The sequence below is a fragment of the Trichosurus vulpecula genome, chromosome 3 (genome assembly GCF_011100635.1).
Source record: "Trichosurus vulpecula isolate mTriVul1 chromosome 3, mTriVul1.pri, whole genome shotgun sequence".
NCBI classification, from domain to species: domain Eukaryota; kingdom Metazoa; phylum Chordata; class Mammalia; order Diprotodontia; family Phalangeridae; genus Trichosurus; species Trichosurus vulpecula.
In genome coordinates this window covers 343,505,441-343,649,619 of record NC_050575.1, presented here as the reverse complement: position 1 = coordinate 343,649,619, position 144,179 = coordinate 343,505,441, and the positions used below count along the sequence as shown (strand labels likewise).

Here is a 144,179-nt window from a genome sequence, read left to right as displayed (position 1 = left end):
TGCAAGCTTTGGAGAGGATTTTCTTCATTCCAGTTTTAGAAGGACACATATAGTTCCAGACGCTCTTGAGGAAAAACTCCAGAAACATGGAGGGAAAGAGACAGACTTTGGAAGGCAGACGTAGAAGGGAAATGCAGCCCCTTAAGGCACTGCTGATTTCCAACTTGCCTTCCTAGAGACTGTGGTCACTCTCCTCTTGGGTAAGATTCAGCCTCTGTCTTCATTGGATAGGATGTCAGTCAGCTGCAGTCTAAAGAACTCCTTCACTTCTGTGTAGTTCCTGGTATATTCTCATCTATTGATCTTTGATTTTCCTTTGCTATCTGGTTCAATAAATAGGTTTACTTGCTATTCATCATTTGTGATAGTCTTTTACGTAACTAGCATTTGAAAGGAGCCAAGCAGATAGTTGTAAACTTGCGATACACTTCCCTTTTAAAGGACACAGGGAAGCCAGTAGCTGTGTTGTTTTTGAACCTAAAAAAAAAATCATACCCTTAAACCATCAACTACTCCTGTTCCCCTCCAGGGAGGAATCAAAGTTTCTCTTGGAGAAGGGTGGGCCAGATTCTGGAAATAGATATCAATATGCCTCCCCAAGAGCCACGTTTAGACAACACATGCGGACATATAGATCTTACCTGGTACACAGCCCCATGTAAAGAATATAAAAGTGTCTAGGAGGGGGTTGGTCAACAGCAAAACTCCAAAAACCACATGAGTATCTCAAGAATATCAATAACCTTGTTTCTCCACAGTCTACTTGTCCCAGGAAAGGCAGCATGGCGCCACGGCAGTAAGATCAGATTAGAAGTCAGGAAATTTGGGTTAGAGTTTTGACTGTTGCTAAGTTGCCATGTAAGCTTGAGTAACTTCTCTTTTCTTCAGTTTTCTCACCTATAAAGCAGGAAGAATACTCTTAATCACAGAGAGCCATTGTGAGGATCAGATGAGACGTCTGGGAAAGCTATTTGAAGAGCATAAGGAGAAGTACCCCAAAAAAGTATTGAGTGCGTACTATGTATGCAGTGTAAGGTGTGATTAGACAGTCAGTTATTTTCAGACCCTGAGAAGCCTTGCATAATTTTTAACCTTTACCTTCTGTCCAAGGTTTCCTTCATGGAAGCAGAAAAATCAGATTTGGAATCATCAGATGCCCTGACAGCCCAGCCCACCCACCACCCAGCATCTTTCAGAGATGCATTGGAAGAGCTGTTCAGATATGGCTGTTGCTATGATTGTAAGAAAAAAAGAAAAGAAAACACAAACTGAGGGTGTTACCATTTCTGAGGATGTGGTTTGTGTGTTGTTCTCCCTGATGACAGTCTAATGACTGTCAATAGCTCTTTTCCAAATATTTTGTTTTATAGTAAATCCATTTCTTAGAAACCCTTTTGATGTAAAAATGTGTTCAGGACTGGAAGTGATGTAGTTGTATCTCATCGACACCTGAACATGAGGGTGAAATGAGGAATAGGGGGATCAGCAGAGCTTTCAGAAATAATCTTGCCCTTTGGTGTCTACCACTGAGCTGGCTTCTGGCTGCCTCTTCTTGGAGGTTCTCACATGAAGCCAGGAGGAATTTTGGTCCTCAGACAGAATGTGTTCACAGTGGATAGTCTTTGCTTTCTTTGAATTCCTCTGTACACAGGTTATATGAAAAAGCAACCAACTTGTCATGGATTCTAGTCCCTGCTACCAACTAGCTGGGACAAATCTGGGACAAATACCTTTACCTATTAGTGCCTCATTTTCTTCATCTGTAAAATGAAGATAATAATATCCTCCACCTATTTACCTCACAGAGTTGCTGTAAGGATCAAATGAGCTAATTGATGTAAAAGCACTTTGGAGAGTATAAAGTACAATACAAACACCTTGAATTCTTAAGTGAAATGTATTCTTTTCAATTTAAAGTTGTCCGGGCATATTTTTCTCTTTACTTTAAAGTATTTATTATAAGGTTAGTCACTGGATGGGAGTAAGGGTGGAAAGAGATATATTTAGAAATAAATGTCATGCAAAAACAAAAGGCATCATTTTAAAAAATTGTACAGTTGTTTTTCAATGAATTGATCAGTAGTGTTGACTTTCTCCTCTCCAAAAAATACTATTCATCATAGCAGATGAGATTCTGGGAGGGGGAAAAGAAAACATATACGGGATACTGTAGGGATGTAAGAAGCAGGAGAATAGCAATAATTTTTTTAATTGCCTAGTTGACTGAGCTGATTCTGCTATTAGCTTACTAATCTATTCAAGGGTGACTCCAAACCAATTAACCTCTCTAGGCCTTGGCTTTCTTGTCTATAAAATGAGGGTATTGCACAGGATGACCTCAGAGATGCCTTTTTGCTAAACATTTATGATCCTTCTTATGTAATTCCCTCCAGACTCTGGCCACCCTTTATTTGGTTAGTGTCTATTCCTCAAAAGTCCTTTCTAGCTCTAAAGATCTAGAGCTTGAAGTGACTTTAGAGTCCAAATCTTAATTTCTTAGTTGAGGAAACTGAGGCCCAAAGAGGTTAAGTCATTTGCCAAGGGTTATAAAGGTAATGTCAGAAGCTGTTAGCAACATTTGGAATTCAAGCTTTTAGAAGTTGTGTTATTTTGTCTCTATTTTTTCTGGTCCTCATAAATTCATTGGCTCAAAATACTAGAGCTAGAAAGGATCTTAGTGATTATCTTGCCTAATTGTCTCATCTTACAGCTGAGGAAACTGAGGCCCAATAGGTGAAGTACTTAGCTCAATGTCACACAAAGCTAGGTGAAGGGAGTGCCTTGCTGACTTCCAGTATGGTGCTTTCTATAATAAACTCTAGTACTAATAACAAAAAAAATGGACTAACACTTAAATGAATGAATGAAAAAAACATTTCTTGAGCCTTACTATATGTCAAGTGCTATGCTATGCTGATCACTAGGGATATAAAAACAAAAGGAAATATAGTCTCTTCTCAAGGAACTTACATTCTAATGTGAAAGACACCCCGCCCCCACCCCCACCACAGGGGGAGTGGTGGCTGGGGAAGGTCACTTGGGTGCTGAAAGCTATAAAGACAGTGATTGGGGCTTTGGTAAGGAGGTAGATTTACAGGACCTTTCTAGGAATAATAGCAGAGTTGATGTGATCAAAGTTAATGATTCCAGAATTGGAGGGAAGAAGGAAGGGAAAGAAAGAAGCTTACACACTGTGGCAAGGCAGTTGTTGAGGCTATTAGGGAAGATGGCCAGAAAGCTTGGCTGAGGCTTCCTTAATCTTGTGGTCTGGGAGAGGCAGTAACCAATCAGCAAAGCTGGAGACCCAGGGCAGAAGCTTCTCCAGGATTTTCAGGCAGTTGGGGAGATTGTAGAGGATAGAGCTGGGAACGAATACTTGATTCAGACCTTTAAAATTGTCACTCTCTTTCTGTGCTCAGATTCCAGCACATGGAGTATCCTTCTTTCTTCTCCTTGAATCCAACCATCTTTGCATACACAGCCCAAGTCCAGTTTCTTCCATTCAGGTTTTCCCAACCTTTCTAATATATACTGTTTTTTTTGTTTTTTTTTTTTTTTTGCAGGGGGGAAGGTAGGGCAATTGGTGTTAAGTGACTTGCCCAAGGTCACACAGCTAGTAAATATGTCAAGTGTCTGAGGCCGGATTTGAACTCAGGTACTCCTGACTCCAGGGCTGGTGTTCTACTCACTATGCCACCTAGCTGCCCCAATATACACTGTTTTCTTCCTCTCTTCCTCCTCTGAATATCTACAGCATTTATTAAGTATAGTTATCACTCATAGATCATAGAATGTTATATCCATAGGTGTGCTGGTAAAATGTTTAACAACCAGTTCTCCCCGCCAGCCGCCCGCCAAAAGAAGAATTATAAAGGACATTTTCAACATTTTCTCCGTCACTTTATTAAGTGTAGAAAATTAACAAAACAATAAATTAAGCCCTAGTTTGTAGCATTAGCTGATTTCTGAGGTATAAATCCTCACACTGAGTGGTTAATAATCAGCCCTCTTGAGTTGGTTTGAGCTGGCTCCAACACACCCCTGGATGCAACTGAAGGGAACTTATGCAGGCTGACCAGACAGGGCCACTTCTCCCAGCTAGAGAGGTAGAGGTGGGAACAGATAGACAGAAACTGCTAGAATAACTGATGAATCCACGAGTGTGGTTTCTGACATCAAACAAATTCCATTAATCCTATGTATATACTCTAAAATAGCTCATTCAGAAGGTGGCTGGCATCTGTTTAACCTAGATTGGTACATTTGAAAGAGGTTCCAGCTTACTTCATACTTATCTTAATATAAAACAATATTACCCCTAACAGTGGTAGCTGTGGCCACTTAGACCTAGCCTCTGGCTCTGGACAGGACCGTTTCCCCATTACTGTTGTTTTGTGTTGCTTTACAGTAACTGGTGAAGCTAATTAGTAATGTATCCTTGTATAGATTTCTGGAGATTTGTATATCATCAATAAACCCTATGGTCAGATTTCTCTGTTTTTAATTCAACTGTTTATTAAGTTCTTGTCATGAACAAGGTACTGTACTAGGCACTTAGGGTTACAAAGATGAAAAATGTTACTCCCTGTATTCAGGGAACTTACAATGTAATTTAGAGGCTATGACATATGCATAAATAAATATAAGGTAGAATGTGATCAAGGCACAAGTGAGATTCAAAATGCTCTAGAAAACTTCGAGAGTGAGATAATTTTTAATAACAGAGCCAACTGACACTCATATAGGTCTTTAAGGTTTGTAGTTTACACACATTTCATTCCCACAAAAACCTTAGGAAGCAGCTTCCTCATTTTACAAATAAGGAAACAGGCTTAGTGATCTCACGGCCACAAAGTAGCAGAGGGAATATTCAAAGCCAGCTCTTTCTCGTTTCGAGTCCGGTGTTCTCTCCACCAAGCCACATTACTGCCTTATCAAGGACAGGCTTTATGGAGGAAAAGGTTCCTGGAAGTTGGCTGAGACTTAATGAGAATAATTTCAACAGGCAGAAAAATGAGCGAATGGGTTTTAGGCATGAGGTAATGTCTACACAAAGGCATTGCAGTGTAGACAAGAACCCGGAAACAGCCGCTCGCCCAGTTTGGCTAGAATGTAGACTACAAGTGCACCAAGGAAAATAATGGGAAAGGCAGGTCATAGCCAGGTGCGGAGGGTCTTAAATGCAAGGACAAGGAATTTTCATTTTATCATAGAGATAAGAGCTGCCCCGTTGGTGTAAAACAGCATGAGCAGACCCGTACATTAGGAAGATTATTTGGCAGCCCTGCAAAGGATGGTTAAGAGATTGAAATAAATAGCCACGATATAAACCTTTATTTTATAAACCTGCTCCCCCTTCTCTCATTAAAAAAGATACTATCCCATTTCTTAGTCTCCAGGGTGTAAACAGTCTGTTGAACGGGCTTTCTTCACTGGGATAGGCGGCATAGACACATGGCAGCTGACAAATGAGCGGAGTAGAAGACAGACCCTCCTCCCTTTACCAGGATTTATCTTGAGCGTTGAAAAGGGCATCAGAGGCTTGTATATCTCCAGAGACACTCTTAGGGAGTAAGCAGCTAGTTACTACACTAGCTGCTGAGAGATATATTTGCCTGGGTCTTATTTCACCAACTGCCTTTGCTTTATTCCAAAGTATGGTGCCACTGGGTCACATAGCTAGTGTCTAAGGCTGGATTTGAACTCAGGTCCATCCTGATTCCAGGGCCCATACTCTATCTACTGTGCCACCTAGCTGCCCCACATTACATCTTAATAGTCTTTGTATCAGTCTTTGGTTTCTCTAGAAAGAAGACAAACATCTGGTTGATGTAGACATTACTGCAGGCCACAAACATGGTGGGATCGGTGCAGCTTACCTGCACTAGATTTGGTCCCAAACTGGTATTTGAACTGTTCTAAGGTCTGATCTAATTCATTCTGGGTCACCAAGTAGCCCCGATTATGACACAACTACATGATCCTCTGGCACGTGGCCTTAGATGGTAGGTGGCCCCCTCATCATTAGCATCAGTTAAACTCTCTTTCTTTGCCTGATCTTGCCTCACTCATCTAGAACTCTGAATGAAGTATGAAGCCTTATAGTGATATTTAAGGGGTGTTATACAGTGTCTCTGTTCCTAGAGTTCTAAAGCTGAGCAGAGACAGAACCTTAGATACCATCTAGTCCGATGTCCTCATTTTGTCAATGAGGAAACAATAAAGTTTTTCCTCCATCCAGAAACACTTTAATGGGGCAATGACATGTATTGGAATAAAAATGCTGAATTGATCATTTATTTATGAAATTATGAAATAAGAGCAAGCCTGCCCTGTTCTCTGGGTACTCACCAGAAAAGGCCATGATTGGCAGTGGAAACAGGGCACTAATCACACTTTAGTAACCACAACAGGTGTAAGGGCAAACAGCAAAGGAAATACAAAGACAAGCAGTAAAGGCTGTTGTCTTCTGCACAAGTCACTGCTAGATGCCTTAGTTAGGTGGGGGGAAGAAAAGGAAGAAAAGGGGCAAGGGGAGGGAAAAAAGGGGCAGAGAAATCCCTTCTTCCCCCTCAGTTTTCTCTATAAAAGCCCCTGACTTTTCACTCTCTCTAACACCCTAGAGTTTAGCTATTTAAAGCTCCCAAGGGCATAGCTAACTTGTTTGCTCACCTAATCACACCATTCCCTTCTGATTCATTTATGAGACTTATTCCTACCTCATAAAGGTGTGGTCTCAATTTTGCTGTGAGCTTAACACTACACTACCAGATTAAAATCTCATTATCTGTGACTAAATCCTGTGACTATATCAACTGATCTGGGGATAAGAAGTGGTAAATTGTAAGCCAATTAGGGGTTGGATTCTATTACCTTTAAGGTCTTTTTTCCAGCTCTAAAATTTTGTGACTGTGTAATGTAGAGCTCAGGGCAGAAGAAGTGAAATTTAGAGGAGTCAGGGAAATATTGACACCAACCCAACAGGAATGGTTCCTGGAGGAAAAACTGGACCTTGAAGCATTTAGATAGGTAGAGGACAGATGGAGAGGGTTTCCTAGTATGAGAAAAAATATAAATGAAAGTAAAAAGGAAGATTTCTACAAAAGGTAGCCACATGAAAGGTTCCAACTAAACCTAGACTCTAGAATCACTTCGGGAACAATGATAAAGCAAAAATCATCAATCAAAAAGGAAGGGATCAACCATTAGGAGATATGAGTAAAGAGAAACACCAGTGAGGTAATTCCCCTCTGCATAAAAAGGCATGACAGAGGATCATACTGTCTGAGCTAATGATGATGCCCCAATTCTCTACTCCACACAAGTGCAAGGGGAGGGGCAAGTCCTAGGTTCAGCCATCCCAGTCCAGCATTGCTTAAAAGGGCAGGGCCTTGGTCTATTTGGCATCATTACTCTGACAAAGACTCTCTATCTGAAAATAACTGTTAGGAAAACAGGAAAGCAGTTTCTCAGACATTAGGTTTAGACCAGCGCCTTAACACCATCTACCACACACCATAGGCTCTAAATGGCTAGGTGACCTAAAAGAAAAGATCACATTGTGAAAAAACACTTAGACAATGGAAGCAGGTGTTGCCTTGAACATCAATGGTTAGAGGCAGAATTTTTAAGCAAGCAAGATGATCATAAAAGATAAAAAAGACAATTTTAATTACATAAAGGTTTTTGCCTTTATCATAAAAGATAAAAAAGACAATTTTAATTACATAAAGGTTTTTGCCTTTATCATAAAAGATAAAAAAGACAATTTTAATTACATAAAGGTTTTTGCCCAATTTTTTAAAAAAAATATCAATGCTGCTAGAATAAAAACAGAAACTGTTGTTTGAGGGGAAAATTCAGCAAATATCTCTGACAGTGGTCTAATCTCCAGTATGTATGGGGAATTGATACAATCATAGACAAGCAAATGCCATTCCCCAATTGTAATACAAGGAAAATTAGGAACCCCTGAGTAACCCCTAGCTACTGACAAGCCCCCCCAGAAAGAATGGATTCAGATATCTTTGGTATTTAGCAAACCCCCTGGGACTCCATGGCTCCTTCCTCAAATGGCAATAGATAGGACCATCCCACTGAGAGATAACTTGACAGACCCTTCCTGGGAGATATCCCTGGGACTCTGTGACTCCACCAAGGAATGTAAATGAGATTATCCCACTAGTACGATAACCTGACTGAATCTTTTGATCAGCCAGGACCTTTGTTCCTCTTCCCCCCTACTCTGTACCCCCATATCCTATATAAGCCAAGCCATCACCCCAACACATTTGCCATTGATTTGTGGTGCCGTACCCCGATGGCCGCCGGCTAATAAATTCTCCACTTAAAACTTATACTCTGTGGTGTGTCTCGCTCGCTTCTGGTACAACACAATAAGTGTTCAAAAGATATGAAAAGTTTTCAAAAGATGAAATGGAAGCTATCAGCAATCTAAAGAAAGAATGGTCCAAATCATTAATACTAAGAGAAATGTAAATTACCAAGAAAGCAATGTTTTTTTAATCCCTATCATCAGCTGTATACAGATACATCTCTCTTACGTCTAGCCTCTGCAGCAAGAAGCCATTACTGATATGGTAGAGGAAGGAGAAATTCCTCCAAACAGATACATTTTGTCAGCAGTACAAGTGAGTCCTCAAGAGCTGAATTCTTCCTCCATAGTTGGCTCTCTTCTGAAGTGTCTCTCCTATTGAGAGGCACTAGAGATAGAATAGTGGATATAATGCTAGATTTGGAGTCATAATGACCTGGGTTCAAATACTACCTCAGCCACTTACTAGCTGTCACTCAGCTTCTTGTACTTTAATTTCCTGTAAAATGAGGGAGTTGTACTCCATGGTCTAAAAGGTCCTTTCCACCTCTAAATCTATGATGCTATGGCAAAAGTATATTCATCCATTTCTAAACTCTCAGTCTTTCCAGTTCATCCTTGGAATCAAGGCAATACAAGAGCCAAGGCAAATCTATTGTCTGACAATCCTCAGCTCCTTTCTGACCCTTTCATATGCAAATTGACCACTCTTGTCTAAAAGGGTGGTTTGCCCACACCCTTACAAATGCAAATGAACTACTTGAAGTCTGACACCCTGCAATCTAATTAAATGGATTGAGGTTCTCAGTTGATCATGGATCCATTAATCAACCCACACCCCTTTGCACATGTGTAAATAGGTTCATAGGGTTAAAACAAATGAATGGATTCTAGATCAAGAATGAATTATTAATGGCAGCTGGAAATGATTAAGGATATTGTCATGAAGGGTGATTGTGGGCTCCCTCTGGTGTCCCTTCAACCAGGACTCCTGGATTGGAGGTAATATGGAGATGGCCATGGAGGCATTTCTTCTGTTCTTATGCCTTAGTAGAAAAGTGGTGTTCCTGTATGACTTCTGAAATAAACAAAGTGGAGATTTATCCCTGACCTATATTCTGTTTGATAAAAACTACGAAGTATTAATGACTATGAGAGAAATGACTATGGGAAGAACCTTGGAATTAGGGCCCCCAAGATGAGATCTAAGTATTGTCTCTGACACTCATTGAATGACCACCAGCCGGTAACTTAACTTCTCTGGACCAGTTTCTTCATCTTCGAAATGCAGATAATCACATACATATAGAACCCACCTTCCAAGTACAAGGATCAAATGAGATAAGGTTTATAAAACACTTTGTAAGCTGTAAAGTGCTGTATAAATACCAGTTTCCAAGAGAAATTTGAGGTCATTAAAGGAGTTCTAAAACTTTCCTAATTTTACCACCCTCCTATAGTCATCTCCTGTTTCTGTTTTATTCTGGCCCAAACTTGTTGCCCATTTGTACTAACCCAGACACGCATACTGATGGGCAAGTTCTATAGGTTGCCTCTTTGACTTTGAGCAACAGACATTTCTTTATCCTCATGTACTTTTTGTTCTGGGAAATTCAGACCAAATTACTTTGAGTCTCTGTAGATCACTTATTGAAGCATCTGCAATATTTTGGGGCTTGATGCAACCAGCATGATGTAATCCACAAACAGGGGCATCCAGAGAACTTTTGGCATGCATAGGTGAATTCTTCTTCAACTTGGACTCTGTGCTGGATCACAGTGGCAAATACCTTTGGCAAACATGCATCTCCCTTATACTTCCTCTGATATTTATGATTAAAAGATCGTTGAATAAGGTTATTGTTATATCTTTCAAGGAATTTTGAATGATTTTGATGTATGAATGGAAGCTACTCTGTTAGAAAAGAGCCTTGCTATATCAACTGCTTTTTCGTAATCAACAAATAATCTTTTGAATATCAACATTTTGCTGGTGGTATTATAGGGCTGTGAGACATGAAACCAAGCTTTCTCTGAAAAAGTGGAAATGAATGATCACACAAAAGGAAATGGAAGGTTACATGGTGATGGAAGGTGAGCAGGTTGCAACATAGAACAAATGAGAAACTTCAAAGAACAGGAGTAAAAGATGTCATTAGGAAGGTATAGGATAGGAAAAGATGGGTGATCACCTGGAAAGGGTGAGGAATGACAGGTGGACAGCCTGAGTGTTCCACTGATATCCTTGAAATATGAGGAGAAATTGAGGAATTTCTCCTGGACATTGGGTGCATGCCTTCTACAATACGGCATAGTACAAACGTTTGTTAAGCGTCTACTATGTGCCAGCAGAAACTGAGCAAACTTATGAGTCAACAGGGACTGCAGTTACACAGGATAGGTGGACATTGATCAGTTATGACTCAACATCATTAGAGGGAACAATTAAATGAATTGAGATACCAGATCCATTGGAGTTTCTGAGGAGAAATATTCATTCTTATTACTTTTTATAACTGCTGGAGAAGTTGTTATTAAATTGAAGAATTTAGTGATTCCTTCACTTAAGTCATATTCCAGTTCCTCATTGTAACTTAGAGGTGACTTTGAGTTCTTAAAGGTGGTGCCAGCAAAATGAAAACTTGAAATGGAGCCCAGTAAAGGAGTACACACATCTGTCATTTGAGGACCAGTCTAGTTAAATACAAAGAGGTTTATTATTCTAAGGCTGAGATGATGAGATGTTTTTTTTTCAGCCAGAGCAGCTTATGAAGGGATCTACTAAGGTAGAGAGGGGTTATGATCTACATTGGAGGGAAGGGGACAGGGAAGTTACCTGTACTGATACAATCACATCCTTGAACTGTTGAAGCAACATGTGCCTGTTACTTGGAAAGTCTGTCTTTAGCTAGATTTTTAAAAGAGAGAGCAGGAGATCAAATCAATAAAATAGCAAATGAGCAAGGCGAAATCACAGCAAAATCAGAAGGAATAAAAAGAATAATCAGAACATGTTATACAGTTATATGCTAACCAAACTGAGGATACAAAAGAAATAAAGGAATACTTTTGAAAATATAAAATACTCATACTGTCAGAAGACCAGATAGAGATCTTAAATAAGTCAATATTAGAAAAGAAAGTAGATCTACAGGGTGTCCCTAAAGTCTGGACACATAGGAAAAAATGCATATTTTGAAATATTTGGAATGTTAACAGACCTCAGCCCCCTTGACTTCTTTTTCTGGGGTATGCTAAAAGAGAAGGTGTACTCAATGAAAATCACAGATGCAACACACTTGATTCAATGCATAAAGAGTGAATGTGCTAAAATTGACAGCAATGTGGAGTTTTTGCATTGAGTTCACATGAATCTTGCAAAGCGCATCAACCTTTGCATCACAAATGATGGAAATCATATTGAAGATGTGATTTGTTGATATTCCAATTAAATAAAATGTTGTTGAAAATTCCATTCATTTCATTTCTTGAAAATTATGCATTCTTGCCTATGTGTCCAGACTTTTCAAATTCTTCTACCACAATCTGCTTTGCCTTTTTAACCTTATCTGCTACTGATCCATAATTTCTCATTTGAGAAGTGTCTAGTTTGTCCTCAAATTCTAATGCTGCCATCAGCCGCTGCTGTTCCAAGGATACTGCTAGGATATGATGCGAAGTCCGAGTTTTTCAAAGTTCACGAGGTCATCTTCTGATTGAGGGGAGAGAGGAGGTAGAGAATACCTTCTCTGCCCAGCCCCTCTCCCTTCCCCACTATCCTCCCAAAAGTGATTCACTTGGTACTCTTCCCAAACTAGTTTTGCCTGCTTTGGAATCTTGGTTTCTGAACAGGCTTGCTGTTTTTATCCAAGGCCCAACTGGGCATGACCACCGTTCCTCAGTCACAAGACATTTCCTGTGTGTTCTCATTTGCTTTCATCCAATGCTCACTCCTGTCTTTGATTGACTCATAGAGATGTCTAGGCCTTGTTCACATCTAGTTTTTTCTTCTTATTGATTGATTGATTTAGTAGAGATGTCTAGGCCTTGTTCACATCCAGTTTATCCTTCTTGATTCAATCCAAAAGTCTGGCCCCTCTGCACTTCTTGAACACCCTTCTTATACTTATAAAAGAGGCAGTACAAACATTATTATCCCCTTTAATAGATGAGGACCCAGAGGCTCAAGGACATGAAGTAACTTGGTCAAGGTCATTCATCCACAGTTTCCATCACTGGCGGTGCTTGTCACAGGACAAAACCCTGGCTTTATGGTGGATATGGATGTCAGGGGAAGCTTCTGTTCTACGAGGGTTTCAGCGCCCAGGTCTCATTGTCATCTAGAGTTCTTAATGGAGTCACGGGGAATAGAAGTGGTATAACATTAGTCAAACTGACCTACGTGAAATGGAGAGTGTAAAGGTGAGTGTAGGTGGAGGCAGAGTGGGCAGCAGATCTTGGACCTATCCATGGCCTTGCATGTGCTCTCCTAGTTGTCCTGCCTTAGCACTGGCTGGTTCCAGGAAGCTGTGGCATTTGCAGCTTTGAGATGCTCTGTGTATGTGTCTGGCCATGTTGCCTACCATCTAGCAGCTAGGAAGTTTGCTTTGGAGCAGACAGTGATAATAAAATGTGGCCAAGGGTCAGTGTATGCTGTGTCCTGAGAACACTCTGTGTGATTTTCTCCCCAGCTGTATGGATACATTTGTTCCAAGGTCTCTGGCCCCTGTCCAATCATAGGCCAGGCACCTTGAGAGCAACATTTGCAAACATAACACATAGGGATTTTTTATGTGGGAGGCAGAATGGTATGCCAAAAAAAAGAGGGCTATACTGGAAATTTACTAGGCTTGTGACCTTGGATAGTTACCTAACATCTCCAAACCTCCTCAGTTTCTTTATCTGTTAAATGGAGACAATAATACGTATGATATCTATCTCATGGGGTTGTTGAAATTTCAAGTTTTATAAATTTTAAAGCACTATGTAAATGTAAATGGTAACTTTCTGGCTGGCACAATAGACTCTATTGGCCAAGTTGCAAGCAGTATGTTTCCCAAGAAAGGAAGGGGAGATGGAGAGGGAGGAAGAGGTTTTTAAAGACATCTGAGCTATTTTCAAGCTTTTAATGAGAGACTTATTAGGAGCCTACTATGTGCCGGACACCATAAATATTATCTCATTTGGTCCTCACAGCAACCCTGGGAGGAACTACTATTATCTCTCTTTCACAGTTGAGGAAATAGAGGCAGTCAGAACTTAAGTAACTTGCCTAAGGTCATAGAGCTAATAAGTGTCTAAGGCCAGATTTTCTTGACTCCAGGTCTAGCAGTCGATGCACTATACCACCCTGCTACTCTGATATTAGTTGGAAACATTTTCCTTTTCAGGCTTATTCTTTCTGCATTCACTTCTAGGTGAATCCAGGGCCATCTCCAGTCATCCTGATCTATATCTTGCCACTGGACCCAGTTGGCTCTGGAGGAGAGAATGAGGCTGGTGACTTTGCCCCTTACTTAAATCCAATTCCCTTGCAAGTCAAGACATCAGCTTCCTCATATCATCAGTCCTATTCTAGAACAAAGGCCAAACAACAATAACAACATAGGTGAATGCAAATCTTCCCAACATGGGCTGGGGCTGGAAGGGATCAAGGGAGGATTGAGATGGACTTTCTCCTGTGGTTGCTAGGTGATGAGACTTGGGAAAGGAAGCCCATTGTGAGTTGGAGTATTATTTGCAGATGACAGGGGGCCAGGGATGAGATAAGGATCTCAGTATCTTTCTCTTAGGGGTTATCATTACGGAAGGGACAGAATTTATTTTTCTGTTCTTGTTTAGAAGGTTTAAAACTTCCTCAGGCTTCAGAAGCTCCTGGCTAGAAGCAGGAAAAGGAGATTTCATTAGCTTTTCAGCAGTGAATCCAGAGTTGGCTCTTGATGATAAAACTGTGACTCAGAAAATTATTCATTTTTCTGTGCCCTCCCTCAGTACTTATATGGGGCCACTCCCCAGTACTTGCCCACTCTCTGTGAAGGAAACCTACACTCTGGAACTGCTTTAATATCAGAGTTTTGCGTAGAAAAAAACTCTAGGCTCAGCATTCAAAATCTATGATGTGGTAGGTTAGTCTGTGAAGTCTGAAGGGTAACAGTGAAGATGGAGGTTGGGTTCATAGGAACAGAAAAAAAATTCAAATTGGGGTGGGGAGGGGCTGAGTCAGAAGACAAATTTTCCCTGCTTCATGATTTCACTATAGGCCAGCCCCTTGAAAGGTGAGGCTTTCCTGTTCATAAAGAATCAGGTTTCTGTGAACTTGATTCCACAGGGCAGCTTGACTTTGTGAAGGGAAGGGATTGTAAGAGCAGTCCAAAAATGCTTTTCCAGCAGCAAAAATCAGAAACGACCTGAAACCCATTGAAACATGAGCTTGTAGAAGATATATGACTGGCAGCTAGGTGTTACAGCATATGATAGTACTAGGCTTGGAGTTAGGCAGACAATATCATGGCAAAGCAACAAGCATTTATTAAGTGCTTAAGTTAGAAATACGCTTGGCACAGAGATTTAGGTATCAAGGGCAGTTTATTATTATTGAGGACTCCAAAAGAGTTGGAAAGCGTTCCTGGGCAGGAGCGGACTCCACCCTTCTTTAGGAAGAGGGAGTGGGGAATACAGGAGCAAGACCAGCTTTATTGGGTTAGACTGACGCAGATTGATGCAGCATCAGTTCAGTACCTCCCTTCAGAGAACGGATTGGTCGGCTCCCTTCCGGGTTACAATCTTCCCTATATACCCCTCACATGCAACTCCATGGTATGTTCCCCCCACCCCAACATACATTCCATGTTCAAAAATGGCAGAAAACTCCTCCCTGCAGGTGTGGGAGGTAATATTCAATTGGCCAATTAAGCATGCATAATACCAATTTGACCCAGTTCTCTGTTCAACACTGTTATCTGGTTTTGCCTATATCCATAGTTTGTGGTTTTCAGAAAACCACCAACTGTTCTCTGATTGGCTGGATCCACTTGGCTGGGTTAATTTTTATTCCCTTCTTTGTTCAAACTGACACTTCATTAATTATTCTGTGGAAACTTAATTTTCACTTATCTCTCACACTTAACTATGTTCCTGGCAAGGTGCTAGGCATTAGGGATACTAAAAGCAAATGCTCCACTGACATCCATCCTGGTGGCATCAAGAGAAATTGAACAAGGTCCCAGTATATTGGATAGATCTTCATAATGGAGACTTCTGTGATGGTATAGAAAGAAGTACACAGGATTCAAAGGTCCATGACTGGAGGAAAAATCCACATGGATAAGATCACAAATCTGCTCCTGGAATAGTCATCCTTGTCCTGCTTTCCTCTACCGCCAGTGCAGTTCAATCCAATCAATTCAATTAAATTAGCATTTATTATTCATCTGACACTGGGAATATAAAAACAAAAAAAATGGAAAACAGTCCCTGACCTCAAAGAGTTTGTGAGAGACAATGAAAGATGGAATGGGAAAAGCATTTTATAAACTTCAAGGCACTGTATAAACCTGAGGGTTGTAAAGAAAGGTGAACTATCATCATCATTATTATTATCATTAATTACAGCTGCCATTTATATAGCACTTCAAAGGTTTGCAAAGTGCTTTTCAAATGTTACCTCATTTTATCCTCACAAGAACCTTGGGAGGTAGGTGCTATCATCACCTGCATTTTATAGATGAGAAGCCTGAGGCAGAGAAGTTAAGTAGGACTTTTAGTGTAGCTAGAGTGACAAGACACATGCAATTGAAAATGGAAGTAATGATTCCTCATGGACTGTCTCTCGTCCTAAAATTTTTAAGACAAAGGTTGAGCTCTATCATCTACATGCATGACGTCTTTCCTTACCCTAGCTCCCCTACTGTCTGTGCCCTCTCTCCCAAGCTACTTTGTATTTTACCATCTTGTGTTCATTTTGTATTTATTCTCTTTATGTTTTATATATGCACTTGTTACTTCCCATCGAAATGTAATCTCCTTTTGAGTAAGACTTGTTTCATTCTTTGTACTTATAAGCCTGGCACTTAGTACAGTACCTGGAAATTAATAGGCACTTAATAAATGCTAGTTGATTGACCAAAAACAAAACAAAACAAAACCCCCAAGCAAAGAGAGAGTCCCTGCCCCCAAAGAGCTCCGCATTCTAAGGAAGGAAGACAATAGATAAAAGGGAGCTGCAAAGAGGTGGGTGGGGAAAAGGAGAAAGTATCTGCTTTAGGGTTGAGTGAAATTCAGAGAATCCGAAGCACTGCCTAGAGGGGAACTAAATTTGGCCTGGCCAATCCCCAAAATGGAGGCCCCTTCTCACCTCTAGGAGAAGGCTGGCCTGAAGGAAGAATGTTCTAGGGTAAGAAGGTCCTAGGTACTGAGGAAAGTTCCCAGAAGACTGGAATTTGAATCCTTACTATCTGTGTGACCTTGGGCAAGTCATTTAACCCCTTCGAATGTCATTTTCCTCATTTGTAAAATGAGGGGACCAGACTTGATATTTATTAAGGTCCCAATCAGCTCCAAATCTATGAACCTATGGCACAGAAAATAGAGCTTTTCCTACAGGTGGCTCGGTGAACATGATTTCTGAAAGCATAGCCTTCACTCTTCCTTCGGATAGAGCTGCCTTACAAAGACAGGGAAATGACATCTTCTTTTTTCAAATGCCCAGTAGGTGAGGCGGCCACACCCACGCCCTAAATTCAAGGTTCACAGAATACGAGATGTTTCGACATGTCCTACTGAACAACTTAGTAATTTTCCACTTGTTAATTTGCCTTGCCTGTTCTGTTCAAACAGGCTAATTGTTTCCCCTAAAAGACTCAGGTGTAGTAAGAGGAGGTCACCTGAGAACTACATAAACAACTGTAGCCACCACTGGCAAGTGCTCATCTCTCCAGTGCCAGTAGACTTTGATTTAATCACTGAAAGGCCTCCAGCAAAGGGGAAAATCCAATGAGGAGGCTCCCCCTAGTGGGCTGTGGAAAGATACCATGCAGAAAGAGAAGCCTCATTTCTGTCAGTGTCTACTGAACTCAATTGTTACTGACTTTGCTGGATTTAGTTATGCTGGAACATTCTTAGAGGTTCATAATAGGCACCCAATGCATATCTGTTGAAGAAATGAGGGAATAAAAAGAACGGTCCAACACTGCTGTCCATTTGTGACTTTGATCTTGGAATGTGAGATTTTTTGATGAAAAAAATTGAAAACTCAGCTTGGAAAGAATACAGCAGTTGGAGGTGGTTTCTTGACTGGCAAGAAAAGAGGTTAGTTTTGAAAACCCTAAATTCTTTCTGTTTTGTGGAGTGTATTAAATTATCTCCTCAGTCTTTTTCAGGGCAAGATTCTCTTTTGTTTTGTTGATGATAAGAAAATCTAAAAAGTAGTTAAGATCAAGAAATATTGTCACCACAAAATGTTGTTTGAGCTTTTTTTTAAAATATTCAGCCTATTTGTTCCTTTGCAAAAAGAAAATACAGAATTATTACATATCTTATTTTTGCAGGGATTCAAATATATTTCATGTGTAATTAAAAAATAATAATAATCAGAGTTGAAAAAAACCTGAGAGGTCACGTAGTCCAACTTATACATTTTACACATGAGGAGCTTACTATGAGAGATTCAGAGTAAATGTTAAATGGTGTAATGGTAATTAAGGTGGGACTTTTTTTTTCCACTGTTTTCTCTTTTAGAAAACTAAAGTAATTAAGCGCCTTTTATTAAGTCTTGCTAGGTATGGAAGTCCCAGGCCCCACACCTTTTTGCTTAGTAGGCTCTGAGCCCTCAGGGCCCTGAACAGGATATATAAACTCAGAGGTTAGTGGTTTTGCCTTTGGGGTTCTCACTTGCTGGAAGAGTGTCCTGTGATTTGACCAGACAAGATTCTGGGGAGCAGCTGGAGCCCCCTAGCTTTGAAAACCCAAATGTTGGTGCCTTTCTCTCTGATAACTATGTAATTCTTTGGTCAGACAGCTAGAGGCCTGTCTGTTGATAACTGTGTGTATTTGCTATGTTTATATTGTTTCTGTTTATATTTGTTCTGAAATTCAGGATGCTTGCTTTTCCCCCTGAACTAAGTGAATGATATATGTATGTTTGATTAAAGTGAGATTGTTAACCCCTTAAAGTTGCTTTCCTTAGAAAAGCAGATCAAAGAACCTGTGCTGGTAGCCCTTCTGTGTGCTGGTGATGTTGGCCTTACACAGCCACAGTAGTGGCAAGCAGCATTGTTGTTACAAATGGAAATTTTCAAGTAAATGGTAAAAATAGTAAGTGGCCAAATTGTCCTTTAAATCCTATCTTCTCATTCCAGATAGAAATCTTTGGATACTTGAAGGACTAGCATTTGGAAGAAAAATTAGATTTCTTCTACGTAGCTTCTGAGGGAAGAATTGGAACCAATCAATAGAAGGTATAAGTAGTTCTTAATAAAAAGGAAAACTTTAGGGATGTTTAAAAATAGAACAGGCTCCCCTTCGAAGTAAAGAGTTCCATATTACAGGGATTGTAAGCATAGCAGTTGACTACTTATTGGAGTTGAAGGAAAGATACATGGATTGGGCAGAGGGTTGGAATTTACACGCTCAAAGGGATCCTTCCACTCTGAAGTTCCGTGATAATCATACTTCTCAAAACATCTCTTCATCATACTAATAATACAAGAAAATAGGAAATCAATTCAGCGAATATTTAGCATTTACTAGGTGTCGAGTATTATGCTAGTCCTTGGAGGTACAATGATAAAAATGAAGCAGTCCCTTTCCTCTGTTGAACATCTCCAATTTATCATCTATATCTATCTTTCTAGCTATCTAGCTATATCCATGTCCATCTAGCTTGTTTGTATATTTGTCCTTATGTTATTTCCATTATTAGACTATGTGCTTCATGGGAGACTGTCTTTTGTCTTTTTCTATATCCTCAATGCTTAGCATAGTGACTGACATATAATAGATGCTTAATATTGTCTTTATTGACTGACTGATTGAACTGACAAGACCTTGAGATAAGCTAATACACAAGAGAAAAATAAGTAGTCTGATTTTAAAAAGATAGTAGAAAACCAAATTGTTGGCATACAAATGAAAAAAAGAGAATTCACATTAACTGAAGAGGAAATGAAGGAAACTGTCTGAAATTTTTTGCTAATTATATGCCAACAAAACTGATAACTTAGATTAGATATATATTTACAAATAAATATAAAATATTCAGAATAGGAAATAGATTATTTAAATGATGTACTATCAGAAAAAGAAATTGAGCAAGTCATAAATGTACTCCCAAAGAAAATTGAACAAGCCATAAGTGAACTCCCAAAGGCCAGATGGATTTATAAGTAAATTATATCAAACATTCAAAGAATAATTAATTCTAATATTACATAAACAGTTTGCAAAAATAGGAAAATAAGTCATCCTACCAAACTCCATATAACTATGTCCTTGATGTGGCCTAAACCAGAAGATACAAAGCTGAAAAAGAAAGCAATAGTCCGCTATTCCTAATAAACATTGATAAAAACTTTTGAATGAAATATTAGCAGCAGCATATTTAAAAGGTTCTATACTATGACCAGATTGCATTTAAATTCAAAATACATGGTGGGTTCAATATAAGGCTTACTTTAAGCCCAACTAGCAATGTTAATAACAAAAAGTAATTATACCAATATGCCAGGAAAAGGTTTTTGACAAAATTTTGTACTCATTTCTGTTAAAAAATACTAACAAGCATAGGAATAGATGAACTTTTCCTTACTATAGCAAGTAGTATCTATCTAAAAATAAGAGCCAGTATGATATATAATGGAGAAGGGCTAAAGAGCTTTCCAATAAGATCAAGGTTAAAACAAGGGTGTCCACTATCACCACTATTGTTTGATATAATTCGAGAAATGCTAGCTGTAGCAATCAGACATGAAAAAGAAATTGAAGGAATAAGCACAGACAAAGAGGAAACAAAACTCTCACATTTTGCAGATGATATATAATCTAGAAAACTCTAAAGAGTAAACTAAAAATTAATTAAAACAACTTCAGTAAAATTGCAAAATTATAAAATAAACTCACAGAAATCATCAGTATTTTTGTATACAAATAATAGGTAGCATATATGTATGTATGCTTATGTATATATAGTTTATAAAGTGCTCCATATATAATGTCATTTGATCCTCACAGCAACCCTGTGAGGTAGATGCTTTTATTGTCTTCATCTTATAGATGAAGAAACTGAGGCAGGCAGAAGTTAAATGACTTGCTTAGGATTATATAGCTAGTAAGGGTCTGAGATATGGTTTGAACTCAGGTCTTCCTGACTCCAAATACAACATTCTATATACTGCTTCACCTAGCTGCCAGCTGCCACCAAAACCTAACAAGAAGAGATAGAAAAAGAATTCTACCCAAAATAACTATATTTATGTATAAAATACTTGGGAGGCTACCTACCAAGATAAACACTGAAACTATATTCAACTATGTTATATATAATTCAACCATAAAGCTCTCTTTACAGAAATAAAGACAATTGCTCCTACTTAGGCCATGCCAATACAAAGTGCAGTGGAGCATTCGGAGACTAGTTTTTGTGGGTAGAAGAAATATTTTTGTCACCTGTCTGTCTAGGGACTAAAAACAATGAGACTCTAATTGCTTCTGAAAAGTAATAATAATAATAATAATAACAATGAGAGCTAGCATTTATGTATCACTTTATGGTTGTAATATGCTATCTCATTCAATTTTTATAATAGCCCTGTAAGGTAGATGCTATCATTGTCTTCATTTTACAGATGAGGGTGAGTGATTTGCTCAGGGTTGCAGAGCTGGGAAGTATCCAAGGCAGTTTGAACTCAGCACTTACTGATTCAGAGTCCAGTACTTTTACTGACTGTTCCACCATTTTTGTCCATCTCTGGAAAAGACAGTTTATTTTTCCCTGGTCTTGGAGGAAAGGGAGAGGGGAAAATCATATGAGGAGGAGAAGTGAGAAAGCTTATTGTCAGTGAATAGTCTAGCCTTTTAAATTTTGAGTATTTTAGAGGCACCTCTGGACAAAGGGACAGCCTCGGAATCAGGAAGACTTGGGTTCGAGTCTTGTCTCTTACGCATAATGGCTTTGTGACTTTGGGTGTTACTTGGAGTGCCTCCATGACAGGCTATGCATTTTGGGCTTTGCTTTCAGTTTGGCTGGTTGAGCAAGGAAGATAGATGCTGGGAAATTCAAGTGATGGCAGATTGGGAGACTATAATAGATGGGAGCAAGGCAGAGAAACCTTGACTAGTATTAAATCATGTGCAGTGCTCCAGGGAACCACCTTCAACCCCTATGGTTACATAAGACATACCTAGGGCTAAGGCAAGGGACAGGTCTAATTGTCTGCATTTTTCCCTTTGAGAGAACTCATTGTAAATGGTAAACTGTCTGACTCCCCATTGTACCCTTCCACAAATATTCAGAGTTCCTCCTCTAGGGTAAAGCCGTGGGCAATGAAGAGAGAGTAGGGCATAGCCAATGAGAGGAGTGATAACGTGGCTGGAAAAGACCAGGGACACCTATATTCCAAGAAGGCTGGAGGTACCCAAGAGTGAGTGGCTAACTTTCGTTTTTACCTTATATAACCAACCTTTACAGACACCCCAATACAAATGCATGAGATTACTAATAGTCTATAGCCATTCTTTTCTCTAGTTAGGGCTCTCAAAATTGAAAATCCCCTGATAATGTTAAAGTTATGCACTATTAAGCATTGTGCTGATGATATCATTTGTGTATCCAGCCTTTCAAATTATCTAGGGGAAGGTTATGTTGGAAAACTTTTTCATTTCATGGTTGAGTGCTACAAATTCTGCAGCACGATTGAAATCATTATACAAAAAGCATGTTATAATCAAACCCAACATTTTCCTCCCTTGCTTACCCCTTGTTACCTATTCCCAATTGAACATGGTTGATGTTCATAAAAGGAAAAATTTCATACTAGAAGAGATCTTAGAGAGCATCTAGTCCAACCACCCCATTTTATAGATGAGGAAAATGGGGTCAAGAGGTAAAAATGACTTATCTCAAGATAGTTATTTCCCCTGTAGGGAATAAGTAGTAGAACCAACACTCACATCCATGTCTTCTGACCCCATCTGTTGTTTTTGTCCTTCAGCATGAAATCATTCCATAGCAGAACCTTGCTAACTTATCTTTATGACTGGGATGAAGAAGTGGGAAGTCAGCGACGATAGTTGCTACATATTTCATGTTACATAGCTTTTTCACTCAATCTTGAAGTCAGGAGGAAATGCTATATTGTGTAAATGGGAATCAAGGAAAGCTTATTGCTCTAAAACATAGGGATAAGAACTATATCTGATATTTCTTTTATGTAAGGAACTCCCAGGTGAAGAAAGTCCATATACTAATAAGGATCAACAATTTTTCAATAACTTATGGTCTAGCAGAGTTGCCTGGAACAGAGATGTTAAATGCATAAGAATCGATTAAAATGTAATTGGGAAACATTTAACAAAATAAATAGAAATAGAGCAGAACATAAATGATGATAACATAGACAATGTTATTATATGATTTTCTAAGTCAATATGTATGCCACAGGGATGCTTGTCGTATGGTGTTGTAGCCCCATTTTGATACCACTGGCCTAGAACATGGAGACTTAATGGAGACTAATTGACTTGCTCAAGATTACAAACAACCAATATGTGTGAGAGGTGGGACTTGAACCCAAATCTTCCTGATTCTGAGGTTGGGTTCTTTATCCACTGTGCCAAGCTGCCATACACACACACACGCGCACACACACACACACACACACATATATATATATGTGTGTGTGTGTGTGTGTGTGCGCGTGTGTGTGTGTATGTATGTATGTATATATGTATATATGTATATGTATATATGCATGTATATACATGTGTGAACATGTGTATGTATATGTATATATGTGTGTATGTATATACATATAGAATTAAAAGACTAGACTATTTAATGACAATAAACATTTATTAAATGTCTGCTGTGTTGGGCAGAATGGTGAAAAATATGCAGATAAATAATGCACAGTCTTCTTCTAACTTCTCATGGAGTTTAAAATTTACTACAGAAGATAACAAACATGCGCAAATTACATTAATAGTTGCATAAGAGTGCTCCATACATGATTCTTTGGGATTTAGGAAGAGGAAGAAATACTACTTAGGCAAGCACTAGAAACTAAGCCTAGTGCTTAGCCTCAATATTAAAAAGGCATTCAGTTTATAAATAAAGTACTTGATTTAACTAAGATAGACACAATTTAAGATATCTGAGAGAGGTTCCTAGATTTTGACTTTTCAAGCAAAACTAATGAACTAAGTACCGGCAATAGAACACCAGAAAACTATGCTATACTTTACCATAAAGTAATATGGTTTACTGGGTTGCACAGTGGATACAGCACTGAGATTGGATACAGGAAGACTCATCTTTCTGAGTTCAAATCTAGCCTCAGCACTTACTAGTTGTGTGACCGTAGGCAAGTCACTTAACCCTGTTTGCCTCAGTTTCCTCATCTGTAAAATGAGCTGTGGAAGGAAATGGCAAACCACTCCTGTGACTTTACCAAGAAAACCCCAAATGAAGTCATGAAGAGTCAGACACAACTGAAACAAGCGAACAACTGAATATACAGTGCCGTTTGACAACATAATAAGTGCTTCCTATTTGCTAGTGGGAAATCCCGTGTTATACATAATATACATAAATTACTTCAAACTAGTAATCATCTATAACTTGATAAAATGTCATTTTTGTTTACAGAATTTGAGTTTCTACGGATGTGAAACTAAGTATTCGGTACATTTAATATAAATCTCTTGTTCTTTCTCCTCTTCCTCTTTCACCTTCTCTTCTTCCTCTTCCTCCATCTAAAAAATGATTTTAAACCAACTAGAATTCATCACCTCTAATTAGGTTATAACTGTCACAACAACATTCCTTCCTTGTTTCCTTTTGCATAACACTGCAAAAATGTATATGACTAGAGGAAGGTATGCCAATTTAATGGGCTAATAAAGTCAGAAAATGACAGAGTAGTATATTGGACAATTGGAATTTCATTACAATGAATTTGACAAATATCTCAGATTAGTTAGTTGAAGTTAAAATTATACAGATAGTTTAGATCTTTGATAGATACTTTGACCTATGTGTGCATTTTTTCCTGAAATAGATTTTTTTATAATATTAGAATTAATTGTAATAAGAGTCAAATAATATTACAAATATAGAACAACAATATAGCTATAATATGTAATTTTGTCATTTGGTGGTGCAATTTAAAAGAAACAGAACAGAAACTATAACAGAAAACTTAAAAATGTTTTCTTCAAAGAGCTTGAATACTTTTATATTATGATTCTAAAATTTTCTGAAAATAACAAACATCAAAAAAAATGAGCATTTCCATATATGAAACAAAACACCAAAAGAGGATTGTGTATAAAACTGAATCTATCGCATATCATTTTGACTTTTTAAAAAATGGGGATGAACTAGGTGGCATAGTGGAGAGAGTGCCAGGCCTAGAGTCAGGAAGATTCATTTTCCTGAGTTCAAATCTAGCCTCCAATACTTAGTAGCTATGTGACCCTCAGCAAGTCACTTAACCCTGTTTGCCTCTATTTCCTTATCTGTAAGATGAGCTGGACAAGGAAATGGTAAACCACTCCAGTGTCTTTTTTTTTTTTGCAGGGGGGAAGTCAGGGCATTTGGGGTTAAGTGACTTGCCCAAGGTCACACAGCCAGTACGTGTGTCAAGTGTCTGAGGCAGGATTTGAATTCAGGTCCTCCTGATGCCAGGGCCGGTGTTCTACTCACTGTGCCACCTACCTGCCCCTCTACTCCAGTGTCTTTGCCAAGAAAACCCCAAAATGAGGTGATTAAGAGTTGTAAATGACTGAAAAACAACTGAAATGCAAGAATGATCAATTCAAAACGTTAGTTTCAAAGCTTTTCTGCCTGTCTGTGTTTCCTTTTGTTTTCTTCTGTGCAATTAAAAAATGTTTCAGTGGTCCTCTTTTTTGGGGGGAACTCTCTTATCCTCTCTCTAAACTCTTCCTTCTTCCCCTGCCCCCATCCTTCCTATTTCCCTGTTGAGTTTGATGTATTTCTACCCAAAATTTTCTATGTATTCAGCCCTCCTTTCCTTGTTCTGTTCTGTTTTGGTTTTTGCTAGTATTAGTATAGTGCTTTAAAGTTTGCAAAGGACTTTACAAATACCTCATTTTATTATCTCAGTAATCCTAGTAAGTTGGTTCTATTATTAAACCCATTTTACAGATAAGGAAACTGATGGAAACAAGTGAGGTTTGTTAAATGCTTGTTCCCTCTACCCTTCATATATATATATATATATATATATATATATATATATATATATAATCTCACTGGGTGTGAGTATATATATATGTATGTGTGTGTGTGTGTGTGTGTGTGTGTGTATACTCACACCCAGTGATAAGAAATATTAAGTTCTACTTCCTTCGTCCTCCTTTCCATATTACTGTGTAGCTTTTAACTTCCCTTTTACTTTCCCTCTTAAAATCCTCAGAACTGAATCAGTTCACCTCCATCTGTGCATTAATATTTCAATCAATAGTTGATAATCATTTGTTAGGCAACTATAATGTGCCAGACACTATGCTAGGTGATGGGGATAGGAAGACAAAAAATTAAATAATTCCTACTCTCAAGAAGCTTTCAATTATATACATATATATGTATATATATATGTATATATATGCACAAAATATTTGCTGACCTCCATCTAAAACTGCCTTTCAGAATCTCAAAGTGGATATAGAGTAGACATCTTATACTCAATATGCCCTAAATGGTACTCGTTATTATTGCCCCTAAATATCCTCTCCCTTACCTTCCCTATTGATGTAGAAGGCAACACCATCCTCCTGGTCCCTCAGGGTCCCAATCTAGGTATCATCCTAGATTCCTCCCTATATTTTACTACCCTCTTTCGTATCCAATCTATTATCAAGTCCTTTGCACTATCTCTCAAATATTCCCCCTTCTCTCCTGACAATGGCACTACTCTAGTGTAAGTTCTCCTCACTTCAGGCCTGGATAATTGCAATAACCTGCTGGTGGGTTTGCCTGCCTCGTGTCTCTCCTCACTCTAATACACCCTCTTTTCAGCCATAAATGATTTTCCTAGAGTGAAGGTCCAATCATGTCACCTCCTACTCAAGAAATTCCAGGGGCTTCCTATTGCCTCCAGGATCAAATACAATATGCTCTGGCATTCAAAATCCTTCATAATCTAGTCCTACCCTGCCTTTCCAGTCTTCTTGAACCTTACTACCGAAAACATACTCTTTGATTTAATGATGCTGTCCTCCTTGGCTGTTCCATGAGCAAGACACTCCATCTCTTGGCTCTCCCTCATGCCTGGAGTGCTCTCCTTCCTCCTCTGCTCTGACTACTGCCCTCTCTGACTTCCTTTAAGTCCTAAATAAAATCCTACCTTCTACAGGAAACCTTCCCCAATCCCTCTTAATTCCATTATCTTCCCTTTTTAAATTATATCCCATTTCCTGTATGTAACTTGCTTTATATATATTTGTTTGCATGTTGTCTCCCCCATTAGATTGTAAGCTCCTTGGGACAGGGACTGACTTGTGCCTTTTTTTTGTATCCCTAGCACTTAGTACAGAGCCTAATATGTTGTAGGTGTTTAATACATGTTTGTTGATTGATAAGTAATACATAATTAATAATACCAATCAAATACAAAATAAATAAAACAGTATAGGAAGGCACTTATAGTTGGAAGGATCAGGAAAGGCTTCACATAGAAGGTGATTGAAGTGAGAGATTCCATGAGGTAGAGGTGAGAAGAAAGTGCATTTTAGGGATGGGGGGAGCTAATGTTGAGGCACAGAAGTGGGAGATGGTGTGCTGCATATGGAATAGAGATGTCAGTTGAGCTGGACTATATAGTACAGGAAGATGAGTGATATATATTAATCTGGAAAGCTACTTTCAGGCCAGGTTGTGAAGGGCTTTAAAAGTGCTTCAAAGCCAAAGCAGAAGAGTTCATATTTTATCAGAGTCAGTAGGGAGCCATTGGAGTTTATTAAGTTGGTGACACGGTCAGATTTGAAGTTTAGGAAAATCACTTTGGAAGCTTTGTGAGAGGGATTGGAAGAGAGGGATACTTAAGACAAGGCGACCAATGAAAAGGCCATTATGATTGTCTAGGTGAGAAATGATGGGGGCTGAAGCTAAGGTGATGTAATGGCTGGGCTTCACTCAGACCTGTCCTATTAGTTTGGGTTTGTTACTCATACCTCATTCAACAATTAACAAAAAGATGTTTACTTAGCCATAGTATAGAAGGATATTTAAGAAGGATATTGAAGGACTTAGTTACTCCCCCCTTGGCTCTATACAAAATACTTCTGGTCAGCAGGGCCGAGCTAGAACTGAGATCTTATGCGAAAGGATCAATATGCCCCTCCCTCAGTCTTTTTTTTCCTGTTCTCTTTTTCCAGTGGCTTTCTAGTGAGGAATAGCTGTAAGCCTCTGGGTAGGAAAGGGGGCAGTGGTTGTATGTGCCATATCTATTCATGTGGCTGCCATGTGTTCCTGAGCACATGGCGCCTATTTCTTTTCTGTTTATTCTTTCCTAATGTTAGGTAAATGACTCTCTGGAGATGGTTGGACCAGACTGCCACATTGTGAGTTTCTAAAAATTGGAAGAGCCATCAGAGGTCCCCTTAGAGTAGCAGAGCCCACTAGAGCTGGTAGCAGGATTAGAGCTGTGAAGAGCTGCTTGATCTAGTCTATCAGTGAATGGACAATGAATTGAAAGAACTAGCTGAGCAAAGAAGCTAGCTGAGCAAAGTAGCAATTAATCTGTCAGATTTACCACACCTAGAAGTGAACTTGGTGGAGACTCTATGAAGAAAGAAAAAGACTCCTTGGGCGAGGAGTTACTACTTGGCCACACATTTCCCTGACACAGGTGTCTCACTACTTTTTTGCTCTCCCCAGGGACTGAGTGAATGAAGAGGTGAGAGTGTGTCCTTGGTTTGGGAATATTTTTGTAACTTTTGTTGTTGCTATACCTTCTCAATAAATATTTCTTATAAACTAACAATAATTAATTGGTATTATGAAGCACCTTGGATAAGAGCTCCAGGGAAATGGTACTGGACACCCTCACCACTCAAGGTTATCCCTAGAACATTGAGGAGAGGAACAGGCAGCCTTTCTCTGGGGACTCTGCTATCATATTTGGGAGAGTGAGCCAGAAGGGGTGCTTCAGAAAAATCATTGGTAACTTTGTAGAGAATAGTTTCAGTTGAGGAATGAGGTTAGAAGCTAGACCACAAAGAATGACCAATGAGAGGAAAAGATGTAGGAATACAAACAGCTTTTTCCAGGAGTTTGACTGAGAAAGGGAAGAGACATATGGGATCAAAACTTAAAGAGATTAGAGCTGAGGATCTAATGAAATTTTTTAAAAGATGGGAATCATTTGCATATGTTCAAAGACATTAAGGAGCAAATCTGAAGACAGGGAGAGATTGAAAGTTAGAGAAAGGAGATTAAAGAAGGATGGAAACAAGCATTTATTAGGTGCTTACTATATACTAGGACCCCCAGCTTAAGTGCTTTGGAAATATTATCTCATTTAATCCTCACCTATTATTATTATCCCCATTTTATTGTTGAAGAATCTGAGGCAGTCAGAGCTCAAATCACTTGCCCAATGACTTGTCACACAGCTAGTAAGTGTTTGAAGTCAGATTTGATCTCAAATCTTCTTGATTCTAGGCCCACTATAGCAGTGATAGGGTAATTTGTTGGAGATCATGGTAGGGGATGGCATTAAGAATACATAAGAAGGGGCTGGCCTTGAAAAAGAGAAGGATCATCTTGTTATCTGGAGGGAAGGAGACAGGGAGATGGTGGCCAGAGGTTTTGGGATTAAGAGAAATGAAAAGGGAGGTTTTGGAGAATGGCCTTCATTTTCTCTGTAAAATATGAAGTAAGATCCTCAGCAGAAAGGAATGGGAGGTGATGGGTTTAAGGAAGTTAAAAATGGTTTGGACTACCTCTAAAGTGGGACAGGAAATCATTTAGGAAAGAGACAAAAAGATATCTTTACTGTATTGAGGATCCAGTTGAGGTGAGTAAACAAATTTGTAGTGGACCCAGTCAACTTGTCTATATTCACCATTCAGCAGCTCTCAGTGGAGGAAGTAATCAAGGAAAGGATTGGGATCCAGCAGCATAGAACAAGGGAACAAGGTATTCAAGATTAGAAAACTGTGTGGAGTTGAACCTAGATATTTACATGTTGCCTCTCTCATTAGAATGTGAGTTCCTTGACAGCAGGAACTGTTTTTGACTTTTTTTTGTATCCCAGATATTGGTATAGTGTCTGACATACAGTAAGCACTTAAAAAAAAATGTTTGATGATCAGCTGGCCAGTTAACGTAAAGTCAGAGCTCCAGAAATAGTTTGAGAAAGTCCTGAGAGGTGGAGAGACTGAAGGTCAGGATGAGGTCGAAAAACCAGTTTAGGAGGGGTAAAACTTGGGAGGATAAGTAATGATAGCATATTATCAATTAGATTAAGGAATGTCAGAGTTTTGGATAATGGAAATGGAACATTTGTGGGTGATTACAAGATTCTGTGTGTGGCTAAGGTGAAGGAGGTCTGGGGAGTTCAGGAAGTTAAGGAATTGAGAAATTATAGTGTTTAAGGGAGAATCAATATAGATATTGAAATTCCCTAGTACAAGGGCAAGAGTTGAAGAGAAGAGGAAGACAGCCAGCCAAGTATTGAACTCCTTGAGAAACAGCCACCATGACTTAAATACATTTTGACTGAATAAATTTCATAGGACAAGAGATGGCTGAGTTGTGCCAGAAAAAGGAGAATACTACCTCTGTGCCTCATTTTCCACATCTGTAAAATAAGTAGGATAACTGGCTTTCAGCTCATGGGCCAGACAGCAGAGTTATTGCAAAAGATCATTGAATTCCCAGACAAGGAAATATGCCATTCTCATAAGAATTTTTGGTTCTTGATTTCCTTTCATTAATTTTTATTATTTAGTGTTGGGGGATCAGGGCTGTTTCTCCTAGTTAGGAGGTTATTGAACTGGCTGAACAGGTTTGTCCCAGGACATGTGAAAATTTACTTGAGGGCTCAAACATTCCTCAGATAAGAAGCCAAAGAGCCAAGGCTTCCTGAAGTAATTTGACTTATCTTATTTGAGGAAGGATTATCTGTAGGCCTGTAAATCTCCCCTCTCAATCAGCCCATTGTGAAGTCTCTAAACAGTTTAATCTGCAACCTGACTTAATTTGCCTATAGAATCTGAAAACGCAGGTGCTCCATCAGCCACCACCACACCATCCACACATGGAAACATCCATTACAGCAAATGGAGAAGTCTGGAATGCTGTGGATAAGTTCACTTACCGTGGTGGTATACTTTACAGGTACATATTGGTAATGAGGTTGACGCATGTATTGCCAGAGCTTGCTCAGTGTTTGGGAGGCTCTGGAAAGGAAAGTATGGGAGAGAAGAGTTATTAGACTGATTACCAGACTGAAAGTCTACAGAGCCGTTGTGCTGACCTCATTGTTGTATGCCTGTGAAACCTGGTCAGTATACCAGCACCATGCCAGGAAACTGAATCACTTCCACGTGAATTGTCTTAGGAAGATTCTGAAGATCACCTGGCAGGATAAGGTACCAGACACTGAGGTCCTTACTTGAGCTAAACTGCCAAGCATTCAAACTCTGCTTCAGAGGGTACAATTCTGATGGGCTGGCCATGTTCAAATGCAAAATATATGCTTGCTATTTTATGGAGAACTCACACAGGGCAAGCGTTCACATAGCGGTCAGAAGAAGCAATACAAGGACACTTTCAAGGTCTCGCTTAAGAACTTTAGAATGGATTGTGTTGATGAGGTCAGGGAACCATATGTCTTTAGGGGTGCTTGAGACCCCAAAATACCAACACACCAGGTCCTGCTCAAATGAATTCAACTCAAGCCTGCTCACAGCCAAAGAAAAACAAAGTTTATTAAAGGTTCACCATATTGGGTTGAATCTTAAGAAGTCTCACCATTTGTGAGGCTCATTTTCACAAGTGACCAAATTCAATCTGATTGAATCTGAGCACCTTCATAGAGGCAAGATGAAACTTATATATAGAAAGATTGTGGGAGGGATCTAGGGTGGTCCTGGGGTGATGGGAGGAGGGCTTTAGGGAGGGTCTTGAGGAAGAGCCTAAGGAGGAGCTTGATGGAACTGGGTGAGGTCAGACTCCAGGAAACAACAGTGTGGGATTAAGGGTGGGAAGTAGCTGAAGGCTACCTGGAGATAACAGACCATGTAGGCCTAGGCTAGTTTAAGGGTAACAGATTTGGGCATAGACATTTTGATAGGATCAAGGGTGGAAACTAGCCAGACAACGGAGGGCTAGGCAATAATGAAAGGCTTATGGCCTCATCAAGTGGGAAGATTCAAGGGTTCAAGGGGTCTCCCAGATCCTGTACCCCATCAGTGTGACATGGGAGATATTAGCACAGGACCACTCAGCATGGGGTACCCACATCAGAGAAGGTGCTGTGCTCTATGAGCAAAGCAGAATTGAAACAGCTCAAAGGAAATTCAGGATGCACAAATTTAGAGTATCCACCCCAAATGTTTACTTGGACTATTTGTGCCTGACCTGTGGTAGAGCATTCAGAGTATTGGTCTGACCAGCCACAGCAGGACGAATTGAAACTTAACTCTAGCATAGTGATGTCATTTTGGTCCTCTTTGAGAACTAAGGACAACAATTAACCAACTAACTAAGTTTGCTTCTTTAGGGATATACGAGATTATAATTCTGTTTAACTAGGTTTATTCAACTTTTATGACATTGAGGGAAGAATAGGATTGTCAATCTGTCTTTTTTTAAACTTTTGTAACCTAAAAGAATGTATAAGATTGTAATATGTAAAAGAATTATTTCTCTGTCACCCTGACAAAATTTTGTCCATAAAAAGCCTCTTTAGAATCCTAATGTTTGCTCAGGATTATTATTAGTTTTTTAAAATCCTAAACCTGTGCTTAAGCAAAATAAAACCGAGATTTTTACCTCTATAATTTTTGCATTGTGATAGATTTATTTCAGCAGTAGTAACCTGCTACACGAACGAACTTAAAGATGAGTTATAACACCCTGTATAGATTAAATGCTTCACATATAAATGAATGACTATTTTCAAATGTTTATAGTTGCTATTTTCTAGGAGAAAACAGCATGTACATATTTTAAATGTATGTAAAATAATGATATACTATATATATATTATATATATGTATATACCAAATATATAAGAAGTATATATGCATTAACAGCTTGGAAGAGTGAGGGTGTGTGGGAAATCAGGAAAGACCCAATGTAGAAGATTTGAAAAAAATTAACGATACTAAGAAGTACATGTGAAGAGGGGCAATTATTGTATTAGTAAAACCTAAGTATGTAAAAGAAATGTATTAACATTATGTTAATGTTAGCTAACAAACAATAGATATAGTGTAGCTGATGAGTTATGGAAATTGCACGCTGAGACAATGAGGACACAAAAGGAACTCTCTGTTTGTTAGGTGTATAGCACATATGTTTTATTCCATCATCAAGAAGAATTTGTTAACATCAGATAGGGTATATTTCTGGGCTGGCCAATGTACAAAACAAGTTTTATTTGAATCCTATGCTGTAAGGCCACTTTTTCTAATATAAGTGGAATTTTCTTCAATTTGCTCCTGCGTTCAAAAAATCTAAGAGCTGGAAGAGCTCTCGGAGATCATATCATCCAATTTAACCCATACCTGAACAGGAATTTTCTCTGAACCACCCATGAGAAGTGGTCATCTAGTATTTACTTAAAGACCTCCAATGAAGGGAAACCCATTGTTTTTCACTTTTTGATACCTCTAATTGTTAGAATGTTTTTCACTAAAGTTGTTTTTTTAACAACTTCTACTTGTTGTTTCCAATTGTACCCTTTGGCTCTAAGCAGAACAATAAATTCTAATGCCTCTTCCCCACAATAGTCCTTCAGATACTTGAACACACCAATCATACTTCCCTTAAACCTTATTGTCTTTATAGGAGGAACAGAAAGAGTTCCTTCATCCATTATCATATTTCATAATCTCAAAGCTTTTTACTATGTCTCTCTTAATTAAGACTAACATTGCATTAGGTTTTTGTTTGGCTGCCGTTTCATACTGGCATTGGGGTGGGGTGGATAAAAAGTTGTCTCCTGAATTAGGAAGGCCTAGGTTCAAGTCCCATCTCCGACACACACCATGTCTTGGGCAAGTGATTTGACCTTTTAATGTTCCTGGCAACTCTCTAATGATATAAATTATAGAGCAGTTGTCAGTGTGTATTAGAACTCCCCACTCCCAATGAAATCATGAGTCTGGACCAAAAAACCCAGTTAATTATTGACTTCTATTGAGCTTTCAATCTACTAAAACTCTCAGATCTTTTTTCACTTGAACCTTGAGACTAAATGAGTAGGTTTTTATATGTTTACAGACAACTTTAGAAATCAGAGAGGATGCTGATTCTACAGAGGTGCCAGCATCAGGGATTCCGAATCACATAGATGACTTTGTCACTGACTACCCGTTTATTTATAAGATCAGGTACAAGAAAATAAGCAACTCAATTTTCTTTGGAAAATCCCATCTCCTTTAAAGTGGTACATAATAAAAATGATCTGATTGTTCTGATAGGTGTAAGTGATGGAATCCTAATAAAGCTGCTCCCAGCCCCAATATTCTAACTTCCTTATAGGCCCCACTGAACAGCAGGCTCACTGTCCCTACCTCACCACTCACCACCCCGCCCCAACCCCAGTCAATATCCTAACTGCTTCATATATGCTTCACTGCTCACTAGAACAGGTGTGTCCATAAACTCATATTTTTCACAGAAACGGCAGGTGTGTTCGTGTGATGGGATCCCAGCCACTACTTCTAGCTAGCCACTTTTCCCAGACCCATTCCTCATATTTCCTACAGAAACAGCAGATGTGTCCATGCACTCAACCACATCCATCTAGTCTCAGATTGTACCATAATACTCAGCCAATCAGGAAGTAGTGCCACTGGGATGCCTAAGCAGGATGTGGACCCCAAAACAAAGAAGGGACTTTTCCTTAAGTAGTCACCTGCACAGTAATAGCAAAAGCTGTCCTTCAGGTGAATTTGTGACATAGAGAGGCTTATCATAATATCATTATCATACATACATATACCCCAAATGGGTTTTTCTGTATGCTTTGTGGGTAATCACATGCACAGTTCCGCTATGGCTGGGACCCTTCCCATATTACCTAATCCTTTAATAACCTCCTCCTGCCTTTTTAATATTCATAATTTCTGCTATGTAATTGCATCTTTACCCTATAAAAATCTGTCTTGCTTTCTCTGAAGTTGCTGGTTCCTCTTGGAACTTAGCCTGTTTCATGAGAGGTGTCAATCTCGATAAATGATTATACTTGCATTAGAGGTGGTCTGACTGAATTCTTTGAGACGGTTCCACCACAACGCATTATGAAACAGCAACACAAGTTTTTGTAAACTTTGTGTCCAGAGAATCACTTTCTAAATACGACACATTATTTATGCAGTGATGTTTTCTAACCCCCGCAAAGAATTTTATGTGTATCCCTATTAAAATTCATCTTATTTGATTTGGTCCATCATTGTAATCTGTAGAGACATTTTTTTGTACCCTTACTATGGTTTTTGGTTATATCTCTTAGTTTCAAGCCACCTACAAAATTAATAAACAATCAAACTTAATTGCCATTTATCCTTTTATCCAAGGCAATGAAAAAAATATCTTGAGCAGTACAGGACCAAAGAAGGGTCCCTGAAGCACTCCGCTAGAGACCACACTCCAGGCTTACTCTTTTCAATTCCTCTGTCATTCAACAACCAATAAATTATCTTGCTGTTAATCCTAAACCAACTACCAGCATTGGTCTCAAGTTCAAACACCCCTGTCCCAAAGGCCATCGATATGAGATTCTCTCTTTATTGGTGAAGATGAAGGCCTTGCTTTGCATAAAAGGTGGGTAGAGTTTGTGAGAGGCAAGAACTTCAGTTCTCAGCCATTCCTCCTTTGTGTGTGTGTGTGTGTGTGTGTGTGTGTGTGTGTGTGTGTGTGTGTGTGTGTGTGTTTCTTCAAGCTGGATTTCTCCTTTGAAGAGTTCCCCTTTAGGACTCTTTAAGCGAGCCTGAAGCCTTGAGTTGGCTTCCAGCTTTAGAACGAACATGGAAGAGGCCAGCTCCACTTCAGGTTGCTGAAGAAAAAGACTCTAGGAAGATATGAAAGGAACTGGCAGTCTCCAATATGTACCTGTTCCCACCTTACTACCCTAGAGACTTCAGGGACTTTCACCTTGGGTGAGATCCAGGACCTTCTCTACATATAGGGCTTACCTCATCACTATCTCAACTCTACTTTTTTTGCTACAGAAAATTTTTGAATGCTGAGAATCTTGGCACTATGTGTTTGTTTTTGGCAAGAGAGGGAAGGAGATATATACCAGTCATTTCCCACCCAGATGCACTTCTTGGGATTCTCAATCATGCCCGGAGAAGCTCTTCACTTTGCAGTGCCATTTCAGCCCAGGAGCTCAAAACTTCATGAGTATCCATTGCTCTGGAGGCTTCCAACCTCCCTTTGATTGGAAAGTGGAAGGCTCCTCCTCCCTTCTTTAAGAAGGGAGCCCAGGAAACCCATCAATTCCCTTCCCACCCAACTGCACTCTTCTGGACTTCTTTGTTCTCCTGCATTGGGTACCTTCACTCCCTGGCTGCCTCCTGCTGCTGCTGTGCCCCTTCTCCTTTTATGCTTTTGTGTCTTCCCCCATTAGATTATAAGCTCCTTGAAAACAGGGGACGTATTTTTTAAAATGTGCATTTCCGGTGCTTAGCACAGTGCCTGGCACATAGTAGGCACTAACTAAATCTTTATTGACCAACTATCCATCTCTGCCATGAAGTGGAGGATCACATGGGACACCGGTGGTGATGATGATGTAATTAGTTAAAGCAAAAAGACCTTGAAAGATTCCAGACGGACGTAACTGTTTTTACTTTAATTCTTTAACGCCTCAAATTTCCACATTATTGAGCGGCAGACACAAAGTGTAAATGAAGTGAGAGGGCTTCATATCTTATTTCTCTTCCCAAACTCTATTACACTCCCCGCCCCCTTCTGAGAAAGGACCTGAGGGAGGTGGGAAGCAGTTGATAAATATTTATTATGTGCCCGTTCTGTGCCAGTCGCGGTTGTAAGATGGGGATGTAAGAAAGGCAAAGCCAGACTTCGTTCCCAAGGAGCTCACAGTTAATGGGGGAGGCAACACGTAAGCAACTGTGTGCAAGCAAGCTATCTGTATAGAGATGACCACGGGGAAGGTGGTCCGTCTTTCTAGTTGTGGAGGTTCCAAGGACATGCCATGGGGGCCATGCCCTGGGACGGGATGTAGCACGGGTTCTATCTTTCTGTCTCTGGAGAGGAGAGGCTTCCCTCGAGTGGTCAGGCCGTTGCCATGGAAACCACAGAGCGGACGGATGAGTTCACCAGCGGTCTCAGCCACTCCTTCCGCTCCTCCCTTCTCCCTCCCGCCCTCCCCCTAAGCTTCTTCCGGTTCTAGCGGCTCCCCGCCCTCCCCTCGCCTTTGACACCATCTTAGGCCGTGCGTCAAAATGGCGCCCCCTGGGGCTCCCAAGGCGGAGCCTCGTGGCGCCGGTGGCGGCGAGGCTGCGCGCCGGCGTCCCCCAGCGTGGAGGGGCGGGGCTCAGCGGCGGCCCCGAGACGTCCGCCCGCCCTCTCTCCACCTCCCTCTCCTCTCGGGCTCTCTCCCCGCCTTTCTCCCCTCGGGCGAACCCGGAAGTGGAGTCTCCGCGGCGGCGGCGGCTGAGGCGGCGGCGAGAACCTGCCGAGAGCCCGGTGCCCAGTGAGGGCGCTGGCGGAGCCGAGCTGGCGAGAGCCTCAGGGGCTTGGGGGTGGAGGGGACGGGACCGGGGCCGGGCAGCCCGGCCTGGACGGTGCGGGGGTCGCCATGGCCGCGGCGGACCTGCAGGGGAAGTACCAGAAGCTGGCTCAGGAGTACTCGAAGGTAGCCAGCCCCTCCGTTTCCCCACGGGACCGCGCCGGGGGTACCCCGGCCCCGCCGCCTCCCGTTGCCGTACCATCGGCGAGGGCGGCTTCCCGGGGAGAGGGGCGGCGGGCGGATGCTCCGGGAGCGGCCCCCATCCCCGCGACGCTCCGTGCACCTGCAGCCCAGGGCCAGGGGTGGGGGAGCTGGGCGGGGTCTGGGGCTCCTGGAGACGGAGGCATGGAGGCAGAGCTTGGTACCTCCCCGCCCGCGAGTCCCGGGTTCGGTCCCTGAGGCTTGGGCACGAGGGCAGGAGGATCGCTTTCCCCTGCTCTTTGCCTCAGTTTCCCCAGGCAGACGATGGGGAGGAACACCACCTCATCCTTCCCAAAAGGATGAATGGGCGCTTGCACCGACATCCGGATGTTGGTGGTCATCCCTTCCCCCGGGAAACCTTTCCGATTTCCTGGGCGTGGAAGTACTGGGTGTATGCAGAGCCTTGGTGGGACTAGTCCGAGAAGATGTTGTGAGCCCTGGGAAGATCCGGGCCTTGTCTTCTCCGGGGTCCAGCTCTGAGCCCAGCAACCCGACCGAGCCTACCGTTATCTGTCAGTCCACGGAGATGCCCGTACACTTGTTGAATGAGATTAAAGGGGGACCCTGACCAGTTGGTCCTGCTCACTACCCTACCCTGCTATTTGTTTTAGCGGGCGAGATGGAGGGGTGTTCCTATTTTGGTCTAGACTCTTTATCAGCCCTATTTCAGAGCAGGGTGTGTAATGAACCCTTAGGAGTATGTAATGAGGGTTAAAACTGACTTCCCCGCGGTGGGACTTCTGAGCCTTTGCGTTTGTGCAGGGATTGAGGCGCCGAGGCACTTACTTCCTTTTTAGGGTCCTGAGAATCAAGAGACAAAGAATTCTTTATCTTGGGGTTGCTTCATTCACCAAATAGCTATAAAAGCAGTAAAACCAAATAAATAGCCCACTTTTAAACAAGCATACATACTGGTTGGATAGGGCGTTCTCTAAGGTCCTTTCTAACTTCTGACATTCTATAATCCTGTCACTCCAAAACTCTCCCTCTAAGTGAGTTTTGTCCCTGCCTCCAGAATGTGGATCCCATTCTTTGGAATATGGGGTAGTTGTAATATAGTGGAAGTGCGCCGATACATACATAGTAGTCAAAATACCCAGATTCCAATCCTTGTTTTTCAACTACCCATGTGACCCTGGGCAAGTTACACACTTTTCTGAGATTTCTATTCTTTCTTAGTAAGGCGAAGGAGTTTGAATGGATGATTTTTCTCTAAGGCCCCATTCAACTCTGAATACCTTAAATGGTGGCAAATCTATGTGCTTTGTATTTTTGAAAAATCCAAAAACTTTTTGTGGCCAAAGTGAAAAAGCCATGTTATAAGGGAATGGGAACAAGCCTTCTGTGTAGGGTAAGGTGCTTTACAAATACCTCATTTAATTTTCAGAACAACTCTGGGAGTTAGGTGCTGTTATAATCCCCATTTTATAGCTGAAGAAGCTGATGGAGATTAAGTGACTTGCCCGGGGTAATGAAACTTGTAAATGTTATGAAACTTGTTAATGACTGAATTTGAACTCGGGTCTTTCTGACTCCAGGTCCAGCATTCCTATCTCATTGTGCTACCTGGTACAGTACAAAACTAGACAATTCCATTTTTGTTACTTACAAACAGTGACGATGAAACAACATACTTCCCAAAGTGTGAATAGAGTAACGAGACTGACCAACTTTTCTGGTTGATAAACTTGCTTTGAAGGAGTTTCAAAAATCCCTTTATCAGTCCTGGAACGAGTGTGTAGGAAAAGATACAGAACAAGGTTTAAAGGCTGGAATCTTAAAAATAAAATGCCCACATTCAACCAACCATACTAAATTCTCATTACTCCATAGATATACTACTTAGATATGTTGAATTTCTGCTTGATACAGTACTCAGTACTGACTATACGAAAACACTTTCTGACTCTTGTATAATACTAGATGCAGAGGGCGATACAGAGAAATACATGGCATATCCTTTGAGGAGCTTTAGCCTCATCAAGGAGACAAGGCATGCACATTAAAAAGTTAAGATACAAGGCAGGATATGATTAATGCCAACATAGAAGGTAACTGCTTTAGGATTACAGAGGAGGAAGAGTTCAGGTTATTAGTTTGGGGAAGGCATCATGGGGCCTTGTAGCTGAATTTAAAAGTTGTCTAGGATTTGTTATTGGAGGAGAGGAGATGACACTTCATGTTGGTTGGGTGAAGAACTGGAACATTATGAGTGAAGAGATCAGAATGAGGTGATTGGATAAACCCACTAGATGAGGGAGGGTTCACAATCTGGCCCCTTCATAACTTTCTGGTGTTTTTAAACTTTACTCCTCTCCATGAACTTTGTGATCGAGATACATTGACCTTGCTGCTCCTCGTACACGACATGACACTTCATCACCCAACTCAGTGTCTTTTCACTTGCTGTCCTTCATGCCTGGAATCCTTTCTCTCCTCACTTCTGTAACTCTTGACTTCTCTGACTTGCTTCAGGACTCAGCTTAAATCTCACCTTCCGCAGAACTTTTCCAGTCCTTTCCCCTCACTGCTAGTGCCTTCTCTCTGAGACTACCTTTCATTTACACTGCATATATCTTGTATTTACATAGTTATTTGTATGTCTCCTTCATTAGAATGTGAGCTCCTTGATAGCTGGGACTGTGTTTATGCCTTTCTTTTTATCCCCAGTGTCTGGAATGTACTTAATATTAGTGCTTAATAAATGATTGTTAACTGACGGGTGAGGAATATTGGAAAACACGGTCGAACAGGCTCCTGGCCTGGTCTATCATGTAACAAATTTTAATTTATTTCTCTTCTTTGCATGATGCTTTCCCTTTGGGGGTTATAGAAATGAAGAATTTTCCCCTCTCTTCCTCACTCTAATTAAAACCTGATGGAGATAGGATGAAAACATAAATAACTATACCATGTAGGATGTAAAGAGACATAAAGGAGTTGTTTACAAAATTCTGTGGAAATTTAGAGGAGGAAGAATTTATTTCCAGCTGTGGGTTTGGGAAAGATAATGGAGGTAGTGGAATTTAGGTAGGGTTGTGAAAAATGCATAGAATTGAGAGAGAAAGGAAAATGGCATTTTAGGTGGAGGGAATAGTGTGAACAAAGGAACAGCTATAGGAAGGCACAGGGCATATTTTGGGACTAGCATGTCCAGACTAGAGAGTATATGATGAGGTTTTGTGGGAAATTATGTACTTTTCTTTTTCAAGAATAGAAAAGTAAGATGGAAGACCATGCTGAATTGTTTGGGTTTTATTTGGTAAGCCAGTGAAAATTTGATTGGGGAAGCAATATGATCAAAACTTTACGAAGTTTACTGTTATCAGTATGTAGGATTATTAAAAGGTTAGTCAAGTCTCAGGAGTTTGGATTTTATCCTATAGACTGTGGGGAGTAATAGAAGGTTTTGGAGCAGAAAAGTGACATAATGACAGTGGTATTTTGGAAAGGTTAGTCTGGTAGTTATATGTAGTATAGGTGTGTTAGAGAGCTGTGAAAGCAGGAAGAACAGTGAGAAGGCTGTTGTAGTAATAATCTTGCAGTGAGGTATGAAGGTATTCCCATTTCCAACATCCTAGACTAGAGTATTTTAAGTGAGAATTAGAAAAAAGGGGTATTGCAGGAGGAAGGAGGACAAGCCTGTGTATTTAATGGGATTTTTGGATGTGAGGGAGAATTCAGAAATGACCTTGACGTTTCGTAGTGCTACTGAAAAAAGTAAGGACGTTGATCAGCAAGCATTAAGTACCTCCTGCGTGCCAGGCGCTACTGGGCACTCAGGATACAAAGATGAATATTAAACAATCTCTCCCCTCAAGGAACCTCCATTCTATTGAGGGAGGCAACATATTTACACATAAATATGTACAAAGTTTATTTTTGATGATGGGTGGGAAGGGTAGGGTATAACCATTTAGAGTATTTCCTCTGTCCCAGGGACTATGCTGAGGAAGCCACTAGCGGCTGGAGAGATCAGGAGAGGAGGAGGGAAACTGCTTTTTGGAAGGGAAAAATGTTGAAGTTGACATGTTGAGTGTCCCCAGCACATAAAATGAATGCATGAATGAAAGGAAAAAGCATTTATTAAGCACTAAAGCAGTATGTAAAGTGCTGGGGATACAAATAAGAAGGTAAGACTGTCTCTGCTCTTGAGGATTCTAATGGGGGAGGCAACATAGATCTGAGATTGCAGCTGTACCTTATGTGGAAGGGCCCATGATCCTTGGTTGCATGGACAAAGCAAATGGCAGTTCATCTTATTTAATGCCACTTCCATTCATAAAACCATATTGCTTTCTGATATTGAACCATCTGACAGTGGCAAAAACTTTCTTTTCCAGATCTTTAGTAGCCATGGCTTCTGAGGAGGTTGGTGCTGTAGCACCTGCAGAAATAATTGCTTTCTCTGTCCCTGATTTTGGGACTTAACCTGTTTATCAGTGTTAGTTGATTGAGTAGTTGTCTATAGGTTGGCTTTGGCAGAGATGGCAGGCCCCTTATCCATTAGCATTCCTTTCCTGGACTATGACAGCAGGGGTTAAGCTGCAAGCAGGGCTAATGATCTTAGGGGCACTGCTGTTTCTCTGCCTCTTCGAATTACCCGTTCATTGGTGGCAGTTTGTTAGTGGTTGGTGTTTGTGGTAATTGAAATGGAAGTCCACTTTTGTACAGGAGTTATTCCTCTTGATGGTATTGAGGGCTAGGCTAGAAGTGGGGCTGGGGTTCTGAGAGGCATTGCTGTTTCTGAGATCATCTAAGCCATTTGAATATGCAGTTGGATATATGTCTGGGGATAAAAAGTCATGGCTGGGGATAAAGATTTGGGAGTCATCTTTGTAGAGAAAATAGTTGTAGCTATGAGAATAATTAGTTTCTCAGGGAAGAGAGTATGAAGAGACAACTGGGGCCAAAGACTAAACCTTGAATTATTCCCTTGATGTGGGGATGAGCTAGTCAAGAAAACACACAAATAATTGATCAGGGAACTAAAAGAAAAACCTGCATAGTGATGTGTTTTGTAAGGCAAGGGGAAGAGAGAGTTTATAGAAAAAGGGGTGGTCAAAGTCAGATGCTAGAGATCAGGGAAAATTTAGACTGAGGAAATTGCCATTTGTTTGGCCATTTACGAAAAAGGTTATTGATAAATTTCAGGAGTGCATTTTCAGAAGAGTTTTCTGGTCTGAAGCCAGAATGGGGATTCCTCTGTCAATATTGGATCCAAGAAGAAACTGTAGTTGTTCCAAGAATAAATACTATCTTCACACTTGTTTTTGTGTCCAGTCCGTTGATTTCTTCTACTCCCATTGCAGCAGAAATCCTCTATCCTTTTCTTTTTGTTAAATCTATTGTGGATCCTCAATTTTTTTGCTGGAGCTTTTGCATTCCTGCTGGGACCCATTGGTGTCCTTCCAAAAAGTTTTCAGGATGTATAGTATCTTCAAATGTTTGTGTTGTCCCTAGGCAAGGGCTTCTGGGTATATGTGGAGTTGTATGTTTGCACTTAGAATAAGATGCCTCTTTTCAAAACTCCTTTTGAGCAGGGAAAAACATTAGGGAAATTGAACTTCAATTATTTCTCCAGGAGTTTATCTTTCTACCACTTTGTAGTGTTGTTTTTCAAATTTGCCTTTGGGAGGAACTTGCATTTAGGATTCCGATTTTTAACTTGTGATTTACATGATAGTTGATATTTGGGAAGGTAGGAATAGAGTTATGATATTATATATTTTTCTTTCCAGACACTTAGAGACTTAAAATAATAGAATTTCCATTAAAAGAAAAACCTCAAGAGACCATTTGGTCCATCTCATAATTTTACAGCTGAAGAAATTGGGGCCCACGGGGTTAAATGATACATACAGCTACTTAATGGCAGAGACAAGGCTTTCATAGGATTATATTTTTTAGAAGGGATTTTTTTAAAAGATCGTATAGTCCATTTTACAAATGAGGAAACTGAGATTCAGAAAGGTTAGAAAAATATTAAGAAGCAGAGCCAGGAGATTCAAACCCAGGTCTTCTATTTGCAGATCCAGTGTTCTTTACACTACATCATGCTCTTTTTCATTTTACAGATGAGGAAACTGAGGCCCCACGAGGTTAAATGATTTGCCCAAGGCTTCACAGGTAATATGTAGTAGAGCTGGGGCCCAACCCCAGGTTTCCTGACTCCTATTCCATTACCTTTTCCACTCTACTACTTGGAGTGATCTGTAATATCTAGAGTTCCTGACATGTTAAAAAGATGCTAACCTACAGTCTGTTTGAGGCTCTGTATGAGTTAGTTACTTAGATGTTGTTCTAATCACTACCTTGAGTATTTTTATCATAGCTCTTTAAGAGTCTTGTAATAAGAGTCCTTCAGATCAAAGTACTAGAGACAGAATACCATAGAGCCCTACTCCAGATAAAGATGTGGTTCACGTTATTGAAATTATTTTAATTGATTTTGTCTTAACCAGTTGACAGTTTTATCCCCTGAAGTGATAAGTTAAGGGTAGACTGTCTTCATCATAGTGGCTAAGACTGGAAGGCAAGGTGAGAGTTTCCCCAGACCCTACCCATGGGAGAAAGAGTATCTGAATTTTTTCAAATATTAGCAGTTACCTTACACTGCTTATTCCTGAATTCAGAGTTGGTTGATAAGTTATATTTCATCAGTGATGTCCTCTGATACCTTCAAACTTCAGAAATGAGGATTAACTAAAATAACACCAAGTACATTGATGTCTTTATCATCTTAAATTTCTGTAGGGAGAAGTGCTTCACTTACCAACAGCCTATTAAGTGATTGAGAGTTTTGCCTTAGTTGTTAAAGGAGGAAATATCAGAAAATTCACTGTTTCAGAATGAATTCCCTGACAAGCCATCCTGTCATAAATGTTGATTGAGGACGGGTTTAAGTCCCTTGAATGTTTACCCAGGAGAAGAAATTTGTGGTGCATGATAGTTGCCTTTAGGTATCTGAAGGACTGTCATATGGAAGAGGGAATCTCTTCTGCTCTGCTTGGCCTCAAAGGACAAACCTAGGAGAAATGGGTAGAAGTTATAATGAGGGCAATTGAGGTTCTCTGTAAGGGGAATCTTTTTTCATAATTAGCACTGTGTGGAAATGGAAGAGTCTGCCTCAGTAAGTTGTGTTTACAGTCATAGGAAATATTCAAGGAAAAGCTGAACGCTTATATTTTAATAAAATATATCAGAAAAGGAATTCTCTCTATGGGCATAGTTGGATAAATTGGCCTTGAAGGTCTCTTCTGAGGATGAGATTTTGTGAAATTTTGTTGATCAAAGTGGGACTGAAAGAATGCTTGTGAATAGCTCGTATAGTTCACTGCCGTTCTTGGGAAAACAACTCACACAGAGGTCTGGTCAATGATGAGTGCCCTGAAACAAAAAAACAAAAAATCCATGCCAAAGAGGCAGCCCAGAGCTTGGAAGTAGCCTTGCTTTCTATTTAGGATTATTCATTTTATCTCGTTTGAAGAAGATGATAGGAAAATCGCAGCAACAGAACTAATCAATTTTTCCAAAAGAAGCTGATGAAAAGCCAGAAAGATATTACAGACTTGGTTTTCAGAGTTGGTGGTATTCTTAATGCGCAGCTAATAGAGATGCTAACCTTTTTTTCGGTTAGTCATTCAATCAACAAGAATTTAAGTGTTTCTTTGTGGCAGGCATTCTGCTAAGTGCCAGAGTTACAAAGAGAGGCAAAAACAAAAACAGTTCCTCTTCTCAAGGAGGAAAAGATGTGAATAACCATGTACTTTCAAGATTTATACATTGTGAATGGAAGATATTCTCAGAGGGAAGGCAGTAGCATTGAGCTAAAGGGAGGATGGGGCCCACAATGTCTTGTGGAATATGAGCTGAGTTTTGAAGGGAAGCCAAAGATACAGGAGTTGGAGGTAGAGGATGAGAACATTCTAAGCACGCCAGTGCAAATGCATTGAGTTGGGAGATGGAGTGTTGGGTTAGATGAATGACAAATAGGCAGTGTAGCTAGATTGTAGAATTCCTGAAGGAATAAAATGTAAGTAGCCTTGAAAGGTAGGAAGGGGCCATATTGTGAAGGGTTTAAATGCTAAATATAAGATGAAGAGCTGTAAAGGTTCTTAGAAATCATGTTTTAAGTCCTTTATTTTGCAGATCAGGAAATGGAAGTACTGAAAGGATTAGTGTTATTAGTGATGCTGAAGGATAGATTTATCAAATGTCTTAGGATTAAAAAGTACAATTATAATGACTTGAAACTGCCAGATATCCCTATATCATCATCTGTCTACTAAAAAAGAGAGAGAGTATAGGTACACTAAAAAAATTTGTCAGAGTTGTGCCCTTTAATGACAACAGTGTTTGGGTTTTTTTGTTTATTTGGAAGTAAGGGATTAAGTGACTTGCCCTGGGCCACACAGGTAGTAAGTGAGGGGGAATTTGAACTGAGCTCTCCTGACTCCAGGGCTGGTGCTCCATCCAGTATAGTACCTAGCTTCCCTGACAACAATAATTAGAAGGACTTTGAGTTAAAGGACTCTTGCTCCATGTTGTCAGTAGCAATATAAGCTAGTGCATCAGTAGGTAAACTATAGCTTATGGGCCAGATTTGTTCTGTTCCTTGTTTTGTATAGCCAGTGAACTAAGAATGGTCTTTATGTTAGCTCACAGGCCATAGGAAAACAGGCGGTGGACTGGAGATGGCCCTTGAACTGTAGTTTGTTGCCCCTTAGCTAATGTATCATAAAAGGGCATTCAAACCATTGCATGGCTAAGCTGAATCCATAAATACTGAAAGAAGGCTTTTGTAATATATTCTGTTTTATTCATTTTATTTTAGGTAGCCATGTTTTCATATGTCACAAGTGATTACATTTTATTGATATGATTGTGGTATTAGCATAGTTCACAGAATCTTAGGATCTGTGGAAAGAACCTTGGAAGCCTTCTAGTTCAAACTATATATGAATAAGAATTTTTTCTAATATATTCCTGTCAAATTATTATCTATCCTTAGAACCTCCATTATGGGGGGTCAGCGTTTACCACCTTCTAGTGCAGAGGTTCCCAAACTTATTTGACCTACATTTAAAAAAAATTACTCAGCTCTCCCCTGGAAATCCACTTTCTTTGACCCTTTAACAGTTTTTTTGAAATTTGTGTCATTTCAAAAAATATATAAAATATGTATTTTTAAAAAATGATGCATCTTCAATTGAATAGTTTGTTGTAAATTTGTAGGTTTTTATTTGCATTAAGATTTTGATGATACAGTGTTGCATGATGTAGCCATATAGTATCGTATTATGAACAAGTCATTACATGCATATATCCCTGACATGTTTCCTACATGCTGAGCTTCCTGACAATGAAAAACATGCTGGCCTGCCAACACTTGCTTGTTAAAACCCATCAGCAGTCTTTGCCACTGATGAGCTATAACTTGGGTTTTGTGTGTTTATTTGGAAAATAATGTAATCACTACAACTTTAACTCTGTTATGCAACAGGTGAAAATTTTTAAAAACCATTTATATACATTTCTTCTCTTTCCTTCTGCTTCCACCACCCCCTCATTTTTTTATTTAACGCCCTACCCCCCCAATTGCACTGGAGGCTACTACCAACCCTCTGGATCACTGAAGTGCCCCTGAGGGGGTGGTACCACCCACTTGGGGAGCCTGTGGCCTAGTGCAGCCTATTCCATGTTTATGTAGCTCTGTTGATAGGAAAGTTTCCTTATAATTAAGGAACTTTCTTCAACTTTTATCCATTGAGCTTAGTTGTCTTCTCTGGTACCCAACACACCAAGTCTAATACCCCTCCCTTCTATATACTTGTAGCTATCGGGTCCCTCCTAAGCCTTTTTTTAAATCCAGATTAAACACTCCCAATTTCTTCAGCTAATCCTTGTGTATATAGTATGGTCCAAGGCCCTTAACCATTCCAGTTGTCCTTTTGTGGGTATTCTCCAACTTGTCAGGGTTCTTCCTAAAATGTGACAAAGTCAAGCTCACTGGTCTCAATTTTGCATTCTCCATTCTCTTCTCTATCTCCCTCTCTTTTAAAATCAGAACGGTATTTATCCCTTCCTAGTCCTGTGTTATGGTCTATGTTCACGATGTTTGTAAGCTCCTTGATGGTAGCTCAAGAATCACATTGGCCAGATTTTTTTTTTAGTCTGCTAGGATGTGTTTTATTGGAGCCTAAAACCATCCAGGGCAACCAATCATTCTCTTATTAGTTTCTTATTTTATCTTGGATTACAAGCCCCTATTAACTTTCATTATGTGCCCTCTAGTACAGTCGTCATTCTTTCTGGCAGAAAAAGAAAATGAGGTAAAATAGGAGTTAAAAAATTTGTATATTTTTATTTTCTCATTTTAAGAGCAGTGGTCTTATATTGCCTTTGATCCTAATTTTTTCCTTATATAGCTAAAATAATTTTCCTCTTGTCCTTAGACTTTAATGCCAGCTTTAATTCATTCTGAACTTCAGCATTTCCAGGTCCCAGAAATTTCTCAATTGCAACTGCCTTATGACAGCTGAGTTGCAAAGTAGATAGAGCCCTGGACCTGGAGTCAGGAACTTCTCCTTCAAGTTCAGCCTCAGACACTTATTAGCTGTGTCAACTTGGGCAAGTGACTTAACTTCTGTCTGCCTCAATTCCCTCATGTATAAAATGGGCATGATACAGTATCTGCTTTCCAGGGTTGTTGTGAGGATCAAATGAGATAATTATCTATTTGTAAAACATTTTGTAAATCTTAAAATGCTACATACTAGCTATTTTTATTATACTTTGCCATGCTTTTATGTTCTTTTTTTGTTATCTGTGCTATCTTTTATACATTAAAAAAAATCTAATTTGACAGTTGATTTCCCTGTGCATCTCATCCTCATTGATCATTTTAACCTTTTTTCCTATCCCACTGGAATAAAAAATTATTTCTGTAGGTCTTCAAATTTTAATTTTTGGGAAGCTTATCCCCTCTCTTGGGCTCATTTCCCCATGCATCTTTTCATGTGTATATGTCCATTCATCTTATCTGGATTACAAACTCCTTGTGGACAAGATCTCTGTATCACTCTTTTCTGTACTCTCCTGAAAGTACTTAGAAGTATCTTGTACAAAATAGACATTCAGTAAATACTGGTTGGTTGATTGAATTTTGGGCAATTGGAAAACTACTGTTATTAGTCCTTTCTTTGTGGCTGTGAGGTTTGGATATAGTTATCCTTCGATTATTTAGTTTAGACTTTCTTTACCTTCTTTCAGTCTTTTAATACTTTAGTTAGTCATCATATATAGATGCAGTCATTTAACATGAACTAATATGGATGGCACAATCCAAATGTAAGTTGTTTTTCTAGCCAGAAGTCACCATATTCTTTTAGTCTGTTCTTTGAAGATCCTGCTTGATTCTCTTTATTCTATCACTTCATCTAGTTTTCCATGGGGTCTCAGCTTCAGTGTTCAATATTTTAAAATTCTTTTTGGGAAGAAAGAAGCATTTCCATTCTTTATTTTCCAGATGACACCTGGATCTGTGAGATTTAGGAATGGTCATATTCTTTAAGTTTTCAGTTCCTCGGAAAAGAACCTGCTTTGATTTCCCAGAATTCTAATATTTATTTCCCAGGGTTCTAGTACTTGATTTCTGTACTTCACCTGAACTGAATACAACACATTGTCTTTGTTCATGTTCTCTCATTGTAGTTGAATGCCCTTCTGTTGCCTCTCTTTTTAGCTACGTTCTACCATTTCTCTGAAAACCAGCCCAATTCCTACCTTTTCCATAACTACCCCATTCAGTCCATATTGGTATCTTCCTCTTCTAAAATCCTGTAGCACTCACTGTATATGCTATTTTTTTTTTAGCACTTATATGTATTGTTTGTTATCGGTATATATCCTATCTCCCTAGCTACACTGTAAGAATATCTCTGTTTTACCTATTTCTAAGGTCCCTTCCAACTCTGCATCTGTGATCCTATGATATCCAGTCAAATATACTATCGTAGAAATAGTAAGCACTCAATAAAAATTTGTCAAAAAAATTATAGACACAGTAGCATGTCTTTCTTGGGTGCTTTATTCTATTATAATGACATAATTTGTTCATGGTACAATAGAAACCTCATCCATACAATTGAAGAGTTGGCACACTCAGAACTGTGAAAGAAATGAAAGTTGATTTGCCAGGACTAGCAAATGCATTGAGGGTTTTTTTTTACAGAGAGAGAGAGAGAGAGAGAGAGAGAGAGAGAGTGTGTGTGTGTGTGTGTGTGTGTGTGCGCGTGCGTGCGTGTGTGCACGTGTGCTGATTATTTATGCTACTGTATTTGGAAGATCAAGTATTTAGTTCCTTTCAGAAATATTCTTGGAACAAATTGTAAATTATTTTTATACTTATGTGCATTTGGTTTCAACTAATACTTTTTATATTTTCAGCTTCGAGCTCAGAACCAGGTCCTAAAAAAAGGTGTTGTGGATGAACAAGCGAATTCTGCTGCTTTAAAGGTATAAGAGACTTGTGTTTTATGTTTGAAGTTAGAGTTTGATTGTATTTAATGTAGGCTACCGAGGAATGGCTACTAGGTTAAAGGCCCAGCTCTGCCACTGATTCACAAAGAAGCCTGGGCAGGGGCCTTGACCTTTTATGCTTCACTTTTCTGCTTGCTAATCAGCTTGGTTTTGAGTGTTATATGCTTTGTTTTTTCTTGACTAAGTATTTTATTATTAAAAAAGTTCTATTTGTACAATTTATACTTCTATATCCTAATACATGTACTCATATAGATGTATTTAGAGGAAACAGAATTCTTATCCGAAAGTAATTTCATGATTTTGTTATCAAACTATTCAAGACTTATTTAGGTGGCACAAAAAAAAAAAACCTGGTAAGTTTCTAACCTCTTTACTTGCCTCTGGATTGTACTATACAGGAATCTCTTTATCAACATGTTTGCTAAGAAAAAAATAAAAATAAAAAAAAAACAAAAAAAGTTTGCTAACATCATACTTCATTGTAAGAAGCTGTGTCACTTAATAAATCATTTTATTGATGTTTTTGGATTTGCAGAGCACTTTCCCTAGAACAGCCTCAGGTTATTTTGTTCGTTTTACAAATTAAGAAACTGTGTTTCAGAAGTTAAATGACTTGCTCAGGTTGACAGGTAAATGTTTGAATTGACAGTCACTCTCAGGCATCACACCTCCACACACCGCTTCAGGGAGCAGTTAAGTGGCACAGTAGGTAGTGTTCTGGGTCTGGAGTCAGGAAGGCTTGAGTTCACATTTTGCTTCGGACACTTGTTAGCTATGTGATACTGGGCAAGTCACTTAACCCTTGTCAGCCTCAGTTTCCTCCTCTGTAAAATGAGGACAATAATAGGATCTCCCTCCCAAGGCTGTTGTGAAGGTGAGATGAGATCATATTTGTAAAACTCTTAGCACAGGTCCTGGCACATAGTAGGCACTCTATATATATGCCAGCTGTTATCATCGTTATTTCTTAATAGAAATAGGACACACAGAGAAGGGAGAGGAATGAGTTCTCTTTGTGGATTTTGTTTGATTATTTTCCAGGCCATTTACTCCCTCACTCTTCTCCAGGGCGAAGTTCTCTGATCCCCTACCCAGTTAACTTCTCAAGGAATACTCCAGCTTTTCTCATGACTTTCCTTCCTGGGCCAGGTTCCAAGTGATGCCCCCCTCACTCCAGTTTCCTGGAAGGGGAGTGTCCTGTACCTGAGAGTGACACTGCTGGCCCTGCCTCTGTCCTCAGGGGTCAGGGGGCCTCTCTTGATCTTTCCATGCTGTAACAGACAGTTTAAATGGGCTTTCTGCACTGCTTTGTAGCTATGGTCATTACATTTATAGTGCTGATGACATCTTAACAAAATTGTCAGAAGGGAAAATTGGAATGTCATCTCTTAAACTCATGGATCTTGATCTCACTGTGGAAGGACCCACCATTGATATGGCTTGTAACCAATCCTGGCCCTTCCTTGTTGCGTGGCTCTTGTTCTTTTCTTTCTGTAATTTTCCCCGGGGTGGGGGGGTGGGGGAGGAGAGAGGCAATTCACTTACATACTGGGTACTTTCCTCACTTTCTCCTGACATTGCTGGTAATGCAGTGTAGCACCTGGTCCATCTATTCATTATCCTTTGTTATCAACCTTATGACCAGCCATTCTTCTTTATTGTACATTTCTTTGACATTTTTAACTTGTAGTTCTTCTTTGTATTTCCTAATTTTTGTGTTGTAGCCTGCTTACATCCACTGTGTACTTCTCCAGCACCTTTTTATTGATACTCACGTTAGCAAGCATTTATTAAGCACTCACTGTATGCCAGGCACTGTGCTAGTGCTGTGTTTGCAGAGATAGAAATGAAATAGTTCCTGCATTCGAAGAGCTCATGTTTTACTCAGGTAGTACAATATGTTCACAGTTAAATGCAAAATAAATACCAGGTGATTTTGGTGGGGGATTAGGGGAAAGAGGGCACTAACAGCTGGAGGAATTAGGAAAGCCTTCTTGGAGAAGGTGGCACTTGAGCTGAGTCTCTAAGAGGCCAAAGTGAGGAAGGGCAGCATTCCAGGTTTGGGGGCCAGCCTGTGCAAAGACAGTTAAGAGATGGAATGTCATGTACAGGGAATAAAAAGAAAATCAGTTTGACTGTAGCATAGAGTGTGTGAGGAGGAAAGGCATAATTAAGACTGGAAATACAGACTGGTACTAGATTGTGAAGGTCTTGCAGTGCCATTTTGTATTTTATTATAGAGGTCACCAAAATAATATAAGAAGAGGAGAGGAGAAGGCCCAGATCCCTGGGATATCTCCATGAAAAGAAGGGGATCCTACAAAGAATACTGAGAAAATTGGTTAGGCAGGTAGGAAGAGAACCACAGCAAAGCAGCATCACTGAACTCATGGAGGAGAAAGTATACAGCAGATGGGGGTGGTCGTTGGTGTTAGATGTAGTAGAGGGTTGAGAATAGTAAGTATTGAGAAAAGGGTCATTAGGTTTAGCAGTAGAGAAAACTGAGTTTAGACTTTCAGTCAAGGGGTGAAGACAATCCAGATTGTAAGGGGTTGAGACATAAATGGGAGGTGAGAAAATAGAAGCAGGGAGCATGTTACTCCCTCTTTTGACCCAGTATGACACGGGACGTTAGTGAAAGTACCTCCGGGACTAGAGAGGGTGGCTAGGGATGTTATTTTCTGGGAAGAGCCAGGTTTCCATGTTTGCAAGGAGATAAGAGGAGTGTAAGAAGAAGAGGTCTGACATAAAGGGCTGTTAGAATAGATGTTCCAGAGGGCACGTTGGAAGCGGGGGAGAGTAGAGTAGGATAGAGTATACATGGTTGTGTGTGCAGGAACAGGGAATAGAAACCAAGGAGCTTTGGCCCAAGTAGTCTTTAGCTGAATCGTAGAATGGATTGTGTATGGAGCAGTTAAGTGTTCACAACCTTTTCAGTAGAAATGATAATTTGGTTATTATTTCCAGAGGAAGAAATGAAAACGGAGGTGGCAGAGTGGTGTTGTTGTTCATTCGTTTACTCAGGGCCTAGAAGCATGATGGTTGAATGCAGTAAGGTTCAGTCTGGTGCCTGGCTAGTTAGAGAGGGTTTGGAAACTAGTGTTCTATGTCACAATCATGCAATATCATAAATAGAATATTGGTATTAAAAAGGATGAGCCTTTGTTTCATGGGAAAGTTGGGTGTAATTAAAAGAGCTTTTAAATTTCTTATCCTGCCCTTTTCCTTATGTTTAATTCTGGTCCTGACTCATTGTCTCTTTTTGTTGTCTGTATAAAGTGTGTATATCTGTCTGTCTGTCTATGTCTGTATGTATCTATGTAGGCTGTGCTGGCTTTTCATCTAAGTGCATGTCATTATCTGGAGAATAGGCATTCTTCATCCATTTGGTTTTTCTTGTATGGGTAGTTAGACCAAACTCCTTTTTGCAGATGACATTTTACTGATTGTATCAAACCTTGGAACATTGCAGAACCACTTGGAAGAGATTCATAACTACATAACAGTTTGGCCTAATCTATTACATTAGGGTCTTCATTTGAATAGCTTTGCTTTTGTAGTTAGTAGTAGAATTTGCTAGTAAAATCATTCAAATGCTTTGCGTTTGGAGATGGTGATCATTTGGATTAGGACTGTCTCAGAACTATTTAGGTTGGGACTAAATTTGTCTTGGAATTATCAGGGAAAAAAATCAAATGAGTAGGTAAAAATTTCAAGGCCCTATAATGAATCACTTATGAAAAATTTACATATAGACAACATAGTTAGTACATTAAGAGTTCCAGATCTGAAAGCAACCTTCAAGATTACTTAGTGTAGCCCCTGCATTTTACCAGTGAAGAAACTGTTGTTTGTTATTTGCTCAAGGATGTACTAATAGTGTAGAGTAGGCAGTCAGAACCAGAACTCAGGTTTCTTGACTCTTAATCTGTTCTTCTTTTCAGTATTCCATGATTCCCTTTGATGTAGACAGACTTGTACTACCTAGGATGGTAATTTGATATACTAGCTATACATTATTCCAAAAAATTATTGAGCCCTAACACGAACAAAGGAGCTTACTAGTTAGACCTATATTTTGGTGACTTAAATAAAACACACTTTCATTATGACCTAAAAAACCATGATTTTTAGTTCTGTTTAAAGTATTATTTTTTTTTTGTAATTCAGATGTGAGTATGTCTAAATTAATGGTACTTTATTGGGTTTCTTTAAAGGAGTATATGGAGTGTTTAAATATCAATGAAACTTTTTCTGTGATCAGCCAACATCGAACTTAAAAGAATATAAGGTTCTTCTAAAAACGTACTGTGCCATCTACGTAAAATATAGTTAGGAAGGAATCAGTCTTTAAAAATCCTTCCTCTAATTATTTCTCTGTTTCTTAACCCTTTCTTAGTTGTGAATATTGTTTGTCGTTTCCCAAAGTTTTTGTCTTTGGTTCTGTTTTTTTCTTCCCTCTATAATCAGTCACCAAACATTTATTAAGTCCCTACTGTGTTCCAGGCACTGTACTAATCTAGGTCATGTACCATGTTGGCAGACTGGCGAAGTCCATGAACCCCTTCTCCAAATTATGCTTTGAATATATGAAATTCATAGGAAAGCAGTTGTATTGAAATACAGTAGTCAGAATATAAAAGAAAAACAAAGTCATTGACCCTAGGTTAAGAACTCCTATTCTGTATGGTCTTCCTTTACATTGTCATTCACTCTCATAGCTTCATGCATCACTTTTATGCAGGTCCCAAATCTATATCTCCAGATCTGTACCTTCGGTTGTCTATAGGACATAGCTACCTAGATATCTTGCTGGTACCTTAAGTACCTTAAATTCAGCATATCCAAAATGAACAAATGAAAAAAGTGTCTATTAAGCACTTCTACTGATAAGTTCTGGAGATACAAAGAAAAAAGCAAGACAATCTATCCTCTCAAGGAGCTCATTCTCTAATTAGACAACTTGTATATGGGAGGGTTTATCAGGGCAGATGGAAAGGTCTAGTAATTTTTAGAGTATTGCAGCATGACAGATGCCAGTGCCTGAGGGGTGAGAGGATGTAGAGGCAGAGCAGATGGTGAAAGGCCAATGCATCTTAGGGAACAGTGGCAGGGCAGATGGTAAAGCCTAGTGGTTTACCATCTTACTGGAAGGATTGTAGTTAGTGATTCCCTGCTCATCCACGCAGTGTGAACAGCCATGTTCTTCACCTACAACTATTAGAAGGATGTAGAAGACTTGAATTTTAGAGAGAACTGAGGGCTCGAGTGAGAAATGGGGCATTCACCCAGGAGGGGGCAGTTAGTGCTAGTGGGTGATGAACAGTGGGAGTTGGCCTGGGAGAGGGGGGCCCCTTCAGGGCCTGCTTCTGCTGGGTGCTGAGACTGTTTTTATGTCTAGACAGGTGGATAGGCTGGATCTGGGGAGTAAAAAGCTTCCAAATTAAGTATATTATCTTTTTTTTAAAACCTGATCATCTTCTTGACTTCCTTATTTCTATATGTGGCGCTACCATTTATCTCATCTGTAGTTTTTGAACCCTTTGTGTTCCTATTACTCATCTACCCTGTTATTTCCCACATCTTACCATTTGACAAATTGCACCTTTATTGTATCTCTTATATCTGTCTCCTCTTTTCTAGTCTCACTGCCATTACTCTTGTTTAGGCCTTCATTACCACTTGCCTCAGCTGTTGTAAAAAGCTGCTCAAAGGCCTTCCTCCCATCACCATTCCCATTCTCCCTCACCTTCAATGCATTCTTCAGGCTTCAGATTAATCTTCCTTATGTATAGATCTGGACATTTCATTTTGTTTAAAATCTCTCTCAGTGGTTGCCTGGTTGCTATCAAATAAAGTTCAGAAGCCTTAGCATAACTTTCAAGGTTCCCTATGACCTGATGTTATCCTCAGTTCCTACGTGGTATTTGACATTGCTGTTCTCTGGGTATTTAAATTCAGCAAAACTAGGCTACTCCTAGAGGTCCTGTGGTTTTCTGCACTTTATCTTTGCTCATGCTGTTCTTCATTTCTGAAATACTCTCATGGTTGGTCTCTCCACAACCGTCTCTTTCTTAGTAATAATAATAATAATGACAGCTAACAGATACATGTACTTGAAGGTGTATAAAGTGCTTTACATATTTTATCTCATTTATTCTTTGCAACAACCTTTGTGAAGTAGATACTACTATTTATCCCCATTTTACAGAGGAGGAAACTGAGGCTGAGAGAGGTTAAGTGACTTGCCCAGAGTTACACAGCTAGTAAATTTTGGATGAGACATTTCCTATTTACCTCCAGTTGTTACATTAATTGTTCCTTTCTTGTATCTCACATGAGAATTTGAACCTCTCTTATATTCTTGTCTTTTATTTTGTATTTGTTAGACTGTAGACTCCATGAGGGTAGAGGCCATGTTTTAATTAATCTTTTGCATCTCTCCTAGCGTGGTGGCTTGCATTTGATGAGTATATGAATGAATGGATTTATACAATTTGGCTACAAATTAGTTTGTCACTTAACAGATAAGCTATTATCTGTACTTGAGCATAATAGTTGAGAACCTAGCTCAGTAAACATATATCTCAAAATTCCCAGAGGTACTTTGGTGTAATTTAGAATAAACAACAAAAAACTCATTATTTCTAAGCCTAAAGGCTGAATTCTGAGCAGTGGTCCATTTTTCATGTTAATGCAGGAACAACTAAAAATGAAGGATCAGTCATTGAGAAAACTGCAACAAGAAATGGATAGTTTGACATTTCGCAATCTCCAGCTTGCCAAGAGGGTTGAACTACTTCAGGATGAACTTGCTTTGAGTGAACTCCGAGGCAAGAAAAATAAGGTAGGCTCAAATAAAAATAATTGCCAGTCAGGTATTGAACTGTACAAGTCTACAAAGTTTTCATCAGTCTTGCCCACACAAGTGCCATATGCCCCTGGATTCCTGGGTCAATAAGACAAATTTTTACCAAAAAGTAGATGCACTCCAAGTTCATCTGGACATATATATATTTTTTCTTTTTTTAAAAATTTATTTAATATATTTAGTTTTCAGCATTGATTTTCACAAGAGTTTGAATTACAAATTTTCTACCCATTTCTGCCCTCCTGCCCACTCCAAGATGGTGTATATTCTGGTTGCCCCGTTCCCCAGTCAGCCCTCCCTTCTGTCACCCCACTCCCCTCCCATCCCCTTTTCCCTTCCTTTCCTGTAGGGCAAGATAAATTTCTATGCCCCATTGCCTGTGTATCTTATTTCCTAGTTGCTTGCAAAAACTTTTTTTTTGTTTGTTTTTGAACATTTGTTTTTAAAACTTGGAGTTCCAAATTCTCTCTCTTCTTCCCTCCCTACCCTCCCTAAGAGGGCAAGCAGTTCAGCATAGGCCACATGTGTATCATTACGTAAAACCCTTCCACAATACTCATGTTGTGAAAGACTAACTGTACTTTGCTCCTTCCTAACCTGTCCCCCTTTACTGAATTTTCTCCCTTGACCCTGTCCCTTTTCGAAAGGGTTTGTTTTTGATTACCTCCTCCCCCATCTGCCCTCCCTTCTATCATCCCCCGTTTTTTATCTTCTTCCTCCTTCTTTCCTGTGGGGCAAGATACCCAATTGAGTGTGTATGGTATTCCCTCCTCAAGTCAAATCCGATGAGAGCAAGATTCACTCATTCCCCCTCACCTGCCCCCTCTTCCCTTCCTACAGAACTGTTTTTTCTTGCCACTTTTATGAGAGATAATTTACCCCATTCTATCTCTCCCTTTCTCCTTGTCCCAGTATATTCCTCTCTCATCCCTTAATTTAATTTTTCTTTTTTAGATATCATCCCTTCATATTCAACTCACCCTGTGCCCTCTGTCTATATGTGTGTGTGTGTGTATGTATATATATACATACACACACACACATATATATATACACATACACACATATATTTATATACATACCCATACACACACACACATACATACATACATACATACATACTTGCGTATTCTCTTCAGCTACCCTAATACTGAGGTCTCATGAATCATACACATCATCTTTCCAAGTAGGCATGTAAACAAAACAGTTCAACTTTAGTAAGTCCCTTGGGATTTCTCTTTCTTGTTTACCTTTTCATGCTTCTCTTGATTCTTGTGTTTGAAAGTCAAATTTTCTATTTAGCTCTGGTCTTTTGACTGAGAAAGCTTGAAAGTCCTCTATTTTATTGAAAGTCTATATTTTGCCTTGGAACATGATACTCAGTTTTGCTGGGTAGGTGATTCTTGGTTTTAATCCTAGCTCCATTGACCTCCGGAATATTGTATTCCAAGCCCTTCCTTCGATCCATTAATGTAGAAGCTGCTAGATCCTGTGTTATTCTGATTGTGTTTCAACAATACTCAAATTGTTTCTTTCTGGCTGCTTGCAGTATTTTCTCCTTGATCTGGGAGCTCTGGAATTTAGCAACAATATTCCTAGGAGTTTTCTTTTTGGGATCTTTTTCAGGAGGCGATCTGTGGATTCTTTCAATTTCTATTTTACCCTCTAGCTCTAGAATATCAGGGCAGTTCTCCTTGATAATTTCTTGAAAGATGATATCTAGGCTCTATTTTTGATCATGGCTTTCAGGTAGTCCAATAATTTTAAATTATCTCTCCTGGGTCTATTTTCCAGGTCAGTGGTTTTTCCAATGAGATATTTCTCATTGTCTTCCATTTTTTCATTCCTTTGGTTCTGTTTTATAATATCTTGATTTCTCATAAAGTCACTAGCTTCCACTTGCTCCAGTCTAATTTTTAAGGTGGTATTTTCATCAGTGGTCTTTTGGACCTCCTTTTCCATTTGGCTAATTCTGCCTTTCAAGGCATTCTTCTCCTCATTGGCTTTTTGGAGCTCTTTTGCCATTTGAGTTAGTCTATTTTTCAAGGTGTTGTTTTCTTCAGTATTTTTTTCAGTATTTTTTTGGGTCTCCTTTAGCAAGTCATTGACTTGTTTTTCATGGTTTTCTCGCATCCTTCTCATTTCTCTTCCCAATTTTTCCTCTACTTCTCTAACTTGCTTTTCCCAATCCTTTTTGAGCTCTTCCATGGCCTGAGACCAGTTCATGTTTTTCTTGGAGGCTTTTGATGTAGGCTCTTTGACTTTGTTGACTTCTGGCTGTATGTTTTGGTCTTCTTTGCCACCAAAGAAAGATTCCAAAGTCTGAGACTGAATCTGAGTGTGTTTTCACTGCCTGGCCATGTTCCCAGCCAACTTACTTGACCCTTGAGTTTTTCGTCAGGGTATGACTGCTTGTAGAGCAAAGAGGACTTTGTTCCAACCTTGAGGGGCTGGGCTGTTGTTTTCAGAGCTATTTCTGTACAGCCAGCTCTGCCACACCAGCACTCCTCCTTCCCCAAGAACCGCCAACCCGGAGCTGATGAAAATCTTAGGCAGGCTGTGCACTCCTGCTCAGATCCACCACTTAATTGCTCCCACTAGGTGGGCCTGGGGCTGGAAGTAACTGCAGCTGTAGTTCTGTAGCTGCACCACCTCTGCCACCCCCGGGTCCGTGGCTGAACCACGAACTCCTTCTACTCTGTCCCCCACAGCTTTTCCGACTAACCTTCTCTGTTGTCTTTGGTGTTTGTGGGTTGAGAAGTCTGGTAACTGCCACAGCTCACTGATTCAGGGCGCTAGGGCTTGTTCTGCCCGGCTCCTGGTCGGGTTGGTCCTGCCGCCACCCACACTGAACTTCGCTCCCCTCTGCTTCCCTCTGCCCCCAGCTCAGTGCGCGATAGACCTCACCCAGCGACCATTCAGGCTGTCCTGGGCTGGAGCCCTGCCTCTCTCTGCTATTTTGTGGGTTCTGTAGTTCTAGAATTTGTTCAGAGCCATTTTTTATAGGTTTTTGGAGGGACCTGGCACGGAGCTTACGCAAGTCCCTGCTTTCCGGCCACCATCTTCATCTGGACATATATTCACACCACAGGTTACTTAGAGAAGAAGTAGAGAGAAATCAAGAGTTTTGAGCATTTCTTAGGCCCCAAGTATATGCTTAAATCCACAGTTGCATGAGTGCCTGGAAAAAAAAAAACTATCTAAAATGTATCATGTTGGTTACAACTATGTTATTGTGTAGTATAATGAAAAGACCATCTGCCTTCTAGTCAGAAAGATTTGGGTTTGAATTCTGGATCTGACCTTTGTTAGTTGGTTTTTAAAAATTTTTTCCTTTTTTTTTTTTTTTAACATTTTTATTTAAAGTTTTGAGTTCCAAATTCTATCCCTCTCCTTTTCCCTCCCTGAGACAGAAAGCAGTCAGATATAGGTTATACATGTGCAATTATGTAAAACATTTCCATATTAGTCATTTTGTACAAGAAGATTCGAATAAAAGAAAGAAAGTGTAAAATAGCATGCTTCAGTCTTCAATAAATATCAGTTCTTTGTCTGGAGGCAGATAGTATGCTTCATCATTAGTCCTTTGGAATTGTCTTGGATCATTGTATTGCTGAGAATAGCTAAATCATTCACAGTTCTTCATCAAATAATATTGCTGTTAATGTGTACGGTGTTCTGTTGGTTCTGTTCACTTCACTCTGCATTGGTTTATGTAAGTCTTAACAAGTTTTTCTGAAATCATCCTGCTTGTCATTTCTCATAGCACAATAGTATTCCATTACAATCATGTACCATAACTTGTTTAGCCATTCCCCAGTTGATAGCCATCTTTTTGGTTTCCAGTTCTTAGCCACCACAAAAGTAGTTGCTATAAATATTTTTGTACAAATAGGTCCTTTTCCCTTTTTTGGGATACCTTTGGGATAGAGACCTAGCAGTGGTATTGCTGGTTCATTTTCCTTTTTTGTTGTATTAGCCCATCTGATAGGTGTGAGGTGGTGCCTCAGAGTTGTTTTAATTTGCATTTCTCTGATCAATAGTGATTTAGAGCATTTTTTCATACGACTATTGATAGCTTTGATTTCTTTGAAAACTGCCTCTTTATATCCTTTGATCATTTATCAACTGGGGAATGACTTATATTTCTCTTAGTTTGACTTAGTTCTCTACATATTTGAGAAAAGAGGACTTTTATCAGAGATATGTGTTGTGAAAAATTTTCCCCCAGTTTTCTGCTTTCTTTGTAATTTTGGTTGCATTAGTTTTGTTCGTGCAAAAACTTTTTAATTTTATGCAATCAAAATTATCTGTTTTACATTATGAAATACTCTCTATATCTTCTTTGGTCCTAAATTCTTCCCTTACCAATAAATCTGACAGGTAACTATTCCATGCTCTCTTAATTTGCTTGTGATATTACCCTTCATATGTAAATCATGTACCCATTTTGACCTTATCTTGGTATATGGTGTGAGATATTGGTGTATACCTAGTTTCTGCCATACTGTTTTTTAGTTTTCCCAGCAGTTTTTGTCAAATAATGAGTTTCTGTTCCAATAATTTGGATCTTTGGGTTTATCATAATAGATTACTGTGGTCATTTACTGTAATGTAATTCAAACCTAATCTATTCTATTGATCCACCACTCTTATTGACAGAGGCTGTGGAAAAGACTGATGTCTTTGTAGTCAGGGAACCAGAATTCCAATCCCAAGAGACCTGAGAAAAGTCACAACCTCTCTGAGCCTCAATTTTCTCAGATGAGAAAATGAAGGGATTGTTTTGATATAGTACAGTTTGAGATCTGGTATGGCTACACTACCTTCTTTCATATTATTTTTTATTGATTCCCTCGATGTTCTGGAGATTTTGTTCTTCCAGATGAATTTTGTTACTATTTTTTCTAAATCTGTAAAATCATTTTTGATATTTTGATTGATATGTCACTGAGTAAATTAATTTAGGTAGAAATGTCATTTTTTTATTATATTGGCTTGGCCTACCCATGAGCAATTCATATTTTCCAGTTGTTTAGGTCTAACTTTATTTGTGTCAGAAGTGTTTTATAGTTTTGTTCATATAGTTCCAGGGGTTGTTTTGGCAGATAGACTTCCAAGTATTTTATACTGTCTGTAGTTATTAAGAGGAATTTCTTTTTCTGTCTCTTGCTGCTGGCCTTTGTTGGTAATATATAGAAATGCTGATGATTTATGTGGGTTTAGTTTGTATCTTGCAACTTTGCTAAAGTTGTTAATAATTTTAAGTAGGTTTTTAGTTGATTCCCTAGGATTTTCTAAATATAACATATCATCTGCAAAGAGAGATAGTTTTGTTTCCTCACTGCCTATTCTAATTCCTTTAATTTCTTTTTCTTCTCTTTATTGCTATTTCTAGTGCGATATTAAATAATAGAGGTGATAATGGGCATCCTTGCTTCACCCCGATTGTATTGAGAAGCCTTCTAGCTTATGCCTGTTACAGATAATACTTGCTGATGGTTTTAGATAAATATTACCTATCATTGTAAAGTAAGCTCCATTTGGTCTTTTGCTCTCTAGTATTTTTAATAGGAATGGGTGCTGTATTATGTCAAAGGCTTTTTCCGCATCTATTGAGATAGCCATATAATTTCTATTGCTTTTGTTATTGATATGGTCAGTAAACCAGACCTGCATTCTTGGTATAAATCTCTCCTGGTCATAATGTATGATCCTTGTGGTATATTTCTTTTACAACACAAATATGGTGCTGATAACCAAACCAGGAAGAGCCAAAACAAGAAAGAAAATCCTACAAAGGGTTGATATGAAGGAAGCACTTTGTAAACCTTAAAATTTAATATAGAGTTGTAAATAATAGTAACAACTATTGCTATTATGAATAGCAATAGGCCATAATATTTGACAGAGATAACAGGGTATAGTGCATAAAGAGCTAGCCTCAAAGTCAGGAAAACTGAGTTTTGACACATTCTCGATGTGTGACCTTGGCCAAATCACTGAATCACTGAGTGCTCTAGACAACTCTCCAAGCCTTTAAGGTACAGAGAAGGTGCTAACCTACATTGGTAAAGGAAATTTCCTCACCCAGGAGTTTCCTTTATTAATTAAATTACAAGTCCAGTTCCTATTCCTAATAGTAATTAATAGCAACAATAGTAATTTTGCTATAGTATATTGCCTCTAGTAAAAGGTAGTGTTGCCTCTGAAATCCATTTAAGGTATCACTACTGCTCAATGTGATGTGGAGGGAATAATTGGACCATGCCCCTACCATGGATATTTAAGGGTGTGGATACAGTTTCTAAACATTTATTCCTAAAGAAATCATTGACAAACCAGCTTGGCTTCTTTGTTGCCAAATGAATTCTCCTTAGTTGAAAAAGTTGGTTGTTTTTCCTTTAATTTTTATACAACATGACAGTTTTCTTGATGCTGTATGTAAATAGTCCTGTACTTTTGGAGATCTTATGATTTAGAATTTGCTTATTTCATAAGTCTCATTTTTAATTGGAGAGGTACTGGGAATAGTAGATAGAAAGCCAGCTTGTAAATCAGAAAGACCTAGTTTCCAGTCCCCATTCTGAGACATAGTTAACTGTGTGACCCTGGGCAAGCTGCCTGACCTTTCATCATCTTGGGCACTCTTTACAAGGAAGAAAAGGTGCTAATCTACATTAGCTGTTCAGCTTTGGTGCTCACCGGGAGTGCTATATACTGGTGAAATCATGGTTTTGGTATTTTCAGTCTAGGTGCTCTGTGGTATCATATTTTCACAGGTTTAAATCTCTTAGGTTTAGTGGAGGTCATCTCACCCAACCCTTCATTTTACAGATGAGAAAATTGAGGCGCAGTAAGGTTGTGGCTTTTCTCAGGTCTCTTGGGATTGGAATTCTGGTTCCCTGACTACAAAGCCATCAGTCTTTTTCATAGCCTCTGTAAGATTTTATATCAGTATGGAGAAGCAGTACCAGTTAAACCAGTACTTTACTGTATTATGATGAATATGGGAAAAAGTCACACCCAGTGTAAATCACCCTGCTGTAGGCAGGGAACATGGCATATACCAGAACTTTTGGCCAGAGTCCCTGCAGATCTTGCCTGTGTGCTACATGTAGCTCAAGGCCTTTGTGCTTCACTGCCTTCCACTGTGCAATTTTTCACACCTCTCTAACTCTTCTTCAATTCTGAATTCTTTTTTAAATACTTATAAATATAGAAGCTAATCACCAATTTCTACTTTTTTTGGGCCATTTGGAATTACTCTTTTTAATCTGTTTTTTTTTTCCTGTACTATGCCAGATGCTCAAAGAAGGCTCTTTCTAAGGCAAGACAGCAGACTTTTTGTATGTTGCTTTTTCTGTTTCCTCTTAATGACTCTTTGTGGTTTGTGATTTTAGTTTAGGTTTTTACTATAATTCTTGTCTGTGTATGAAGCTGAAGGAGAATCCATCTGTCAATGTGAATTTTGGCTTTCTCAACCTTGAGGGTCCCTTCTTGCTTTGGATATTTATTGGCTTTTCTTTGTTCCAGAGTTTTTGTGGACCTCTTGGGGATTATAGCTGTATACACATATTTTTTTCTGAGTAGATGTATTTCTCAGTCAGGTAAAGGAGAGCAAGAATTCTGTAAGAACTTGCTATTTTGAAGGTAATTTTTGGTACTCTGGATTCTGATAATAATTACAATCTGTTACCTAAGAGTAGTGAACTGCTTTGCATCGGGTGGAAGCTAGTATCTAAGAGGCTAGGACTATGCTGCCTAAGTCCAACTGGGAAAGGACTAAGATTAAATATCCTTTGGGATTCGTTTTACCTTTTGTTTCAGAAGTATAGACCCATTTGACTTTACAGTTTTTTGATTCCAGAAGCTCTTTATACAGTCCATCATCTAGTCATCCACAAAATGATTTTCTTAAAAGTGCAGGTCTGATCCTCCATCACCCCTCTCAATTTTCTCTGGTGGCTTCTTTTGCCTCTAGGATCAAATACAAAATTCTCTGGTATTCAAAGCCCTTCATAACCCAACCCCTTCCCACCTTTCCAGTCTTACTTCCTAATATTTACTCTTTGCTTCAGTGACATTGGTCTCCTGGCTGTTCCACAAACAAGACGCTCTGTCTCTTGACTCTGGGCATTTTCTCTGACTGTGCCCCATGCCTGAAATGTTTTTCCTCTGCTCCAACCATTGACCTCTTTGGCTTCCTTTAAGTCCTAACTATAATCCCACCTTCTACAAGAAGTCTTCTCTAACCCCTCTTATTCTAGTCCCTTCCCTCTGTGAATTATTTCCTGTTCATCCTGTACATAGCTTGTTTGCACATATCTGTTTGTTTATTGACTCCCCCATTAGATTGTGCGTTCCTTGAAGGAAGAGCCTCTTTTTGTATCCCCCAGTGCTTAGCACAATGCCTGACACATAATATGTGCTTAATAAATGCTTATTGATTAGTTGATATGCTAGATATTGCAGAAGGCATTGCCAGCAGTTTGTCAGTGTTTCTTCACTTGACCATTTATTTATATTGGTAACTAAAGTTTCATCTATTGGAGGAAAAAACCCCAAAAAGTGTTTCTTGCCAGCACTGTTTAACAAGTTCATGATTACTTTTCATATAAAATATAAGGCAGAATTTCTTTCTCATGTTTTTTGGTAGAAAAGACTGGTATACTTGGAAGGTTCAAAGAAGACAAAATAGAGTTGAATCCATTATATCTCACTGGAAAAAGAATTCAGACTAGTAACTCTTAAAAGTTTGCATGAAAATACTTTTAGTACATCATGCCTCACTGACCTTTAGATGAATCCATTCAGCAAAACTCAAACCTTTCAGGGTTTTGTGGCATCATGAGCTGGTAGTTTATTGAGTATCTCCCTGCTCCATGTACAATATCATGGATTTGAAGCTTTTGTGTTATTTGCTTTTGTTAATATTTCCATTTTTAAATAGGATGAGGAAACGAGATGAAGTGAGAGGCAGAGGAGTACAGAGATAATGCCAAAAGGACAGTGTTACTGTTATGTCCAGTCTCTGTGGTAGTTCCAGGTCCCTGTGTTAAGGAGGAACATTATTGGTTCATTTGCATAATATTGCTCTTCTACGAGTAAAAAAATCAAGAAAGGATTAAAAATAGCTAACTCTAGACTTTTTTTTAAAAAAGCCGTGCCAGAACTCTTCAAGTCCCTTTAATTGGAGAGCTTTAGAAATAAGAGTAGACTGATGGATGAGCTCATCCCTGGGAATGTGGTTAAGGTTGTTAACTTGTTTATTGGGGGGCTCCTTCCTCAGTACTGAACTTGCTGTGTGTGTGGCTTAGTCACTTAGTTTTTCTGAAACTGCATTTCTTCCTCAGTTAAGAGGGACATTAGGGGCAGCTAGGTGGTGCAGTGAGTAGAGCACCAGCACTGGAGTCAAGAGGACCTGAGTTCAAATCCAGCCTCAGACACTTGACACGTGTACTAGCTGTGGGGCAAGTCACTTAACCCCAACTGCCCTGCCAAAAAAAAAAAAAACCAAAAAAAAAAAACAGAGGGACATTAATACTTTCCTTGCCAGTCTCACAGAGTTAGAAGGAAAATATTTTGTAAATTTTAATGTGCTAACCTTAAGCTGTTGCTTAATCTAGACCTGGAATTTTATTGGCATAGGGACTCTTGGTGTGGAAACTCCCTGCACCAAATCAGATCTGTTCTTTGTGTATTACTTGTCATCTCAAAGAGTTGCCTGGGATTTTTCTCTAAAGATGAAAGTTATGTGAATATGATTTGTTCTTTCCATCAGAAAAGTGGAGAATCTTCGTCTCAGTTGAGTCAAGAGCAGAAAAGTGTCTTTGATGAAGACCTTCAAAAGAAGATAGAAGAGAATGAACGGTTGCATATACAAGTGAGTAAATCTCTGTTTCCTCTGTTGAATTTTTAAAAACTAATTTGATTTTTTGTTCTAAGTTTAAACATCAGAAAAGAGTATACACAGCATAATGCAAAAGAGGATTACATTTGAAACACTTGAAAAAAAAAGCGTATAGTAAATTCCATATATTACTCTGTATTTCCTCTCCAACTTCTTTCCTTTTGCTTCTGTGCATTTAAAAAGAAATTTTAATGGTCCTATTTTTTCTTTTCTTTTTTTTTAATCCCTACTGCCATCACCTCCCCTGAGGGAGACCTTCCTCCCAATTAAAATACTGAAAGATAAAAAAAGTCTTAATAAATATACATAGCCAAGCAAAATGAACTCACACAGTGGCCATTTCTAAAATTGTATATATTTTTCGGTATCTTGAGTTCATCCCCTCTTTATCAAGAAATGGGTAACATGCTTCATTCATTATACTTCCTCGTCTGGCGTCATGATTGTTCAATTGCATTGATCAGAGTTTTTAAGGGTTTCAGTTTTTCATTTCAATGTTATTGTCTTTGTTATAGTTTCTTCTTCTGGTTCTGCTCCTTTCATTTTTCATCAATTCAGATTACCGAGGATTCTCTGAATTCATATCTTTTTTCATTTCTTAAGTAGAATAGGTAAACTTTTTTTTTTTACCTGAGAGTCTACTTTATAGAGAACTCATACAAGGCAGGTGCTCACACAGAGGTCAGAAGAAGCGATACAAGGACACTCTCAAGGTCTCTCTGAACAACTTAAGTATTGATTATGAGATGTGGTAAACACTGGCACAGAACCACCCAGCATGGCATGCCCATATCAAAGAAGGCTCTGCACTCCATGAGCAAAGCAGAATCACAGTATCACAAAGGAAACATGAGATGTGCAAATCTAGAGACATCTCCCTCCCAAATGTTCAAATGGCCTATTTGTGCCCTACCTGTGGTAGAGCCTTCTGAACTCACATTGGGCTGATCATCAGCCACAGTCAGATAAATTGTACCTCGTCCCCAACATCATGATGTCATTGGTCCTCTTTGAGTACAAAGGACTAACAACAACAAGAAGTTGAATAATATTCCATTGTATTCACATGCTGTAGTTATTTTTAAAAAATTTAATACATTTTTATTGATACTTTTTTTTTAGCATCACCTTATTTTTCCTTGTTATTGCTTCTTCTCTCCCTCCCAGATAACCACCCATATAATAAATACTATCTTTTAAAGGCAAAACAAATTAGAGGAAAAAATCAACATAATTGGTCCACTACATTAAAAAAAGTCTGAAAATATGTGCAACACTTGTGGACCTCCCATCTCTGCAAGAGGCAGGCTACAGTTTGTTCAGCCATTCCTCAATTAATAGACACCACCTTAGATTCCAGGTCTTCAGTTTTTGTTTTTTTTACCTCTTGTTTTGCTTATGACTAGTTTATTGAGTTTGATTTATTTTTACACCAAATTCCACATGTGTGTTTGACCTTTCTTTGTCCACTTCTGATAAGAGTGAGGTTTATCTAATGTCTGTTCCTTCCCCACTCCTCCCTCCACGTTTATATATTCTACTTTTTATACAACCTAGTTATGAGAAATAGCAAACTCTATTCCTTTCTTCCTCCATTCTTAGTATATTCTTTTTATCATCCTCTTTTTTCCTCCTCTTAAAATCCTCAGAATTGAACCTAGGTCCTTTGTTTTTCTTATTTAATTCTACTGTTCTTTAAAGACATTAATACTTGTTTCTTCTCCTATTAGAATATTAAGACTTCATCATTATATAACATCTTCTATTTCCTCAAATAAATTTCCTCAAATAAATTTTGTAGTTCTTACTCAGCTTTGGTCATTTCCTCAGAAATACTTTAAAAGTCTTCTATTCCATTAAAGTTCCTCCCCAGCCCCTACCCCCTATAGGATTGTATGAAGTATTATAGGAAAGGTTATTCTTGGTTATAAGCCTATATTTTTGGCTTTTTTTAGAATGTCATATTATTACAAGACTTTCTTCTGTTTTTTATAGAATCTGTCAGGTGAGATCTTGCCTGTGATTCCTCTACTTGAAGTGTTTCTTGTTTTTAAAAAAACTAATTTGTTTAGTGAATTTATTATTAATTATTGTCATTTTGTTATAATTCTTTGTCTTTATGGTGTTATTATTGTCTACATTGTTCTGATTCTAATAACTTCACTCTGTTTCAATTCATAAAAAGTCTTTCCTGGTTTCTCTGAAGCTGTCTGAAAACCTATCCCCTTTTCTTATAGTACAATTGTATTTCATTACATTACTTTACCATAATTTGTTTAACCAATCCCCAGCTGATGGACACCCCCTTAGTTTCCAGTTCTTTGCCATCATTAAAAAGAGCTGTTATAAATATTTTTGAACATATCTATCCTTTTCCCCTTTCTTTGATCTCTTTGGGCCATAGACCTAGGAATGAATGGTATCTCTGAGTTAAAGGTATGCACTATATAGTAACTTTTTGAACATGGTTCCAAATTGCTTTCCAGAATGGCTGGACCAACTGCTTCTCCATCATAGTGCATTAATGTGCCTGTTTCCCTGCAGCTGTTCCAATATTTGTCACTTTTCCCTTTTTGTCAACTTTTGCCAATCTAATGTGGTATAAGTGGAACCTCAGAGTTGCTATAATTTGCATTTCTCTAATTATTAGTGATTTGGAATGTCTTTTTATATGACTATAACTTAGATTTCTTCCTTAGAAAACAACCAGTTCATACTTTGTGATGATTTATCAATTGGCGAATGACATTTATTTTTACAAATTTCAGTCGTTGCTAATATATCTTGGAAATGAGACCCTTATCAGAGAAATTTGTTGCAAATATTTTTTCCTAATTTGTCGGTTTTCCTTCTAATTGTAGCTACATTGGTTTTACTTGTACAAAAACTTTAAAATTTTATATAATCAAAATTTTTTTTTCCTTTCTGTGATTGTTTTTATTCTTTTTTTGGTCATGAACACTTCCATAGATCTGAGAACTAATTTCTTGATTCTCTGATTTATTTCTAATGTCACTCTAATGTCTAAGTGATATATCCATTTAAAACTTACTATGCTGTACTGTGTGATCTACACTTAATTTCTGCTGGACTGTTTTAGAGTTTTCCAGCAGTTTTTGTCAAATAGTGAGCGTCTTTTGGCATTTCAAACATGAGGCAACTAGGTTCATTTGCTTCCTTATGTTGTGTGTCTGATCCTTTCCACTGATTGATCTCTTTATTTTTTAACCAGTACCAGCTTGTTTTGATGATTATTGCTTTATAATATAGTTTTTGTGATATTACTAATGTGTTCCCTTCCCATATTTTTCATTGCTTCCTTGAGATTCTTGACATATTGTCCTCCAAATGAATTTTATCATTTTTTCTAGCTCTATAAAGTAATCCTTTGATAGCTCTATTAGTATGATACTGAATAAGTATAATAATTTAGTTATCATTGTCATTTTTATAATATTGGATTGGCCTATCCATGAGCAGTTGATTTTCAGTTATTTGCATCTGCCTTTATTTGTGTGAATATGTTTTCTAGTTATATTCATATAGTTCCCATATATGGCTTCTTTCTGAATTCTTGCAGTATTTTTTTCTTTTATATGGGGATTTTGGATTGGTTATGACATTCCTAGTACTTTTCCTTTTGGAGTCTTCTCCTAGGGGGTGATTGGTGGATTTTTTTTTATCTTTACTTTGCCCTCTGCTTCTGATAGACCTGGAAAGTTTTTATTTATGATTTCTTGAAATGCAGTAAAAAAAAATAATCATTTTCAAGAAGTCCAGTGGTTCTTAAGTGATCTAGGCTTGTTTTTCAAGTCAGTTGTTTTTGTATCAGATATCTTACATTTTTTCCTACTTTTTTTTCCCTACTTTTTCAATCTTTTGCTTTTGTTTCAATATTTCCTTTCTGTCTTATAGAATTATCGATTCTTGTTTTTTCTTTTTTTTTCTTTTTAGCTTTCAGAGTATCTTATTTAGGCAAATTTTACTTTTTTTTCTTCTGAGCTGCTAATTCTTTTCTCCAAAGCTCTTATTTTATTTATCTCTTCATTTCTAGGTATTCATGTAGTACTTATGGAAAATCTTTTTTTTTTTCCCTTTGAGTTTTGTAGTTTTTTCAGAATTAGTACTCTCTTTTTTGATTTAGATCCACAACAGATTTTTATGCTGATTGATATCTTCTTTGAGGCAGCTGGTGACATAGTGGATAGCTGGGCCTACAGTCAGTCAGACCTGAGTTCAAATCTGGTTTCAGATGCTAGCTGTGTGACCCTGGGCAAGTCATTTAACTTCTGTGTCTAAGTTTCCTCATCTGTAAAATGGGGAAAATAGAGCACCTACGTCAGGAATATCATGAAGATCAAATGAGGTATTTGTAAAGCATTTAGCAAAAGTCCTGGCACATAGTAGGTGCTTAATGAATGCTAGCTATTGTCGCTACTCTTGTTGTCGCTGTTATTATTATTAGATTTACTCATCTCTCTAGCATTAGCTCCTGAATGGGGGCTCTGTGCCAGGTCCAGGCTCCTCTCTCTTCTGTGCTTTTTCTATAGGTGTTTGGCCTAGAGTAGTCTCAGTTTGGTACTCTGGGTTCTTGAACCGACCTCTATTTTCTAGGGTTAAACTTTGTTGGATTTTTGAGTTTCAGAGCACTGCATCTTCTGGACCCTCTATGATATCTTAGGACAGAGCACTAGGAACTTTGGAGTCCCTGGGTGCCTAGATTGTCTTGGTCTGAATGCTGACAGTCCTCAGGGCTTACAAGGTTCTTACCTCGGGACTTTTTGATCTTCCTGGGGCTTCGGAGAGATGGGGTGTTTAGGGAAGATGTTTTCTTACTGCTTCTTTATATACAGAGTCCTACAGGCTCCATGTTTCTGGCCTTTGTCTGAGATGGAAGGCTCTTGGCACGTTTACTTGCCCTGGCACTGTATTTGCTGGCTGTACCCTTTGCTGTTGCCCATGGGCTTCTGACTGACTTTTTGTGCAGTTTTGCAGAGGTCACTTACTGTAGTTTTTGATTTGAATTTTTTGGTCATTATTTGATCTGGTCCTAATTTCAGGGGGACTTGGATATTCTGCCTCCAGTTCAGGCAGCCGTCTTGAGCCATCTCGTCTGGCCTTTGTTGGATTTTAAGGTATTTTTTGTGAACAAAGATTGTTCATACTTGTGTATGTGACCTCTGGTTTCTCCTTTATTCAACCATGTATTCTCTGTGAGGATAATTTCTTCTTTAATTGTTTTGGTAAATCTTTTATGGATCTTATTGACCTTATATCGTTGATATAGATCAGATTATACCTATGTCTGCAAAGAATCAGAATAAAAAGCACTACTTGCAGTCAGATTTCAGACTTTAATATTCTGCTGAAACCACTCTCCAAGATTACCAGTGATCTACTACTGCTTGCCATCTCTGATGCTCTTAGTCTTTATCCTTCTTGAATTCTTTGCAGCTTTTGATGCTGTTGACCACTCTCTTCCTTGACTCCTCTTTCCTGGATCTCCTCCTACCTGTGTGACTGCTTTTTACTCTTCTGATATTCATTCATGGCCCTGTTCCTTTGTGTTGGGCCCTCTTTTCTTATCTCTACATTCTCTCAGTGATTTCATCAGTTTCCATATATCCAACTAATGTCTTTATGTAGACAGCTACCAGATCTATGTACAGTATCTAGTCCTCTTCTCCTTCCTGAGATCTAACTCTGTGTTAGATATCTCTGGCTGGATATGCTGTAGACATTTCAAGTTTACTATATCTAAAACAGAACTCATTATCTTTCCCACACACAAACCCTTCCCTTTCCCCAACTTACCTTTTCCTCTTTTTATTATTAATTCTTGTTCATAGCTTTTGTTGTTACATTATCTTTATTTATAAATGTGTCCTCTTCCCTCTCCTTCCCTCCCTTACTTGGGCCCATAAACTTTAAAAAAAATTTTAAAAATATTTTGATAACTGATTTCCTTTGTAATACTGTATATTTTATTTTTTACATTTAGAAATAATTATTCTGAGAAAAGGTCTATTGACTTCACCAAATTGCCAAAGGGATCCATGACATACAAGAAGTTTGAGAACCCTAGGTTGGTAACAGAAGTTTCAAAAAGGAAGAAGAAAAATATGATTTAGCAAAACTAACCAATATACTATAGAGTCTGAAAGTAAATGCATCTTGTCTCAACTTCTTTATTTTCTGTTGTCCTTATCAGAGGTTCATGATTTAAAATACGTCCTCAATTCTTTTTTCTCCCTTAGCCCTCACATCTAGTCAGATACCAAGCCTTACTGATTCTGTGTGCACCTTATCTCTTGCTATTGTATTCAGTTCACAGCAACACTGTAGTGCTAGTTCTGGCCCTACTACAGATGCCTCCTAACTGATCTTCTGTTCTGTAGTCTCTTCCATCTCCAGTCTCTCTTCTACACAGCTGTCAGATTGATAATCTTGTACCATGGGTCTGAGCGTATCTGTCTCTTTCTCAAGAAGCTGTCCTTTAGAATAAAATACAGACTCCTGACTTTGTCTTTTAAAGCCCTTTATAATCTTCCTTTAATTTTCTTCTCTAAACTTATTGCATATTCAGTCACTGGCACTTTATTTTCCATCTGAGCTAGCCTATGACATGTTTCCCATTTCCCTGCCTTTGTCCTCCCACAACTGGAATGTATTCTCTCTTTACTATGACTCTTATTTAGCTTCTTTCAAAGTCCAACTTACAGAACACTTCCTATAGAAATCCCTCTAGCTGCTAGGACCCTCCCTCTGGCAATTACTTTGTTATCCAGTCTGAATTTAATTTTCTTTATATATGTTGTTTCATCCCTGTTGAATATAAACTCTTGGGGGCAGAAATTGTTTTACTTTTTAATTTGTATCCCCAGCTCTTGGCTCATAGCAGGCATTTAATAGTATTTGCTGATTGAATGGAAACTGAGAATTTGTTTGAATCCTGACATTCTACTTGTATGACTTTTTGCTTCCCTGGGCTTCATTTATAAAATGAAGGGTTGGGATTAAATAATCCCTAAAGAGCTCAGTTTTAAATGTATGAATTTGATGGTGTTTAAATTTATCGTGCATTATTTGTTTTGTACAGAAGTAATAGGATGGCCAACATTTAAAAGAGATCCTATGTAGTAAGGTAATTGTAATTGTAGTTTAAAAAAATTAATTTTTCATTACATTTTTAGTTCTGAACTGTTTCCCTCTCTCCCTACCCAGCACTGGCAAAAGCCACTATTTCTTTCTCTCTCTCCCCACCCCCCATACACGTGTGCACGCGCGCGCGCACACACACTCACACACAAAACCATACAATGTATGCTTCTGTTTCTTAGTTCTTTCTCTGAAGGTGAATAGCATCTTCCTTCATGGGGCCTTTGTAGTTAATTTGAGTGTTTATAGCACTCAGAATAATTTAGTCATTTACAGTTGTTCTTTGAACAATATTTCTGTTACTATATATAGCGATCTCTTGGTTCTGCGCATTTCACTCTTCATTATTTCATACAAGTCTTTCGATATTTTTCTAAAATCAGCCAGCTTAACATTTCTTACAGCACAGTAGTATTCAGTCACAATCACATACCCCAACTTGTTTAGCCATTCCCCAATTGATGGGCATCCCCTCAATTTCTAGTTCTTTACCACCACAAAGAGAGCTACTATCAATATTTTAGAACATGTAGGTTCTTTTCCTTTTTACCTGATCACCTTGGGAAACAGACCTAATACTGGGATCAAAAGGCATACACAGTTTTATAATTCTTTGGGCACAACTCCAGGTTGTTCTCCAGAATGGTTAGATCAGATCACAGTTCCATCAACAGGGTATTAGTGTCCCAATTTTTCCACATCCTTTGCAACATTTGTCATTTTCCCCTTCTGTCATTTTAGTCAATCTGATAGGTGAGATGATATCTCAAGGTTGTTTTAATTTGCACTTCTCTAATCAATAATGATTTAGAACATTTTTTCATATGACTATATAGTTTTGATTTCTTCATTGGGAAACTGACTGTTATATCCTTTGATCATTTATCAACTGGGAAATGACTAATATTCTTATAAATTTGAGAGAATTCTTTATATATTTGAGATATGAGACCTTTATGTGAGAAACTATAAAAATTTCCCCCCAATTTTCTACTTTCCTTCTAATCTTGGCTGCATTTGTTTTATTTGTACAAAACTTTAACTTAATGTAATCAAAATTATCCAGTTTATATCTCATAATGCTCTCTCTCTTGTTTATTCATCAGTTCTCCTATCCGTAAGTTTAATAGATATATTTCATATTCCTCTAATTTTCTTATGACATCTCCCTTTATATTTAGGTCATGTATCCACTTTTATTTTATCTATTAAATGGTGTGAGATTTTGGTCTATACCCAGTTTCTGCCACACAGCTTTCCAGTTTTCCCAACAATTTTTACCAAATAGTGAATTCTTATCCCAAAAGCTCAAATCTTTGCATTTGTCAAACACAAGGTTATTATCATTTACCTACTGTGTGTAGTGTGTCCTCTCTGTTCCACTGATCCACTTTTCTATTTCTTAGCCAGTACTAGGTAGTTTTGATAATTACTGCCTTATAATATAGCTTAAGATCTGGTACTGCTAAATAAACCTCCTTCCTTTAAATTTTTTTTCATTAATTCCTTTGATATCTTGACCTTTTTGTTCTTCCAAATGAATTTTGTTATTATTTTTTCCAGCTCAATAAAATAATTTTTTAGTAACTTAATTATGATAGCATTGAATAAATAGATTAGTTTAGGTAGAATTGTTGTTTTTATTATATTGGATCTGCCCATCCACAGATAATTACTATTTCTCCAATTATTTAAATCTGACTTTATTTGTATGAAAAGTGGTTTTTGGGGGGAGGGGGGCAGGGCAATTGGGGTTAAGTGACTTGTCCAAGCTCACACAGCTAGTAAATGTGTCAAGTGTCTGAGGCTGGATTTGAACTCAGGTCCTCCTGACTCCATGGCTGGTACTCTAATCACTGTGCCACCTATAAAAAGTGTTTTATAAGTATATTCATGTAGTTCCTGGGTTTGTCTTGGCAGGTATACTCCCAGGTATTTTATACTGTCTACAATCAATTTATTTTTTTTAATAGAATTATTTATTTTTAGTTTTCAACATTCACTTGCATAGTATTTTGAGTTTTGAATTTTCTCCCCCACCTTCTTTTCCCCCCTCCGCAAGACCAGCATTCAATGTGATATGGACTTTACTTATACATTCATATTAAACACATTTTCATATTAATTATGATATAAAGAAAAATTAGAGCTAATGAGAGGAACCATGAGAAAGAAGAAATGAAAGTTCTTTCTTTTTTCTCTTTTTTTAAAGATTATTTATTTTTAGTTTTAACATTCATTTCTACAAGATTTTGAGTTGCAAATTTTCTCCCCATCTCTCCCCTCCCTCCCACCCCAAGATTGTATGCATTCTGATTAGTCCTTTCCCCAGTCTGCCCTCCCTTCTATCACTGCCTCCCCATCCCATTTCCCCTTACTTTCTTGTAGGGCAAGGTAGATTTCTGTACCCCATTGCCTGTAAATCTTACTTCCCAGTTGCATGTAAAAACGATTTTTAACATTTGTTTTTAAAACTTTGAGTTCCAAATTCTCTCCCTCCTCTCCCCACCCACCCTCATTGAGAAGGCAAGCAATTCAATATAGGTTATACATGTTTCATTATGCAAAATATTTCCGTAATAGTCATGTTGTGAAAGACTAACTATATTTCCTTTCGTCCTATCCCCCCCCATTTATTCTATTTTCTCCTTTGATCCTGTCCCTTTTTCAAAAGGACTTGTTTCTGAATACCCCCTCCCTTAATCTGCCCTTCCTTCTATCACTCTCCCCCACCATCCGCTTCCCCCCTACCAATTGGATAAGATACCCAATTGAGTATGTATGTTATTCTCTCCTTAAGCCAAATCCGATGAGAGTAAGGTTCACTCATTCCCTTCACCTCCCTCCTCTTCCCTTCCTTTATAACAGCTTTTTCTTGCCTCTTTTATGTGAGATAATTTATCCCATTCTAGCTCTCCCTTTCTCTTTCTCCCAATATATTCCTCTCACCTCTTAATTTTATTTTTTAGATAGCATCCTTTCATATTCAGTTCACCCTATGCCCTCTGTCTATGTATATTCCCTTCAACTACCCTAATACTGAGAAAGATCTCGTGAGTTGTAAATATCATTTTTTCATGTAGGAATATAAACAGTTCAACTTTAATAAATCCCTTATAATTTCTCTTTCCTGTTTATCTTTTCATGCTTCTCTTAATTCTTGTATTTGAAAGTCATATTTTTCTATTCAGCTCTGGTCTTTTCTTCAAGAATGCTTGAAAGGCCTCTATTTCATTAAATGTCCATTTTTTCCCCTGAAGTATTATACTCAGTTTTACTGGGTAGGTGATTCTTGGTTTTAGTCCTAGCTCCTTTGACCTCCAGAATATCATATTCCAAGCCCTTCGATCCTTTAGTGTAGAAGTTGCTAGATCTTGTGTTATCCTGATGGGTTTCCATAATACTTGAATTCTTTTTTTCTGGCTACTTGCAATATTTTCTCCTTGACCTGGGAACTCCAGAATTTGACTACAATATTCTTAGGAATTTTCCTTTTGGGATCTTTTTCAAGAAGTGATTGGTAGATTCTTTCAATTTCTATTTTATCTTCTGATTCTAGAATATCAGGGCAGTTCTCCTTGATAATTTCTTGAAAGATGATTTCTAGGCTCTTTTTTTGATCATGGCTTTCAGGTAGTCCAATCATTTTAAAATTATCTCTCCTGGATCTATTTTCCAGGTCAGATTATTTTCTCTAATCAGTAGTGATTCAGAGCACTTTTTCATATGACTATAGATAGCTTTAATTTCTTTCTCTGAAAACTGCCTTTTCATATCCTTTGACCATTTATCAATTGGGGAATGACTTGTATTCTTAAAAATTTGACTCAGTTCTCTCTATATTTTAGAAATGAGGCCTTTGTCAGAGACACTGGTTGTAAAAATTATTTCCCAGCTTTCTCCTTCCCTTCTAATATTGGTAGCATTGGCTTTGTTTGTGCAAAACCTTTTTAATGTAATGTAATCGAAATCATTCATTTTCCTTTTCATAATGTTCTCTATCTCTTGTTTTGGTCATAATTTTTTCCCTTCTCCATGGATCTTACAATTACTTTTTCTTTTTTTTTGGAGGGGGAGGGCCAGGGTTAAGTGACATGCCCAAGGTCACACAGCTAGTAGGTATGTGTTAAGTGTCTAAGGCTGGATTTGAACTCAGGTCCTCCTGACTCCGGGACCCATGCTTTATTCACTGAGCCACCTAGCTGCCCCTATAATTACTTAAAATGGGGTGTCTCTTACCATCTCTTCTTACAGGGTTTTGTTGATGATTTATGGAAGTATTGATGTTTTAGCTGGGTTTATTTTATATCCTGCTACTTTGCTAAAATTATTTTTTCGGCTAACTTTTTACTTGAGTCTCTGGGATTTTCCTAGTATGCCATCATAGCATCTGCAAAAAAGGGATGGTTTTTATTACCTCATTGCCCATTCTGATTCCTTCAATTTCTTTTTTTTTTCTTATTGCTATTACTAGCATTTCTAATACAATATTAAGTAATATTGGTGATAATGAGCATCCTTGTTTCACTCCTGATCTTATTAGGAACAGTTCTAGCTTTTCCCCGTTACAAGTAATACTTGGTATGTGCTTCTTATCATTTTATGCTCATATTTTCAAATGTTTTTAACAGGAATGAATGTTGTATTTTGTCAGAAGCTTTTTCTATGTCAATTGATATAATCATATGACTTGTTACTTTTGTTATTGATATAATTAATTATGTTAATAGTTTTCCTTATGTTAAACCATCCCTGCATTCTTGGTATGAGTCCCATTTGGTCACAATATATAATCTTTGTGGTATTCTTGTAGTTTCCTAGGATTTTTGCATCCATATTCATTAATTAAATTGGTCTATAGCTTTCTTTAAATTCCAGTTTTTTAAATGACCCTGCCAAATCACAAGATATAGCATGTTTCAAACTATATTGTTGATTTTGGGTTTCACATAAGTGGTGAGGGGAAAAATTTTGTGTGAAGAATTATTTGGTCTTTGAAAATATTTATTATACAATATTAGATCTTAAAGAGATAGAAACTATTTAGCTCAAACTTTTCATTTTGCATATTTTAAAAATTTATTTGAATTTGGCTATAGTACTCATAATTCAGTATTTTGTGGCTAATGTTCTGATATATCTATTTGAACTGGTAAATGACTTTTGCCAGAGGTAAAAACACCACAGGCTTTTGGAGAATAATTTTAAAAAGATTTATTTGTGTTTGTGATTGGAGTATAATGCAATAGTAAGTTATACCTTAACCAGTGAGATTCCCTGGTTTCCAGAATCTGATTGAGAGAAGACAAAGATATTCTTGATAATAGAATAAGGGCTCTTTCTTCTCAGTTTTTTGAAGCTGATGAACAACATAAACACATGGAGGCAGAACTGAGAAGTAGACTGGAGACATTGGAGACAGAAGCAGCACAGCACCAAGCAGTCGTAGATGGTTTAACACGGAAGTACATGGAAACAATAGAAAAACTGCAGAATGACAAGGCCAAATTAGAAGTAAGCTTCCTCATTTGTTAAAAATGTCTAAACAATAGTGAGGTCCTTATTCTGTGTGTTTTGAAAAACAGGATGTTAAGATGAGACTCTTATGTGAAACACCTCTCTTAATATGCTTTTATTTACAAAATGGGAATTTTTGGCTTTTTTTTTTTTTTTAAATTCAGGTAAAATCACAAACACTAGAAAAGGAGGCCAAGGATTGTCGACTTCGAACAGAAGAATGGTATGTTTAAGGGTGTTGAATGTCACAAATGTAAATTTCAAAGAGCATTAAAGTAGAAATTGAGAAGATCTGACTTCTCTTGTCTTGGTTTTGCTATTAACTAGCTACGTATGGGCAAGTCATTTAATGTCTCTGTGTTTCATGTTTCTTATTTGTAAAAACCAAGGGGTTGGATTACATAACTTCTGATATATCTCCTAGATCTATGATTTTATAAACTTAAGTACTTTGTTCATGTGGTCTGCATTTTAGTATCTAGCTTGAGAATATAGTTTGTGGTTTGTCTTCATGGTTTCAGAATTTTAGAGGCCTTGCACCGTAAGCTGCACTGTAAGGATTATATTATTTCTATTTTAAGTAACTTGAATCATAAGTGTCCTGCAGATCGTCTGTGAAGTTAAGGCACCATACCAAATTTTGGCTATGCTTTAAATTTCTTTAAAATGTGCTTTGAATGAAATAAAGGTTTTTGATCATTCGGAAATATCTAAATATTCTAGTTAAAATTTTGTTTTTGTTAAAATTATAAAAATAAAATTTCAATTTATAGTTACAGTTATACATATAGAGCAGCTAGAGATACTATAGATGTATGTCATTATTTTTTAGAGTGTAAAAAGATAAAGTCAACTAAATATTTTCTTTTGCTTTATTTGGCATTGAAGCAGTCACATAAGTGATTCAGCAAACCCTTGGTGGGGTTAAAAACAAAACTTAAACGACAGACTTTTCTTTTCTGAGATCAGATTAGTGTAGCATCCTTTTATTTACTTTACATCTTACATCATTGGGAGAAAATTGATAGTTTTGAAATCAAAAAATCAAAGATGAATCTAAGTTTGGAGAAATAAACTTAAGTGCTGGATAAACTATTATAACTATGGTTATACTTAACACTATTAAAGTCTTTCACTAGAAGCCATAGTTTTTTAGGACTAAGGTGCTTAGTGACCGTGTATTTTTTTGGTCTTTTATTCATTCAAAACCCATCAGCTCTTCATGCTTTATTTTATGTCTAAGGTATGGTAATCTGAAAATGCAGTTGATGTGTATAAATATATGGTTTAGAATTTGATTTATAATATTAAGGGTTTTTTTCCTTCTTACAGTCAACTTCAGTTAAATAACCTTCATGAGGATTTGTCAAGTAGATTAGAGGAATCATTGTCTATCATCAATGAAAAAGTACCTTTTAATGATACAAGTAGGTAGCATACAATTTTTCTTATTCACTATTGAGACATTTCGGGTTGAATGGTTGTTATCTATATGGATAGAAGACTAATTGTGGCTGTTTTTTGCTTTCTTGTTTGTGTCCAAAGGTTCAACTTAGATCAAAAACTATCATGATTTTGGGTTTAAACTGCTTCTTTGCTGTTTTATGTAAAATGGAAATCTCACATGCTATGCACAACTCTCTTTGTCTTCTAGGATTTAGTCAGTATAATGCTCTCAATGTTCCACTACACAATAGGAGACATCAGGTAAACCACAAGTTACATTTTTCTTTTTTAGTGCTCATTCTTTGAAAAATACCAAAGAATTAGTCAATTAATCTTATTGAAGGACATTCAGCCAGAGGGTTTAACTTGTTTTTAGTTATGATATTTGCACGCTGAAGCCATCAAAAACAAGGCCCATTTACAATTGTTTTACTGTCTTGTGTGACATTTGAAGTCCACTAGTTCTTTAAATATACCACCTTTTAGGTAAGTAGAGCTTCCTGCTGGTTAACATACCATGTTAGACTTAATGAGGCATCTACGACACAGATTATTTCAATTAAGTAGAAGGGATATATTTGCCAAATATTCATATCTCTCTTATTAGTTAGGCATGAATATTAACAGTTGAGGTGGGAGACTTCAGTTTAAATTAAGAAATCATTTATTTAGAAATGTGAAGATGTCTTTAAAAGGAGAAACAACTTCAAGAATATTATGAAATAGCAGTTTGGCAGTTACATTACTATGCCCCAGTTTTAATTATGTATTTGTAATTTTAAAGCTGAAGATGCGGGATATTGCTGGGCAAGCATTGGCTTTTATTCAAGATCTTGTGACAGCTCTTCTGAACTTTCATACCTACACAGAACAGAGAGTCCAGATTTTTCCCATTGATTCTGCCATTGATACTATATCACCATTAAATCAGAAGGTAAATTTGTCTCAGTGTTTTTTTCACCTTCATATGAACAAGTTGACATTTTACTCTTCAGACACTTTTAATCAACAGATATTTAACACTTGTTATATATGATTCAGTTTAATGAGCATTTAGTAAGTACCTTCTATGTAGAAGGCATAGTGCTAGGTGCTTGGAGGAGATGAAGGTGGTCAGCCCTCCAAAGCATGAAAAAAATATCATGAGTTCAGAGGAGAAGAGGAATCATTGGATGGGAGTAATTGACAAAAATTTCGTGTTGAATGTAGCAATTCAGTTTGCTCTAAAAGAATTGGTTAGGATATTGGTAGGCAAAGAGGAAACGTGGGCAAGAAAATTTTGGGCATTAGTGTGCAAAGATTGTATGTGTGTGTGGGAGGCGGGGGATGTGAGGATTGGGAAGGAGTGGGGTAGGAGAGACAGTGATAGTCCAGTTTACCTGTAATTAATTTACAGGAGCCATGGCAGGTATGACTAGAAATATAGGTTGGGGCCAGATGGTAAGGGGTCTTGAATCATTGAGCTGAGAAGTTTAGTCACCATTTTGTTCATGACAGGCCATTTTAAGTTCTTGGTACGTTTTAGGGCTCAGCTAGAAACACCCAAGGAAGCATTGAAGAGGAGAAACTTCCCAAACTGGGGTAACCCTGTTTTCCTGAAAACTAGGCTCATAAGTGGCATCTCCAGAATAGGACTGAAAATTCAGGGAAGGGTTACAGTTAGGAATTGTCAGCAGTCTCAGGCACGGTGACCCGTAGGCCATGATAGGAGGAAATAGTCTAGTCTTGTGAGAGGCTGTTCCACTGATTTGGTGTATCATTAAATCAAGCTCTTACTGAGTCTGCTAGGTCCATCCTCATTCTCTGTGTCAGGCTGTCTTAGTTGTTTGATAGGGAGGGGTGACATCCTACTTAAACAAGTTTGGTTGGTTTTCTACCTCTGTTGTTACAGTCAGCGAGATCTAAACATCTCAGACCTGGAAAAGTCTAGATCAGCAGGTTCCAAGTACCTCAATATGGATAGCTTTCAGAAATGAGGCAGTTCAAAAGGGAGGGCATTCTGGGTAGGAGGAGAGGAGCTAGCAAGACCATAGATAACTTGTTTGATGGGAAATGTTTGTCTGAAAAAACGAGACTTTTAGCAAAGCATTTGATGAAGCAGTCTTCCAGTGCTGTTTATGTGGGGAAAATGGAGAGAGGTGGGTTATATGATCGTGCAAGTAAGTGGATCCAGAATTGATTGGATGACTAGATACAGAGCCTCCTTGTTAATTGTTCTACATAAGCCCTAGTAAAGGGCTTTAAGGATTTGGATTTGACATATTGTAAACAGTGAGTTGTATAAAGACCTAAATGTCATGTTTTTCAAATTTGTGGGTAGCACAAAGTGGGGAGGGAGAGCTAACTCACTGGGACACAGGATTCCAAAAGATTATAATGGGTTTGAATATTGATCTGTATTAATGAAGTGACATTTAATAAGGATAAATATGAAGTCCTTCCCTACTCATGAAGTTGATTTTTTAAAAGCTATGTTCAAGGTAGAGTTATGGCTTTTTAGCAGTTTCTTAGAAAAAGATCTGGAGGTTTTAGTGAACTGTAATCTCATTATGAGTCAGTAGTGAGATATGGTGGCCAAGAAAGCTAATATGATTCCCAGCTGCCTAGTATCTAGGAATTAGGAGCTCCTATTCCCTTCCAATTCTGTCATGACCAAACCATATCTGGACTCCTGTCTTCATTTCTTGGTGACATATTTGAGGAAGACCATTGAGGAAGATGGCTAGGATAATGAAAGTTCTCAAATTCATGCCATTTGAGGATTAGTTGGAGGAACTAGTGGCCTGGAGAAAGAAGTCTTACAGGGGATGTAACAGCTATTGAAAAATTATTTGAAAGACTCATGTGAAAGAGAGGTTAAACTTGTACTGGTTGGCTCCCCGGGACAGAACCTAGGAGCAGTGGATGGTAGTTGCAAAGAGGGAATTTGGGATTTATGTAAAGAAAAATTTCCTAATAAGTGAGAGGTCTCCAAAAGTAGAATGGGCTACCTCTGGAAGTAGTGCACTCCTTCATCACAAAGACTAGATGACTTTTTGCTGGAAAAAAGATACTTTTTTTTTTCCAGGCATAAGTGGGAATAGGTGGACCCTGGGGTCTTTCAACTCTAAACTTTAGTGATTCTGTAATAACTCGATGCCGAAGAATATGGCTCAATTATGTGATTGAACATCCATTTTTTAAAGGTGTATAGGTTGTTGCTATATTATATCTGCTTTTGAACCAAATGTTTGATTGCATTCAACTTATAAGAATTATGAAAAAAAACTTTATGTTATGGTATCTGTAGTCCTCACAAGATTTTTACCTCTGGACATAGACACTGTGGCCCAAGGTAGAAATATAGAATTGTAGGATTGGGAAAGGCCTCAGAAGTCATCTAAGCCAATATTTATGTAAGTAAAAGTCCACATTTGACATATTAACAAGGGATAATCCATGCTTCATTTGCTTGCAGATCTTCAGGGAATCCACTAACTACAAGACAGCCCATTCCACTTTGGGAAAACTCAAATTTTTAGGAGCTTTTTCCTGACATCAAGCCTAATTTGCCTCCTTGTAACTTCACACCGTTCCAATTACTAATGCCAGTTTTCAGTAACAACAACAGTAATAATGATGATAATAATAGGATATAGTTTACCTCAGCCTGTTGACTTTAGTAATCAAAGGGAAGTTAAATGGTCTCTATCCCTCCTTATCTTGGTTAGTAATGTCTCTTAACTTTTTTGTTCTGTCATTTTCAGTCCAAAAGTTGTTCTCTTTAGCAAGAAAACAAACAAAATGAGGAACAGGCAGCTCTTTTCTCCTGAGCCCATCTGCTCAGCACCATCTCTTCTTTCTGATAATTTTCCCAATGTAACTTTTAAAAAATCTCTTGATCCTTTTTGTTGTCATTAGTCCTCTTGTCAAACCCAGCTCATTCTAGGCTTTTAGTACTCCTGACACTATTCTCATTGGACTGTGCAGTATTTTTTATTCATCTTAACTGTCCTTACTTCTTTTAAATTAAAAAAAAATCTAAATTGGTTGATGAGTTCTCAAAGCATTAACAACATCAGTCTCTTCTTCTTCACTCCTGAAATCACAGATGTGGTCAAAATTAAAAACAAAACACCAGAAAAATATGACATCATTAAAGACACATTACGGTAGTATTTAAAGAGGGCTGACCTCAGTAGACTGGGGTTTACTCTGCAGCTGTTTTTCCCTCTGTATATTGGGGATAATAATAACTGCACTGGGATGTTAGGAGAAAATGTCCACAAGGTTTAAAAAGTGCTATATAAATCTGCATTATTATTATTATTATTAAGACATTTCCTCTGCCAAATTTTCTCTATCAAAATAATAATTGTTGACAGTATATGAATGTAGTGGACGTGGTACATAACATGTAATAAAAACTACTGAAGATAGTCACTTGTTACTGTTCTTAAACAAGAGGGAGGTATGCTGGCACATTGACTCACTGTTTACACACATTCCCCCTTGCCTTTTTTTTTTTCCATTTTTATGTGGTACCTGTAAGGAAAGAGTGGAGTTCTAGTTGGGGGCCCAACTTGTAGTGAATCTCCATTGTACTAGAATCTCAGAGTTAAAAGGGATGTTAGAGGCTATCCCAGGGGAACCTGTAACCTTGAGGGTACATGTGGCCCTATAGGTCCTCAAGTGCAGCCCTTTGATTGAATCCATACTTCACAGAACAAATCCACTTAATAAAAGGATTTGTTTTGTAAAACTTAGACTCAGTCAAAAGGCTGAAACCCAAGGACCTAGAAGATACATGTGGCCTCAAGATGTTCTCCACCCCTGGGCTAACCAATCTCCCTAACTGATCTTTCCTTGAAGCAGAAAATTTCTCAGTAAAATCTTGCCCCTTGTGCCTTGCAGATAAAAGACATATATCTAGCTGCTTTCTTTGGTGTCTTTCTTGCTGCTGTCCATCCTTGCCTTAAATGGAGAGTAAAGATTTTGGAATCAGCCAGAGTAAGGGGCATAGGGAGGGGAGAGGGGGGTCACTTTTCATTGAAAACTTGAGTTTTCTTTCAAGCCAGTTTATTCTTATCAAAACTTTCGTGAGCATTTTTTATACAGCCAAGTAAATTCACTGATGAACTTGTTGACATTTTTTATTTTCAATAATTTAGCTCATAGGTCTTTTTTTTTTCCTGCAGTTTTCACAGTACCTTCATGAAAATGCATCCTATGTTCGCCCTCTTGAGGAAGGAATGCTGCGCTTATTTGAGAGTATTACTGAAGATACTGTGACAGTCCTGGTAATTTCCTTCCACTTATTTCTGGGAAATGGGAACTCTTCTTTGTGCAAATAATTCTATTAACCCTATGATTATTTTTCTTTTCTAGGAGACCACTGTGCAATTGAAAACTTTTTCAGAGCATTTAACGTGCTATGTATCTTTTCTTAGGAAGATTCTTCCTTATCAGTTAAAAAGGTACTTTTCCCTTGAGGTCAGTCTTCATGAATTGCCTCCTTGTAGCCTGATCTCAGAATATCATTAAAATAGAAAATGTTCATCTTATGTCATAGCTGAACTTGTTTGATCTACTCCAGGTTTGAACTTTTATTGGAAAAAAAAGCATGGCTTGAGTAACAGTGATACCTCACATTTATTAAGTGCTTTGTATTTCATCAAATTCTTTCCTCACAACAACCCTGTGAGATGTTTAGCTCAATTACTCTCATTTTATAAATAAAGGAGGAAACTAAGGCTTAGGGAGTGACTGGCTGAGGGCAAGAGTTTGAATTCAGGTCATTCTACAGATAAGCCTAAATTTCTGAGTAAACTTGATACAGAGTCTTGAACTATAATTTCTCCAACTGTTCTTTCCAATGGCTCGTGATGCATGGAAACAATTTTTAAAAACACTGTAATTGTCATTCCTAAATAATACATTTATGAAAAATGGATAGTTTCTCTGTGTTACTTTCTAGTATTTTGGGATAGATTATGTATTGATGTAGTCATATTAAGCCAAGTCCCTATGTTATGACAGGTAAATTTTATATGAAAATATTCTTTATGAATCCCTGTTTTAAAATTTAAATTCATAAATAGACTTTTCAGATATAAATTTTATAATCTAGCAATGATATTGAAATAATAATTCCTTGGATTTACATATAAGGGCTAGTCAGAGAATTTGCATGATTTAAAAAAAAATTATATACCATCCTAATATTTCTTTGAAATAGTACTGCTTTTATAGGTTTTTTTTAATAATGTGGAATAAATAAATGCTATGTTAATCCATTCATATCTTTATAGAAAGTCTTCCTTTGGTGACCTTAAATCTTCAATCTTAAAATTTCTGGGGTAGAAGAAGAAAATAATATGAAAAACAGGATATTTACTTACCCTGACTGCTAACTAAAGCTTGAAAGAAAGATGAAAATCTGAGTTGGCACACTTTTCCTTTTTTCTACAAATCATAATTCTTTCCTAATACTGCCTTTGGGCTTAACCTTTAAGGGGAAGAGGAGGGAGGGAAAAGCTAAAATAAAATGAAAACTTTGTCCTACACTACCATTAATAAGATATTAATGCATAAGACATTGAAATTTTTTTCCTTCTCTGAAAACAACAAGCTTTCTCAGCTTCCTTATTCCTATCAGTGCCAATGCTATTTATGAATGTGTTGAAAATTGAGAATTCTAATTTGCCTAGCTCTTCTCCTCACCTTAAGATATGTAAGTCTTGTCATTGTAACCACCAAGAAATAACAAGGCCGGAGCATAATAGAAAAAGGAACAGTGGTTCATATATTGTAAAATAAAATTTAGAAAATACTTAGATATGGATCTCCTTATGCTATAGTGAGAAAATGTAGCAAATTTTAGTTGATAGGTCTTTAGTTTTGTATTATTTGTGATAGAAATAGTAAATTTTAGATGTAAGTATTTTTCTATAACCATATCCATTTTGTGTTTTTAAATTAAATAAAAAGTGTATAAAGGCTAGGTTATTCTTTAATGCCTTTGTTGAAATAATTTCATGTCAATGACCTTTGAATCTTGGAATTATGCTTATAAGAAGATATTTTGGTATTAGGAAATTATAACTTAAAATAACTTTTTTTTTCCAAATTAAGTTATAATGAGGTATAGCTATCTAACATTTGAAGTAACAACTTGCATAGTTTTTTTTACAAAATAAACATCAAATGCTAGCATTTAGCTAATACTCAAGTTGTATTTTGGCACAAACCATTTGTTTATTTAGTGGTAAATTCTTATTGCAGAGTTGGGTTAAATATCACCATTGTCCTTATATTTTTCTGAACTTGAGTTTTTCAATGGGGTTTCTTCCCATTTATGACTAATCTTTGAGAGATGCTGGAGATAAATAACATCTTAACAGTATATTAGTAGTAATGGAGAGGATATGTTTTTCTTTCTCCTGTGCTTAAGGCTTGTGATCTAAAAAGAGGACATCTGTAATATTTGACACAAGAAGCAGGAATATTAGAACTTTTGAAAGAAAAATGTGGGATATAGGAGTGGTTCTTTTTTCTTGCCTGTGACAAGAGTTAGGCTTTGTACATTGCTGTTGCCATTCCCCACCCTCTAAAAGAGAGATAAAATAGTCCTCAGTCATGAAGTACAAGGAAAGGTAATCATTGAGACTTACTAGTTAGGCCCTTTAAATCATATTATGCAAATTCAACTTCTCATAAAGAATTCTGGAAGAAATCTGTATTCTAAAAAAACACCTATGTTAATTTTACTATACAGTAGTGCTCTGTGCTCTCTCTCTCTGCCTCTCTGTCTCTGTCTCTCTCTGTCTCTCTCTGTCTCTCTCTCTGTCTCTCTCTGTCTCTGTCTCTGTCTCTGTCTCTGTCTCTCTGTCTCTCTACTCCTGATCCTTAGCTCAACACTCCATGGCTTGCCCCCTCTCTCCACCAAAAAAACCCCAATAAAAACTAAAAACCAAAAGAACTCTCCAAGTGAAAACAGAAAAATGGATGCATGGAGAGATCACTGCTGCTACCGCTGAGGCCTCCAGCATGGAGAGAGAAGACCTTTGCATCACTCTATCCATTCACCTGTGTGTCTAGCCCCTGCATGTCTGCCTTCTGTCCATCTACACTTGGGTACTGAATATCTGTTCCTGGCCCCCATCTATCACCCATCCTCTCTTGTCTGTGTCCATGTCTGGCCCTCACCCCTACCTGTGTGATCTTCCTTTTGATTCTGGCCAGGATCCCACATGGCTGACCCTGGCTACCAACCATTTCTCCTCTTGCTCTCACTGCATTGTGCCAGCCCCCACCCTTCATAGGTGTGCTGTTCTTTCCTTCCCCCCTTCTACCTTCCTTTCCCCACATCCTTGGTCAAATTTGTATTACATAAAAATCACTTATGTAGAGGTCTGCGTAATGGTCCAGTTACGTAAAGCAAGAATTAGCTATACCTTTTAAAAAGGGAAACCTGGTTAAAATATTATGGAAGTTAAATTAATTGGGGCTTTAAGCTGTTTGAGAAGCATTCAACCCACATTTGAGATACTTACAGCAAGAGAAACTTTCCTATTCCTTAGGAAAAATGCTTAGTGTAGTATAATAGATACTACACTGATTCTCAAGCATACTTTCTGAATAGTTATCCTCCCTTGTATACATGCCTTCCAAACCTTCCATTCTTATTCCTCTGAACTACAAATAAAAAATAACTACAATACAAAGCGTCTTTGGGAGATTTAACCTTACCAAGCAAGGAATAAATAGTAATTTTGATACTTAAAAGTTCAAACTATATTTATGTTTTGTCTTATGATCTTTTGTGTAATGTTCACTAAATTCACATTTTCTGATTGTAGGAGTAGTTTACTTTATTGGAACTTGGACACATATTTATGTTGACAACAAATAATTTTGTACAAATAAGATTCCAAGCCCCACTTGTCATTATTGCCATATTTGTCTATTTTTCTCCCATATTTACAGTACTAAGCTCTCTTAAAGATATGAAGTTTATAAGCCGCCTTTTTCATTTGAACAAAGACAATTTTGAGTATGCCCGGTAAAGAATAATTTTCCCTTGTTCTAGTATTTATAAACAAAAGAAAACATTCCTACATAGTCATCTGAACTGGGCCCTGGCTGTATTTAGAATAAAATCCAAAGGGAGATGTTCCTTAAAATAAATTGTAAGAAAAGCTCTCTTTGTGGGATAGGGGTGGGAGTGGAGAGAAGCAAACCATTAATCAATGTTAAGAGGTTTAATTCCTCTTCAAATGACTAAGGCCAAGAGTAGTACATTGCTGCATCTACCAGAGTCTTGCACATGGCAGTGTTCAATACGTGTTGTTCAGTGAAAATGAGTATTTTGTTAATATATACCTGGCTTAAAATAAGACCAACTGTTTTTGATGAAATGGTATGATTTATCAAAGCAAGTGATCTTCATGCCTAACAGAATTAGCCCTGTAGGAACAGCATAGAAAAAGGCATATAGTAATGAGTGTGCACAAAATGAGACAGTTTCAGAAATCCATGATTTTTAGAAAATCATTTGTGATGAATAAAGATATAAAAGAATGAACACTTGTCTGAGGTAAATGTTAAAAATTTAAATGACTTTTTTCTTTAAAAAAAAAAATCCACACCTATGTAGAAAAACTCCAGGTACTTGAAAAAATATTTGAAAGTTACCTACCGTCAATATACAAATGTTAATTTATGCCAACTTTATTTCTGTAAAAAGAATGTTTTGTGTATATATAAATACACATATGTGCATATATGTTATGAGTGCATGTGTATATATATGATATATATATACATATATACACATACACACACACACACACACACACACACACACACACAAACATAAACATGCTGTATACTGATTCACAAGAGACATAAAAAACAAACATATCCCCAGAATTCACAAGTGTACCTCAGCCAGTTTCAGGCTACAAAAGGAAGGCACAGTCTTTGGATCAGATTCTTATTTCTCTGAGAGGACTGCTGGCTTCGAGCTGAGAGTATAGAATGTCCATCCTCCTGAGTAACTAACTCTGGGTATAAAATAAGATTGAAGCTTGGACCTTAGACATTCCTCCCGAGTGCACATTAAATTTGAAATCACTGCATCGTACCCAGAATCCTTCTTCAGTGTTGTAGCAGTATGTAGTGTAGTGTCCCGAGCCAGATCCTTTCTCCCAGCGTGTGACAACAGTAGACAAATCATAGATAAAACAGTCTGGTCTGAGGGATTTTAATGACTCTGTCAATAGGGCTCTGCGTTTAGACTTTCATCAAAACCAAAACGTACTCCTGTTTTCTCTCAGCAATTATTCCCTGACCACCTGGATCATTTAAGGTGTAGTCTAAGGACCTGTGGTAGCCAACGCACTATAAGCTGTCTGGGCCTCTGTGAATATAACTAGTTTGGAAGAAAATTTCCTCTGCTTTGTGTTAACACCAGTCACACATAAATTTTTCCTTCTAAAGCTTCAGTTTCTATGAATGTGGCCAATATTTTGGTAACCAAGTATGGATCCTGGGAAGCCATTTCTTTTCCATTGCCATAGTATCTTTATGGAAATTTCAGTAACAGGTCCCAGAAAGGTCCTGTGGTATTCGATTTATTATCACATGCAAGACATATAACTGTATGTAGGCTGAGCCTCCATCTTGCAAGCTCACCACCGGGTTTGGCAACAACCATAACTATTTGTTTTGATCTGAAAACATTTCAGAAAACTTGAACTTATATTTAAAACTTAACTGAATTTAAACTTTTGAAATTTGACATATATAAAGTAACACAGTAGTGTTCTTTTGTTTCCATTTAGTTATGTGCCGTTTACTTGGCTTATGCTTATAGGAGATCTGCCTGAGAATTTCTATATTGACCAGAAAAGCCCTTTCTTGAGCTAAGGTTTTTCCCAGAATGTTCTTCATAAACTATCTAATAAGACTTATCTAATAAGATACTAATCATTTAAAGTAAACCTTTACTTTATTTCTTCAGGGGAATTGGTCAAAAAAAACCCCTCAATATCACAAAGGTTTGGTATCCTAGGGATTAAGTACATCTGAAATTTGAGTAAAATTATACATTTAAATCATGAGGGGAAAAAAGTCTTAAGAAGTCTTTCTGATGATAATTGCCAGGGCTTCTAGCTGTACTAAAAGGTTTTCTGTTTTTTTTTTTTTTTTTCTGAGGTAAATCTTTATCAGGTAGCTTTTTCAGTTTTAAAATCATGAACTTTAGCTTTTGTGTTAGGAGTTGATTTTTTAAAAAAATAAATTTATTTTTTATTTTTAGTTTACAACACCCAGTTCCACAAGTTTTTGGGTTCCAAATTTTCTCTCCCTCTCCTTCCCCCCTCCCCCACAAGATGGCATGTAATCCAATGTAGGTTCTACATGTACCTTCATATTGAACTTATTTACATAATAGTCCAGTTGTAAAGAAGAATTATAACCAATGGAATGAATCATGAGAAAGAAGAAACAAAACCAAAAAAGCAGGGAAAAGAAGAAAGCAAATAGTTTGCTCAGTCTGCTTTCAGACTCCATAATTCTTTCTCTGGATGTGCATAGCATTTTCCATCATGAGTCTTTTGGAGCTGTCTTTGAACCTTGCATTGAGGAGAGGAGCCAAGTCTATCAAATTTAGTCCTTATAGATACCGTGTGTCTGTAATTGTGTATAATGATCTCCTGGTTCTGCTCTCCTCACTCAGCATCAGTTCATATAAGTCATTCCAGGTTGTTATGAAGTCCATCTGCTCCTCATTTCTTATAGCACAATAGTATTCCATTACATTCATATACCACAATTTGTTTGGTCATTCCGCAATTGATGGGCATGCCCTTGATTTCCAATTCTTTGCCACCACAAAAAAAGCTGCTATAAATATTTTTGTACATACGGGTCCATTTCCCACTTGTGTGATCTCTTTGGGATATAGTCCTAGAAGTGGTATTGCTGGGTCAAAGGGTATGTACATTTTTATAGTCCTTTGGGCATGGTTCCAAATTGCTCTCCAGAATGGCTGGATCAGTTCACAATTCCACCAACAATGTAACAATGTTCCAATTTTCCCACATCCTCTCCAAGGAGTTAATCTTCAATATAAGAATGTCGCTTTGCCTCTTTCTACAGTTATTTTCTTTTAAAGATGTTTTTAGATAGCGATGAGTTATAGTGAAATGCCCATTTTCCATTGACATTGGTTTTTAAATGAGCCTCTTGTAGTAGTTTGTATCTGTGACAACATTATCTACTGTTGTTTTGATGAATTCCCTGTAGGAATTGTCTTATGAAATAATTTTTTTTATCCCAGAGTATTTCTTTGGGGGCTATTTTTGTTAGAGCAGTGTCTCTTCAGGAGAGATCCCAGGTAATAAGTAATTTTTGTCTTTTTGGTAATGAGAAGTACTGACTTCAGGATAGTAAGGTAACTGATATATGCCTTTATTCTTGGTCTCAGTGATCCATTGGTAGCTATAGCAAAAGAGGAAGCAGCAGTTTTGTGTATCATTGGGAAAAAATGAGAAGTTTATAAGACTGAATTCTTGTTTCTGTTAAATCGCTCTGCTTGCACAGAGACCATGGGGAATCATTTATTTTCCACTTAGCAGTATATAACTATTTCAGAACCTAGGTAGTAATAAAAGCTTACTATGGCTAGTTTAAAATCTTTCAGGGTGCTCACTTTAAAAAATTTACCTATTCCTAGTTTGGAGGAAGAATGTGAATCTTCTGTTTGCACATCTGCATTAAGAGCCAGAAATCTAGAATTATACAGTGATGTGAAAAAGATGACTGCTGTGTTTGAGAAGCTCCAGACTTACATTGCTCTTCTTGCTTTGCCAAGTAAGTTTGTTTTGACTCTCTTATTGGTTCAAATGGAAGAACTTACTCTTCTTAGTCCTTACAAAAAGTTGAATGAAGACTTCTGAAGTCTTAAGTGGAGGAGAACAAGCATTAGGAATTCAAATCAAGTTTTTACTGAATAAGTTCATCCTTAGTAGCATAATTATAATTTATTCCCTTCTGCACTTTATTTTTAAAAGCTTTTTCTCCCCGATGATTGAATGGGTAGTTAGTTATGATGCTTTCTCAAGAGCTTTATAGCTTCCTTGGTGCTGGGATGTTTTAATTATCATGTATATTTAGCAGTATTGAATAAATACCAAAATTTGTATAGTCACTGAATATAATCAGAAAGAAGAGGTATTGGAAAATACCAGTGGTTGTGAGGTAAGCAGTCTTCTAAAGGACTCACATTTGGAAAAGAGTATGAAAGGTTTGGCTTCTCTAATGATTTACTTCCTTTCTTAACTATCACAGCATTCTTGGGAGATTCAAGTATTTATTCATTCGACCAAGAAGCAGCCATTTATTAAGTGGATACTTTGTGCTAGATGCAACTTGAAACATTTTTAAAATTCTTAATGTATTCTTTAGAAAGACAAAATTTATTGTGTATATTTTGACGATCATGATTTATGTCTTTATGTTCATACATTGATTTCACTAAACACCTGCAGTATACAGCATACATTGCTTGGTGGTGGTGGTGATAGATTGTGTTTAATTTTTCAGGGAGAGTATATTGCAAAAATGTTTAGACTTGTGATTTTGATACTTCAGGTACGAAGCCAGATGGACTATTTCGGGCAAACTATAATTCAGTATTAACACACATTGCTACAGTTCTTCAGGAGTTTCATGATGTCATGAAAGGTGAGGTTCGAAAACAAATGCGAATAAACTTTGAAATTCTTGCTATTTCAGGACACTGTCAAGGTTTATAAATCCCAGATTAAACTCATTATTAGCATTTGGTTTGTATTTAAGTGCATGGCTCACTGTCCTCCTGTTGTTAACCTCTGTTTTGTTAAAACTAACCAAGATGCTGAAATGCTGAATATGTTTAGGAAAGGTATGTGAATTTTACTAGTATGTATTCTCTATTTCTTTCATGTGGTCAGTTTTGGTACCTTGTATAAAATGCACAACCCTGATTATTGAACCCCAAATTCCAAAGATTTGAGAAAACAAAGGTTTAAATCCTTCTGAATGCCTTGTCACATATTCTGTTATGTTTGAAGTATATGTTAAGTAGGATTTATTTTATGTTATCTAGATTAAAAAGAGGTCTGTTTTAAAATTTTAATCATCAGCCTTTGTAAGGTTTGTTTACTTTAAACAGTGTAATCAGGAGGGCAGAAGAAATGCCTCTTGTGTATTTTCTTTATCTCTTAAGATATGTTTGATAGTAATGATACTATAATACCTACTTGACAGTATTTTACTGAGAGCTTTCACATCCATTAGGTCCTTAATAAGTAATGTCAATCATTAACTGATTGTGTCCTGTGGAAATAGATAACAATACAGTGCATAAGTGTGTTGTATGTCATGTATTTGGGTAACTTTGGGGCCCTGTTGTGGGCCCCATTTATTAAATATCTGTCATGTACAAAGTATGGCATTATGCATAATCTTGTGTAAAGAACCTTGCCCTGAAAATTTAATCTGAATCTGGGCAATTACTTCACTATTTCACCTGAAGGGTAATATTTGTTTTTTTATTATTTTCTGGGTGGATTGGATATTATACCATGACCTCGTGGATATAGTCCAAGATGACTATTTTGGACTATTTAATAGTTAGTTACTACTTTGTTGGGCATACAGGATGTGATTAGAATATCTACCCTCATCCCCCATCTCATACTGAAGAGTCAGAACCATAAGAAGGCAAGGTAATTCCTATTTGTTCTATGTTGCTCTCCTTGTAGGGTCCTCATAGCAAGACATCCCCAGTTCTAGTACTGGTATAGGGTCTTCTAAATTCTGAAGAGGTGTGTTGTCGTAGTTTTAAAATTTTAACTATGCTGTGTTTATATTAGAATTTAATCTGTTCCTGAGCACTGATATGTGAGAGAGAAGGAGAGAGAGCAATAGGAAAAGAGGAAGAATTATGGGAAAATCACCTAAATCTTTACATTTTTTCCATGCCTAAAAGATAATGTAAAGATAACTTGATTAAAATAATATGAGGATTTAATAGATCTGAGAATGTTCTTTGAGTTCCTCCAAAGAAAAAACCTATATAATAAACCACTTAGTATTATCTCAAACTGAGTCTTTTAGGAGACTAAAAGTAAGTAAAATGACTAGACCTGCCTAGGTCTAGTTGCATCATTTTCTTTTTCTGGTATTAAAGTTGTCAAGAAAAGACTTAAATAATTGAGACATCTGGACTTGATTGGGATAAATAATTGAAACTGTGGATATGATGGTAATGGTACTTTGGTAGCATTACTATTTGCAGTAAAATCCGTGGCAGCCTTTTAGTGTATGTACGTATTTGACAGTTATGTTAGGCATTTCCTGAAAGACTGCCAGACAACTAGATGTATTCTTACAGATTTGTAGAATTTCAGTAAACATCCAAGAGTTTGTATATAAAGTTTAACTTACCCACATAAGATAATGTTTATTTCAATGAATAGAAAGTTGATTGTATAAGAAATAGTATTCCAATTGAATTTTCATTTAATCAGAAGCATCCTAATGAAAACATGTACAGAATTATCTTTTATTTTCAAAATATTACTAAACTTTTAAAATAATGGTCCCCTGCTTACCCCCAAATTATAGTGTATTAACCATATGACTCATTAAAACTTTTTGTCCATATTCTCCTATAGATTGTCCACAGTGGATCTTCCTACTTTTTTTGAAGGGGGTCTTTCCCTGGACATTTTTATATTTTGTGGATACCAGTGTAGAATTATATTCAGTCATCATATAATGATTATGTTGGCAGTTTCCACATGTAATGCTTTTAATGTTACAAAGCACTTGTACATACATTTCAACTGATTTTCACATCAGCCTTCTGAAGTAGGTAGAATAGGTATTCTTATCTGCATTCCACAGTTGTGGAAACTAAGGGTCAGAGAGGTTAAATGACTTATACCTTGTAAATGGTACAAGTGGGAGTAAAGCTAGGGCTTCTTGTATTTAGTTTAGCACACTTTGTACTGTACCATGTTGCTGTTTCTAATGTTCTGTAGAAAGCAGGGTTTTTGGGTTTTTTTTGCACTTTTTCCAATATTTTCATCCAGTAATGCCAGAACCAATTATTATAAAATCCTTAGATTAGAGACAGTAGCATTTAAAGCTAAAGATTGAACTGGCTAATCCCTTCTTGGCAGTGAGACATGGAGTGGCCACCTGGTTAAGATCCAGCAAGGACTCCAGGAAAGTGTGACTGTGCTGGCTTTTCCATTACAAGCTAATACTTTGTTTACGTAGTTGATGTCTAAGCCCTCATTAGGACCTGATAAATCCTGTTTTCAGCCTGGAGGAAACTCAATGGCCAGTTGTGGGAGCTCAGGGCCATCATAACAACCTGGAGGGAAACCCCACTTTCTGTGAGATTGCCTCGAGAGAAAAGGTGGCATCTCTTGACAAGTTTTGTATATATTAGTTCTTTTTGGTAGTGTTCCTTTGAGTTTTTTGGTGACATAAATTAAGAAGTTTATGAAGGTTGGAATTATAATTAGGCAAAGTAATTAACAAGGGATATCTATAGATGATCTATTTTACTATTACCTTTCTTCTACCTGCTTTGCCATTTGTAAGAGTAAATATAAAACAATGGGCATAACTTCCTAGGTCCTAGGACCTAGGATTTCAAGGCTGTTGTCTCATTTATACAGACATATAAACATATATGTGGAGGTCATGTGAAGTAATGTGAGTTTTTATTTGGTTGTTCTCTTAGATATTTCCAAGCACTATAGTCAGAAAGCTACTATAGAGCATGAACTTCCAACAGCTACTCAGAAGCTTATAACAACTAATGACTGCATCCTTTCTTCAGTAGTGGCATTAACCAATGGAGCAGGAAAGGTAATTTTTCCCTCTTTATTCCTATTAATATAAAGCCCAGTTTTTAAAAAAGCGTAATACTGTGGAAAGAGTGCTGGAATTGGGGTGTAGAAGACTGCGGGTCCTATCCTGATTGTGTTATCTACCTAGATGATAGAATGATAATACTGACATCTTGGTGGTACAGCAGAGAAAGGAGGACCTCCTAGAGTCATGCCGCAGACAGTGACAGGCTGTGTGTTCTTGGACCAGTCCCTTAACTGCCCCAGCCTCAGTTTTCTCATCTGTAAAGTGGCGATAATAATAGTATCCAACTCGTAGGGTTCTTGTGAGGATCCAGTGACATAACATGTAAAGTGCTTTGCAAAGCTTAAAATTCTATATGCATGCTAGCTATTACTACTTCTACTACTACAACTATTATTATATTGGCAGCTACCCTTTAACTTCTCTGTGTCTCAGATAACTCTTCTGTTAAATGAGGGGTTTGCACTGGGTGGCCTTCTGATATCTATTCCAACTTTAATTCTATAAACATATGGACCAGTTTTATTGAGTAAAAGAACTTTGGGGATAGAAAGCAGTCTAGTTCAATAAATTTGCTGTCAGTGAGCACTTAATAAATATTAGTTATTAATAAAAGTATTAGCTGATATAGTCTGACCAAATTGTACCTTCTTAATTTTTTTATTTGCCCCTTAATATCTTAGCCATTCTGATCTAGGCAGAATTAGAGCTTAGTTCATGTGGTTGTAGTTACTGTTGTTTTTATCAGATACTTAAAAAAATAGAGTCTGCTGTGATCCATATGTCAAAATGGTTGAATCAAGCTATAGAATTGTAAGGATTGGATAGCACTGTTCTAAAGAGATTGTTTCAGTCTTATTCTGTTTGCTTTTTTTTTTTTTTGAGGGGGGAAGGCAGGGCAGTTGGGGTTAAGTGACTTGCCCAAGGTCACACAGCTACTAAGTGTCTGAGGCTGCATTTGAACTCAGGTCCTTCCGACTCTAGGGCTGGTGCTCTACTCACTGCGCCACCTAGCTGCCCCAGTCTTATTTTGTTTCAGCAGATTCACAGATTACTTCACAAATGGGCACTAATTTCTATGACTGGATTTCTGAACAAAATACTATCTGACAGAACATGCTAGGTTAAAAAACAATTCTTGAGATCATGTTATATACCTGATGAAGATTACTTTTTCTAAACTCTAGTAAGCTGTCATAGCAGTCTGGTCCAAATAATGCTTGTGACCATGATTAAAGGAAGCAACTATTGTGCTCCTTTAAACCTGTCATTGCTGGGCTCCTGAGCTAGAAAGGCTTCTTTATTACTTCTTATTCTGTTTCACATGTCTAGACTATATCATAAGTTTCTTGGAAGTAATCTTATTTTAATCTTATTTTTAGCATACATTTTATTAATGACTTTTGTCATATTACAACCATTTCTAGAAAAGAACAAAAAACCCCTTTGGATTCAACAAAGAATTTGTACAAAGGTCTTAAAAAAAAGAAAATCAAGCCAAAACACCTCTCTGAAAAAGAAAAAAAAACCTTCAGACCCTCCAAATTCAACCTTTCTTTGTAACAAAAGTAATTAAGCAAGTACACCCATTACAGTTTCCAACCCTGACAAAGTATGCAGCATTCTTTCCTATGAGTCTCTCACCTCTCTGCCATGGAGGAGGAAGGATTCTCATTCCTCATCTCCGGAATAATTGTTGGTTTTTCATTTGCTCAAAGGTCAGCTTCCTCTTAGTTATCCCTTTTCTGTACATTATTTCATACGAATCTTTGGAGGTAATTTTATCTAGAATTCTCTTAAAACCATTTCTAGGAAAGATGATTTGCTTGCTATTCAAACTCAACATCTGACATTTAGACTCTGGCTGCCTGAACAATAGACAGCATAGTTAATGATTTTTTGTTAATACAACTAGCTTTGAAGTGTTAAATATCTGTGTACTTACAGTCGTTAAAGCTCTGCTCTGTTTGAAAAAATCTTTTTTTAGGGAACACGTAGCACTTTTTTTTCACTATGGGAGTTTTGTAATGGGCTTTGACCAGAAGCAATAAAGTTCTTTCCAAGTGTGGACTGATGACAACTTAATATCTAGCTGATGAAATATATTCTTACCAAACTACCTTGTGCTTCTCATTCTTAAATTGAACTATATAAAGTAATTTTCAAAGTACAGATTACAACTTTCAGCATATCTTTGATTCCTTCGTTTGGAAGGTGATTTTTTTTAAAGTTACAATATAAATGGTGGAAGTTCAGATACTAAGAGTCTCAAGGCAATAGTTGAAGTTAAGGAAGTAAGGCCATGAAAAGCATTCATCAGGTAAAGCAAAATTATGTCACTTCATGAAGAACAGAAATGACCAGCAATGTGACAGGTTTGCTCTCAGAATTTAGGACACTTAACCTGTTCTTTAATCAGTCACTGCCTGGGTATTCGCCTCAAATCAATGCATTTGAGGTTAGGGGCAGGGTAATGAAATTAAATTTTCATTCCCACCAACTTTTAAGCTTTTCTTTGAAAGGTGTTCCTGCATGTTTGATATATTTTTTGAAAACGAAATCTGTCTTCTTGTCATCCTTTGTTTAGATTGCATCTTTCTTCAGCAGCAATGTTGACTATTTCATTGCTTCACTGAGCTATGGGCCTAAGGCGGCAGGTGGATTCATCAGTCCTCTCTCAGCAGAGTGTATGCTGCAGTACAAGCAAAAAGCTGCTGCCTATGTGAAGTCTTTGAAGAAGGTTAGAGAAGAGCACTTAGACGCAGAGTATGGCACAACAGGAGGGACCTCGGGGATGGCCCAGAGTCGTATCCTCTTATTATCAATCTAGAACTGAAAGGGCTCATCTAGTCCAACCCTCTCGTTTTACAGCAAGAGAAACTGAGGTGCAAGGAGGATTAGTGATTTGCCTATAGTCACATAGGAGACATGCATGAGAGGCAGGACCTCCAACTCCAGAGTTAGTGCTCTTTTCACCATACCATGCCCCCTCCCAGAGAAAGAAACTAAAGTCCAGAAGGAGGGGCTAATTTACTTGCTTAAAATTATACAACTAGGAAGTGATAGACCTGAGATTCTAACCCAGATCCCAAGACTCCAGGTCCAGTGCCTTTTCTACCAGACCATCATTTAAAATCAAGGAAAAGAAGAAAATATTTCCAAAGTGTTTCAGGAAGATCCTTTTGGTTCGTATTACTTAGATTGAACACATTTCTCTTTGGCAGTGGGTCAGAGCACGGGCCGTAATTGAGCTTGACAGAAATAAAGCTTGACAAGATGTTAATGAATAAATAAACTACTTTAACTTCAGAAAGTGCATGACAGATATTGGACTTGCTCTGAACTCCAAAATGTATATAACATTTAGTACTCCTGTTTGTACATGTAGAATGAGAGAATAGAAAAAACACTTCTCAACTTCTCCCCCGCCCTTATTTGTTGATGATGACTTTGCTACAGCCCCGTTTGGAGTCGGTGCCTTATGAAGAAGCTCTGGCCAACCGTCGCATCCTTTTGAGTTCCACAGAAAGCAGAGAAGGTCTTGCACAACAGGTATGGGACCTCAAATAACATCGATGATAGAAAAATGAAAATACTGATTTCATACAATGACTTTTTAAAGAGAACATAGACAAATTTGCATATTTATTGCTATGAACATATGGGGCAGCTAGGTGGTACAGTGGGTAGGGTGCCCAGCCTGGAGTCATTAAATCTTGAGTTCAAATCCTGCCTCATAAACTAGTTGTGTGACTCTGGGCAAGTCACTTAACCACTTTTTGCCTTAGTTTCCTCATTTGTAAAATAGGGTTTAAAACAGCATCTACCTCCAAGGATTTTTGTGAGGACCAAATAAGATAATAATTATAAAGTGTTTTGCACAGTGCCTGGCACATAGTAGGTATTATGTAAATGGTAGCTATTATTATCATTGTTATTATTAAACATGGAGGATCATTTCTGAACTCTGTACTAATTGTTACATTCCTTCATGATTATATGTTTGAGTATAATTTTCAGTTTCATAGAGGACAATGGAAAATAGGATTTGTTCCTATTTCTGGAATGAACTGTTTGCTACTATACTTAAATTAACTATATTTATTGATTTTCATTTTGTATTGCATTTAAAAATATGTTAAATGGTATCTTGATTTCAATTGATGACTTTAAAGCCATTATTTAAATAACATCAGCATACTTTGGCCCTGATCATTGATTCTTTATGCAGGCAGTAGAACTAGATGACTTTAAAGTAGTGAGACAGTGCAGTTATAGACATTGATTCATTTTCACCTCTTACATCAGTAGGAAATATTTGATTTTCTGTCTTTACTTGGTCACTTGTTTCTTTAGTCAAGATTACTGAGGTTATTCCAAAGCAATACTAATTTAAGATATTTCACAAATGAATTTTTTTGTGATTTCTGTCAGATTATTACAGTCGAAGAATAAAATATACAGTATGGGGCAACTTACTGTATAGACATTCATTATTTTCCTCGAGCATTCAATTGTAACTTCCCCTATTGCTTTACGCAATTGTCAGATTTAAAATAATCAGCAAAATTAATTTTGGACCCAAGCAACACAGTGTAGAATTCTTAAAAATTATTCCTGAATATATTGTTTAGTTTTTGTTCTCTATTCAAAATTATGCGTTTAAAGGAAAACTCAGAAATTGCTTTTTTCCCCCCTGTTCCTTTTGGGCTCTGGGGAAGATGGCATTTTAGAGCACCAAGACAGGCAATTGCTGTCTTTTCTTTTGAATTTTTGGGAACATAACTAATAAGGCTAAATTTTGCTCACTGTTTTAATATTTTTGGCTTTAACATTTGATATGACAAAGGGAACTTAACTAGAAACAACTTTTCAAGGGTTGTGACCTTCTGGTTTAAAAATAAATGGAAAAACTTCTATTAAGTGCAGATACCAAGTAGCAGTTTGAAAAGAAAACAGTTACACTCTGTTTATCTCTCAGTGTTTTGTCCAGTGAGTCTGAGCAGTTTTCTAAACGTATTTGTGCTGTTTGAAGTGGCTTTGATTTGCTCACATAAAGTTTCTAGACCTTTCAGTTTTGTTTTCATTTCAGATTCAAATCAATAATTATCTTTCAATTCTTTAGGTCCAGCAAAGTTTAGAGAAGATTGCCAAGCTGGAGCAGGAGAAAGAACATTGGATGCTGGAAGCCCAGCTAGCCAAAATCAAGTTAGAGAAGGAAAACCAGAGGATGGCAGATAAGGTGAAGAATGCGAGTGGAGCCCAGTTGGCACAGAGCACCCAGGAAAATCCTGTTCTGGCGAATGCTACTGGACAAGATCAGGAAGAGTCAGCTGACAAGTCTTGGCAAGAACCCGTTCAGAGTACCAGTCTGGTAAGGCTTTTTGTTTTGCCTTGGCTCATGGTGTTCCCTTGTTCTCCTCATTCTCAGTGGCAAAGTTTTCATCTGCCTTTTTGGGATGAGTGTAAACACGTGCAGCATGTACCATGTTACTGAAGGAAGACTCCATCTATCCTGCAAAATGCAGCCTGCTTAGTCAGAATGCTGTTGAAAGGGCCACACTGCCCATAGAGAGGCATCATCATGGTGTACAGGACAGAGGGCTGGATGGCAGTCAGGGAGACCAGGATCTGAATCCTGCCTCTGATGCTCACTAGCTGTGTGGCCATGGTCACTTAACTCCTCTCAGCCTTAGTTTCCAGATGTATATAATGCTCTTTCAGCGGATCTATGATCTCATCAATGTGGTATTCTCACTATTCATGCTGGCTGTAAATGTTCTTTTAAGTGTCTGCCCATAAGTCCTCTACAGAGATGGGATGGGAGATGGGAGAGGGCAATCTGACATTCTAGAAGTCTACTTCAACATCGCTTAACATTGAGTTACCAATGGGTTATGTGGCTTTCCTTTGGTTATCCTGAGTTCTCACTATATATTTGGCCCAACCATCTTTTCCAGTCATAGCTCTCTGATAGGTGTATAAGTCTTCTTTGTTTATGTGGTTTTCACTTCATCTCTTCTTCGCCTTTTGGATGACTCTAAGCTTCAATTCTTTGGTGACTGTGACCATTTCATGTCTTATAGCCAGACATCAGCACTGGAAAAATATAATTCTTAAACCTCTTGGCTTTTGTTTTAGGTAGGATTTTCTGAGTCATTATAAGTGCTGTAATTTCTCTAAGGAAATCCAAACTCTTCCATTCTGGTCCCAGCACATTCTCCACATGCGACGCCTTGCCAAGATATATGTACTGATGGATGGTTCCTATGGATTGTTCACCCTCTGGTATTTCATAGTATCGTTTAGAGACATTCTTCATCCACTTGGTTTTTCCTGTGTTATAGCTAGACACTCTTTTATACATACATACATATATATATATATATATATATATATATATATATATATATATATATATATATATATATAGTTAGGTAATTCTTTTGAGTGATTATGGATCTCATTTATAAGATGCTGCACTGTTTCAGGGATTGATAAAATCAATACAGTGTCCTCCCCAAAGAGGAGTATCTGAAGGATCTCACTACCTATAGTGAATCCCTTCCTATCCTGTACTTCTTCCATTGGGATGGTAAATACCTTTGACAAACATGGCTACCAATTTCATACCTTGCTTGATTTTGATAATCGGAACGAAGTCACTGAACAAAGTTATCTATCTTTTAAGGAATTTTGCATGATTTTGATATATGTATAGGAAGCACTTCATTGGGGGAAATCCTTTAAGATAGTATTTGGCTCTACTAGGTCAAATGCTCTTTTGTAGTAATAAATACAGTGGTATCTTGTGTTCTCTTTAGTTTTTAGTCAGTTGAGAGATTGTAAAGAAGTGATCTGATTTAGGCTATCACTTGCAAAAGCCTGCCTGTTCTCTTTGATGCATGTGTAAATTGTTCTCCTAAATATTTTGTATAGATGTGAAGATAAGTTTATGGTTTAGCAATGACTGATATTTTCTCAGTCTTATTTTTGGTAATAATGGAGTCTGGAATTTTTTCCATGTCTTTGTCATATCATACACCCTTTCAGCTACTTTGAGAATCATTTACTCTCTACCTGCAAAATGTTCACCTCCAGCCCAGACTATAAACTGGATCTAGACTAGCTACTTTTTCCGTCCTTGTTTTTTTTTAGTGATGTTTCTGCATTGACATATAGTCCATCAGGGGTCTGCGGTACCTCTACTGTCATTGAGGGAGGAAAGAGTTTGTTAAAACAATTTTTAAAAGACTTTTTGCATTTTAAAAATCTGTGTATTGGTTTTCATCAAGCTTTCTGTAACTTTGTTCCCCTCCACTGCTTCTTGCTGTTTTATTTTACAGGATCATCCTCTCTGAGATTTTACAAATGAATGTATATTCAAAACTGGTCTTGCATTTTACTGCCATATCTCTTTGCTTAGCAAGAAGACCAACTGTTTGTTGACTGAGGCAGTTCCTTTGGGGGGATATTCTCACTGTGGTGATTGATTTGTGTCGGCTAAGCTTCTTCAGGAAATACTGAAAAAATGTTATCGATATCAGTTTTTTTATCCCTGTTCAATTTTTGACATCAATAGTTTGCTTAAAAAGATTGGTTTGATATTTCATCTATTGCACAGCATTTAATCTTCTCAATTTAATTTTTCTAATTTGTTTTGATTTTGATCTTTGCTCTAAGATGTTATTTGCCTGATTGTACACAGAAGACTAATTCAAAAATATTCCTAGTTATTAGTAAATTAGTATAATCAGGTGCACTTTTTATGTTATTTGGAGTTTACTCTTTCTGTTGCCTCCTGACCTTCTTGAAGAAAGTATTTTTGATATATAGGTATGAATTTTCAGTTTTCAGGAGCCAGAGGCTTCTGGCATTTAATACTCCAGAACCATCATTTTAATTCGTATTTTTCAGTATCTTCCCCATTGCATTGAATTAGAATATCAAAATTTGTGTTGATTTAATTAGAAAAGGAGTTCTTAATCTGTGGTCTGCCAACTATTTCCTTAATATTTTGACAACTGCATATCAATATAACTGGTTTGTAATACTATTCATTTTATGCATTTAACAATATTCTGATAAAGGGGTCTGTAGGTATCATAATACTGCTAAAGGTGGTCATGACATAAAAGAGGTTAAGAACCCCTGATTTACAAGGTATAATCAAGTTCTTTATAGAATTTCTTTATTTCCACATCCTCTGCAGCAGATATTAATGCTTAAGGAATGATGATTTTCATAACAGTCTTTTTTCCAAATGCTTATCCATCTGCATTGCAATGTGAAATGATTGTGTGTACCATGAAATAATATTTGACGTTGCTTTTGGATGAACAATAAAACCAGCTGAGTAGTTCCTTTATTTGACTCCCCAAAGACAATCTGTGAGACATCCCTCTATTTATCTACTCTTTACTCTGTCTTCTGATTTCATTTATAGAAAGAATGTTAAGATTAATATGATTCATTTTCTCCCATGTCAGTTGGTCACTGGACAAGGATCTTACATTTATAATGCAACCACTTAAATTAGTGTTTATGGGTCATTTAAAAATATGTGATTCTTAGCATCTTCTGCTCTCTTTTCTGCCACTGTCACTCTGAAAGCAGAAGGGGGCTGCACAGAGTTCAGGGCCATATTATAGTATAGTATAGGGTTTTTTTTGTTTCCTGAGTTGCTTTGGTCAGCCTGCTGATGATGAGCCTCGCTTTTTTGTTCTTAAGCTGGTTCTCAGGAAACACAGTTTGTTGTTGAGGTAATACTTGACGTCTGTACAGTGAGGTAGCACCTGCCAGTGCTTATGTGCTTCTCAATCAGTGTGAGCCTTAGGGATACCTCCATGCCACAGTGATGCATCAGAGTTAACTTTGTGGAGGATGTACATATACTCATAAATCATAAATGAATTATATATGCATATATATAATATATTTGCATATATATTTATATATAAATAGCTAAGTAAACCAAATCATGAATTATATATAAGTAGCTAATTAAACCAAATCATTATTTTGCTTAATTATACTGGTCTCAAATGTAACAAATTCACCCAATCCATGCGGATATCAAATCCAGTTCAACTAGTGAAATAATTTATATTATCTAATAATTTAATGATATGTAATAGTACAATACTATACCATAGATAATGCTGTACACATATGAGAAGCAGCATAGCATAGTAGATAATCTAGAGGGCAAGTCTACTGAGTCAGGAAGATCTGTGTTCGTTCAAGTCCTGCTTCTGACACGTATTTGCTTTGTGCCCGTAAGTTCTCTCTCTCTCTCTCTCTCTCTCTCTCTCTCTCGCACACACACACACACACACACACACACACACACACACACATACTTCGTGTACCTGTCAGAATCAGGGCTTGCACCCGGGTCTTCTTTTTTTTTTTTTTTTTTTTAGCTTAAATTTTATTTTTAGTTTCACATTCTCTTTCCCTCTCGCCCCATCTGTTGAGAAGCCAAGACTGTATCTATACAATCATGTAAGACATTCCACATTATGGTGGAATGAGGAAAGGGGAAAAAAAAAGTTTCAGTCTGTACTCTGAGCTCATCAGTTCTCTATCTGGAGAATTTTATGTCCTGAGTCCTTTGGAATTGTGGTGGATCACTGTAATGATTAGAATCAGTAAGTCTTTCACATTTGGTTTTTCTTACAATATTGCTGTTACTGTATAGATTTTTCTGGTTCTACACACTTTGCTTTGCATCAGTTCATATAGATCTTCCCTGGTTTTCTGAAACTATCCCCTTCATCATTTCTTTTTTTTAAATAGGGGATAGAAATTTGTATTATTTAGTTTTGTAAGTATGAGATAAATGTATAGGCAGTAAGTTTTACTAGTCAGTAAAAATCATTTCTGCCAATCATTTGAAAATCAGTATGCTAATAGAAGGTTGAAAGCAGTTTACTAAAAGGAAAATATTTAGAGAAAATAGATATTTATACAAAAATTATAAAATGTTTATAGGAGTTATTGCTTTACAAGGAAGGCAAAAACTTATTTTAAGTTATATGGCCAGTTAAGGGCTTTAAAATTTGTTAAATGGAATTTGAAGTATGCAAAAATGTCTAAAAATTCTACAAAAGACATTCATTTTTGTTCCTGATCATACTAAAGCTATGAAACATAAGGGATCATAGGGAGGCCATGGTTTTTTTTTTTTTCCAGAACTGGCTTCAAGAGCATTTCTTTTCTGCATATTGTTTTACTCTTGTTTGGAAATCTGTATCTGTTGAAAGGTACCCAGAGAGACTAGAATTGAGCCACTAATCCCTGAACTAAATCGCTGTTCCACCATTGTGTTATTTGCAATCAATTTCAATCTCATGCTTGGAGGTGTCTTCTGAGACAGCTCCCAATTCAATCTATCAGTGAAAGTCTGTATAAGAGTGTTTCCTCCTGCCACTGTGGCACTGCCATATAGTCCTGGTCTGATGTCAGTGTCACATGCCAGTGCTTGTGGTGACAGCATGACTGACTCCCAACATCATGTTGCCTGATAACCCCTTCACATTAGACAGGTAAAATAACCCTTCAGGAATCTTGAGTCGCTCAGCACCAAAGTCACAGTTGTAGCTATTGGGAACCTTTCATCATTTCTTACAGCATATTAGTATTCCATTGCATTGATATGCCATAGCTTGTTTAGCCATTCCCCAATTGATGAACATCCCCTCAGTTTCCAATTCTTTGCTGCCACAGAAAGGGCTGCTCTAAATATTTTTGCATATATAGATCCTTTTCCTTTGTCTTTGATCTTCTGGAGTTACAGACCTAGTAGTGGTATTGCTGTGTCAAAGGATATGCAGTTTTATAGCCCTTTGAGCATAGCTCCACATTATCCTCCAGAACAGTAGGATTGTTTCACAGTTCTACCAGTAGTGCCTTTGTGTACCTATTTTCCCACATCCCCGCCAGCATTTGGCATTGTCCTTGTCTGTTACATAAACCAATCTGATATGTAAAAGGTGGTACTTTAAAGTTGTTTTAATTTGCATTTCTCCTAGTATTAGTGATATAGAGTGTTTTTTATATGACTTGATAGTTTTGATTTCTTCCTCTGAAAACTGCCTATTCATAGCTTTTGACCATTTATCTATTGGGGACTGGCTCCTATTTTTTGTAAATTTTGGCTCAGTTCTCTATATATTTGAGAAATACAAGCTTTATTGGGTAAATTTACTATAAAATTTCCCCTGTATTTTCCTGCTTTTCTTATAATTTTGGCTGCATTGGTTTTGTTTGTGGGAAAAAAAACCTTTAATTTTATTTAATCAAAATTATCCGTCATATCTCCTGTGAATCTCTATCTCTTGCTTGGTCATGAACTCATCCCCAATCCATATTTCTGATAGGTAATTTCTAACGTATTCTCCTAATTTGTTTATGATATCACCCCTTCATATTTAAGTCATGTATTCATTTTGAGCTTATCTTTTGTATATGGTGTGATATGATGGTCTAGTTTCTACCAGACTACTTTCTAGTTTTCCCAGAGGTTTTTGTCAGATGGTGAATTCTTGCCCCAGTAACTGGGAGCTTCATTCACGTTTTTCTGATTTGGAATTATAACCTATATATTTTTTACCAGTAAACCGGGTTTGTTACCCAGTTGGATTTGGTGAAATGAGTCGTTCCATTTAACACTAGTATGGTCTTTCTGAGTAATAGCACTTATAATTGCTGACATTTACATTGTATTTCAAATTTTGCATAGGACTTCATACCCTTTTCAGTTGAGGCAGGTAGGTTGCAGTGTATAGAGTGCTGGGCCTGGAGTCAGGAAGACCTGAGGTCAAATGTTGCCTCAGCTTTATGACCCTGGTCAAGTCATTTAACCTCTTATTACCTAAGTTTTCTCATCTATAAAATGCAGATAATAAAAGCACCTACCTCCTGTAGTTGTTGTGAGGATAAAAAGAAATGATATTTAGAAAGTGTTTTGCAAACCTAAAGCATGATATAAATGCTAGCTGTTATTACTTGAGGCTCACAACAACCCTGTGAGATAGTGTACTAGGGGTATTCTTAATATCCTTGTTTTACAAAGAGGAAGAAGAGACTCAGAAAGGTTAAGAAATTCAGGCAAAATCACACAGATAATAGGTATTTGAGGTAGGGTTTAAATTGTCTTCCTGATTTTTATTCTTTTAGTCTTTCCACTATGACATGCTACCTCTCTAGGACAGATGGATGTAATATATATATTGCTTAATGGTTTACAAAGAGCTTGGCTGAAAATAACCTTGTTAGATAGTAATACAGGTGTTATCCCCACTTTACAGGTAAGCAAACCGAAGCCCAGAGCAGCTAACTGACCATTTTATGTTCTACTTTTTTATACATCCTAATCTGAAGATCCATGCCTGAGTTCTGTTTTTTTTAGATAATTCTTTTTAACCTTTTTTTCTTTTTTATACCTTTTATACCTAAATTATTCATTATTGAAAAATGAATGTTTAACATGCCATGTGAAAACTTTTTAAATTTTTTGGTTCTGATAGCAAGTTTGTGTCTGGTTTAAAATACAAGGTTAATTAACATGAGCACGTCATTTTAATATTACCAGAAGGGGGCTCTAATATCGAGCTCATAGGGTATGTACAAATGAAGAGACATTGGAAAAGATAGAGGTGGGGGGAAGAAGAAATGAAATTTTATTACCTATCCTATAGTACCTTAAAGAAGTCTTTTAAATTGTTTCTCTTAGTGAAAATTCCAGGTGTTTTGAAAATGCGGTATTATTTATTATCAGTAGTGGTAGTAAAAGAGAGCAGTTGATGAAGAAAATTCATGGCCACTTCCAAATTCTCATTTTACTCAATTATTATGGAATTAGATTAGAATTAAGATAAATGGATTTAAAAAATATAATCATGTACATCATGATTAATTTTAATTTATATAAATGTCACTCCTTTGAAAAGCTATGATGTAGTTAGTGTTTCTCAAATCAGCAGTCAACTGGAAGATGAGAAAGAGGAGAAAATGCAAGCAGGGGTTGGGAAGGGCAAAAAGAGAAATAGATACATCTTATGGTTTAATTTGCCCATGCTAACCCTATTTAAATTTATTTATTAAAATATATGACTAAATTAGTTGGTATGTTCCCATAAAATTTTTCTAACCAAAAGGGAAAATTAATTGAAGCTACTGTTTCAGTGGACGGAAAGTTAGGTTCCTATAAATACTTGTAGAAGGCACTGTTGTCAGTTTTGTGATGTTAACATTTATTAGCACAAAGAATAAACATTCATGTTGATGTCTGCTGTTTACTAGTCGAGTGGGGAATTTTTAAAAGTCAGTAAGTTATTAGCGCTTGTTATATTAACAGAATCCATTGAAATTTAATTTACAGAAATTTCTTTTAAGTCAGTGTACTTAAAATACATACTTTCATTATGAAGAATGCCCTTAATTCAGTGATTACAGCTATATTCTTTTGAAATCTTAAATTATAAACCTTTCTGGCCCCAAATTAAAAAACATTAATATATTTAAAACTACATTTTAATTTTTAATTAATGTAAAATCTTACAGAAATTGATGTCTGTATCATATTGGTATCAAATGAAAACTGTGAAACTTTGTTACCTTTTTTCTTCTGATGTTTATCTGGAGCTCTTGTCCAGAGACTTTGTTCTTAGTGTTTTGGGTTCACTGGTCTTTATTATGATGTTTACCATAGAACTACACACACTCCTATCATTTCAGGCATATAAAAATGACAGGAATTGAGGGCTAAGAAACTGATACCTTTTTCTTCCAGTAATATAATGTAACTTAGTTTTTCTTGAAAAATCCTAAACAGAGAGCATTTTGATAGATTGTACAGTTAAAAGTCATTGTTTATTCCCTACTGACTATGTCATGGCAGTAAAGTCAATGTATGTAGTTGTCCCTAGGCAAAGCATCCTTAGTACTGAAAAAGAATCCAAGGAAAATCTTATTCTGATCTTACAGCCTAACAGTAAACTCCCAACACAGGTTGAAATTGAAAATATCCCAACCATACAAAGTATTGTGCAGTGAATCCTTAGATAAAAAATTGTAACTTATTCTAAATTATTTTTTCTCTTGTTTTCTAGGTTGGAATGTTGGTGATGACATCAGACATTGAGGTACTGTGTGGTTGACAACTCCTGCATATTTTTCAGTTAATACCTGGCAGCATATTTGTATAAATCAATTCCTCAAAATTCTCAATCTTCATCTCATTTTGTTTTACTGAAGATTCTCATAAATGAGAAACCAATTTTGTTTTTTCAGTGATGATCCATATGTTTTCCCCTCCCAATTCAATTTTAGCTGTCAGTGACAAATTACAATTCTGTTTGCAATTACCTTGTTAAATGACTTGAATTAGCAATTTAGCAAGGTGCAAGCCAAACTCTTCCATAAACTCAGAGGCTTGGTATGTGAGACAAGCAGCCGTATTCATTAGTCATTTTGCTCATATCTTCTTTCTACTACATGATATTTGAAATTCATAGTGAAAGATCAGGTAAGCTTTTCAGGGCATTGATGAGCAACATACTTAGTGTCTTTCCAAGATTATACAAGGAATTTAAACCAAGGTGCACTGGTCAAATGAATCTATGCGTCGAATTTTTAATTTTAATGTATCTTTGGAAATTACCATTAAAATTGGATTTCATTCATTTTACTACCAGTCTTAGTCTCAGGTGAATAGAGGACTGATTATATGTTTCATGTTGGCAAAATCTTTAATGCCATTACAAGGCCGTTGAGGATAAATTTTGACTAGCCTCTAGCTTGGTTTTAAGCAAACCAAAAAGTTTGTATTTATCAGCATTATAATAAATAATGCTATGGATCATGAAGCTCTTGAATACTGAATGGAGAAATATCCTATTAGATATGAAAAGCTTTTAAGGTACTTCTGAACATTATATCTCTTCTTGAGATTTTGAGAAAACCTGCATTAGACTTCTTTGAAAATCCAGTAGAATGCATTTACGAAATCTGAGGGTAGTATAAGTAGTGAAGGGCCATGTAATTTTATAGCTGCAGACAGTCACTCTAGTGATTGTCTAGTCATTGATCTCATTTTATAAATGAGGAAATTTTGAGGCCAAGAGAGGTTACTCCAGTTGGGAGCATTTTCAGATTCAAGGGAGAAAATGTTTCCTTATCTTCTGTATTCCAGTTAGGGAGAAATACTGTGCCTCTCCCTTGAACTCTGTTTCTTATTTTCCCTTCTGCGTTTTCATAGTCTGGGTAAACTTTCCAGGGGACTGAAACAGGGTTCTCATGGTCCCATTAAAACCCTCTCAGGATGTATCTGATGTGGCATTGTACCTGCAGGAACATCTGTTAGGCATCTGAGCAGTTCAGAATAGTACAGTCCTTGCTATCTATAGTTCTTAGTCTAGATGATCTCATGCTCCGTATAAGGAAAAGCTTCTAACATAATTATCCAATAATTTCATTGACTTTCTTTGAAGGTAGTGAGTTTTCTTTCACTAAAGTTATTCATACAGAAGGTGGATATCAAATATGTTAAAGAGGAGTTTATTCTTTAGGCGTGGATTTGATTTAAATAACTTGAGGTCTAACTAAAATTTTTTGATTCTTTTTGTGTCTTATTCTCTATTTATCCATGGCACTCTTGCCTCATTTCCACAAATATAGAATTGTGGTAACTTTTTCTTCACTTTCCACAGAGAGACCTTCTCTACAGCTTCAGCTTATGTAATGAACTCTTTCCACACAAATCCCTCTTGGGTTGTTATACAAGGGTTATTAGTTTTCATCTTGTAAAAATTGGACTCATTTGCACAGCGCTATGTATTCAGTGAACATGCGATAAATATTTGATGATGACATAAAGTAAATTAATCCTGATACTTGTGCTTTGGGCATGATTTGTCTTTTCTTTGTTCAAGGTTATGTCTGAAATGTTTAGCTTTTTTTCAGCATTGTGTGAACCATGGCTAGACTTTATGCTAATTTTTGTGTTAATGAATGCCATATAATAAAAATTGCCAAAATGTGTCTTGTTAGATAAGCAATCAAATTTTGGAATTTGAGTTACTATTTAATTGTGCTGTAGCATATTAAGTTTCTCCAAATTGAAAACAGCATTGCTTATAAAGATTAAATAGGGTGAGCTACATTTTTCTCTGATAAGTTTGTTAGGAGCAGGTAAAAGCCTATTGAAAAATTGAGTTTCTTGCTCCTTTACCTCTGATTACAATTATGTTTCAAGACAGCAGGCAGCATAATGGACACTAGACAGTTTGAGCTTGTTTAGTCTGTCTGTTCTCCTTTTCTGGTTGGATTGCTGAAGTTTCTTCAAGGGGCAGGAAAACTGTGGTTCTCTGCTGAGTATTAAGGCCGATTGCAAATTAAGGGGGATTCACTGAACATAAGATATCTTTTCTCTTTTGCCATTGCTATACGCTTATCTCCTTCACTAGTGCTGAGCCATCTCAGGAATGTTTCCTTTTCCCCAGGTTCCAGATGTTGAATCTCGTGAGGATTTGATAAAAAATCATTATATGGCAAGGATAGTGGAGCTTACATCCCAACTTCAATTGGCTGATAGTAAATCAGTGCATTTTCATGCTGAGGTAAGTTGGCAATGATTGGATCTTTTGTTCTTTTCTTTCTCAGTCCCTTAGGACATTATTAAGAAAAAGGACAGTAAAGTCAAAGTTGTATGTCCTACAATTACTTGATCATAGTTCGCACTGCCTGTCTTGTGCACCAAACAGCTAGTTCTATACTTCAGTTTAGGGACCATCTTTGATTTTGTAGTTTAGGGACTGAGGTATCTTCAGCTTTTTCCATGATCTTTTTGAAATTTTGGTTTGAATAAGTTAGCATTACAAAGTCTAAAATAACAATGGATAACAATGGAAAGACCAGCAGTGGTTTTTATATAACACTTGTACAGTGTTTTCAAAACAAAATCAAAACACTTTTAAAATAAGCTGTGGTTTTTAATTGCCATTTAAAGTATAGAATAACATCTAGAAATATCTGTGGACAATGTGAAATTATGGACATTTGACATAATAATTCAGGGATATATTAGGAAAAAATCCAGTCCTTAAAAATGTTTTAAAACAATTTCCCTTCCTTTTTAAGAAGAATAAAATTACATATCACACACACACCACATCTCACACGTGCACACACACACACACACACACACACACACACACACAGACTAGAAGGAAAAATGAAATGCATAGCATTGTGGATAATTATGAGGTCCTCCCTTGCCTAGCTCATTTTTAGCTTCCAAAGATGGCAGAACTCTCTTCCCCACTCCACCCTATGGAAGCTTCAGCCACTGTTGGGAGGGGTTGGGGTGGAGTGGGCTTGGAAGATGTATATAAAATCAGTGTGGCATCCAAACTGCAGTGGGCTTCACTTTCATGCCTTCTTTCTCAGCCTTCCCTTTCCCCTTGAACCACTGTCTCCAAACCAAGATACCTGATGGTGTCCAGGATATTTAAAGAGAGTTGTCATACAGAGATAAAGATAAAGCACTTATTAAGTACATACTATGTGCTAAGCTCTGAGGATACAAATAAAAGGGGAAAAAAAAGCCCCTGCCCTTAAGGAGCTTACATTCTAGTAGGGGAAATATAGCTTATTTCTGGGCTTCTGGGAAGGTAGTGGGGAGGATAGGGTTGGAGTAAATTTGTTGGAGCAGAGGTGGAAAGATCTGGAGAGTGAGGAGTGGAGCCAGGACTGAAGTAAGCATGACCTGACTAGGAAACAATGTTAAAAGTACATTAGTTGTATCCATATCATAGTGCCTTGCATATAACTAGGTGTGTAATAAATGCCTGTTGAATATTTTTATTAAGTACTTAAAAATGCATACTTAACAGGGTTATTGTGAAGAAAATCCTTTGTAAGATTGGGACTGGTGATAAACTTAGCATGCCAGTAGTTTACCATTTGTTAAAAGAAAGAAGGGTAGGTAGTTTAACTTTAATGTGATAGTACCATTATTATCCATTTGTTTTGCCACTTAAAAGTTGCCTTCAGATGTTGCGGTCATTGTGTGTTTTTGCTTAGTTTTGGGTTCTTCACTTTGTACCACTTCTTACAGGTCTTCCTGTGTTTCTTTGATTCCTTCACATATCCTTACTATTCATTTGCTGTATTTTTTTCCTATCTAAAGTCAGTTATAAATTGTAGCATTGAATCTTGTAGATTTTTTTTTGAAGTTTTGAAAGAAATTGGTTTGAAAAGACATGTAGACATGATTTATTTGTGCTTATGTATACCCTTTGCTAAAGAAGTGAATGGATTGTGGGGGGCAGGGGAGGTAGAGAATGAAAGAATTGTGTGCATATGGAGAAAGGTCTTTGATTGGCTTTGTTCCTTTCCTAGTATAGCAAATGACAATTGTAGTGGCTAAGTTGGTAGACTGTTCAGAATAGGGAATGGAGAAAGAAGCCTCACTTACTACTATGAATGGGTAGGAACTTCTGCTACTGAACTGCCAAAATACTTTGTAACACTTGAATATGGCTATGGTACAAACATTTAAAATTTTTCTGTAGTGTTGCCTTATTTTATAAATAGGAAGTAGTGACTTCCTATTTATTTTTGTTAGTATAATTTATAGATTTTTGTTAGTATAATTAGTCTGAACATATAGGTACCAACACTGAATCTTAATGAGGTCCATCTAGATTTTCTTTGTTGGCTTCCTTGGTTTTATCAGAAAATTTTGGATGGAAGTTAATTAAATTTTGTAGCCACATTTACAGTTTGCACGTAAATAATATGCCCTGTTTGAACAGTTGTGTGAGTTAGAATTACTTGTTTTTTTGGCCTCCTTTTCATTCAGTTCTAGCCCTCCAAGAAAAGAATAGGAATTTTGACCCTCATGACTACATTTTCATATGGATATGTTTTAATTGATAGGACTGTTGAAAACATTGATCGTTCATGTAATCTGTACAGAAATTAAAGAAAAAGCACTTAATGTTTTCTGAACCGTCTTACATGATCAGAAACCTTTAATAGTCTTTGAAATAACTACTTGCCTTGTTTAACGATGATAAGTAACATGATGATAAGTGCTGGGCAATTAGTAGAAACCACACATATTATTTGTAACTACCTGATAGTGGAGAAGGCACCAACAAGTTTACCATTTGTGTTGGCTGATAAACTTTTTCACTCTTCCACGAGCAAATACACAAAATGCTCTGTTTGGCATTCAAAGCCCTTCATAACCTAATTCTCTCCTACCTTTCCAGTCTTTTTACACCTTGCTCCCCAACACATACTCCTTGATCCTGTGACTGTTCCATGAGCAAGATACTCCCATCTCTTAGCCCTGGGGATTCACTCTGATTATTCTTCATGTTTAAAATGTTCTCCTCCTCCACTCTGACTACTAAGTTCCCTGGCTTCCTTTAAGTCCCAATTAAAATCCTATCTCCTATAGGAAGACTTTCCCACCCTTGCGCCCCGCCCCCTTCCAATTTCTAGTGCCTTCTCTCTGCAATTTCTTATTTATCGTTTGTATAGCTTGCTATGATTATATGTTTGTGTGTTGTCTCCACCATTAGAGTGTAAGTTTCTTGAAGGCAGGGAATGTCTTTTGCCTCTTTTTATATATATCCCTACCACTTAGCACAGTGCCTGGTACATGGTAGGCACTTAATAAATATTTATTGAATTGAATTTTATCTGAAAATAGTTTTTTTGCGTTTGAATTTTTGTTTTCAAATTCTGCCTTAAGTTGAAATGAATTACAGAGAACCTTTCTTCTTACACTACCTTAATATTTTCTAAATTGACAGTGCCGAGCACTCTCCAAAAGATTGTCCTTAGCAGAAAAATCTAAAGATTCGTTGAATGAAGAAATGAAAGTAGCCAGTCAGAACATTAGCAGACTGCAGGTAAGTTCAGAAATGTTAGTAACATAATTTAAATCTATGTTTTTCTATAGGATTTTCATGGGCAGAAAAATCAATTTTCTATTACCAAGGATGGTGGCAGTCATTACTTAAAGAAATGCTGTTTAGTGACTCATTTCCAGGTAGTTTGAATTAAATAATGTTTAAGTAAAAGTTGAGGTTGTGCTATTTGTTCCTCTGATGACATTTTACTATGATAATATTTAATAGGCTAGACTTTAACGTCCTCTCTCTGGGATTACTCTGTCTTTTACTCTTTTTTTCTTTTACTTCTTCTGATCCATAACCGATCAACAATATCCTATGCTGAAAGTTCACTCTTGCTGCAAGAATGTCTCCCTCAAAATATCCAGACCTAAAGACTCACTGTTAGATTACTTACTTGCAGTAAGGCCTTGTCTCCAGTGAGCATCTATTAAAGTGAAAATATTATTCAGTACCCAGCCTAGTGTGTTTTGCACATAGAAGGTGATTAATGTTTGTCGAATGGAACTATCTTCTTGTCAACACTTTAGTATTTATCTTCATCAGATTACCTAGGAATGAACTGTTACTGAGGGAAAACTGGGTAGGGAGGAAGGGAGCAGAAGGGAATGATGGAGGAAGGGGTGTTGCCAAAGAGAGACACCTTAAACTGGCCTGTATTTAGAAAAACTTACACCTTGAAAATAAGATTGAGCAAATGAATTTTGATGGGAAAAATTTAAATATTGCATTGGGGGAATTTTAAAGATTAGATGAAAGAAATTGAAAACATTTTTTAAATCCACAAAAACATTTTTTGTTGACACATTTTCTCTTTGCTTTACAGCAGCCGCATACTTTAGCTCAACAACTAAAAGCAGAGGCGGGGAACCTGGGCCCTTGAGGCCACATGTGGCCTTCTAGGTCCTTGGATGTGGTCTTTTGACTGAGTCCCAAGTTTTACGGAATAAATCCTTTTATTAAGGGGATTTGTTCTGTGAAGTTTGGATTCAGTCAGAGGGCCACATTTGAGGACCTAGAGGCCCACATGTGGCCCCAAGGCCACAGGTTCCCCATCCCTGAGCCAAAGCCTCTTTGTAGGCAGTTTGGTTTCCAAAGTTCTATAACTGAATGCAGAGAATACGACAGAGCTTTTGAAAGTGAACCACTTGTGATTCTTTTCTTCCGCTATTTAGGATGAATTGACAACTACTAAGAGGAGCTATGAGGACCAGCTCAGTATGATGAGTGATCACCTTTGCAGTATGAACGAAACCTTATCTAAACAAAGGGAAGAAATTGATACACTAAAGATGTCTAGTAAGGTATGTACAAGGGGTGTGTGTTTGTTCTCCCTGGAAAGAAAAGATCCTTATACTAATATGTGCATATGTGTGCATAGATGCCTCATCTTGCTTATGGTTATAGATAAGTCAGAGAGCATAGCATGGTGATCAAGAGCTGGCCTCAGAACAGAGAAAACTTGAGTTCATTTCCTGCCTCAGCATATACTGGCTCTGTGACTCTTAGCAAGTAACTGCTCTAGAGGAGCTCTCTATAAGTTGCAAGATAAGGGGCTGATTTTCACTAACTAGTAAGTGAAAGTTTCCTCATCCAGGGAGTTCCTTATGTCTTTGAATTCATAGGTCTAGTCCCTATCTGTGTGTGTGTGTGTATGTGTATGTATTTGTATATCATATAGTCTATATGCTATTACATATAACATTTTTACTTGCATTTTAGTGCTAAGTCATGAAATATAAAAGCCAAAGAGCTTCTTGTGAAGGTAGTTGTAAACCATTTTCTCAAACAGTATGTGTACTCTCATTTAATAGATGCTGCATCTAAAATTATAATATTGGGTTCTTTGTGGAATTCTATGCCAGGAAGATCTGAACTCTGAAGCCCTGTACAGTGTTTGCTGATTAGCATCTTTATTCCTTATGTTATGCCTGCTATTATGTTGGTGACAAACTGCACAGAGTAGCTTAGGTCCCTGAAAAGATTGCTTCTGTGTGTTTGTGTGAAAAAAAATGCTTTTGTGGCAGTTCTTTGCAATGCAGGGCAAGGGTTCCTTGATTATCTTCCAGATAGTGAGAGGGAAATCCTGTGAATTTCCCACAAATCTCTTCTTTTATAGGCTTGGGTTAAGTAGATGTCATGTGATATATTTGTATTATTACATGTAAGTGTCATGTTGATATATATGTACAAAAAAGGATGTTGCAATTCAGTGAAAGGATTGCACATAGACCCTCCTTGGAGAGGCAAATAAAGGAGTTGGCAAGGTTGATTTGATTGTGTATCCAAAGGAAATAAAGAAAAATCATTTTATGAGACATTTACTTATCTTTTATTGCATTTCTTATGTTGATTATTTGCAAGTGACCACCATTAAAAAATTGAAATTTCTAGACCACTGTCACAAAGGATGAAGAAGAAGGGGAATTTTATGAAGAACTTGGTAAAAATCTCCAAATTAAATCAGCATATGCATACTTTAGTACTCAGTGATTTTAATGCAAAAAATGGGCATAGTGAAAAAATGTGTTGGAAAATATAATTTGTTGTCTACAGAGAAGCTTGCACCTACATATCATGAATACTTTATTTGAGAAAAGAATTAGGAGGTGCTAGAAATGGTGGGCACCAAATGACATTGCAGAAAGGAAATTATTGTATTTTGAGAGAAATCTCATTATTGATGTAGGAATCCTCAGATCTGCTGTGGAATTTTGTGCCAGGAAGATCTGAACTCTGAAACCCTGTGCAGTGCTTGCTGATTAGCATCTTTATTCCTTATAGTATGCCTGCTATTATGTTGGTGACAAACTGCACAGACTGGCTTAGGTCCCTGAAAAGATTGCTTCTGTGTGTTTGTGTTAAAAAAAATGCTTTTGTGACAGTTCTTTGCAGTGCAGGGCAAGGGTTCTTTGATTATGTGACGGTAGTCAGACCATTAATGATATGTATGTGTGTGTGTGTATGGCAGATAGCAAAATTAATATGAAACTAGAAGAAAGAACAAAAATGAGAAGAAAGTGTCATATGCAGTGAAAATAAGTCCAATGTCATTGATTTAGGAAAACTTGATGTTGAAAGATAGGAAATGAATGGAAGAATGTGTATCACTGTCAACTATTTCTTAAACTAAATTGCCAAAGGAGCCCAGAAATTACCGAACCACTAACCATCTGATCTTGCAAAACAATAGTATAGTCAAGAACACTTTAGAACAGGATCTCAGTTTTAAACCTTAAAGAGAAACCTAATGGAAAGACACAAGCGTATTGTCTCATAAAACAGCAGGAAACTACAGAGGGAAAAGGGAGTTTAAAGGAAGCTTGGCAAGAATTAATTCAACGAGGCAAAGACATCCTTGGGACATTTAAGGATGAAATGAGAAGGAGGACAACAAATAGACTAAAAAGCAGAAAAATCTGTAAACATTTTTATGGCAAACTTTTATCAATCAATGGTTATTAAGCACTTAGTGTATTACAGGTACTGTGGATGCAAAGAAAGGCAAAAGGCAGCCCCTGCCCACAAAGAGCTCACAGTCTAATGGAGAAGACCATTCACAGACTACCATGCACAAACAAGCTTTAGATAGGATAAGTTGGAGGTAATCAGTAGAGAGGAAAGGCTCCTCTGCTTTATGAAGGGGTGGGGAGCACCTTACCACACAGGACTTGATTGTCACTAATACTGCATGTTCTTTTAGAGGCAGCTGGTGGCACAGAGAGCAGAACACTGGGTCTTGAGTCAGGAAGACTTGAGTTCAAATGTGACCTCAAGTCACCTAACTTTTTCCTGCCTCAGTTTCCTCATCAGTAACCTGGGGATAATGACAGCTCCTACCTCCCAGGATTGTGGTGAAACTTATAAGATGATGTTTGTAAAATGCTTTGCAAACTTGAATGTATTGTATTAATGCTAACTATTGTAGAGGAGGTGGTAATGGCTGAGAAAAGAAAGGCAAAAAGAGCAGCTGAACTAGAATTAAGTGTGGTAAGAGGAGGTTCATAATGGAGGCCACACAATTTTGAGGTAGTTGAGGGACCTGTTCTCAAGTTACCTAAAAGGGAGGAAGGAGAATACCAAAGGTGCCAGGGAAAAAATCTCAGGTCTTTATTTTAAGACTGCCTCCCCCCCCCCCCAAAAAAAAGCCAAAGTTGTGAACTGCTGACCCATATGCTTACTTTCTCCTTTATACAAAAATTTTATGAGGTTATAAAAAAGTAATAGGCAGTTTCCATAGATGCTATTCTACAGTGGACCATATCTCTGCTCTAAAAATTTGATTCAAACTATTAAGAATACAGGATTCCACTGTACTTATTGTATTTGACTAAAAAAATAAGTTTGGTTCAGTAGAGCAAAATACCATGTAAAAGGCACACTGTCTTCCATACATATGTCAAAATCATGCATAGTGAGTATGCTTTGGCCCACTGTTCCAGAACCAGGATGGCTGTGTCTGTCTATCTTGGTTCTGGGGATACTCTGAGAGGCTTGAGGATATTTCTTTTCTTTTTTTTTTTAATAGTATTTTATTTTTCCAATTACATGTAAAGACAATTTTTTTTCACATAGAATCGTTTTTTTTATTTTTAGTTTACAACACTTGGTTCTACATAATTTTGAGTTCCAGATTTTCTTCCACCCCTCCCCCCACCCAAGACAGCATGGAATCTGATATATCTTCTACATATAACTTTGCATTGAACTTATTTACATACTAGTCAAGTTGTGAAGAAGAATTATGACCAATGGAATGAATCATGAGAAAGAAGAAACAGAACCAAAAAAAAAAAAACCCAAAAACAAAAGCAAAAGAGAGAAAAAAAAGGGGAAAAAAAGGCGAGCATAAAATGTGCCTCAATCTGCATTCAGACTCCATAGTTCTTTCTCTGGATGTAGATAGCATTCTCCATCGTGAGTCCTTTGGAGTTATCTTTGCACCTTGTGTTGCTGAGAAGAGCAAAGTCTATCAGGGTTAGTCCTCACAGAATCAATGTATCTGTGGTTGTGTATAATGTTCTTCTGGTTCTGCTCCACTCACTCAGCATTGTATCGTGTAGGTTTTTCCGGGTTGTTCCAGTCCGTATCATCCCCATTTCTTATAGCACAGTAGTAGTCCATTACATTCATATACCACAACTTGTTCAGGCCCAATTGATGGGCATCCCCTTGATTTCCAATTCTTAGCTACTACAAAGAGAACTGCTATAAATATTTTTGTACATGAGGATATGTCTTTTCTAATGATGGTGGCTTGAGCACTCGTCAGTTGTGTCCCCACTATTAGCCACCAGTGACCCAACACCTCAATATTATTTAACCACTTAACATCAATTAGCTTTTTCTAAGGAGTATTTACTTTGAAGACATAGCAATAACAAAAGTACAAACATTTTCCTCCAACTCCTTGGAGGCATATTCTCCTATCCTGCCTTGTACTCTGGGAAGAGTGATCTTGGAGTAAACTCAGATCTTATATAACATTGGTCTTGTCCAAATGGAGCATGACTTTGTATGAGTCCTCTTAGCCCCCACTGAATTGTGTCTTAAAGGTCATTTCTTGCTCCTTGGGGCATTGATGCAGAACTGGCTGTACAACTCAGAATAGATTTTGATTCCTGGGATTCTCCCACTGGGATCTGGAGGTTTATGGTCCTGAACTCTCTAAATTCCCAGGGACAAGAGTATGCGGATTAATCTCCTTTGTTGTTGTTCAGTCGTTTCAGTCACGTTCAGCTCTCTGTGGCCCCATTTGGGGTTTTCTTGGCAAAGATACTGGAGTGGTTTGCTATTTCCTTCTCCAGTTCATTTTGCAGTTGAGGAACTAGGACAAAACAGATTAAATGACTTGCCCAGGGTCACACAAGTGTGTGAGCTCAGATTTGAACTCATGAAGATGAGTCTCCCTTATTCAAAGCAAGTGCTCTATCTACTATGCCACCTCCTTTACCTAGAATGAAAATACTGAAACAGGCAAAGAACCAAAGTCCATTTTCATGGGACTACATTGTCTTAGTGGGGAGAAGGTACAAAACGTCCTGGTACAGTATTGTCTTTTACCAGATGTTACCAGCAAAGGAGTCAAACCAACATAGTTTAGCCGGAGAGAAAATGGCTGAGGTTCTTGTCACAAGTCCTTTTTGAATGCTTCTGCAGCCAGTCAGAGCTTCCTAGCTAACATGTGGGTAGCTGACCAAAACCAGTTACAGAAATGTCTCCAAGGTTCTTCCATGACATGTCATCATGACTCTTCTGAGGGCTTTCTCTTCATATGGGGAGATGCCCTTAGAGATGTTCTGAATATATGCCAGAGCCCCATTACACATGTAAGAGTCTTTGAAAGATCTAACCAAGAAAACTTGTCATTAATATCAAGTGACAAACAAGGAAATGCACTCTTGCCAAAAGGGTTTGCTACCATCAGGGAAGATGCCTAGTACAGAGTCAAATGGAAGAAGAATTCTCGTTAGATGGTGAAGTTCTAGAACATTACATACCCTCCTAAATCTAGTCATAGTCATTGAAAAGATTTAAGCCTGACTATTCACATAAAATCAAATTGATTATAGTTGTAGAATGCCTGTTGTCCACACCATGATATACAGTTAAATGGATAATCCATAGAGCTCATTCAAACACACACACACGAGTTGGGCTGGGAACTGACCAGGGACAGGAAGACAGGCTAGATGGCCTTCAGGAAATTATACAGTTGTCTTAATGAATTCAAACTTCCCCCTAAAACAAGGCTTCCTCTTTAACATGATTTTCTTCTAGTGATGATGTATCTTAGTCCTTGGGGGAAGTAATCCATTCAGCTTTGGAACCTACCGTGTGGCTAAATTGTCTTGATTGGTAAGTGAGTGCAAGCTCATCTGACGGATCTCAAGACAGTGCTTCACATTCCGGACACATGAACCATCTTCTCATTGCCCCTTTTCTTCCCCTTCTCTGGAGGACTTAATCTGTTCAGTTTGGGAACTCTTCCTGGGAAGGGGCTGAGTTGTCTTGATGAGTGAGTGAACACAAACTCATCTAGCTGAACCCTGACCAGTCCATTCTTCACATCCCACCCAGCCACCCGTTCAGGCCATCTTGCTGTCTGCCTTGCTGCCATGCTTAGTAACCACCTTGCCTTCTACCCCTTAGTCTGAACAGTAGTCAAATCAACATTTTTGCTTCTGGAAAAGCATATGTGAGTTGCTGTCTGTGGATCAGCTCACTATCCCTTTAATTCTAAGACCAGAGTTCCCTTCCCTGGCTACCACTCCCACATTTTAATGTAAGCTCTTTGCAGTCAGAGGCCACCTCACTTTTGTATTTATATCTCTTTTGTATCTCTTATTATTATTATATTTTATTATTTATTATATGTTATGTTTATTTCATTATATCTTTATATCTCTTTTATATCTTCTGTATTTATATCACTTTTGTATTTAGCATGTTGTGCCTGGCACATAGTAAGCACTTAATGCATTTTTATTTATTGATGGATATAAGCTGTAGAACCTTATTCTCCAAAGAATGGAAGTCAAGGATCCTCCAAAGGGCAGTGGAGAAACACCTGGTGGGTGTGAGCAGGCTCCAGCACATTGCAGATGAGGACTTAGTAGCACAGAGGGTATCATGAGGGAAGTGTATGACTGAAAAAGAAGATAGGCTGATCATATAGGAAGAGTGAGGAATAAAAACTGATATACAAGCCTGTGTGCACCATCGACATTCACACAATGTCAACGGTATGTGAAAAAAGCCCCCAGTGACTTGGGTGGACCTTTTGTATTGGATACACAGATAAGAATTGCACTGGAGAGGCAAGTATGGATGAGCTAAGATCTTCCTTGTGGAGGGATTATACCCACGTTCCGGTCTCTGGCCAATGGAAAAATCAACTATATACACAAACATACACAAACAAGGAATGTTTGCCTAAAGATACATAAAATTACTTTTGAATGTAAACTCTTGAAGGTGAGGTACTGTATTACATGTGTACTCTTTAGTACCTAGCACATTGTGAGTGCCCCAACAGTAATATGAAGTCATGGTCCATAGATTTTACAGATCACTTTTAACTTGGTCTTAGAGTATTTTGTTGTCTTTTTCTTTCAATTCAAGTCAACAAATATTTCTCAAATCACTTAAAATATGCAAGATACTACTTGAGATGCTGGTAATACAAAGACAAAAATGAACAGGCCCTGCCCTCAAGAAGCTTATTGATTCTACTGCGGGGAAGGAAAATAAAACATCTTCACGTATAACTATACAAAAGGTGTGTGAGTAGATAAAGAGCACTAAGAAGTAGGGACTAACAGAAGGTAACACCGAAGTTGAACTTTTAAGGAAGGATAAGGATTCTGAGGGCAGTTAAGTGGTTCAGTGGATAGAGTACTGGGCCTGGAGTCAGGAAGACTCATCTTTCTGAGTTCAAATCCAGACTCAGACAGTTTCTAGCTGTATGACCCTGGGCAAGTCACTTAATCTTGTTTACCTCAGTTTCTTCATCTATAAAATGAGCTGAAGAAGGAGATGGCAAATCACTCCAGTATCTTTGCCAAGAAAACCCCAAATGGGGTCACAAAGAGTCAGTCATGGCTGAAAGACGATTGAACAACAAAAGGATTCTGAAATCTGGAAATGAGGGAGGACTGCATTCTAGGCATGGTAGACAGTTTATGTGAATGCACAGAGGCAGGTAATGGCTTGTTGAATTCTGGGAGTAGCTAGTATTCTTTAGATTATATGAAAGGAATAATGGGGAATAAGCCTAGTAAGTTAGAGGCAGATTATGGAGGGCTTTAAATGCCAGACTGAAAAATGTATATTTTGTTAAATATACAGTAGGGAGCCACTGAAGATAATTGAGCAAAGGAATGACATTCATACTTGTGTCTTGGAACAATTATTTTGGCCATCGCATGAAGAATGTATTATAAAGAGGAACAGTAAGGAAAAAAAGCAGGGAGATTAATTAGGAGGCCCAGGACAAAACATAGGCAGCACCAATTCTTCATCATACAGGGATGAGCAGCAGAATAGACTGAGAAGGACGAGTCAGGCCTGGAGAAAAGAACCAGAGCATTGTCATGGAAGCCAAAGGAGAAGAGCATCATCAGGATGAGAAGTGGTGAGCAGTGTCAAAAGTGATAGAGTGAGGACCGAAAAAAAGACCATTGCATTTAGCAGTTTAGTAGAGTGATATGGGTGGAAACCAGATTGCAAAGTGTGGAGAAGCAAGTGGATGGAGAAGATGTGGAGCCCATAATGCAGATGGCTCCTTGAGTGACAGGAGAACAGAGTACAGTAGTTTGAAAGGATGGGTTTTTACAAATTGTGAATGTCTGAATGTTTCTGGGCCATTGGGAAGGAGCCAGTAGAAAGGAAAAGTTTGAAGACAAGAAAGAGGAAGAAAATGATGTATGAGTGCAAATTCCTGGAGGATATAGAAGTGATGTATGTATGGGGTTGTGGGAGGCTGAGGCCCAGACTACAATCAGAGGGATTGGCATTGGCAGAGGAGGAAAGGAAGAGGAGATGCTGGAGAAGTATTTTGAAGTATGGAGTTAGGGGGCTGAGGGAGAGGGCAGATAGCCTTGAAATCTCAGTAAAGGATTTGAGATCTTTACTGAGAGGGAGCTTAAGGAAAGTGTGAAGGATTGAGAGAGAAGGTTTGGAATAACATTTGTGTGAGTAACACCGAGTCAATTTAGGAGTCAGTCCAGGAAGACTAAAAAGATTACCATGTTACAGTGAAGGCGCAGTTGAGACCTGGGGACAAGAACTGGTCATGGGTCCGAGTGGCAAGACTGCATTATTTCCTTTAGCAATTAGGAGCAGAGAAGGTGAATGATGAGAGTGGGACCCAAATGTGAAGACTGACGGTATAAAAAGTGAGAGCCGAGCAGCTCTAGGAAGTCAGGAATGGAAGATGGCTTGTGGTCATACTGCTTTCCTCTGAGATGAAGATTACGAAAAGAAAATGAGACCAAAGAAGGAGTGATGGACTTGAATTAGGAGCAGTGACTGGAGATCACTGTGACAATGAAGAGTCTGTTCGAGAGGAGTCAAAGCAGAGGGAGAGATGAAAAGACAGAAGATTGTGATCAGAAAAGGGAGTTTCAGCATTCAAGTATGTGAAAATGGTATGAATTGGAGGTGATGGTAAGGTCTAAGGTATATGACTAACCCTGTGGGGAGCTGAGGTGGAGTGGAGATATATTAAGGACATTGATGAACTGAAAGAATGTTTGTGAGACTATCAAGGCAAATATGAAGTCCTCCCTAAGAAAGAGGGCAGTAGTTGGGATAGAGAGGACTGAGCCAGGTACTAAGCTCATTGAGGAAGGCAGGTGAGTGATTTTGGGGCCAGAACACAACAGCCACAAGGATCTGGACAGCGCCACGTTGACAGATTGTGTGAGTCTCAAAGCGAGAGAGATTTCTGAATGCTTATAGTAGGACAGTCCCTACAAGTAACAGTAAGCAAGGAATGTGCTTGAGGGACATGAAGAAAGGATCAGCCGGTACTGGAGAGTATGTCAAGAGATGAGGTGTTTTCTGGAAGTTAGATTTCTCTGAGCACAAAAAAAGATGGAAAGAATGAGAGGGAGAAATCTAAGAAGGTGAATTTCAGGATTGAGATTTTGGGAGGCTAAATGGAAGGGAAGGGCAGAGTAAAATAGGTACTGGGGGAAGAAGGTTAACATGCTGGGAAGAGGTCACAAAGGACAATTAGTGAAAGTTACACCTCGGTGGATTACAACTCGTAATCACAAGGCTCAGGGGGTAGAAGTTGGTGTGTGCTAGTCACAAATGATTATGGGACTGCTGCTAATCTAGATGATAGTAGGCTGGCTGATTAGTGGAGAACCTCTCTGGAAATTAATTCTATCAGTATGTAGGACTTTTTACTTTGTACCAGTCTGCTTCTCATTGTAATTTTATGGTATTTGCTTGGCCCCCTGGTTAGCACTGGGACTTTGTATGTGTCTCTCTGAAGGTATTATGCAAAGAGATGAGACAAACTAATGTGATTCTTTGCCTCTGAGGTGATAGATACCTCAGAAAACTGGATTTGGGGCAAGTCTTCCAAGCCATCTCTTGTTTTGGCCCTTTCTGGCCGTATCTGGCCATGTTCTTACAGTATCCTCAGTTTAGTAACACGAGCTTGGATGAGATGGAGAGCTGAATTCATCTGCAGCACCTTGGTGCCCTTTGTCTTGCTATTTTGCCACAAGTGATGTTTGCAATTTTGTGGATTCTTGTTGTTTATTTGGGCATGATAGTAAAATCTGATTTGCTGTAAGGTCTTTTAAACAAAAGTTAGGTTCAAAATTAGAGTAGGAATAGCCTATTGAGTTATTAGTGATAGGGAACAAAAATGTTGGTGGTTCAGATGGTAACTTTAAACTTAGCATTATGGAAGCCCACATTTTGGGTTTCCTCATAAAAATAATTCACTAACTCTAGTTTTAAGACCTATTTCATCTCCCATTATTCAGATAACAAGTAACAGATTCTTGGGAAACTGATCTGTCCTTATTGGTTGGAGAGGCATTTTTACCTAAGCAGAAAATATTTGTTAAGTTCAGTTTCTGCATTGCCTTCCAAGTATTTGGATTTTGGTTGCTTTAAGCACATAGGATATTTTCAAGTGAATTCTAGTACCCTTAATAAAAACTTTTCAATCTATTTCTCAAATCATGTAACACCAATAATTAATAAAAGTCAGTCCATTCATGTATTCCTCTTCTAGGTTATTAGATTGCATTTTAGACATTTACATGTTGATTTGTCTCTTGTGTTTGGTACCTATTTTTTCCTCTTTTTTGCTAATTCTGTTTGTCAGATAAAGCTTCAGACTATTTTTGCGTCAGTGCTCTCACCACTGGATACCACATAAACATCCTGAAGAATTTTTGGCTGCCATTAGAATGTTCTTTGTATTGTATGCATTTCTCACTTGCATTGATTCCGTTAAATACTTATGTTTAATAGTTAAGTTGTAGGAATATGATTAAAAATGGTTTCCTGAGGATATTATTGATTAACCTTTTCCCCCTGCTCTTTCACATAAAGACACATGTATGTTCATTTAGACTTAATACAACAATGGGAAAAGCCATTTAAGCAGACGAAGAAAAGTGCTGGCAAAAGGTTTTTTGCCAGCTTTATGGAGCCCTTTAGATTAAAATAAATATCTGTAGTTTTGATGGATGCCAAGTCAGTAGTTTTCTCATTATAACTGATGGGCAGAAATGGCAGGGGGAATTACAAGGAGTGGGAAGGAATTGGTGAAATGCACAGAAGCACAATGTTTAATAAGCAAAAGATATGTTAGATGACTTAAGAGAATGAAAATTGGTTTTCAAATGGAGCATTATTTTTTTTGGAAGCCAAATTATTAAAATATGACATACTTAGAGCTGTAATGGACTTCAGAAATAATGTAGTCCAACCTCCTTTTACGGATAGGAAAACTCAAGCTCAGGGGGGAGGTTAGATGATTTGACCAAGGTTACATAATGTTCAGATTTAGTAAATACTGTTAAGTACCTAATGTGTATAGGGCATAGTGCTAGGCCCTAGGGAAAATATGAAGTGAAGATAAGACATGACCATTGGCCTAATGGAGTTCACAATCCACTTGGGAGATAAGAGAAAAAATAATTATTGTAATACATGTTACTGTAATAACAGTAATTGTAATACAGGTTACGTGAGAATTACATTAGAGCTATAAAACAACCCTCATTCTATGAGGCTCAAAGAGGAAGGTGCTTACCCAAAGGAAGGATCAGGGAAATATTTATGTAACGTGGAGATTTGAGTTGGATTCAAAGCATGGTCAGGAATTCAACAGTTACATAGGGAGGAAGGACATTCTAAACTTATGTAACATTGTGAGCTAGAGGCATAGACAAAAAGTCCAGGGCATGAAGAAATATGAAATAAGGCTGGAATGCTAGAGGGGTTCCAGATTCTGTAGGACATTGAATGTCAGGTATTGCAATTTGAACTTTGTTTGAGAGGTATTAGAGTGCCACTTTGAAGTATTTTGAGCGGAGGCAAGACATGACTGTATCTATACATCAGAAAGATTGTTTTGGTATTACTATGAAGGATGAATGGGGGGGGCGGGATAGAGGTGTGAAGACTTACGAAGAAGCTAATACAAAAGTCCAGGTGGGTGATTAGTGGAGACTAATATTAGGAGAAATAGAGCAGAGGATGTGGATATGAGAAATGTTGTTTACGTTGAATTGACAAGATTTGGTAGCTGATTGGTTGAATACTAGAAGAGGAGGAATAGGAAGAATCAAAGATAACCAACATTCTTATTTGCAGCATCACTTAGACTTCATGGAACATCTGGCACTAAGATGAGCTTTTTGGGGAGAGGAAGATTTAAATGTGGAGATAAGGTGGAAATACATTGCAGCAACTCGGGGCTGGGAAGAGGTGTTGCCTTTCTGAATACTGCAAGGTGGGAGATGACAAGATCAGGTTGGGAAATAGCCAATAGTTGAACTTGACTAGAACATAAAATATGTGAAGAAGAATGATGTGAAATAAAATCCAAAAAGGCAGATTAGAACCAAATTGTGGATGTTTTAAATTCCAAACTAAGCAGTTTAGAGGAATAGGGAGCCAGTGAAGATTTTTGAGCAGTGGAAAGGGCCAGTCCTATGTATTTAGGAAGATTATTTTTGGGGCTGTGTGAAGCCTTACCTAGAAAGAGGAAAGCCTGCAGCCAGTGAAATCATTTGGTGACTATTATAACCAAACAAGATGTAACCTGTCCTGTAGACTGCTGGAGATCACAAGACAGGTCAGGGCTGGAAATAAAGAAAAATTTAGTAGACTTAGAAAAGGTAATGGAAACCATGAGAGTGAATAAGATCTGATTCAACAAATCTTTATGAAATACCTACTATGTTCAAAGGACTGCAGGTACAGAGACAAACAAGAAACAGACCTGGCCTTTAAAGACCTTATATTTAACTGGGGAACACAGCTGAGAATCACAGATTTAGAACTGGAAGGCACCCAAGAGGAGATCTAGATATAGAGGACTGAGTCCAGCCAGCCAGGAAAAACTTCCTGTAGAAGGTGGCACTTGAATTCAGCTTTGAAGGAAACTGAGGGTTCTAGAAAGCCAGCATGAGAAGGGAGTGCATTTGGAGTATGGGCAGCAGCCCCCAGGCAGATACACAAAAGTTGGAGATAGCATAGGAACAGCTGGTAGTCTCGTTTGGCTTGGAACATAGAGTTTATGAAAGAGAAATGTGAAATAAGTCTGGGAAGGTCAGTTGGAGCCAGACATGAAGAGCTTTAAATGTCAGCATGAGTTTATATTTTATTGTAAAGGAATTCGGGAGTCACCAAAAATTTTTGAACAGGAGAATGACATGGTCAGACCTTTACTTTAGGAAGATTATTTGGACAATTGTGTGGAACATATAATAGGAAGGGAAGAGACTAGAAGTAGGGAGACCAATTAATAGGCTTTGGCAGCAATTCAGGCAAGAGGTGGTAAGGACTTGCACTCGAGGCATGCCAGTGTGATTGGAGAGAATGGGATTTGGTGCAAAGAATGTGGAGGTAGAATTAACAAGACTAGGCAATTGCTTGGATATAGCTGATAAGGGAGAGGGAAGAGCCAAAGGTGACGCTATGCTTGTGAATCTGGGTGACTAGAAAGATGGTAGTAGTGTTCTTCACAGAAACAGGGAATTGGAAGAGTGTTGTCTTTAGGGAGATGACTCTCATATTGGGCATGTTAATCAAACTTAGCACGTTAGGATTGCCTGTTGGACCTCTAGGTGGGCGATGTCCAGCAGGCAGTTGGTTATATGAGACTGAAGTTCAGGGGAGAGATTAGGGCTTGATTTGAGAGTCATTTGCAAAATGATATTAATTGAACCCATGGGAGATAATGTGTTCCTCTAGAGAAAGGGTGCAGGGAGAGAAGAGAAGCAAGCCTAGGACATTTCCTAGAAGGAAGAAAGTTACGGCGCAGAACTTGGAAGATGATCGAACAAAAGGAAAATACAAAGGAGATGGTGATACAAGAGTAAAATAGGAACACTAGATGAGAGCAGTTTCCTGCAAGAAGGAAGAGAGAGGATACGGTAGAAGGGAGTGGTCAGTATTGCCAAAAAATTGCTGGAGAGGGAAGAGAAGAAGGCCAGAAACAAAAAATCTTTGGGAAATACCTGATAAATGAAATGTGATAACTTGGTTTATTCAGTATGAAGTATATTTTCCTTTAAGTTTTCTAATTGTTGATGTTTTTCTTCATACAGGGCAATTCTAAAAAGAACAAAAGTCGATAGTTTACAAATAGTTGGGTCAGTCAGGTGACTGTCCTTTCTGATGCTGCTGCTGCCCAGAACTGCAGGTGCTGAAAATCCTTGTCCATTTCTGGAGTCAGCCTTTTCACAAAACTGAAGTATTATTGGACCTAGTAACAAGTCAGTGCTGTATATGGCTTTGAAAAAATTAGAATGTATTTGTAACCAGTAAGATAAATATAGAATTTGATGTCAACAATAAAATGCAAAACAATACACAATACCATGGATCTTGTAGAAATTTCCTTAAGCTGTTTTTACTGTGCACTTTTTAAGATTAGGCTTTAATTTCGGTATGTAAGAAAAAAAAATTTTGTATATTTTCAAACTCAATTATATGGTAACAGATTTGGTATCAGTGCAATAGATGTATGTTTCTGGATAAAATGTTCAAATGAGCAACTTTTCACTGTTTATTGCTATAATTGAAAGCAGACTCCAGATTCGTTATGGAAACCTCTCCATTATTTTTTTGACCATTCAAACTTAGTTCTTATGGGTTTATTATTGTCTGTATTTCCCAAATCACTCTCTGTATTAGAATGATTAGCTTATGGAAGTTGACGTCAATAAATTCATACTTAAAGCAAATTGTTTCTGTCTTTCTAATATACGTTTGATAATGGAAACTAAAAACTTTTGGGATATGACAAAATCAAAACCTTAAAATGTCTTTCTGATACCTTTGTGTCTTTTGAATTAGATTCAGTCATTCCAGATTAGTTTTTAAAAACAGTCCTTTTCCATTCCTTCTTGTTATCCCCCACCTCCCTCACATGTGACTATGCCCAAATTTTGCTGCTATTGCTTACTTCATAATGTCGCTTGTGTTTGTCTACCTTTCTTTCTATTCTTGTAGTGGAATACCTTAGACCAGCATTTGGGTATCTTAAAACTAGGTTACTATAACCTCCTCTTCAGATAGCAAGGTGTGATTTTTTTTTTTAGATTTATCTAACTGAACATTAATAAGAGTTTTTCAACTCTTCTGTAACTTCGGCATACGAAGGCAAAGATAGAAGTATAGTTGATGGTGTTTGAGAAAACATCTGGCGCAGCAGCATTCCATGTCTGGGAATAGTTTGTTCTAAAATAGAGGAAGCTTCTGTTCTCGGCAGAGAGCCATGTCCTTAGACGTTAAGGAGATAAGTGGGAAACCTTGCCATTAAAGTGGCTGCCACTTTGTCTTTAATGTTTAAGTAATTTAGTAATTAGCTACAAATTGGGAAATTAGCTTGAAGTCAGAGCCTTACAATACTGCTTGTACCTCATGCGAACCTTTGAAATAAAGACTTTGAGTGGATAGTCCTAGAAAGCTATTCTCTTCATAATTGGAACTTTTAAAAAAGAGAGAAAAGAAATTATCTCCTAAATGAAAACTTGCTGGAGGCCCTTGCTTCATTTGTAGGCTACAAGGTAGAAAAAGACAGAATGGATCTAGCATTCACCTCTGCCATATCATCTTGGCATAGCTTTTATCTTTTGCTTTACTGAAGTGCCGAACTCATCTCAGTCCATTTCCAATGTTTTCATAGAAAGGAATGTGGTATGGCTAAATGGAGGCATGCCATAAGCTCAAGAACAGCAACTTAATGAGATACTTTGATTCTGCATGGAACATAACTTCACCCAACTCACATCTCACTTGGATTCATAGGCATTCTGTGTCGAGCAAACGCTGAAGAATATGCTTACATATAACATTTTGTGACATTGTTTATTGTCTCAAGCCATTATTTGTGTCTTGTTTTACTTGGCTTTTCATCTGTTTATGTTTGCCTTATCAACCAGAGTGTAAGCTCCTTGGGGGCAGGGATTATGTCTCAAATGTCTCTGTATCCCCTGTAAGTGCTTACCACAGTGCCTTGCACACAGTAGGCTCACAATAAATGTTTGTTGGATGATTGATTGTTGAGTGAATACGTTTTTGGGGGTAGGTCAAACGACAAACGTATATGCAGAAACAAGCTACTGATCCAACCAAAGAGGAAGAATGGTGTTTTCATTGTGCTTCCCTTTACATTTTGCAACAAGGTCAGGCAGGAAGGTCATTTAGAAAGCATAGTGTTTGCTGCATTTAATTGATCAGCTGGCAGTTGGGTCATTCAGCTTGCCTGGTAAGTGTTTATTGTGCTCTATAAATCATTGTATTCAATTGACGTTTTTGTTTCAGACAGATGTTATTTATTTGCTGTAAATCTCTTCCCAGAAAATACTTGGGTTTGCTAAAATTAGAGGCCAGTGGCAGAAAGTTGGTTTAGCAATGGTGGCTTTCCTGCCTTCAGGCTAGCTAGCATCACATGCTGTAATTGCTGAAAATGTGCCTGCCCAGAAACTTTAAGCTTTCCTTTTTCTCTATCAGATTTTTATTATGTAATTGAAGCCACTTGATATGTGACCTTTTATGAATATGGTGCGTAATAGACTACCACTGTCTTCAGTGGGAAGGAATGAAACCAAAAATAGAAATTGCTCCAGAAGTCTTTATAAAATAATCTTTTCTAGGATTCAGGACTGTGTGTTCTCCAGTTCAGTGAAATTCAGTTATTAATAATCTATCGTTCTTATATTCTTATTCTGAGTTTATTTAAATTGATTCTGAAAATTGTAACTTAACCTTTTCAGAGTCAATTATGATGAGTTCTCTAAGTCAGTCTGCTTTGTTAATGGGATAGGGACTGGATCTGTGATTTCATTGGGATAGGGAACTCCCTGATAAGGAAAATTCCCTTTGTTATAGCTGCCTCCAATTTGGGAGGTAGAAAATTTTAGGTGATAACTGAGAGAAAGCTAGGATTGCTGGTAAAGAAATTGCTAGTATTTTCCATTCTGGAGCTTACAAAGAAGAAAGTAAAATGGCATTGAGTTCCCTGGAGTCAGCCAAAAAATGCTAGTCAACCCAGGACCACACAATGATCCAATGTGTTTGTATTTTCTAACTTTAGAGAAGTTTTTCTTTTGCCATTTTAATTCCTTTTCAGGCTCAGGGTATATATTGATTATTTCAATTTTGGAAGTGTAGTCAGTGAACATACGTGTGTGTGTGTGTGTGTACACATATGTACCTATATGTATATTTACATATATATTTATACACACACGCACACACACACACACACGCATATATATATGTTTGTGTCTCCGTTTACCTTTCTGAAGGAATTGGCATAGGTAATTACTGTAGAACAAGCTTTAGGACAAATTGTGACAGCGTTTGAAAACAGAAAGTAAGAATTTCAGTCTAATAATGACCTCAGTCTGAGCTAGGTGCTCTGTAGCTAGGACTAGGTGGACTGTAAGATTTTAGGGCGGGTGAGGACCTTACCTCCTACTTTACTGAGAAACTCAAAGCTATTTGCTGTGATCTCCCTTTGGTCATCCTCTCATGATTGTTTTGCTTCATCCTTTGCTATTTTCTCCTTTACTCCTTTCTGTGATGAGGTGGCCGTTTTCTACTACATGAACTATTTATTTAGTATTTTCCCTTAAATTTAATTAGCAGCCAAAATTTTTTTTCCTGCTTGCAAAGTACAGGAAAAGATTATATAAAATTCAAAATCCTTTTATGTACAACTTGCTTTTTTTAAAAAAATATATACTAAATTCAGTATGTTGCTTTCAAAGGTCTTCTGCCATACTGCCTCTTTATATAAGCCACTGAATGAGTCCCATCAGTGTATGTATCTTGCAGGCACTGCATACAGGCAATGAACTGAACTCAGATTTGACCAGAAGGAGAAAGGTGGACTATGTTGCATTTGTACAATTGTACAGTGGCAGGAGACGGGCTGTGCCAAAGGGGGTTCATATTTACTTTAGAAGGCAGCTAGGTGGCTCACTGGATAAAGCATTGCACTTGGAGTCAGGAAGACTTAAGTTTAAATCCTGCCTCAGACACATAGCTGACCCTGAGCAAGCCATTTAACTGTGATCTGCCTCAGTTTCCTCAACTGTAAAATGGGAATAACGGTAGCACCTACCTCCCAGGGCTGTGAGGATCTAGGGAGAGAATGTGAGATAGCCTTAAAGTGCTATACAAATTCTCTTACCAACTGCTAATATAGTAAAAACTTTACATCACATGATGCTTTATACTTTTCAAAGCGTCTAATTTGTTACTGTTGAGTTGTCTGAAAAGTTTTGTCTGACCCTTCATGACCCTATTTGGGGTTTTCTTGGCAAAGATACTGTACAGATGAGGAAACAGAGGCAAACAGGGTGAAGTGACTTGCCCAGGGTCACACAGCTGGTAAGTGTCGGAGACTGGATTTGAACTCAGGAAGATGAGTCTTCCAGATTCTAGGCTCTGCTATCCATCCACTGCACCACCTAGCTGCCCTTGTTATCTGTTACTAAATCACAGAATCTTGGAGGTGGAAGAGGGAACTTAAGAGGTTGTGCGGTCCAGTCTATAACTGATGAAGAGTTCTCTCCACACTATAACCGAGTGGTCATCCAGCCTTTGCCTAAGGTTCTGAGGGGGACCTCACTACCTCCAAGGTGGTTCATTCCACTGTGAGACAGCTCTAGTTGAATTATATCACACCCCAATTTATCTCTATTCAACTTTCAACTATTACTCTACCCTCTGGGGTCACACAAAACAAATCCAATTCCTCTGTCATGTGACATCTTTCTAGGCACATAAAGATAGCTATACTATCTCCTCCCCACCTGCTAAATGCCTGCCCATCTCTCTTCTCTCTCCAAAAATCCTACCTCTTTTTCTAGAATGAGATTGAATCTTACTTCTTTATGAAGGTTCCTCTGACAGCCCCAACCCTCAGTGTTCTTTATATCTTAGGTAGTCCTTATGGTCTATGCCATAATCTTGTGCTTAATATTTAGTTTCCCTTTTTTTATAACTCATTGTCATTTTATCTATGGCATTCTTTTCTTTCCAATTGTAATGTAAACTTCTAGAAAGCAAGATCAGTGACTTAGAGTTGGTTTTTTTTAATATCCCATATACCACTCACATGGTAGTGCTGAGCATAAAAGGGACACAGTATGAATTTGGGAAAGAGAGAACTTTTTCCTAGCTAGAGACTGTGTGGATTTATCATAGACTTTAGAGCTGGAAGTAATCTTAGAGACCATGTAGACCAACCCGTCTTACAGATGAGGAAGCTAAGGTTCAAGGTCATAGGGGATTTAATTTTATTTCAATCCTGCGTTGGGCTGATTTCTCACAGAACAAGGCTGCCCTGCCACTTTTTATTTGCTTATTGTAAATTGGTCAGGATGCAGGAAGCAGAGTAAAATTGGGTCACAGCTGGTGATGAACAGTTAGAACGGCTTTGCTATTGAGCCTAGGCCGGGCTATTTACCAACATTTTGATACAATAAGACTTTGCCGGAAAGGCTCTTGGAAATATGCACTAAAGTAGGAAATAAATCTTGTGTTTATGAAAGGGGTGACCTTTGAGGCAGTGCTGAGTCACATGCAATGGGGGGAATATGTCCTTGCAAAAGATAAACTGTTTTCTAGTGTCTAGTGTTTAGGTAAAGTTTCATTTATTTCCCTCAAATGCCTAGTGATTTTTCTAGAATATCTTGATAACGGTTGAGTAGATTAAGCTCTATGCTCTTCATTTCAGAGATGATAAAAATTAAAAGATAAACTCAGAAGCCTCTTTATTTAAATGGCATTGATAATTTAGACTACCTAAGTAAAAGGCTCAAGAAATTACATTTTAGTTGGATGTTCCAATATTATCTATTTTTTAAAATAAATTTCTTTTTTAGTTTTAGTTTACAACACTCACTTCCACAAGTTTTTAGGTTCCAAATTTTCTCTCCCTCCCTCTCCTCCCCCTCCTCCCCAAGATGGCATGTAATACAGTATAGGTTCTACATTTACCTTCACAATGAACTTATTTACGTAATAGTCCAGTTGTAAAGAAGAATTATAACTGATGGAATGAATCATGAGAAAAGAGAAATGAGACCAAAAAAGAAGGAAAAAAAGTGCAAATAGTTTGCTTCAATTTGCATTCAGACTCCATAATTCTTTCTCTGGATGTGCATAGCTTTTTCCATCATGAGTCTTTTGGAGCTGTCTTTGAACTTTGCATTGATGAGAGGAGCCAAGTCTGTCAAAGTTACTCATCACAGATACCATGTGTTTGTAATCGTGTGTAATGTTCTCCTGGTTCTGCTCCCCTCACTCAGCATCAGATCATGTAAGTCTTTCCAGGTTATTATGAAGTCCGTCTCCTCATTTCTTATTGCACGATAGTATTCCATTACATTCATATACCACAACTTGTTCAGCCATTCCCCAATTGATGGGCATCCTCTTGATTTCCACTTCTTTGCCACCACAAAAAGAGCTGCTACAAATATTTTTGTACATACGGGTCCATTTCCCACTTGTGTGATCTCTTTGGGGTATAGCCCTAGAAGTGGTCTAAGGCCAATATTATATTAAAAACATGAAACAGTACATATTTGATTTTTTTTTCATACATGCTTATCTTGTGACTCCTTCTAGACCAGGGGTGGGGAACCTGGGGCCTCGAGGCCACATGTGACCCTCTAGGTCCTCAAATGCAGCCTTTTGACTGAATCCAAAGTTGGACTCAGTCAAAAGGCTGCACCCGAGGACCTGGAAGGCCACAGGTTCCCCACCCCAATTCTAGACTGTAAGCACCATACTCGGCGAAAGGATGAATACAAAGCCTACCGCTTCCTCCAGACTTCCTGTTAAGGGCGCTGTCATCCTTCTAGTCATCTAGGTTCACAACCTCAGAATCACCTTTGGCTTTGCATTCTCCCTCACTCACACCTCTACATCTGTCAGTTGCCAAGTCTTACCAGTTTACCTCCATGGCATTTCTTGCATTTATTCCTTATTTCCGCTCCCAGAACTACCACCTGAGTTCAAGCACTCACCTCCTCTTACCTAATCCATTGCAAGGGCTTCCTAATTGTTCTCCCTGCTTCCAGTCTTTTCCCTCTCCAACCCATTCTCTAAACAGCTGCCAAAATAATCTTCCTAAACAAGTCTGAATATCTCTCCTGCTCAAGAATTTTCAGTGGTTCCCTGAATTCTCTAGGATAAGATCCAAATTCTTCAGCTTGACATTTAAAGCCATTCAAATCTGGCTCCAGCCTACCTTATTTCACATTGCTTACTTTCATATGAACAATATATTCAATCTCAAACTGCCAGCTTGATTTTCCTTGAACTCAGCCGTCCACCTCCATACCTTTGGGTAGGCTATCTTCCATTCTTGGAATGCATTCAGATCTCTTCACTGCTACGTCTTAAGAATTTTTAGCTTCCTTCAAGGATCAGGTGCTGCCTTCTATCAGAGATCTTCCCTGACGTTCTTTAATCTCCAGTTATTAGTGTGTGATCTCTTTCCAAATTATCTTGTATTTAGGTATCTGTGTATGTGTTATATCTCCTAGTAACATGTAAGTTCCTTGAGAGGAGAGACTTTTTTTTATTTTGGCTTTGTATCCTCAGCTTATTACACAGTGCCTCCCATATATACTAAGGGCTTATCGAATTTAGTTGAATGAGTTAACTCATATTTTTAAAAAGCCATATTATTAATGGGTATTATTTTTCTGGTATGGATTTCCCACCTTAAGCATGTCTGATGATGAAATGGTAAATAGTGGAGAAAGCTTACTTTGCACCATCTGTGCTACAGATCGTTTTGTCAACAGCAAAAACACTGAGGAGGAGAGGAAAGGATCTAAAGTACTCCTCTCCCACCTTCCCTTTCTCTTTCCATGTTCTTTCATTTTTTTATTCCTTTCCTTCCTTATTCTCCTCTACTTCCCCCTTTTGTCTCACTCTTTCACTCCCTCTTCCTTTTTTCCCTTTTTCCAGTATCTTTTTTACTTTTTTCTACCATCTTCTTATTCTCCCAATCTCTCCCTTTTTCTTTCATACTTTTCTTTTAAAAATTTTCTTCTTTTCTTCTTAACAATCACCAAGCATATCACCTCCTTTCTCCCACTTTTATCTTCCTCTCCCATTGTCTTCTCTTCCTTCTCCCCTTTTCTCTTCCCTATTTCTGAATCCTTTCCCCCTTCTGCATTTCTTTCCTTCCTCCCTTTTCACATCATCCCTTTCTGGAGCTGCCTCTGCTCTAGTTCCTTTCCAATTCCATTGATGGTGGCACCCCTCCACATTGAGTCCTTAGTTGCTAAACCAACCTTTGTGGCCTGGTGGTTAGTGCTCTAATTAGTTCCCATTCTCTCTTTTTTTTTTCCTCTCTCTAATGATGAAGCTGGATCTCCAGGTCCCGGAACCAAGAGCTGCTATGTCTATACTTGGTGTTGGATGTAGTCAGTGTGTAATCTATTATGGCTACTGGGACTTTGATCACTGGACACAGGTAGGGCTGGAGTAGTGTGTTTAGGAAACATCCAAACAATTCTTGGAGCAAAGGTTCGGTGTGGAAGCAGCGAGTGGACTAGGGTGGTATGTGCCCAAGAAAAAGACTTATAGAGCTTGGGAAGGAATCCTGTGCCTTTGACCTTAAGCAAGAGAATAACCGGGAGAAAAGGGGTCTGAGTGGAGAGGTCAACATAAAACTCGTGAGGCTTGGGCATTGAAGCAGATGGAATTTCTAAATGGAGGAGGGGGATAAGAAGTCACTTAAAGGAGGATTAGCCTGCATAATACTACTAATACCCAAAGTCTAGCCCTAGATTTTAGCTATTTGAATTCTTCTCCGGGCTATTTTTCCATATTCCTAGAAGGGTACTACATGATAGATACCCAATAAATGCTTGCTAATTGGTCATTCTGTAGAATGAAGGTGATGATACTTGCTCTCCTTACTTCCCTGGGTTGTTAGGAGGATCAGATGAGACTGAAAGCTTTTTTACCACGGGGTACTATATAAGCACAAATTGTTCTTATTTTTTTATTATTCTATTTGTATTTGGAGAGTCCACTTTGATAGGGTAAAAAGAGCACTGGATTGCAGGTGGTGTTAGTGAAACTTGAGTTCTCTTATCAGTTCCAGGACTAATTTGTTCTGTGTCTTGGCAAGTCGCTCCATCTTTCTGAGCCTATAAAATGAGATGTTTGATTAGATATTATTTAAGATCTCTTCTAGCTCTAACATGTTTGTCTCCTAAATGATATTGAGTTTGTTTCTTTGGGCTTGTTTTTGTTTGAGTGCAGGAATCATGTATTTTCTTGTATCCTTCATAATGGTTGGCACAGGGTTAGGTTAGTGAAAGCAATTAATTAAAAAAAAAACTCAAGTCCAAACCAAACTCTTATTTCTGTCAATCCCCAACCTGCTCAACCACATTAGCTCCTCCTTCTGACATGTTGGTTTGCTTTAATGACACCACCTTTTCACCAGTCACCTATTTTGCCACTTGGGTCACCTCCGATTATTCCTTCTGCCTCAGTCCCCACATCCAGTTGTCAGGCCATTTCACTTTTATCTCTGAATTGTTCCACATCTGTGCTGCAGCTTCATCTTTCCAATCCATTCTTTTGTCAGAATCATTTTTCACTTATATCTCTGATACTATATTGGGAGTGGGTGCGTTGGGAGGAACACCCTTTATGGGTTTTGATTGTTTAGCCTGGCAACAAGAACCTTTATGGTTTGCCCCCAGCCTACATTTGTAGCCCATCCTGTGTACCCCCTGCTGTGGCTAATCTGGATTTGCTCCTTTTTGGCATAGATCTCAAGTGTTCTCTCTTCTCTCTTTGTTCAAGAAGTGTTCTTAAGTCTGGAATGGGCGTCTCTTCCCCATCTTCATCCACTGAAACCCTTATGGATCTTTAAGGATTCAGTTTAGTTGCTACCATCTGGATCGCTGTGTTGGTCAGTGTATTACAGTCAGAATTAATCATTCCCCACTTGGAAATGCCTTAACACTTTATGTACTAATTATGTGCTATTTTGTATTAAATTTGCTGTGTTGTTGGCTTATCTCGCCTTTACGTTGTCATTTTCTTGAGGGCAGGATCTGAGTGCTAGGTGTTGCGGTGGATTGGAGCTCACCTCTGTTTCCAATAGTTGCCAAGTCTTGCAAATAATACTTCTACAACATCTCTTGCCTTTGTTGTACCTTTTGCTCAGATGATTGGCTCACAGAATTTCCCGGAGAAAATACAAAGTTTTTTTGTATTCTGGTTTTTCGGCTGGTTAGTTTAGTTTTGTTGGCAGGGGGCAATCCCCGAGCTACTTAACTTGGCTGCTTGATTCCAGCAGTAGTAGCTGGAGTCACGTAGGTAATGGGACGAGGTTAAGTTGTGAGTACAGATGGTGGGGGGAAGCTGAGGATCACAGACTAGTGCAGTATTTATGGGGAACTAGAGGTGAGAGGGAAAGGCTAGAGAAGGAAGGCAAAGAGGCCGGGAAGGAGCCGTAGGAGGTTGTTGTAGGGTCTCGGACTGCCGGGTCCTGGCCCCCTTCCTGGCTCCGCACCGCCCCTTCTTCTAACCCCTCCTTTCCTTCCCCGCCCCTCTACTGCAACCCTCACTCCCTCCTGCAACCCTCACTCCCTCCTAATCCTCCTCCTCCTTCTCCTGCCCCTCTCCTGGATGGACGCAGCGGCTGGAGCTGGAGACGTTCAGCGTTCAGCCGGTGAGTGACCCTGCCCCGGGGGCGCGGACTGGGGACGTGGGTATGGAGGGGCGAGGGGAGAGAAGCGAGATTAGGGACCCTTCCTGTCCCAAGAGGTACCTCCCTGGGGGCTGAAGGATGGAACTAGAGCTCGGATCAGAGCACTTGGGGAAGCAGGGCCGCCCCAACTTCTCCCAAAGCCACCTTCTTTCTCCTGGCACCCTGCCATCGTGG

General features: G+C 37.9%; 1 protein-coding gene across 1 annotated transcript; it reads left to right on the top strand.

Moving 5' to 3' along the window:
* Positions 1-37,296: 37,296 nt before the first annotated feature.
* PPP1R21 (protein phosphatase 1 regulatory subunit 21) lies at positions 37,297-135,257 on the top strand. Its single transcript, XM_036751089.1, has 22 exons — positions 37,297-37,632; positions 50,158-50,226; positions 56,954-57,100; positions 66,909-67,010; positions 79,545-79,709; positions 79,877-79,935; positions 81,045-81,139; positions 81,367-81,419; positions 81,943-82,092; positions 86,336-86,437; positions 86,526-86,614; positions 93,880-94,016; positions 94,797-94,889; positions 97,948-98,075; positions 100,669-100,821; positions 101,541-101,633; positions 103,207-103,455; positions 112,199-112,231; positions 114,590-114,706; positions 117,917-118,015; positions 119,194-119,322; positions 133,336-135,257. Exons 1-22 carry the CDS (start codon positions 37,576-37,578, stop codon positions 133,363-133,365), a joined length of 2,349 nt encoding a protein of 782 aa, XP_036606984.1. The 5' UTR covers positions 37,297-37,575; the 3' UTR covers positions 133,366-135,257.
* Positions 135,258-144,179: the final 8,922 nt, after the last annotated feature.

Excerpts from the sequence above, each read along its gene's own strand:
- PPP1R21 (XM_036751089.1), top strand. The coding sequence starts at position 37,576 with ATGGCCGCGGCGGACCTGCAGGGGAAGTACCAGAAGCTGGCTCAGGAG. Across the intron at positions 82,093-86,335 it reads TATCACCATTAAATCAGAAG|TTTTCACAGTACCTTCATGA; the intron begins GTAAATTTGTCT and ends TTTTTCCTGCAG. Across the intron at positions 112,232-114,589 it reads TGATGACATCAGACATTGAG|GTTCCAGATGTTGAATCTCG; the intron begins GTACTGTGTGGT and ends CCTTTTCCCCAG.